The sequence below is a fragment of the Amblyomma maculatum genome, chromosome 1 (assembly GCF_055883805.1).
Source record: "Amblyomma maculatum isolate TAMU_Amacu chromosome 1, ASM5588380v1, whole genome shotgun sequence".
Classification (NCBI taxonomy): domain Eukaryota; kingdom Metazoa; phylum Arthropoda; class Arachnida; order Ixodida; family Ixodidae; genus Amblyomma; species Amblyomma maculatum.
The window spans coordinates 57,876,884-58,021,062 of record NC_139344.1 but is presented as its reverse complement, the minus strand read 5'-3'; the positions used below and the strand labels follow the sequence as shown (position 1 = coordinate 58,021,062).

The window sequence follows — 144,179 nt, the reverse complement described above, 5'->3', positions numbered from 1 at the left end:
TTCAAGGTGGTAAGCGACCATCACGCGCTCTGCTGGCTGGCTAATTTGAAAGATCCTTCCGGACGCCTTGCCAGATGGTGCCTACGACTTCAAGAATTTGACATGACTATAGTCTATAAGTCGAGCCGGAAGCATTCCGACGCAGACTGCTTATCCCGCGCTCCCGTCGATTGTATACCCCGAAGGACGATGATGATGACGCCTTTTTGGGACCGGTAAGCGCCAGCAGTTTCGCAGAACAACAGCGATCAGACCCTGAGCTGGAAGCGCTAGCCGATTACTTGGAAGGAAAGACTGCTTCCACTCCTGGTGTGTTCAGGCGACATTTATCATCCTTCACGTTAAACAATGGCCTCCTCGTGAAGAAGAACTTCGCACCCAACAAGACCGCGCAGCTTCTCGTAGTGCCTAAAACCCTTCGGCAAGAAATTCTGCAGGCGTTGCACGATGAGCCCACAGCAGGCCACCTCGGATTTGCGCGCACGTTGCGTCGAATCCAGGAGAAGTATTACTGGCCGCGACTGCCTGCCGAAGTTGTCCACTACGTGAAGACGTGTCGTGAGTGCCAACGACGCAAGACGCCGCCGATCAAACCAGCAGGACTACTAAACCCGATTCCGCCCCCAATCCTGCCCTTTCAACAAATTGGGATGGATCTCCTCGGCCCCTTTCCATCTTCGTCTATGGGTAACAAGTGGATCATCGTGGCCACTGACTACCTTACCCGTTACGCCGAAGCAAGAGCACTACCAAATGGTACCGCGGCAGAAGTCGCCAAATTTTTTGTCGAACAAATTCTCTTGCGACACGGCGCCGCAGAAGTGCTCATCACGGACAGGGGAACGGCGTTTACGGCAGAGTTGACGCAAGCCATCCTGGAATACAGTCACACAAGCCATCGACGAACAACTTCGTACCATCCCCAGACCAATGGCCTTACGGAGCGCCTGAACAAAACGATCGCTGAAATCATCGCTATGTACGTCGACGCTGAACACAAGACCTGGGACGCCATCTTGCCGTACGTGATCTTCGCGTATAACACGGCAGTCCAGGAGACGACCAGAGCGACTCCGTTCAAGCTTGTGTACGGTAGGGAGCCCACGACGACGCTCGACGCAATGCTACCGCACGTAACCAACGAGGACAACCTCGACGTCGCCGCCTACCTGCAGCGTGCAGAGGAAGCCCGACGACTCGCACGGCTGCGTATTAAAGACCAACAGCGCACCGACAGCCGACGATACAACTTACGACGACACCACGCAGAGTACAATCCAGGAGACCAAGTGTGGGTTTGGACACCTGTTCGCCGTCGCGGATTAAGTGAAAAGTTGTTGCGTCGATACTTTGGGCCGTACAAAATCATTCGCCGCGTCGGCCCACTGGACTATGAAGTCCTTTCCGACGGAATGTCAGCATCACAACGGCGACGCGCACGCCCAGAAATTGTACATGTTGTACGACTGAAGCCATATTACGCGCGTAAAGAATGTGTGGTGTTTAAAATTTGCAGTGCTTATGTTTAAGTTGCTTTGTTTTGGAACATCGAGGCGATGTTTTTTTTAAGGGGGGAGTAATGGCGCGAAGCCTTCAAAACAGTATTTGTTGTTTTTTAACAGCCGCCGGCATACAGGCTTATCACTCTGATTCTGGACCGCGTATCAGTTCCGTAATCTTTGTTTGTTAATGCTCGACGCCGCGAGTCACACCTTTATCAGTTTTGTTGTAGCACAAGATGCACCGAGATCTGTCTCGAAGGTTCCGGCCACTCGGGTGTCTTTCCACAATGTTCCAGCCCGTGCTAGTAGCTGCTTGCGACGTTATCTAGATTGTTCTGTGCAGCCTTTAAATTGAGCGTTGCCGAGTGTGACGGGTATTCTTTGTTCGACGATCGACGAGCACGTTTGTTTCTATCGCCGCCGCCGAGTTGCTTAGTTCTTTTGCGGGCGCAAGTCAGCCCAAATAAACAGTTTCTTTAGTGCAATCATCGACCCTTCAATTGTGTCGTTGACCTCGTCACCACTACGTGACATCTGGTGGAGGTGCTGCCTTTGATCCTTCAAAGGAAGACCCAAGCCGTGTTCCTGTCGCCCTGGAAGACCAGCCTACAGGTCACCGAGCCAGCCGCCGACTTCAAGGCCTACAACCCGAACACGGTCTGCTGCCTGACCCCATTCGATCGCGGAAGGCATCGACGCTGACAATGGCCCAGCCTACAGCACCGGTTATTTTCTTCCAACCCCGGGAGCCCCCCTGCTTCCATGGACTACCGGATGAAGATGTGGGAGATTGGATGGACCTTTTCAACAGTGTGGCAGATTTCAACGGCTGGAATGACGCCGCGAAACTTAGGCAAGTCTACTTTGTTCTTCAAGGACATGCCCGAGTTTGGTTCGAAAATCATGAGGCAACTATGAAGGATTGGGAGACTTTCAAGGAAGCGTTTCTGACTGCCTTTTCAAGCATCATCCGAAAGAGCTCAGGCCCTCCTTCAGTCAAGACTGCAACTTCCTAACGAGTCTGTCCTGGGACTCCTGGCGTACGTTGAGGAGATGAAGCGCCTCTTTCGCCGCGCCGACCCTAACATGACTGAAGGTGAGAGAGTCAAACTTTTAATGCGAGGCGTCAAAGAATCGCTTTTTGGAAATCTTGTAAGAAATCCGCCAAAAACAGTGGCGGAATTTGAAACGGAAGCGTCTGCCATCGAGAAGACGTTGTACACCCGGATGCGCCACTACGAGCGGCCACTTCAGCCAGACTACTCAAGCCACTACCCCAGCGCATCTGCAAGTGCAGAGAACCTTCGTGACCTCATCCGGGAGATCGTGCGAGAAGAGCTCCGCCGAATGCAGCCATCATCGCAACAACCCCAGGTGGCGACGCTCGCGGACGTCGTCCGTGAAGAAGTCCAGCAGGCGCTGGGCGTTCCTGAAGCGACGGCTGCGACTGTTCCAGCACAAGAGGCAACAGCGATGAACTACCGGCGAAATATTGACGGCCGCCGTACGTCGGATCGCTGCGGGCACCGATTCATACCTGGTGCTGGGACTTCAGCGATCAACAAGGCCGAGTTCCTGGGTGGAGGCCGTCCATTGCCCTGCGGTCGGCTGATACTGGCCACTTCTCCAAATTGGAGAGGATGGAGCACGTAGTTTTTGGTAATTGGGGTTCGGCCTAGGCGCCAACCCCTGTGCTGCTAAAATCAAAAGATCCAATTACATCCACACAGATGTCTGTAAACACCTCACGGAATGGAATTTCAGGTCGGGAATGCGGAGGACAACCTGAAGTCGGCCTGTCGGAGGACAAGAGTGAGCTAAATGTTTTGCGCGTTTGCGTAAGGTGCTTCCTTTGCTTAAAATTTGCGTCCTGAGGTGGTCGGAAATAATTCTTACTGGTAGAAATTTATGACGTCACAATCGCATAACATCACGCTAGAATTGCAAGCCCCCCAGATAGAAATAATGCTAACGAATTTGGGGAGCGTCAAAATGAATCCAAAATTGACGAGGAGGTTCTTATAACCCAGCTATTTGAAGAATTCGACGTAATTCAATGGAGAAAATTTCTCGTCATAAATGTTCGAGCCCATGCCCTACGCATTTCAGGCGGGCACACAGCGCCTAGGCCATTGGTATCGAGCTTGTAATTGGCACATGCCACCTAGAGAAAGTGTTGTGGTACATATAATTTACTAAGGAGTGTCCAGTATGAGCACTGTTGCTGCAGTGATGTTTTCGATTTAATAATAAAACAAAATTCGAAAAATGAGTGCGGAATAAAATCTGATTGTTAAACTCGTCATTAACTCTGATATTAAAGCGAAGCGCGAGCGGCCTCCTATATTTTTTTACTTGTGCTCGTTTCTAATAATATGTACTATCAACTAGCGCTGACTTCAACTCGTCCTGCATTCCTTCGCGGTCTTCAAGCACATGACAGCAGGCACAGTATAGCGCAGAGGGTGAAAGCTGCGCGCTGGCTCGCCAAGATACTTTGTGGTGACATCACCAGAAATTTTGGCTGCTGCCTGCCCAATGTCCCCAGAGAAAATCACCGGAACTCGGAAAATACTGCAGTTGTTCTCTCTTCGCCGGCAGCGACCTCTCCATGGCGGGACTAAGGAGCGAGCACCATGAAGCAGCTTTTATTCCTTCTAGGACAAGCCCCATGATAGCGCGGCGTGACGTCACTCACACCTGCCACACTTTGCGCTTTGAGCCAGCTCAAGGTCATGTCGATGTAGTGAATGACCTCGGGAAAGATGGCCTAGTAGAGCCTATACGTTCTAAAATGCATGGTGCAGCCCTGGCAATGTTCTTATGGGCAGGACCAGTTTGCTACCAGAAATGCCTTAAGCTTTCACGCTGATGGAAAATAAATTTGAAACAGATTGCACTTCCCATGCTGTTTTCTCTTACGCATCACTTGAAAACGAACGGAAACCAGGACTTTCTAACGGAGCCTTAAATATTTATATGCCATTACCCCAGCCACTGTACTGTACGTGAACACCTGAGCAAGCCAGTTATTGATCTCTTGAAAAAAAAAAAAAAAATATGACTACATAATGGACCCCTGTGTTGCCAATTTATTTTATGTTTACTTTTTATGAGGTTCCAAATAATAAACAGCACGGATCACAGAAGATAAATGAATTCTAGCAAGTTCAGGTAGTCGTGACCTGATTTTATCGGACCGGAAAGGGCCCGTCAGCGCTTAAATACAGCGGTGGCCCCGAGTGCCATCGTTCTTCATGCAGTTCAGCTATACCTCCTAGGGTGGGGAAAACAAAAACGGGAGAGTGAACATGACTATTCAATCAGCATGCATTCTGCAAGCCAATGTCAAGATGGCGAGCCATGGCAATATCAGGCGACGTTATTTGCGCTGCACTTATCCAAACAGCGAAGGAGCAATACGTGAGAGCCAGCCTTCGTTGTGAAATAATGTCGGGAGCGCACGGCTAATGCCTCGAAAAACTACAGTTTACGCAGCTCGCTCATGCGACGTTTTCAAAGATTCCCTGAATCCTCGCGTAAAGCATGAAGTTTTCAGTTTTAATTTACCAATACTTTCATCCGATCTTTCTGTGCGCTAATGATCCTTACGCAGGTTGCGGTGAACACATGTGCCGGCGTTTACTTCGCCTATCAAACGACGCGCTCTCCGCGCTGGACCATTTCTGGCGACAACACCTTAATTTTGCCCGCGTATCACCCGCGCCGCCTACTGGTTGCGGTACCAGTGGGGTGACACAGTGACACTTCCATAGACGCAATGGGGTGGAAAAATCCCTGGCTATTATGGCACCGTCTGTTTTCTCGGTGGTAAACACTCAGACAGCTAAAATAATATTTCCCTGCTTAACAATCAATAAATGTTCGGTACTTTTAATTTACTGTTAATCACATTTACCTAATTATTTAAATCCATTTTTGCTTGTTACGAGTGCCGAGAAAGCAAAAAAAGTTACAGCAAAATGATTCACAAATCAGTGACGACGGCACTATCCTAAGCAGCGTTAAATGAAGCCAATCCAAATTATTCAAAATGACTGCGTTCATGGGGCTGCACCTATTCTCACCCGTTGCCCATTCTCGCTCTGGATTCGTTTTCTGCTGCTAGCTAGATTCATGCTTGTTATGCATTCCACTCGTTACTCTGATTACTTACAAAACGTACGTATTCAGTCTTGTATTTTGGCGCGGAAGCTCTGATCGCAAGCATTCAATACCTTGATTTTGCCGCGGCTCAACCACTAAGGGTGCACGCTAGCAAAGCAAGAGTACACAACAAGAATGCTGCATAAATACTGCTTTACTGAAATAAATATTCTTGCATCACAGCATTCACATGTATGTTCACAGATATGTTTGCTAGATCGCATATGTACATAATCAGATTACATTTACAGACAAAGGACAGTCAACACAATAAAATGAGATTGTGCACACAAGCGCATGACTCAATAACAAGACCAATTTTATATATCACGCAGACATCAAAGACACAGCATCAGCCTCAGCTACCTTAACAAAAATTGCCTTCCTTATGGGTGATACCATAAGGAGGCAAATTTTGCTGAAGCAGGTCGAGAGCAGGTGCAGGGTGCACCTAGAATACTTGCTAAAGCAGCATAGCTAGGCTGGTGTGCAGCAGGAGCAGCTCATGGACAGAGGTATCCATGTTGCAGTGTAACACAACTGTACTTATGGTGATGACTTTCAATAACGAGATCAATTTTATATATCACAAGTATCACAATGCTTTTCCATACAGACATCAAAGACACCAGCATCAGTCTCAACTACCCATAACAATGTTGGCCTTCGTTATGGGTGATAACAGAAGGAGGCAAATCTTGTTGAATCAGGTCGAGAGTAGGTGCAGGGATGCCCAGAATATTTGCTAAAGCTGAGGCGGGCTTGCAACAAGAGCAGCTCACGGATGGAGGTATCCCTGTTACAGTGCAATACAACTGCACTCATGGTGATGACATATAAAAAATATGGCACTCTTACAAATAGAACACCATGCAGCAAATTTACTTAATGCACTAATGACCTTATGCATAACATTCCACCTGTGCTGCAATGTGAGCAGACACAATTGAAAACATACATAGGGACAAAAGAAAAATGTGGCATTTTCGTCATGGGAAAAAAACCGAAATGCATCCTTGTGCATACCTCTTTGGTCAGTACTGAGCTGGGAGATCGAGCAAGCTTCCTTTTTGTGTTTAGACAAAACTGGACAGTTATTAAATAAAGCTTTTCGCACTTCGACAAAATACTCCAACTTAAATGAGGGTAAAATGCAAAAAAAAAAAAGTTCACGTGACATGTGATGTGAGGCACACTGAATAGCCTTGGGGAGTCAAAATAATCAAGAGCCCTGAACGGAAACATCTCTTTCTGTCTGCATGCTTTTATTATAGCCTTCATTTCTCAAGGTGCATTTACACAGCTAGCCATTTTCTGCACCTCTTCTTTACTTATAGTCAAAGTCATTATTGCTGGAATTGAACGGCGGCGCAACACGGAAACGGACACAGAGAAAACGGACAGCCGTTCAACTCCATCATGCACCAACTCGCCCCCCAGGCCGTTATTCAGTCCTTATTGCTATACATGGCTATGCATGGAATGGGTAAATGCAGGGTTCACGCTGAGAGTTGAAAACAAAGCAAACTGTTTATCGAGTGGACTAGCAGCGGCAATACAAATAAGGCAGAAGGACAACAGCATGTATGCACAGTAGAATGTCCAATATTTTTGCCACTAAAATCTATTTGGCCGCCTTCTGAAATACTGCCGAGATGGCTGTGTCACTATGGCATTTAGCTGCCAGACTTACGGTGGCAGTATGAAATCCAAGCTCAAGGAACCACACTTCAATACAGGAAAAATTAAAAACTGTTTAACACAACTTTGATGAGAGCTGAAGGGCCTCAAGTGTTCACAAATGATCCAGAACTTTCTACTGTGGCATTTAGTGGGCAAATTTTGGATTTTAAAATGCACATGCGACATTAATTGTTATGGCACCACCAGGCAAAGACAGCTCAGGCAAACAGAGTTTTTCAAAATGAAGAAAGTTCAGTTTTTATCAAGTGGACTTGCACCCACAGAGAAAATAACGCAACAGAGGCAACAGTAATAAGAGCACCCTGCTTATGCAGATTGAATGCCATGGATAATTATGTAGCATAATCCTCATTTTATAAAATAGAGTCAATTGTTTTCCACCGTCCTGCTGATATGGCTCAGTGACTATGGCATTTGTTTGTGGGACAAAAATTAGTGACATTGAAACAAGCTGCAGCACGCATTATTTGATGAAGGAAAATACCAGGAAACTGAATTTAGTGCGATCCTCGCATATGCTTAAGAACCTTAACTTTTCATATTAATCAAGACTTTCCACTGCTGCATCTGTCATATCCAAAGTGAAGCTTTGAGATCATAAACCAAAACATACGCGCCTCTTTTAGCTTGAATCTCTTTGGGACGTTAAACACCACAAACCAAACCAAAACAGCACATACCACCTCATTTTTTCACGGAATGTATGACGAATTTATTTAGCTATTTTGCGAACTTTCCTGGCAGGGGCACTGTGCTTTGATTTTGCATCTATATTATGATTAACAAATGAAAGGTGCCACTGTATCTTTGTCTGGCAAAATATCTTTACAAACTGGCTGCTGCATGCCGCCCAGAGAACAAAAAAGCTGTGGCGCTTTCGGCAGCTGGTCAACTTAATTTTTGCATACGTTTGTCAAATAAGCACAGAATTTAATTTAATTTCTGAAGGTAGTGTCCAATCTTTTAATGTATTCACGGCACTCATCCGATGTTTCGGCAATTGAGCTGAAGAGGCTCTCGCCGACACTGCTTTCCTTGAGCAAAACAAAGAATTGGTGTTGCCCCTGAAGAAAACCACCGTCTTTAGCGAGCAGAGTTCTCTTACAGGTACACTCGGTAGTCCTCAGTTCAAGGAAGTTCTTCACAATGGAGCCAGTGACATGGTATACTACATTTTTCTATACCATGTCAGTGGCACCTGAAGAAGGCACTTGCAGGTGAGACGAGCCAAGGGTCTGCTGCCTGCTGTGGGCTGGGATTGGGGTGCTGCGAGGGGACAGAAATGCAGAACTCACCAAGTCGGAGAGGAACGCATTTGTTGTCACCTTGAAGTTTAGTTGGGAGAGTTTGAAAACTTTGTCGATCCAAATGTGTTTTAGAGCTGATACGAATTGGTAAACGTTCGAAGCCTCATTGCAGCCATGTTTCTGATGAATGATTCCAAAAACGTTCTCCAATGGGTCTTACTGCAATCGACGGGGGAAAAGATTTGAAAAACCAAAGTCTTCTTTTGGATCAGTCCACAGCAGGGGCAAAGTCTTAATTGTAATCTGCATTGATGGTGTGGACTGCCGAAGTGCCATATGGCAATCCAATACAAGCATGTCTCAAGGAAAGCACAGTGTTCAGAGTCCTCGCTCATGACATACTGCAATTTCTCGTCTTGCTTTTTTGTTCCTGAGCTCTTTAAGCTATCAAAAAGCTTATCAATTCTTTCTGTGAACACTGCAGTAAATTTGGCAGCTACAGGAAGTTCTCCAATGGCAATGAGAGTGAGTAGTGCCACCGACACAGAGTCACTGAACACTTGGGCAGAATACTTCACTCTCATGTCAGTGAAGGGCATCCTGTAGATGTGCTGATCTTTGAGCTTTTTGGCCAATCGACTCTGTTCAGTTGGTGTTTAAGAAGCCTGATGCTGCGAGCTTTTTTGTAAAGGTTTTCAATGTGTGACCAGTCAACAACCGCAGAGCCAATTGTGAGTTTATGTTTTTTCAAACTGTTCCTTGTGCATTTTACAAGGTGTGGGGTATTGGTGTGGTTTGTGGGGTTTAACGTCCCAAAGCAACTCAGGCTATGAGAGACGTCGTAGTGGAGGACTCCGGAAATTTCGACCACCTGGGGTTCTTTAACGTGCACTGACATCGTACAGCACACGGGCACCTTGCTTTTCGCCTCCATCGAAAAGTTGCCGCCGAGGCCAGGATTCGATCCCGCGTCCTTGGGAACACTAGTCGAGCGCTGTAGCCACTGCGCCGCTCCGGCGGGGAGGTGTGGGGTATTAAACATAAACATGAAGTATATTTTGCGGTTGTTGACAACAAAATATGGTTCACTAATAAAATGAATCAGCATTTTTAATAGACTGACATTGTTCGACCCTTGGTCACAGATCACTGCTTTTACAAAGCGACCTTTTGCTTCAATTTGTTGAATTACTTCTAATAGCAACGTTCGCATGGCAAGAGCCGGCATTGCATTATGAGACACTGCATAGGCTACTGGCTGCATCCAACTTCTCGAGATGGATGCAGCCCGACGGGCTGCCTACAAGAAAACGATCATTTAAGGAAAATTTACGACCGCACAAAAAGAACAGCAGCCTAAAGGCCCGTTCACACTTGCGACTAGCAGCGGTCGCGCGACCGTTTTGGTCGAAAAGCGACAGTCGCAAATGGTCCCATCGGTCGAAAAGCGACTGCCGCGGGACGATCGGGCACTGCTCGAATTTCCAGTCGCGCGACTACTAGTCGCAAACCATTTCACCAATCAGCGAGGTCCCGGAGTACTCGATCGAGCACCTTCTCCATGCAATTAAAGAATACCCCTACCTTTTCAACAAACAGCACCCAGAATTCAAAGGCAGGGAGAAGGATATGGCCTGGGAGGAGATTGGAAAGATATTCGGACCATCCGGTAAGTACTATGGACTTTTGAGAAATGGGTTTTTCACGCAGGCGCAACATTTTATATTGACACCGTCTATTCGTCGTCGGCGTTCTCGCCTGAAAAAGCTGAAGTGTCTGGGAAGCGGCTGCTACCGACGTTCGCTGTCATCGCCCTGCAGCTCTCCTACTCCCAACTCGTTTTTCGAGAAGGCAACAGTCGCAAGTGTGAACACGGTAGTGGCGAGCTCCTCTCCTTTGATCGCGCGACCTCATCTAGTCGCAAGTGTGAATAGACCTTAACTTTAGACAGCGTGCCTGTGTTTACATTGACGTAATGGGCTTCGTAATGTAATGCTGCGAAGTCATTTCTCACCTCACCAACCTGCGAAACGCTCTTTTTTTTTTTTTTACTGATTCTAGAAAGGCTGAAGCGTAAAACAACTCGCGGAAAGCACAGGTACAATCTGTAGTCGATGAGCGAAGGCTAGCGCTTTTCCTTTTTCCGTAATAAAAGCATATACGGCGCACATACCTGTGATCGGCAGGAACTCGGAAGAATCCGCTGTGGCCTCTGTACGTCGATCTGTTGCACCATTTCGCGCATTAGTAGACGTACGGCATGCTGTTCGTATCGTCTCCGCTTCACAATTTCAAAAATAAAACTTTCGGGCACGGGCGCACTCGCGTTTTCACCTTCACTTTCGCCGCCGCGCGCAACCGTTCTGTGTACTTTCCCCTTTCTTCGCCGGCGATTCAAAAGTGTGAGGGGCGAACGTATCACGTGCACTCTTCTTTTAAAGGCATTTTCCTGACCAGAGTCAGTTGTGGTTCTTGACAAAAATAGCTTACGATATATTTTTAATATAAACTTTACTTTAGCGCGTTAAAAACGGTATATTTTTATTAGGCTAACCTAGGGCCGCGTTTTACCTCTGCCACCGGTGCGCTGCCATCGTTTCATAAGTGGCAAACAAAGATGACGCTCGCGGCGTCGCAGCCGACTAGGGGTAAAAAATAGGGTTAGCGCCCATAGGAATACATGGAACTGAAATATTTCTAAGCAGTTTTTTAATTTCACGAGACACCTATGATGCAATTATTCGGTGCAGAATAACCGGGAACATCTTAGAACAGAGTGTGAAAGTATGAAATCTCATGACCGAGGCGAAGTATTTTTAAAACACCGTGAAACGTATGGGGGTGCGAGCTGGGAGGGCGACCCATAAAAAAACAAGTAAACGCAACTTACCGCAACATTTTTCTCGTTTCGCAGAGCACCAGAAGTGGTGGCCGGTCATTAAACATTGGCCAGCGCTTTCAAGAAGTATGCTGCGTCATTGCGGAGGCGGTCTACTTTTAAAACTCCCCGAATAATCTATGTTGTGAATCCAGACACCGCCAAAATGCTCATGTAGCGAATCACGTCGTTTTGTTTACAGTCTGATAAGCTGCCGCATGGAGTAAATTAGCTTGATAATACTGTCCCTCAAGTTACACATCCTAGACAGAATTACATTTAAAAGGCAGTTGTCAAACGCCGTACGATAACACGGACCAAACGAGAGTCGCGCTTTGCAGCAGACGACAGCGCAGCTGGCGATACCAACCGCGGCCGCCTCCAGCTCCGGAGCGTCTGCTAGCGACAGCGCCGGTGGTGCATTGCCGTTTGCAACTATGCGAGGTCAGTTTATCATGCTGTGAACGGTCCCGCAAGTCGTCAGACTTGCAGTATTTGCAAGGGAATGCAGTGTGCCATGCAACATGATATCGGGGTGCGATACAAGACGTTCAGCAAAAAATGAGAAGGGTTCAACGCTGCTGAACCGAGTAAAATGTTGGGGTAAGTTGTGTTTACGTGTGTTTCTATGAGTCGTCCTGCTAACTCGCGCCCCCATACGTTTCGCGGTGTTTTAAAAACACTTCGCCTCGTTAATGAGATTTCATACTTTCACTATCTGTTCTAGGATGCTCATGGTTTCTCTGTGCTGAACAACGACATCATAGGTGCCTTGCGAAATGAGAAAACTGCTTTGAAATCTTTCGGTTCCATGTATTCATTCTATGGGCGCTAAACCTATTTTTCAACCCCAGTCGGCCCAGCCTGGCGACAGAAGCGCCACTGCATCGCGCTTCGTCACAGATCGGTGTTGGTCTATAGCGCGGACGCGGAACTCGCAACATGCCACCGCCCTGGCAATTTTCTCAGAGTTCGAGTGACTTTACCCCAGATTTTCATCAGGCTGTAAGCAGCGCCGCGCCATGACGCCGCTGGCAGCGCAAATGCTCGCCTATAGAGTAACTCTGCAGCTTCATGACCGGTAAATTTTACTGAAGGACTCTGCTGGTACCTCTACCTCGTTCTGCAGAGCTCCTCTCTACAGACGGCCAACTTTATTGGGGCATAAATTTTAATTGTGAGGAAGCTGTAGATAGTGTAATATATTGTAATGGGAACGATGAAAAATAAAGTGCAATCTTCAGACGTTCATCAAAATATTTCTTTTAAAGCTTGTCCTTCATTCACATCGCTGAGTCCTGACTGCCATTGAAAATCTATGGCGAACGTTCCTGACGGCAACAGAAACGTTGATACCAAAAACTATGCGAGCGGTTCGAGAAAAGGTCTGCGGATAAATATCGATCGTATCACTAGAACTTCACGATATTGAAGCGAATCTTTATTTTCAACAGCCGCCAGCATCACTGTGATTGTAGCGAACGAACCGATCTAGCGCCCTTTCTTTGCTCATGCCCCATATCGAGAAACGCGCCTTTTTCAAGTTTCCTTGTAATGCGCAGGATGCGCCGAGATTAGTCTAGAGCGACCGCAGGTGAGCGCAACGGCTTCCGTATTGTTGCGGACAATATCCGTTGGCTGATTTATCTAGATGTTTCTGCGCCTACTTTAAATTGTGCCCTGTCGAATGTAATGGGCACTTTTAGTTCGGTGACAGACGAGCACGCTTGTTGCTATCGCTGCCGCTGAATTGCTTAGTTCTTTTGATGGCGCAAGGGTTCATTTCAGTGCAGCACCAGTCTCCTCGTCTGTGGCTACCGGGCTTGTCACCACTACGTGACATCTGATGGAGGAACGTGCTCACCTTTGTGTCCGGACGCCCCTTTCAAGCCGAGACAACAGCCTTGTTTCTATCATCCTGGGGGACCAGCCTACAGGTCACAGTACCGCCAGAACACGGGTTACTGCCGGACCCTACTCGACGCCGGAAAGACGCCTCTACCACAATGGCACAGAACCAAGCATTTGTTTGACTAATTTTCCAGCAGCCCCCACAGCCACCAATTTTAAACGAACCCCTGCGAGAGGCTTCGTTTAAAACCAGGTGATAGAATAATGTTCGGAATATAACCAGCCCTTATACATAGCATTCATTGATTACGAAAAAGCATTTGACTCAGTAGAAATCTCGGCGGTGATGCAGGCATTGCGAAATCAGGGGTAGATGAGCCATACGTGAAAGTGCTGGAAGATATAAATAGTGGCTGCACAGCAACCATAGTTCTGCATAAAGAAAGTAACAAAATTCCCATAAAGAAATGTGTTAGGCAAGGAGACGCGATCTCCCCAGTACTATTCACAGCTTGCTTAGAGGAAGTGTTCAGAGACTTGGAATGGGAGCAGTTAGGGATAGGGGTAGATGGAGAATACCTCAGTAGTCTGCGATTTGCTGATGACATTGCCTTGCTAAGTAACTCAGAAGATGAACTGCAAAGAATGATTGTTGACCTAGACAGGAAAAGTAGAAACGTAGGCTTAAAAATCAATATTCAGAAGACTAAGGTAATGTTCAATAGCCTCGGGAAGGAACAGCAGTTTACGTTAGGTAGCGAAGCACTGGAAGTAGTAGGCGAATATGTTTACTTAGGACAGGTAGTGTATGGAAGATCCGGACCATGAAAATAAAATAACAAGAAGGATAAGATTTGGATGGAGCACATTTGGCAAGCATTGGCAGATTATGACTAGCAGCTTACCGGTATCCCCAAGAGGAAAGTATGCCACATTGGCATCTTACCTGTACGCACCTTTGGGGCTGACACGTGGAGGCTAACCAAGAGGGTTCTACTCAAGTTGAGGACAACGCAGAGGGCTATGGAACGAAAAATGGTAGAGGTAAAATGAAGAGATAGGAAGCGTGCATAGTAGGTCAGAGAAATAACTCAAGTTACCGACATTCTAGTGGAAATTAAGAAGAAGAAATGGCCATGGGCAGGACATGTAGTGCGAAGAGAGGATAGCCGAGGGTCGCTTAGGGTAACAAACTGGATTCCAAGGGAAGGAAAGCACAGCAGTGGACGGCAGATAGTTAGGTGGGCGGATGACGTTAAGAAGTTCGTAGGGGTCAAGTGGAGGCAGCTAGCACACAACCGGGTTAATTGGAGAAATATGGGAGAGGCCTTCGCCCTGCAGAGGGTATAGTCAGGCTGGTGATGATGATGATGTGAGAAGATCCGGAGGACTGGCTGGATCAATACGAATGGGTCGCTGCACTCAACAGTTGGAACGACGCCTTGAATTTTCGAAATGCCTTCTTCGCACTGGAAGAGGCAGCTGGAACGTGGTATGGACACTAAGAGTCCTCCCTAACTACATGAGAGGAATTCAAGAAGGAACTGTTCAAGGTATTAGCCAGCGTCGTGAGGAAGTAGAGAGCTGAACTGCTCCTTCAGTCTAAGGCCCAGCTCCCTAATGACGCTGTCCTGGCTTATGTAGAAGAAATGAAGCACCTTTTTCACCCTGCGGATCCTAACATGCCCAAAGAAAGGAAGGTGCAGTTTCAAATGAGAGGCGTCGCTGATATACTTTTTGTCGACCTTGTCAGGAACACGCCGAAAACCACTGCCAAGTCCATTCAGGAAAGGTCCACCAGGAAGAGGGCCCTTTTGACTTCCGAGCCCGACAGTACAGTCAACCAGATCACGCCTTACCTATCCAGGCCGATGAAACGTCTCTGAGCAATGACAACACGCGGGATATCATCCGAGAGGTCGTCTGAGAGGTCGTCCATGAGAGGTCGTCCGTCTCTGTCATCATTCCAACAGTGCTGGTTGGCGACGCTCGCGGACGTCGTCCGTTCGATGTTCTACGACCCAGCCCTGGTGAACGGCCACAAGAAATCGACACCTGCAATCGGCTATCTGCACAGCGGAGAGTGTGTGCCATCAAGCCGCCGGTTCAGGTCTCCATCGCCTCAGGGCCGTTTCACATGCTGCGACTGCAGCTAAAATGTCCGTTGGAGTCCGTGACGCCGCAGTGCGATTTTCGCAGTGCTTTAAGAGGAACGAACAGCCGCGCAAATTTAATCAGGCATACAATGCTCAGGCAACAGTTTTTCCGCGCCCGCTTTCCTGGTATGAAGTGCTGTGCGGCAAGCAGACGCGTCCCCAGGCGAGAGGGGCGATAGTAGAGGGGGAGAGTGTGGCGGCGAAACAGGTAGCGGAGCCCAGCGCTGAAGTGACGTCACGTCATAATTATTTCTTATTGGTCGGTCGAAGAGCGGTCACAGCGACGCTGCGATCGAATTTTAGCCATTGGAAAGCTGTCGCAAGCAGTCTGCGGTTAGACTGACGGCCCTTTGAAGTCGTATAAAAATGGAATTCACGGATGTCGCAGGCGAAAATCGCGTGCATGCGAAACGGCCCTTGCACCGCCCGCCTTGTCGCTGGGCCGCGGCTGCGGTGGCATGTTCGAGGAAGGTGCCCTAGCTCCCGTAGGGGGAAATAAAAACAGCAACCTTTGGAGATGAGGTTGCTAAATACGGCGAAAAAGTGAAGATCCTCCGCCGCAGTCAACGACGAGTGGCGATGCCGCAGCCACTACACCGCAGCTCCACACGAAGACATCCACGACCACCTGACCAGAGTTCATACTGGCACCGTGGACCAGCGAATTGACAATGGTGTACTCTGGCCGCGACCTCAGTACACTAGGGTGTAGGGATTGGACACCAAGGCAAGCGCCCAATTCGAGGACACGAACAAGTGACCTTCAAGTGACTGTCGACGGACGTACGATTACTGCCTTAGTGGACAAGGGAGCTTACGACGCACTCATCAGTAGATCGTTTGCCGCCAAGCTCAAGAAAGTAACGGCCACTTGGGATGGCCCACGGATACGAACCGCTGGGGGTAACCTTATCATTACGCCATCAGGACGATGCACTGGAAAAGAGACAGTAAACTGACGTACTTACCGTACCAGCTTCGTGGTCTTGATGCACTGCTCTCACGACGTAACTTTGGATATGGACTTTCTGAGTGAACATTCAGCGATCATCAACCTTTTGCTCAAATCTCTTTCTTTCGACGGATATAGCCATGCCTGCTGCGGCAAGTTCGGCGCATTACGTTGCTAGAAACGTTCTGGACGAACAATTGAGCGTACCGTCCCAACCAAGCGTCGTGAGTCTTCGGTACCGGAGGTATCAACACCACCGAAGGTGTCACCGAGGGGAACACCCAGTTACTACTGAATTGAGGACTGGGAATCGCAAGAGGCGTTGCCTACATCCGAATTCGACAAGCTCAGGTGCTGGTAACGAATTTCACTGGAGAACACCGACATCTTAACAAAGGCACAACGATTGGTTTCCTCGGCGAGTTAGCAGACAACCGAGATGTATCCGCCCTCCCTGACCAACCGCCAGACGATAAACCTGACCAAGGTCGTCATCCCACGTTTATAAACCCAGCCCTACCTCGAGGCAGGCAAGAGTAGATGCGCACTCTTCTTGAAAGTTGCAGCCAGTACTATTGTTCAGCATCGGAGATGCGTGTAACCCGGTTGGCCGAGAGCCATATTATCATGGACGAACACGTCCAAACTCTCGTCGGAGCCCCTACCATGTATTACCGCGGCTATACGCCAGGCTATCAGCGATAAAGTTGAGGACATGCTTCGCGATGACAGGATCGAGCTATACAGCATGTGGGCGACACCAGTCGCCTTAGTGAAGAAGAAAGACAGCACACTTCTTTCATTGCCGGTTGAACAATGTCACGAAAAAGAATGTGTAGCCACTCCCTCGCATCGACGACACTCTATAGGCCGTCTCTGCAACATCACAGCATATATGTTGTTATAGCTGTTACCGAAACATGGCTGATGTCTGAAGAATCTTATAATATACCCGACTATACTTCTATCTTCCGTACCCGTGTTTCTAAAACAAGGAGGGGTGGAGTTGGTTTATACATACGGAGGGCAATTCCATGCGAACGATGTATGGGTTTCTCGCGTGCATTAAGTGATACATCAGAGTTCCTCTTTGCTGACCTCGGTGATGTAGTAAGTGTTGTGCATCGAGCTCCTCAAGCAGACCGCAATATTTTTCTTCGTGACCTTGATATCATCCTTGCTCCTTTTTCTGCAACTTCTAAAGATGTTATAATAACTTATTAATACTGACCTGTTAGGTACTAGCCATAGTGACTATATTGATTTTATCTCTTCTTACGTTTTCAAGAACTACGTTTCATGTCCCGCATGTGTCTCAAGTACTACATCAAATTGTCTTGATCATATATTAGTTAATCTTGAACCAGTGAATTATCTGGCTGGTGCGTTTGACGCGGCATTTACTGACCACCTTCCTGTTGCTTTATTATATTCTACTCAAAATAAACATAAGTATCCAGTCCTCAAATCCAAAACTAGAAATAAAATAGACCACACGATGTTGTCAAGGCTAATGTCAGAGAAATTTTACTGAGCTAGAATCAATGGATGCGAATGCGCATTGCTATACCTTCTAATCGAAAAGATAATGTCTGTGACCAAAGAAAGTAGCAGACCAATGACGAAAAAAGAATATTTCTTGAAACCAATCTGCCCTTGGATGACACCCGCTGTACTAAACGTTATGAAGCAACGTGATCATTGGCTAAGTAAACTGAAACAGAATATGGGTAATGAATGCACTATCGTATTCAGTATCGTATACACACAGAAATAAAGCTGTTAGCCTGATGAGATTGCACAAAAAAACAATATAATTGCGGTGAAATTAGTAAGTGTTCCAGTAATTCTAAGAAAGTCTGCAATATTATAAACGCTGTTATTGGAGCTCTATCACCAGACAGGTATTGCCCACACCCGATGACCCCCAACACAGGCCTACTGTAGTTCAGCGCTTCAATGCTCATTTCAGTTCAGTAGGAAGAAAACTGCAATCTTTTATTCCCATAAATAATAATATTACTTTGCCAACTCCACAGGAATCTTGTTTCGCAATGGTGATGTCACAGTCGATGAAGTCATAACGATTGTCACACTATTGAGTCAGGAAAAGCGCCTGGTGTCGATGAAATTTGTCACTTATTAAGCGCGACATTACCATAGCGCCAACATTGACCTCCCGGATTAACAAAGCATTTTACTCTGCTATTTCTCCTGATGCGTTAAAGGTAACTAAAGTTATACCAATATATAAAATTGGTGACCCAGATGAACTCGGTAATTACAGACTGATCTCTATCCTCAGTGGTGTTATTATCCTGTTTGAGAAATTATCAGCCTGTCGGATCAAGACGTTCTAGGAAAAGACTGACATTCTTTACCCTAATCAGCATGAATTTCGAAGCAACCGGTCAACAACAACTGCTATATTATCCCTATCTGAAAATATTAATGAGGCTCTTGATAACAACTGTATTGCAGTCGGGGTATTTTCAGATATTTAAAAAAGCATTTGATACCGTAGACCACAGCATTCTTTGTCAGAAATTTCAAAGATATGGATTTAGGGGTATTATGCTTGATTCTTTTAAATAGCTATTTATATAAACGTAGACAGTATGTAATAGTAGATGGTGAAGCTTCAGATCTTTCGCCGGTAGATTTAAATGTAGGTGTACCTCAGGGCTCTGTTCTGGGACCTCTGTTGTGGGACCTCTGCTCTTTGCTCTTTGCATAAACGATCTGCCAAACTGTTTAAACCAAGCGCTTGCGGTAATGTATGCCAATGACACTGAAATTCTATTTACTTCAGAGGGTCAATCAAAAGCTGAACTTGTTATTAACAGGGAAGTTCAATATCTAAATGACTGGTTTCTGTTAAATAGACTAACTTTAAATACCAATAAAACAGAACACATCACCTTTAGATCAGCCTATAGGGGTGAAGTAGATACAGCTAGCATAGGACCGGGTTGATTGAAGGAATATGGGAGAGGCCTGCAGTGGCTGTAGTCAGGATGATGATGTTGATGATGATGATGATGAGGGCAAGAATATGCTACCCTGTGATATAAAATTAGGCAGTAAAACTTCAGAACAAGTGGAAACAATTCCCTACCTGGCCATATTACTGTGGACAGTGAAATGAATTGGAAGCCACATTTAAATATTCTCCGTAAAAAGCTAGAATATTCCTGTTTTGTACTGTCTGAAGCAAGAAAGTGCTTCAATATGAAAACTTTAAGGACAATTTACTCTTGCGTTTTTCAGTCGCATATCGCGCATTGCATTCAGGCCTGGGGATTCACATATCGAACATAAATCTAACCTCTCATAATATTACAAAAGAGAGCTTTGCGATGTATTAACTTAGCAGCAACTGGCACACCGTCACGGCCGCTCTTCATAGAATCGAAAATAATGACTTAATCCACTTTGCGTGGTTAGCGGACCGCTTTACTTGCCTACAGAATAATACATTAGATCATGCGCTGCTTCCAAGAGAAAATTTTTACTGTCGATTTCTCTCAACGACTATGGCCAGCGGCGCCTGATATATACAGGTGTGAAAGCATGAAACTCTCTTCCGCAAAATATATTTCCTACATTTTACACCCGAAACACAATAGCATTAAAAAATATTTTTGGGCAAAAGATTTTTAATTTTTGTTCTATCATGCAAGTTCCAAATTATATATAGTATTGTGCATATATGTGTATGCATTTGTGTATATAGCGATATGTATTAGAATGTATCCATTATTCTTATAGGTCGATTATGGCATGCTTGATGTATACTTTTTTTTCTTGATGTTGCTGAAAGTGTGTTTGTAACCCTTATCATATTCCTTTCTCTAATGATTTTCCATAAAAAATGCAAAGAATGCAGTGTTTCTATGATATGAAGATTTAGAAATTGGTTATTGTTCAAGTGTGATAATGTGATGAAATGTGTAATCATTTCTTTTTTGTCTTCGCGAGTGCAGTCTACCGTCTCACCACATCATATGAATGAACATGGATCCGACCCTAGCCTTCGGCTATGGATCCGCTAAACAATATATGTTTGAAAACTGCAACAATCAATAAAGAATGAATGAATGTATTTCTCGTCTATGGATTTTAAGAGCGGACATTGGCAAATTGAGATCGGCGAAAGAAACCGCGAGAAGATGGCGTTCATGCACCAGACGGGCTCTTCGAGTTCAAGGTGATGTCGTTTGGCCTTGGCTCCGCACCAGAAAGGTTTCATCGAGTAATGGATAGAGTACTGGCAGACATGAAGTGGTAGGTTTGTCCGATATACTTAGACAACGTCGTTATCTTCTCTTCGAACGTTGAAGGCCACCTGCAAAGGCTTCGAACAGTGATCGACGCAATTAAATTGTCAGGGCTAATGCTGAATCAGAGAAGTGTGACTTCGCCTAAGAGGAGACTTTGGTTCTGTTCATATCGTAAAGAAGGAGGCAGCTCGCCCAGTACCGCAGAAAACCACTGCGGTCGCGTAGTTTCCACAACCTGATCACAAGAAAGCTGTGCGCCGATTTCTTGGACTGTGCAACTATCAAGAACTTTTCGCAGATCCCCGAACCTTTGATGCAGCTTAAAAAGGCAGACGAAACATTTGAATGGAAACCACCGCAAGCGGAAGCCTTCGATGAACTTAAGCGCCGCCTACAATCTCTCGTCCTGTCCTCGGCCACTTTGATGAAAACACCCAAACTGAAAGTCATACCATCGCAAGAAGCGTGGGCCTAGGTACCCTCCTTGTTCAAAGGAGTGCCAGAGTGGAAAAAGTTATTGCTTACGCTAGCAGCTAGATCCCTGTAAAAAGCTGAAGCCAATTATTCTGCGACCGAAAATGAATGCCTCGCGATCATCTGGGCCAAGTCGAAGTTTCTTATGCAGCATCACAAACAACCGTTCTAGGTAGCAAGCGATCACCACGCCCTCTGCTCGTGGTGACCTTTCTGTCTGCTTTACTCGATGGTGCGTCTTAAAGAATTCCACTTCCCTTTTGCCTACCAGTGTGGCTGCAATGCAGACTGCTTGTCACGAGCCGCCGTTGACGTGCCACCACAAGAAGACAACGAAGACGCCCCTTTGAGATCGGAGCGCCAGCGCTTTTGCTCAGCAGCAGTGGTCCACCCCTGCCAATGCCAAGACCACTCCTGCTGCGCTCAGGCGTCATTTGTCGTAGTTCGCCTTAAGCAACAACGCCCGTCTTCAAGAAATTCACTCCAAACAGTGCCGCGCAGCCTCTTGCTGTGCCCAACAACCTCAGGCAGGAAATGCTGTGGGCTTTGCAACATAAGCCGACAACAGGGCATCTCGGGCTTGTGCGAACATTTCACCGAATGCAGAAGCGTTACTGTCACGGTTGCCTGCCGACGTTGCTGATTGCGCGAAAACGTGCCGTTAGTGTCAGCGGAACAAGACAACCTCGATGAAACCTGCTGGACTACAGAACCCGATGCCACCCCGAGTAAGTCCTTTCAGCAATTAGGTATGGACCTCCGCGGCTCTTAATCCAACAAGTGGATCATCGTGGCCATAGATTACATGATTCGCTATGCCGAAGCGAAAGCCTTGCCTAATGCTTTTGCAGCAGAAGTCGCCTAGCTTCTCCTAAGACAGCGCATCCCCGAAGTGCTTGTCGCGGAGAAAAGAGCATCATTTACGGCGTAGCTCACGTAAACCATCTTAACGTGCACAGTCTGATGGATCCCGCACCTCCATCAAGTGTAAGGTGTTTACGGGAACATCAGGACGATATGCAATGACTAAACGTCTGAACGGTATACGATGACAGTACCGATAGAACCAGCTCTCAAGAGTCAACCGGACTTCGGCTCCACTTCGTCGACCTCTTTGACGTGTCGCGTGAGCTGCTGCAGTTCGCAATTATTACAAGTCATACAAGCCACCGACATGCAGCAGCGTACCATCCGCAGACAAACGGACTTACAGAACACCTGAACAAGACATTGCTAATGTGACTGTCGTATACGTCGATGCTGAACGCAGGAAACTAGGACGCCACCTGCCTTACGTGATCTTTGCCTACAACACCGCCGTCCAGGAGACCACCAGATCGACTCCATTGCAACTTGTGTATGATAGGTAGCCCGCGACCACACTCGAAGCAATTCTTCCGCACGTCACAAGCGATGACAGCGTCGAAGTTGCCGCCTACGTTCAGCGCGAAGAGGAAGCCCGACGTCTCGCCTGCCTGTGCATTAAATAGCAGCAACGCACCGACACTTGACGGTGCAACTTACGACAACGCAACGCATAGTACAAGCCGCGAGACCAAATCTGAGTTTGGACGCCGATGGACTAAGTGAAAAATTATTTTGTCGATACATTTCGCCTGTTAAATGTCGGAAGCCGGAGCCGCTTGGACCATTTTCTGTCCAGATGACGTCGAACCAGATCGGAGCGAGAACACCACCACGCAGACCACTCCAGCGCTGCCAATCAGTCGTCACGATTCTGTTCCGTGTATCAAGGCTCCGAGTCTACAGGATGAGGCGTACAGAACGTGAATTTACACATTATTTACAGTCATGGTACAAGGCACAACATCGGCACGGGGGCCGAAAGCTACTGACTACTCGCTACTGTCTGCGCACAGTGACGTCCACAGAGGTTCCGCCACGTACCCTCCAGGAGAGCAGCACATCACTGGACAAACCCTTAGGACGGCCTCTCTCGACAATCGGCATCGTGCCTTCTTCCATAGCCCAGGAAACTGTTGGCGTTTGAACTGTCGAATCTGGAGGCAGCAGTTGGCGGCGGCCCAAGAGATCCGAGAGCAAGCGCGCTGGCCCCCCGTCGCGGATCTGCCACGGCCCGATGGAAAGAGGAAAGCGCGCCTCTACGGCTCCAGTAGCGAGGGGGGGGGGGGGGGGGGGGGGCTTTGAGGCGCCATGGAGTTTGGCAAAACGTGTCCAGTATAGTGAACTATAGTGTCCAGGCTTGTCCGACGCCGAAGCTTCTCCTCAGTGCGCCAGGGTCTTGCGGAGCAGCACCAGGGCTTGTAAAGGGTCGGGAGACCCTCGCCGGTACCCACTCGGCGCCACTTGTCGACAGCTGCAGGAGCCGCGTGAACAGTGGCTAGGTGCCCAATCGCAACGCCTCGTTCGCCGCCCGAAGAAGTCTTCGAAAGGCTCACACCTCTTCGGCGTCCCCTGAACAGGCCGTATCAGCGGGGCTGGTCTTCGGTCCCCAGTTCCGTACAACTTGAACACATCACTCTCGCGAACTGTCACACACGCGCGCGCCTGTTTACACGCCCGTATTTAACATTCCAGGAATCCAAGGTTCGTCACCTTCTAGGCCGCTACGTTCCGGGTGCATCGGCTTGCTACGTGCGTCCAAGGCGCCGATCTTAATACTATGGAAAATCCTTCACCGCGTCGGACGTTGCGACAGCATCCCAACCGCGACGCGAGCATAAATTGTATGCATGCTGTACGTCTTCAGCCTTATAACACGCGTTAGAGAATCCGTGATGATTAAACTTTCTAATGTTTATCTTTACCTTGCTTTGTTTCTTTTGGAACATTGAGGTGATGCTTTTTTGTTAAGAGAGGAGTAATGCCGCGAACCTCTATTTTCTGCAGCTGGCAGCATGTGGCCTTATTACTGTGACTGTAGCGAACGGACCTCTCTTGCGCTCTTTGTTCATGCTCGGTATTAAGAAACGCGCCTTCATCAATTTCTTTTTAGCGCGGTATGCGCCGTGATTAGCCTAGAGTTATCGCAGGTAAGCACAAGTGTTTCCGTATTATTTTCAACTTTTCCAGATTCCGTTGCCTGGCTTATCTAGATGTTTCTGCGCCTACTTTAAATTGAGCACTGTCGAAAGCAACGGGCAGCCTTAGTTCGACGACCGACGAGCACGCTTGCTGTTATCACCGCCGCCGAATTGCTTAGTTCTCAACAAACAGTTTCGTTCAGTGCAACGCAAGCCACTTCGTTTATGGCGACCGGGCTTGTCATCACTCGTGACAATATTAGAGAAAACTGAATTTATAAAGAACTTACCGTTCGAAATCCGCTTGTCCAGAAACGCTGAGTACGGGATTCGTGAAAACGGTCCTACAGGCAACCTGCAGTGGCCAGACGGCGCTAGTAGAGCGCAGCGCTCAGCGCCGCCAACGGCGGCGCCGAATTTTTTGAGGCGGCCGGCGCGGTCGGGTTGCATTCGCGTAGTACGGCGGGAAGCATGTCAGCTCTCACTTTCCGCGGCTTCAAGGCAATGTCTTTAGGGCTGCTTCCGAACGGCAATACTGGCGAAAGGACACCGCCTGTCCGAGAATGGTCATGCTTAGAACGTGAACGGTGCCGACGTCACCGCGAAGAGTGCGTAGCTCGCGACGGAACAACCGCGCGCACGACGTTGAATTTCGCGTGAGTAAACGGAGCGGTTTTATTTTGTAACGATATTTATTGCCTCGGGGCATCAGTTTGATATGTGATGAAGAATTAAGGAACGATTAAATGAATGGAAAATGTTGGTTGATGTAAACGGAGCTTTTCATTTACATATACGTTCACATCTCATACCCAAACATTGAAAGTGCAGAAAGAGCCTCAGAAAAGATTGATCGCCTGTCTTTTTTTTTTTTGTTCTTGCTGTTTGATTACAGCAGCATAATAATTTCTTACCGTATTTATTTATTTATTTATTTATTACAAATAACTACTGCGCCCATTGGGCATTATCGTAGGGGGGTTAGTTGCAAACATAAAATAAACAGAAAGGTGGAAGCGAAAGCATAAAATCAGTTCTTTAAAAAATTTAAGAAGTCGCTTTACAACAAGCGTTTAGTTTGATCTAGTTGGTAGCTAGTTTTTAATAGTGCAAATGAAGACAAGGACGACGCAGAAGTAGACAGGCCGGGCGCTAACTGGCAACTTTGTTTTGGAGGAAACATCACACTGAATATATAGGTGCCGTTGCCACTATCGGTCGGTGAGCATGCGCACAGCAGAGCAGGATGTGGGAAAAAAAAAGAAGAAAGAAAAGCTAATGGAAATAGAATATAAATGCACGGTGCCGGGGTCACAAAAACCGAATAAAACCAGAGACACGCCTTGTTGCACGAATCCCTTTTAAAAGCATTTGGTCCTAAAGGTTGTCCAGAAAAGAAAAAAAGAAACCTAACAATAACAGGGGCGAAACAATGAAACCAAGCAGAATGAGGAGGAAGTGAAAGGAAGGAAATATGAAGGAGTGTGCGAGGCTCTTACGCTATAACAATCATGAGACGTAAACTATGCCGAGGGAAAGAATGCAAAATAAAAAAGGCAAAAACGTAATAAAATAAAAAATAAAAATTGTGCACAAGGCTTCATGCTAAAGAAAATGAGATGAGAGAAAATATGAAAAAAAATTGAGGGCGAACCTTATAAAGAAAGTAAGACAAGACAAAAGCAATAAGAGCTAAAAGTCACAAAAACAAGAAGTATCATCTTATACCAAATCAAAAACAAATATAAAGCATACATAGGAAAATTGAGCAACTTAAGGAAAGAATAGAACACCAATTAAAATCAAAAGAAGATTGAATCGGAAAAGGAAAGAGAACAAGAAAAACGAAAGAATTGAAAAAAGGGGAAAAGTTAGCGCCCGTCTTGTCTACTTCTGTGTCGGCCTTGTCCTAACTAGCGCTATGTTCGCTTTACAGTTTAATACCATGACGAACACATTTGTTCGCGGTGCGCAGCTTTTGACTGGGCCGCGGTGACTACAGGAATCCAGGGGCGGTTTCCGCTGCGGATGTCGTGGCGATTGCAAGCACCAAGCACTGTGCGGTTGTAGCGTGCGTTAGCAACAAAAACGGGCATGCATTTTGTACCTCCGTACCTGAAGCGTGGAGGAAGCCGGCGGTCAATGCTGGTGCTCAACAATAAAGCTTCCATAAGTGACGTGTTAGAGTGGTGGTTTTTGACTGTTGCTACTAGTGATGGAACGGTCTATCGTCTGGGTCAAGCTTGAGCAGTAGATGCAAGAAATGTTTGGCGCGGAACTACAGAAAGAAGTTCCTGCTCCGCGGTATCACGGGCTTCCACACACCGCCAGTTCGACTTTTTCAGCACCTTAACTAATTTACAGGTAAGTATGCTTATCCAAATCTGCAATTGGAAGTTTTGAACGTATTTTGGCTTTAAGGTTCCGAATAGACACCGCATTAGACGCCCGGTTCAGAGAGCCCACGATCATTTTTTTTTTTTTTTTATTTCCCCTACGATGAAATATGGCTGGAATTCAATGCTGCGGCTGCTCTACTTTGTTGCTTTTCTGGACGTTACGTTCTTTAAAAGAAGGACAATTCCACTCGATCCTGCACAGAATATACCAGTACACGCCAAATTTTACAGCGTGGTACACGTACTGGGCAGATCGAGTGCTCCAACCAGCGCGCGGCGCCCCGAGTCAGAAGTTTATACTGTTTCCTCCGCTCAACAGACAATCGTCTTATTTTACCCTCTTGGCGTATGTAGGCCATTGACCCTATAACAAAAAGAATATCAGTTACATCACTCTCTCACAGCCATTATCCTCTTCTGTCATTATTTTTCACATGTTCTGCCCAGCAAGCGGTACGTTTGGGTCTCCTTAGCGATTGTGGCAGTCTTTCTCGCCGCCCCTGCTGTTAATTTTATTCTTGTACGCCTCCGTAGTAGTCGAAGCATCGCGCGAGACCACTGAAGCCACTAAATGAGTAAATCACGCTCAATGGGATAAAAACAAAAAACAAAAAAAAAAACGCGAACGCAAAAGGAGCACAGCGGCCGCAACATACACGGGTATGCTTCTGAGCCGCCTCATTGTTAGCTCCCGTCGGCCGCTAGGTGGCGCCATATGTCTCAGCAAACTTTATTGTAGGTTGCCTATAGATCGGATTGTGCGGAGAGCACTCTTTTTTAAACCGAATCAAATACCGATATTGGATGCTACGTTTCGTTTGTAAGGGTTAACGTCCCAAAGCTTGTCAGGCTATGAGAGACGCAATAGCGGAGGGCACCGGAAATTTAGACCACCTGGGATTCTCTAACGTGCAATGACATCGCACAGCGTACAAGCGCCTTGATTTTCGCCTCCGTCGAAAAGCGGCCGGGATTCGATCCCGCATTCTTGGGTACAGGAGTCGAGCTCCCTAACTAGTGCGCCACTAGGGCTTTTTTTTTTCCTCTCTGACATGATATTTATTACACGTGGTTATGTACAGAAAAGGTCATGTACACAGGCTATCTACAAAGCATTCAACCGTTTTTGAGCTGCACAACAGAAAACAGAATTAAAAGGCAGGCAAAGATAAACACCATGTCACCAGCGGAAACCAATCAGCTTGAAAGTCATTTTCATCATAAATGTCCTTCAGTTGCAGCATCATTCTGCTAAAATGGAGTCTAGGTGGAAAAACAGGTTCAGCGCTGTGATTCAACATGCGTGTCTTCCACAAAATATGAAGTCCAATAAGAAAAAACATGTCATATGGTTCGTAATCAGATTGTGTAACAGTAAGATACCGCACACTGTACGAATTTAGAACCAAGTCTTTCTTTAGAGTTCTTTGCAGCACGCCCCAAAAGAGAATTGCATCTTTGCAATCAATGAAACAGTGCTCAATCGTTTCAGGCACATCACACAGATGGCAGTTTACAAAAGATACAAAACTATTTTTCCTATGGAGCCATGTGTTAACAGGTAGGGCTTCGATATGTAATTTAAAGAAAAATGTTTCCGTGCAAGGAGAAATCTTGATTTTCCACACCCTCTTTAACACATCATGGCCCTTACGAACAAAGTATAAAGAACGATACAGTGGTGGCGGAAAAAGGATTGCTATCAATTCCTTGTATACTACCTTGCGCGAAACAGAATATAAGCACTCATTCGAGAATCCCAGTAACTATGGGCGACTAACGGGCAACTAACTGCCTTACATACAGATGCGCTAAGCCGAGCCCCCCTGCACAAACAGGTCTGAATAGGTTATCACGTCGAATCGGTTCAAAATTTGATGTCCAAATAAAAGTTGCAAATATTCGGTGAAAACGCTGGATGTAATTTCTAGCACAGTGGAGGACCTGAAGCACGTAATAAATTTTTGTCGTCAAAACGATTGAGATTGAGAGCCGATAGGGGACAAATGTATTAGCATAACGCTGGACGACTGGAACGCGCTCTTTTCAGTAATTTGCACTTGACTTAAATGCATGCAGCGGAACGGCCAGATATTTAGGGGGCACACATGACCATTCAACTCCTGCATATAGGGGCGGTGTTGAGCCCCACGAACCTAACCGCGCGGCTCGCTTAGAAGTTCAAGCTGCAATGGGAGTCGTGTCGCCGTCATTGGGCCATGCAAGACGACTGTGCAAGATCCTCAAGTCGGAATACTGGTGCCACGTTAGGCTCTGTGAAGACTGGAAACGGGCTCTTGTTCTCGAATGCAAAGACCCGTGCAGAGCCTCTACACTGTACGCTGTCAATAAGAAGTTGGCCCCACAGTGTACAGAGTTCTTATAGCAGAAGGCTCGACAAGTTCTTCCGCCACGAAAAATAATCCAGATTGCTCCTAGCAAAGCCATGGTACTAGGCGACGCCCAACTGTAGGACAGGGTTCGTGTGATCTTGGAAAAAGGAACGAAGTATTGTTCTGAGCCTGATTCAAAAAAGCGCTTACTCTTGGCCATGGCACGTCGCATTTCAGGAAGAACGAAGGAGCAAGACAAGGACCGAGCCATCACGGATGGTACCGATTTTGTGATGAAAAACGTGAGTCGCAGTTCAAGTCGTCTTCCCCAGGATCAGTAGGTTGTCAGCAAGCATAGCCTCGTGGTACTTCAATCTCTTAAAGTGGGAAGATTTGTAGACCACCTCAAGAAGATTTCAAAGGGTAAGCCATGCAAGCTATTGAAGAAAAACTTCAAAGAAACCAAGTTCAGAAAGAACTCACAGAAGACAATAGCTATTCGGCTACTTTAAGAAATACGCTTCTACACTGTCGCAAATCTTGTAAAGGATCCTGAAAATGGAAACTTTGAACGTTTCTTTGTTTGCAAAACTCTACGAGCCGAATTACCCTTTTCGAGTCATAATTTCGGAAAACAACTGCTGGCAGTCGAAGTGGCATAGTACTTATACGAGTACAAGGACAGTAAACGAAGCTGAAGATTAAAGATCCTTTCCTGGTTCGAGGATAGCGTGGTATTGTCCAAGAACTCACCATGCATGAAGCTCAACATAGTTCCGATACAATTGGATTCTCTGTTGATGTTGAGGATCTTTATTACTTAATACCGCACGACGAACGGCTCAAAGCCTAAGGTTAGCGATAGATGAGAAGGGAGGAGTGCCATTGCGCAATTTTTCTGAAGTCAGCAGTGAAAACATTTTTTTGACGCATTTAGAATTTTATCTTCAAATAACAGGCATTAATTTTAATGATCGCTTCTAGACTCAAAAGGCTGGCTTATGCATAGGCTCATCAGTTACTCGCATTTTGTGGGACATCTTTCTTCCTTATGCTGCAAAGAACGTTCACGATTCACTCCCCCCCCCCCCCCCCCCCAAATGCATTTATGTAAAAATAACTTTTTAGATACGTCGATGATTACTTGGCAAACAAAGACAACGCGCATGCGTTGTCTTTGACGAAGCTGTCCTTGACGAAGCTGTAGCTGAGATTATCACGGCTTTTAAGCTGCTGCTGCTGCTGCTGCTGAAGGCTTACATTTTACCTACGAGCTTCCCTGCGATAATACCGTACAGTTTTCGGGCCTTGCAATTTCTTTCACGCACAACCACGTCTGCTGGTTGTATATATATCCAAGTACAAACTAATAAAAAGTTACACTGCAGCAATGCAGGGCAAGTTAGATACATTCCTCTCACTCGCCAATCGTCCATAAGCAAGAATACATATACCCTCATCGCCATAAACTACCATGGAAAGTTGCCGTCACACGCACAGGTTATGGCCGCCAACGCGTTGAATACACACTCCCCACACACTCAATAACTTTGCGAAGCAAGACATATACATTAGGACACTTATCAAAGATTACATAGAGTAGTTATTTATTAACGAGCATTAGTGTAGCTCGATGTTTCTTTTTACTTTCGTTTTGTACAGTTCCTAGTACATTGAACAAAAATCTGAAATGTTACAGTGCTGTCATTGTTGTCAGGGTGGTTGGAGCTTTGTCAAGCTGCTATTGTGCAGCTTTTTATCTCACCCCCTTTTTTCGCCTTGTATATTTTATTTCGGTGAAAATAAAAATTGATTGATTGATTGATTGATTGATTGGTAATCCTAGGTAAAAAAAAGGCTATTCTATCGTACGATAGCGCATATTCAAAAATAACAAAATGAGAGATTGCTATGAATTACACTGCTGCCCTGGAAGGAACTTGTCCACATCAATTGGCAGAAAGCGTAATTAGGCAGGTCAAGCGGTTGCGCACAGCTGGTTTCCCTGAAAATATCATTTCAGCTGTTTGCGAGGGCGTACTGCCAAAAAGAAAGAGGCGCAAGAAAGAAAGGGATGAAGAAAAAGATAAGCACTCAGGTAATTCCACAACTCTACACGGTTTCCACAACCTTAAGAAAATGGGCAGCCGGTACAAGGTTAACGTAGTTTTTTCTGCAACATGCAAGCTATCAGAAATTTACCCTATGATGACAAGGAAGAAGAAAGCGGTGTGCAAAATTACACGTGTAACCGAGTTCACTACATGGGTGACAAAAGTCATAGGCAGCATTCCTTTAAGTGCAAATAGAGTGCACGTCGGTCACACTGGCCGCTGTTTCAATGAAAGAGCTCTGGAACACTCCAAACTAGTTAGGGGCGAAATAAGCGGGCATCTTGCCGTCCGCATCCGGGTACATTGCAAATGCAAACACCATGCTGAGGAAAACACAGTTTCTTAGCCATGCAAAAGACAAGCTTGAGCACGAAATAATAGATGCTATTCACATTAAAAAGGTCGGTGACAACTGCGCCAGAACGTTGTCATTATCTTTGTTTGAGAATGAAATAGGCTTTTTGGACAACTGCGATTAGACTTCACGCCACGGGCGTTGTTTGTATTTAAGCGTCAAACCTTTTCAAATAAAATTCAGCTGGAAGTGTATTCTGATCTGTCTTGTTTGCTCCTTACGCTGGTGTTTGTGTCTACGTCTCTTTTGTGCTGCGAATTTCACCATGAATTGCCACCAAAACACCCAGCATTCCACAAAGTTCTCTATATTGCGGGTAGATAGTGAAACAGTGCTGAGAAAGCTTCCTGTGTTTATTTTAAGCTCTTTTAAGATCTTTTTTTACAAGCTCTCAGCTTTAGGCATCCTGCGGCTCCTTCCGTGCATTCTGGTAACTGCTCTAAATACTAAACATAACGTCATCAGCAAAACAGGGTCTTTGCATCGCATGAGCATGTGGCTGCGTGCTCAAGTGAGTAGCCTTCGAAGCAGAACAAACGTTGCGGTGGTTTATCCCCGATGAACTTAATGATCCGAGCGTAAGCTCGGTTAAGCATGCCTACGTATAAGCGTATATGTCTGCGCCGAACCGTTCACGCACATACACATGCACGCACCTAAGCCAACGCGAAATTGAGCAATCAGGTGCCGGCGAAGTAATTGTTATCACCTCCCCTCCCCCTAGTCACGTGGTCAGTGCACAATAAAAAATAATAAAAAAAGAAACAGTGGGCGAAATTTCCGCAGCCCTCCGCTACGCCCTCTCTCGGCTCAAAATCAAATGCACCAATGAAACATTTTGTGTTGCAATGCGAAGAGGGTGAAATTGTCTAAGCCCGCTACAAATGGAATCTCTCGCCTCAAGGTTGAAATTTACGGCGCCACATGACCTTGATAGTTGCAGTGAGAAAGGTAGCGCTCAAGCTCGAATAAAGAGATACAGCACTTCAATTATGTGATTTATCTGACGAAATTGATGAGCTTTAATTTCTTGAAACCTAGATATGCAGAGCGAAAAACTCTGTTGGATGACCGGACGCGGCCTGACGATCCCGGCTCAGAGCAGCGCACTCGGTCCGACAGGTACCACATGCAGGGCGAATCGAATACTGACTAGATCGGTCGACAGATTCATGACGTCGCATCACGCGGGAATTTCAAGCACCCCGCATCCAAATAATGCTAACGAATGGGGGGAGCGTACAAATGAGGGCAAGATTGACGAGAAGGGTCCTATATAACTCTGCTATTTGAGAAATTCGAAGAAATTCATTGCAGAAAATTTCTCGCCGTAAAGGGTCGAGCCCAGGCCCCACTCATACCAGCCGGGCACGCAGAGTCTAGGCCATAAAAGGTCATTGGTATCGAGCTTGTAATTGGCACCTGCCACTTAGTGAACGTGTTTTGGTACATATGACTTACTAAGGAGTGTTCAGTATGCGCACTGATGTTACAATTATTTTTTTTTAATTCTATAATAAAACAAAATTTGAAAAAATGTGTACGGAATGAAATGCCGTTGTTAAAGGCATCATCACGTCTGCTATTACGGCGAGGCCTGAGTGTCCCATAGTTTTTACTAGCGCTCGGTTCTAAAAATATGTGCTATCATCTAGCGCAGACTTCAAATCGTCCTGCATTACTTCGAGACCTTAACGCACATCATAGCAGGCGCAACATAGTGAAGAAGGTGAAAGCTGCGCGCTGACTCGCCAAGATACTTTGTGGTGACATCAGCAGGCGTTTTGGCTGCTGCCTGCCCAATGTCCCCAGAGAAAATCACCGGAACTCGGAAAATACTGCAGTTCTTCTCTCTTCGCCGGCAGCGACCTCTCCATGGCGGGACTAAGGAGCGAGCACCATGAAGCAGCTTTTATTCCTTCTAGGACAAGCCCCATGATACTGCGGCGTGACGTCACTCACACCTGCCACACTTTGCGCTATGAGCCAGCTCAAGGTCATGTCGATGTAGTGAATGACCTCGGGAAAGATGGCCTAGTAGAGCCTATACGTTTTAAAATGGATGGTATAGCCCTGGCAGTGTTCTTATGGGCAGGACCAGTTTGCTACCGGAAAATGCGTAAGCTTTCAAGCTGATCTAAAATAAATTTGAAACGAGTAGCGCTTCCCACAGCATTTTCTTTTAGGCATCACGTGAAAATGAACGGAAACCATGATTTTCTAACGGGGACCTAATTACTTTTATGCTATTGCCCCTGCCACTGTACAGCACGTGAACACCTCAGTAAGCCGATTATTGGTCTCTTGAAAAAAATTTGACTACAAAAATGACGCCTGCGCTGCCAATTTATCTTGTGTTTTACTTTTTCTCTGGTTCCAAAATGCTGACCAGCACCAATCAGTGAAGATAAACGAAGTCTAGCAAATTCAGGCAGTAGTGAGCTGACTTTATCGGACAAAATGGGCATATCACCGAATATTTAGAGCGATGATCCTGCATCCCAGAGCCCTTCGTATGGTTCAGCTATCTCCCAAGCTGGGAAGAAGAAAAATGGGGAGAAAAACTCGGCATATAACTATAGGTGAGCATCCTTTTAAGCGCCTCGTTTCTAAGCATGACTATTTAATCAACGTGCATTATGCATACCAGTATCGAGAAAACGCGCTACGGAAATATGACATTTAGGCTGCTCTTATTCAGACAACAGAGGTGCAATACGTCTCAGCACACCTGCTTGGGAAATCCGGTTGTGAGCGGACGCCAAATGACTGGATAAACAGTAGGCGACGTTATATACTGTCAAGGCTTCCCTAAATCCTCCCGTAAAGCATGCAGTTTTAAATTTTTAGTTATCAATACTTTTATCCGCTTTTCCTGTGCCCGAACGATCCATACGCCGGTTGCGGTAAGCCCAACACGCTCTGTGTCGACATTTACTTCGCCTAGCAAACTCCACGCTCTCCGCGCTGTGCCATTTTTGGCGACTGCGCCTTAATTTTGACCGCGCGCCGCCCGCTGTTTTGGGTACTCTCAGTACTCTATGTGACTAACACCCGATTACCCTCATGTAGGAAGCCTACATTTGGGCGCCGCGGCATAACACGCAGGCTCCTTACGCTAAGGTAACGCTCAGGCTGAACGCGGCGCCTTGCCGCGGCAGCCACTTGCAACGCGCTAAGCTCCTCGGTAGTGTTAAGGTGGAGCGTCATGACAAGCAAATTGAAGTATTGAAGGAATTTGCTCATACATATACCTAGTTTTGCTGAGCTCTTGTCTTGAGAAGGCCATGTTTCTTAGACATCAATTTTAATTGTGAAAAAGCTGTAGAATAGTGCAAAATATTGTTACGGAAATGATTAAGAAAGTGGTACAATCGTTAGGTTCCCATCGAAATCTTTCTTTAAAGTTTTTCCTTCCCTGGCATAGAGTATTTGAGACTGCCATTGAAAATCTGCGGGGAACGTTTTTGACGACAGCAGGAACGTTAATGCCAAAAACCACGACTGGCCCGAGGAAGGACCTGTGGATATATATCGACCCTACAACTGGAATTTGAAGATATTAGAGAAAACAGACTTGATGAGCAGCTTCCCGTTGAAAAATGCGCATGTCCAGGAACGCTTGGTATGAGTATCACGGGAACGGTTCTATAGTTCAGGTTGTGCGGAGAGCGCTCTTTTGAAAATCGAATCAAGTACGAACAATGGCGCTTTGCTACTGAATGGAATACGAATAGCATAGCTGGAGACCGTATAGAATACAAATAGAACTTATTTGCGAATATTGAGTTTTGGGCGAGCATCCTTGTATATCAAAACCAATAATCGCATAAAAGAGGAAGAGCTAGTAACGGCGTTGCGGTAGCCATCTGTATTTAATGACCGTCACTGGCATAATAGAGCGCTTTACCATACTGGTGACGTACTAGCGTAGACGTATACCGATAAGTACGCACGTGCAGTGGCCGCACCTTGCCCCTTCACGAAGCCGAGAAAAGTCTAAAATAAATCCCGAAAACTTCGCCTATTGAATAACTCGCTTCCCCTCATCTGTCACTTCCACTGCAACGGCGCAGTCTGCGTGCCGCGTCGCTTTGACCCACGGCCATGCGGAAAGAGATTGTCAGCTGCTCGAGCGCACTGAATTATGCATGCATGTTAGCCTCATATCTTACTCGCCAAGGGCAAGAATCAATCACAACAACGTAAAAACGCCTGAATATACTACTGAAATCCCAAGGAGAAGTTTATTTCATTTCATTTATTAATACTGTCAGCCACCATAAGGGGCTGTAACAGGAGTGGAAAATACAAAACAAAAAATGAGCAATATAGAACACGATTAAAATCAATAGTCAATCAAAAATTGTCTCTGAATACACGCACAAACAAAACAAAAATGAATTACACAGAAATCGGAACAACAGCCATCCTACATAACAGCAATAGAGCCTCATCACCCTGTGGTGGTGTCATAGATGAAATGAAGGTGTATGTACAATTAAAACGCAACTCTAATGAAGATCATTGCGAAATTAAATCAATAATTACGAGGTACGTTGACGTTGAAGTCGTTGGGCTAAAATGGTTAGAACAGACTAATACACTCGCGGTCAGTTTTTTTTACAAGGATGGAAGAACAGGAGGAAAGGGAGGAGAGGAGAAAATGCAGAGGTGGTGGTTTTTGGAGCTAGGAGGCCTCACCTCGTTCCGCTCCTTTCTGCACTGTAAATAAACACCCCTTTGTTATTTCATCGTAAGAACTTGGTGGACGGTGCTCGGTTCGACCCTTCTTCCTCTACCAACAGCGCTGCAAGAGCAGCTGGAGCTTCGCCGTAGTCGCCGCCTTGCTGGACTGCCACCGCTTCCGACCATCATGGAGCACGTAGCCGACTCCAAACGGACACGCCGCGATGCTGGAAGCCAGGCTGGCGGTCCTGCCCCCGCCAGCCCTGTTCCGTCTCAACCTTACCGAGAACCACGGTCGTTTGCAGGAGACGAGGATGAGGTCTTTGAGAAATGGTTAACTCATTATCAGAGTCGGTACAACCGGTGGGATTATTTGGTTTGGGAATAACGAGGACAACTTGACGACTTGGAAACAGTTTGCCACAGAGTTAAAACAGCGTTTTGGCGGCTCTGTTCTGAGCAAAAAGCGGGCTGAGCAGAATCTTGCCCAAAGAGCTCAACTGCCCGGTGAAACTTGCACCACCTGTACTGAAGAGATCCTCCGATTATGCAAATGCGTCAATTCAAACATGCCCAATGACGATAGACTCGGCCACCTTTTGAAGGGCATCGCGTATAAAATGTACAATTTTTTAATCGCCTAACAAAACTTTGACACTGTCTCCGATGTCGTTAGACACATTCGCGCGTTTCAAGCCCTCAAAACACGTCGTACTGGCCAAACTTTCGGCGGCTGGCCAACATACAGACTTTGTCAAACGTGTAGAGCCCAGGGGGTCTGCTTCTGAGCCACTTTGTATGGCTTGTAATGCATGTCCAGTATTGCGAATCTCTTGGCGGCAAGACGATTTTTTGTCCTCCCACCTACAATGGGACCGCCACTAAAGCTAAATCAGCGGCACTATGTGGCACCGAAGCGGACCCCCGGGCCCACTTCTGAAAAAGGCTGTACCTACCATGGCCAGTCTTGATAACCATGCCCTACTAAATCCTCTGTCGACTATCTGCCAAATCGTGCGACAAGGACTTCTACGGTTCAACCCACTCCCCCAGAATGAACCTGCTGAGGTCTCTGGCCACAGGGTACCTAGAGAGCCGGCTTCTTCACCAGCACAAGCATTTTCAGCGCTTCTTTTCTCCCAAGCTTCTCAAGTTGCAGCTTCGATTGACTATCCGCTTTGGCATTTCGCCAAACTGACTTCGTCGATGCACAACACCCTAAGGAGTGACTTTACCTCACGTAATTCCCGATGTTCAATCCGACCTACCGGATTGCCGAGCAGTACGAATTTAGCCACAACTACGACGCGTCCTGCTGTTCCTTGCTCTTATAAACAAGAAGCATTTTTTACCTCCAGCTCCGATCTGCTACTTATCTGGCGTAGAAGGTCACATCGTCAGGTACTGCCTCAGTAGGCTGCCGCCACGTTATAACCGCCCGGCGCCTTCAACAGTATACCCAACAATCGGCAATACGGCCCTTACGGCAATCAAATGCTATGCGTGGGTATTACCCGAACGTCCCGAACGAGTATATGCATTCCCCTGCATCTGATCGGAGTGTTACCGCTCCACCTGTTTTCCGTCAGCACCGTTCTCAATCACCATGGCGGCGCTCCGTATCACCTCGTCAGGAAAACTAACGAGCGCGATCAATGGGAGTGAGGTCGATGGAAGTGGGCTGTGCGCCAATATCTCTCCTCCAAGTGTAATGCCCAAAAACAAACTTCGTGTGTTCTTTGAAGGTGTGTACATTAGCTTTGGTGGATACGGGTGCAACTGTGTCTGTCATGAGTAATAAGTTTCGGCGCTTGTTGGGACTCAAAGTGAACTTTGAATACGATCGTGCTTCAACGTTTTATGGTGTGAGTGGAGAGGTGTTGCAGCCTCTGAGTGTATACAGTGCGCAAGTGTCTGTGTGTGGTGCAATTTTTCAAGCCGGATTCGTCGTCCTACCCCACACTACGCATGACATCAAGTTAGAAAGGAACTATTTGAAGAATTGTGGCGCTACCGTGGACTGCCGAAGTGAAGAGGTTTATTTTGACGGCGCTCATCTGCCGAGCTTTTCTAAAGCTGCCGCAACGAAGAAACTGTTTTTAGTATTACCGAAGACACAGTAGTTACACCCTTGTCTGCCATGTTTGTAATAGTGTTCGCTCCACTTACTGACCAGACCACATTTCAGGAAGTGGTGCACCCAATTCCCCCCCCCCCCCCCCCCCCCCCCCACCATGCCTCAAGAAAAATATTATTATTCCTCATTGTACGATCTCCGTGCACCACGGTAGTGCCTCATTATGGACAATAATCTCATCGTCAGAGCCTGCAGTTTACCAACTGTGTCTAAGCTTGACTCATGTGGACCCGATGCGCCCTGCGTCGTTGCTTTAGTCACAGATGCTACGACTGCCTTCGTACTAGAGTCTGGACCCTACCCGTACCTCCGGCCGCCGATGAACTTTCACTCTTCCACATGATGAGCGCCGATCTGAGCTCATCTCAACGCTGTACTCTGGTGGATATTCTTCTACCCTTCTCTCCTTGTTTGAATTTTCTAAAATAAATGGACCAATCTCTCACCCTGTGTCTAGGACCCATCATACCATCGATACTGGTTCGGCTCGTCCCATCCATCAAAAGCCACATCGCGTGCCCGCATCTATCTGAGTGCAAAGTCATTCATGAGCAAGTGAGGACATGTTACGGAAGAAGGTGATGCAGGAGTCATCCAGCCCTTGGGCAGCTCCTGTCATTCTCGTACGCAAGAAAGGCAGTTCATGGCGATTTTGTGTGGATTATTGACGTCTCAATTCAGTTACGAAAAACGACGTGTACCCTCTTCCTCTCATAAATGACGCCCTAGACTGCCTCTTTGGTGTGTCCTATTTTTCTTGTCTCAACCTCATATCTGGCTACTGGCAAACTCCAGTGGACCCTGCGGGTAAGAAACAAAACAGCCTTCGTAACGCCAGGTGGCCTTTATGAGTTTAATGTTATGCCATTCTGGCTGTGCAATGCGCGTGCCCCGTGTGAACTATTTATGGACACACTTCTGCGTGGCTAAAAATGGGGCATTCACTTTTTCTATCTTGACGATGTCGCCATATTTGTTAAATCCTTCCAAGAGCACAATGACCTTCTTGTCCACGTGTTGAACTGTTAATTTCCACAACGCCGCCTTGATTCTGAACTCGAAAAAGTGTCTCTTTAGAGAGCGCCAAGCGCTAGTGCTATAGGACATTTTGGCAATGGTGGTGTTATGCCGGATCCCCAGAAAACCGCAGCTGTTAAACCTCCGCAAACATTGAAGGAGTTCGGCAGTTTTCTATCGTTGTGTTCGTATTTTAGACGCTTTATACATCATTTTGGTGACATTGCCTAGCTGTTGACGTGCCTTCTTAACAAAAACGCCACTTTTGACTGGACACCAGAGTGCGACGTGTCATTCCGTCAGCTGAAGTTTCTTTTAATATCGAAACCCATTCTCCGTCACTTTGATTCTACTGCATCAGCAGAAGTTCAAACGGACGCTAGTGTAATCGGCCTCGGTGCAGTCCTTGTCCAGCGCCACGACGAATAAAAGCACGTTATTGCGCACGCATGTCGTACCCTGAGCAAGCCAGAGCGAAATTATAGTCACCGAACCGGCATGTAGACCGTCGTTTTCGCTGGGCAGCATTTCTGTTCATTATTTGTACACCGTAAAAGCAATTTGTTAAAAATACAGAAATTTCCTGGCAGGAAATTTTCTGTTCTGCTCTGTTTTCTATTTTTATTTTTTTTCTCTCATTTTACAGCTTTTTCTGTTTACAACTGATTGAAAATTTTTGTAAATTGACAATACTTTTCAGTTATATGGCGTTTTTTTTTTTACTTTTCTGTCGCAGTGAAAAGTATGATGCAAATATATCTTTTTTTTTTTTTTTTACTCCTTTCATTTCATGTTTTCTACCTGTAAAACAACAAAATTGCTTTAAGCGCCAATTTATTCAATGAACACTATTTCTAAAGCGAAAGCTTGCCTACTCCATCTCACGAATATCTCTCGGCACTGGCCATACTCGATGGCACCCATAAAGTTGGCCCCGCTACAGTCGTTACCAAGCCACCGAAAAGAGGCATGTGAAACATGCCTAATAGATACCGTTGTAGCAGGGAGCCAACCAACAACGGAGCTCAATGAGGTGCCACTAGTTATATCCTTTCGAATCGAAATTGTTACGTAGCCGTTCGTCGGACAGCGCCTTCGGGGTTGTCATACCATTTCGCTTTCTGTTCTGAATTTACCTACTATTCAAGTAAAAATGAGTTTGCGGTAGAAAATAGAACAGACGACAAAAATATATCCATTTGTTTGCCTTCCAATCGAGGTTGCGGCTGGAAAACAGAAAATCACTGTTTTTTTTCTTAAACGTATTTCGGCAAATGAAGTAGAATAGATATTCTCTGTACGGGTGAGAAAGTTTCTTTAAAAATGTCTGTAATTTCACAGTTCTTTTTACAGTGATACGGACTGTCGATCACTATCGTAACCGACCATCATTCACTATGTCGGCTGCAGAACATTCGAGACCTATGTGGTCGCCTCGCACGCTGGGCCCTCCGGTTACAGGAACATGACTTCGCCGTGTTTTACAAAAGTGGGAGGCATCAGGCAGACGCAGGTTGGCTTTCTATAGGATGCCAGTGACCAAGACCGAATCCGACAGCGACGATTTCAACAATTATATATCGGCCCTCGAGCCGGCGTTCCACGAGCCGAAAGTTTTAAAAACAGAACAGCAAAGGGACAAGGGTCTGCAACACCTCTTTGCCACCGCCCAAACCGGCAGAACTACAAGCCGTTGTTGCGTGCGCATGGACTCCTATGGAAAAACAGTTACTCTCCTGTCGTCCAGCGATACCTGCTCGTGATTTCCAAGACGTTTTGCACTTACATATTGCGTGTCATGCCCTATGATCCGATTTCTGGGCATCTGGGATCGGTTCGAACACTCCACCGCGCTCAAGAAAAATTTCACTGGCCAGAGTCCGCTGGACGGTTGAACAATACGTTGCCAGTTGCAAGCGATGTCAACGCCACAAACCTCCCACCAAAGCTCAATCTGGCTTTCTACACCCTGTGAAGACCTCGACAGCTCCGTTCGATCAAGTAGACAGTGACCTCTTAGGTCAGTTTCCGAAGTCCTTGGCTGGAAATCGCTTGATTGTGGTTTCACTCGTTACTGTGAAACCGCCGCTATTCCATCTGCTACGGCGCATCAGGTGTCGATTTTTCTGGTGCACTCAGCAATCTTACGACACGAGTCGCCACGAATTGTCACCACATATTGGGGCCGTCAATTCACCGTTGATGTTGTTCAAGAGCTCATGCGCTTGTGCGCCGTAACTTTCCGACACTCGATCCCATCCCCTCCCCAGACAAACGGTTTGAATGAGCGCGTTAATACAACGCTTACCAACATGCTAGCCATGCACTTGGATGCAGGTCAGGATGCAGGTTACACAAACTGGGACACCCTTCATTACATATGCGTTTAATACCGCCACGCATGAGACGACTGGGTACAGCCTATTCTTCTTGTATGCCAGACCATCACGCTACCCCCTGGATACCATCCTGCTTTTCTCAAGCTGTGAAGATCCCTGCCTGGCTGCGACCCTCTTCCTCGCCGAAGAAGTTCGGATAATCGCCCGATTGCGGTCTGATGCGTCACAGGAACGCTCCAAAGCATATGATGCCAGTCACCGGCGTGTCACATACTCTATTGATGATTTATGTATTTTTCTAACTGACAGAGAAAGTTTAGAAAATACAGACACAGTAATTTCAGTATTTGAAGAGAATCCGCGAAATGTGACAAAAAAAAAAACAACAACAACAAAAGAAACAGTTGATTGCTCTTTTTCGCTACCGTATTGCAGCGCTGCGAAAACCTTTTTGCGTCAGCGAAGCATGCGCGGCCCGTGCTTTTTTTTTTTATTTCGTATTTTGCGGCCTTCCTTTATTGGGAGAAAAAGAGCCACGCAGCTGGTACACTGATAGAATAAAAGAATAGTTTTTTTTTTCTTAACCCTACGCCGCTAGCTTAATGAAGGGTGCGTCCCAGAGAAAATATTTAAGATTGTACGTCATTATTCTTTGTCAATTATTTAATTGAACGATATATATACATTGAGGAGTGCCAGATAAAGACAAACTATGTGCATTTAGCTTCACCAAGCAAAGGTATCCTGCTTTTTAGGTCCAAGTTATCCGAAACATCCAGGGCAAAGGCGCCATTATTGGCGTAATAAGTGGTTAATGGTACCGCCATCATTTCTGCTAGCTGGCAATTCTCGACACATGAAATTTAAATAAAAATTGTGAGTGCACAGCTTATTTACAGCGTGTTTGGTTCTCTTTTTCCTTTACTTTTTCTTTTTCTTTTTTTGAGGTCGAGCATCCGACCTCGACCTCCCAAATGATCTTGAGGTGAGGCTGAGTGAAGTTAGTACTGCCTGGAAATTGAGGTGCGGTCGCATCAGGAGACATTGAGATCTTTAAGGTCAAATCCCTACCTCGGGTGAGTATAGAACAAACATCGGATATCGAAAAGGACTGCGTCCAAAGTCAGTGTTTGATTTGTGCTACTGTCGATGTCACCTCGCCTAACCCTCGAACGTGCGCTAGAACATTTGTAATCTGCGCTAAGTTTGTGGTTCTAGAACGAGTAAAACATCACTCAGAGAAACTAGTCATGAATAGATGTCTGTGCCACACAACGCCCTTTGTTAACAAACCTATTTTCATTTTACTTTTATCGCAATAATTGCTTATCACTTTACCGTATTTTTCGTGCGTAACGGCGCGTACATTGTCCGAAGAACAAAATGTGTGGTAAAGAAGAGGTGTCCTAGCAGCCACTCACACTACGTCAAAATTGTTTTAAGACAAAGATTGGTGCATAAGTTTGGTTTGGTTTGGTTTGTGGGGTTTAACGTCCCAAAGCAACTAAGGCTATGAGAGACGCCGTAGTGGAGGACTCCGGAAATTTCGACCACCTGGGGTTCTTTAACTTGCACTGACATCGCACAGCACACGGACGCCACTCCGTTTCGCCTCTATCAAAACGCAGCCGCCGAGGTCGGGTTCGAACCCGGGTACTCCGGCACAGTAGTCGGGCGTCTTACCACTGCACCAAGTGTCTCGCTTCTCAGTACACACCTCAACCACGCTTCGGGGAATGGCACAGCACGTGCTAAAGAAGAGATGATTGCGCCTGCACGCGCTGCTCGGCCGAGGCCAAGACCCCAGCGTTTCGTACTGTGTAGTGCGTCGTGGGAGCAGTTCAGCTAATAAAAGTGGCTGGCAACTCGTTAAAGCTCAAGTGCAGTTGTCATTATCAATGAGCCTCCCTGAAAGCGCTGCGCCTTTTTTGCTACACATTTCATGCTTACGCTTACTAAGGCTTGTCAACGTTATCGTTTCTTAATTTTGGTTGCAAACACTTTAAAAATCAAGCCACTTAAAAAAAACTTCAGAATTTTGTTATCACTGTTATCACAAAATTTGAGTTTTGTACTACAATAACATAATTAAGAATGACAAGTACAATTTTATAACGTTCCTTACAAAATTTAGCTTCAAAAAGCACCTTCACCATAAATTTCGGCTCATTGGTATAAAAATAATGAAATTTCGAGGTGTGCATTGTTTGCCCCGAACTACAACTTGCCAAAATCACTTTGGGTCTGGGTAGCTGTACTTTTGTTTGAAAAGCTTTCTCTTGTTTGGTTTCGTTCTTTTTCTTTTTTTTTTTCACCTGCAAGCGTTTGCTGCATGCGTATCACCTTTTTTGAGGCGGTGCTGTTCTGTTGCTATGCTTGCTGCTTGTCTTTTATGTGATAGCTTATATGGCTCGTTCCGATGAAAAGCCGGCGGTCGGGAAAAGCCTGATTGGTCGACAGAGTCGCGACGCCAGAACCACATAACTTCGCGCGGGAATTTCAAGCACCCCACATTGAAGTAGAGCTAACGAATTAGGGGAGGGCCCAAATGAAGCCAGAATTGGCGAGGATCTTTCTGTAACGATGTCGTGCCCAGGCCCTCTGCATGCCAAGCGGGCCCGCAACGCATAGGCCACCAAGGGTCCTCGGTACCAGACGTGTTAGAAGGGCACCTAGTGAGCGTATTGTTGTGCGTATGACTTGCTAATGTGTGTTTGAGATGCGTAGTAAGTAAAAATAATTTTAAGACAATGTAAGAAAGCTTTACGATTCGTCCAGTGTGAAGGCTGGTTTAATGGCCCTAACAGGGGAAGTTTGAGCGCCTTGTTAATTTTTATATCGTGTTTTTATTTTATTTTTTTAATTCAGCAGCGACATCCTTTCTACTTTAGTTTCTGAGGCGGAGACCATGATTTCGCCTCACCATACTTTTTTTTTACAATGCCAGTACGAGATGCTTGGCCACGCCATGTGGGAGGTCATCACTGGCATTGTTCCGAAGTACATACAGTTCCACAGTCTTTTGAGATCAGGGTGCTCCACCTGTAAACATGAGAATCGCCGCTACTCTTTCCACAGCTGCGCCGTGGGACAGGCGGGAGTGCAGTAGAGACCCCGTTCATAGCCTGCTTCGCGTGCCTATAAGCTGCTGTTTTTCTTACCAAGCAAACAGAGAACACTAAATGTCTGTCGGAATAAACAGGCCAAAACACGTCCTTCAGAGGTGCAGTCCGCCCACACCTTGGATCTTCATTATGACGTTCTTCATCGGTATTACCATATTGTCGGGATGGAAGAACCGAACAAATAACTAGAGCACTGCACGAACTCGTGGCAGCCCGAGCCCGGCCCAGAGAGCTGTTTCGCTGCGCCGGGAGACCTCAAGTTGCGGGTCTGAGCTGGGCTCAGGCGTAAAGTTGCACACCCGGGCCGGGCATCGGTCCGTACACAGAAGTCCGATGTCCGGTCTTTTATTAAAACTTTTGTAGTTAAGAGCACTTGGAATGTTACAACGGCAGCACGGATAAAATAAAGCCATGGTGCGCGCAGAAAAAAAGAGTTTGCGTGTGGTGACTTAGTTATTTACTTATTGTACCGCCACGGTGGCTACAAGGGAGCTTTATTATTTCAACGCCACGGAAAGCAAAATATCACTGATTAAAGCCTTGAGGGAAAACAATATAGTTTAATACGCGTGTATGCAACCTTTTCATTTGACTGTTGGAACTTACGATTCCTCTACATTGCATCTGCTCATCTGTGACATCAAACTGTTCAAAATTGGGGGACACTCAGGCTTCGCCTTTTATGGCACGACACCTTTGAGGGGTCCCGTTTGCTGGCACCTCTTGCGGACCCTTGCTCGTGTCCTTTTACTTCGCTGCGCACCTAATAAGTAATTTTTCGCGACTCTATTATCCCACATTAAGTCATCAGCGTACAGTAGTAACGTGCCACATTATGCGAAATATCATCGTACTTAGCTATAAATCCCTGCCGTGCGCCGCTACGTGGCCTATGGGAAGTGTGCCTAACTCAGTATCCAAGGGTCGAGGAAGTTTGGATTCCAATTTCGCCTTCGCAGACCAAATGCAAACCCCACCAGACATGGCAGTAACCATATTACTGTAATTGAATTACTTTTTACGGTAATTTGTAATGTAATGAATTACTTTTTCGGTTTGGTAATTTAGTAATGTAATTAACTACTTCCTGGCAGTAATTTCGCAGCAAAAGTAATTCCTTTCGAAATTACTTTTAGTAAAGTGCGACACTACTCCTTCAATAGAAAACAAAGTAGAGTTCCGCGAAAGCAGGAATGACGTGCGGCAAGCCGAAGCCAGCGTAACGGATCGGCAAAAGGAGACAAAATTGAGAACAGTGCGCCTGAGACCTCGTGTGTAGCAGGGCCACTTAGAGCGGCTATCCGACAGCAACCATTCTCCAAGCTGCAGGATACAGGACGTCAAAGGAATTCCGAAGGGAGAGATCGTGCAAGAAGGCTGTTGTAAAACTAGTTGGGAGGGCCCCAGTGGCGCCTGGTTACACTCGTCACCACGGTGCTAGGGAGAATTGGGGTTGGGGGAGATAGGCGGAAGGGTCCATGGCGTGATTCGCCGTGGCTTGAACATTACTGAGCAGTGAGCACAAGGTGCTGACGTCGATTTTTGGGACTGCGGAAGCAATAAATAACCTGCTTTGTCGGGCCCATCAAATGGCGGAGACAGCTCCGGGCCAGCAAGACGCTAGGTTCGCCGTTCATTTCACGATCGCTTGATCATGCTTCTGCTTTTGTTGCCGCCTTTTTTTTTTTTTTTTTGCTGTTGTCTTGTTTTTGAAATGGCAAGTGCTGTAGGAAAGAGGGAAGGAATAGCTCTCCGGGACGGAATTATTTGGCGGGAAGACGAAAGAATGAGCGCGCTTCGCGCCTGGAGAACAAGTTGTTATGCTTACTAGCTTTACCTAGTTTTCGCATGAATGGAAACTAGAAAGTATTTTAAAGGTAATTGAATTACCCAGTAGAAGTAATTGTAATGTACTTTCATTACTTTTTGAGTGCAGTAATGACTAATGTAATTTAATTACTTTTCTGCGATGTTGAGCGAAGTAATTAGCAATGTAATTTAATTCCTTTTCAAAAGTAATTTTGCCATGTACGCTGTGGCAGTACCTGCAAACTCGGTCATCTCATGTGGTCTCATGGTGTCTCATAACTCGACGACTAGTCAATGCATGGCGGCTGCCCCCAACTGATTATTCACTCCCAATGCCGACGTCGAGAACGCCGAGGCCGGCCTTTCTGGAGAATGGGGCGCCCAACGCTGTCGCGTTAAAAAACCCATCGGCGAACGTGTCTCCTTATCGTTTCATTTTGTGTTTAAAAAAAAATAGCGAGAGAACTGCACTGTCTGCAGTGGAGAAATGCAAAAGCCTGAGCGTTGCTGCTGCACGCAACCAGTTGATACGCATTGAAGTTCACCAGCGTTCTATAATTGATTTATAGGAAATGAAAGGCGCAGTATTTGTCACTTGCGTAATCTCGCTGCGCGGACAAATCTCGACGAGGCTAGATTTTCACCATGAGCTTACAAATGCTTTCGCCGTTTTTTATTTATTTGCATGAACAATAAACAAGAGGTTGGTGTCGCATAGCGGCTCCGGCTGCTCCTTTTCACCAATTTTACAAGAAACACCTGGCCTGACTACATGCATATCAACGTAACATATACACTACTAAATAACATTGCACAAACAGTACACATCATATAAAACAAAGTACAAACAACAGAAGTAACACCGATGGGCGGTGTAAACTCTTTAAATGTATGTAGATGCGTGTAAATGTATAACTCACAGAATAGTACATACTATAATATACAGAACAGATATGAATAAACAAAGTTATAACAGAGCTATTGAAATACTCACTAACAGTAAAACAAAAAGTCATAATAAACGTGCAAGCGCAAGCACAGGATAAATTGATTGATTGATTGATTGATTGATTGATTGATTGATTGATTGATTGATTGATTGATTGATAAACTTTATTGGGGAAAATTGGGGTTAGGGGTAGTGGGTTAGGAAAGAGCAGTAGTCGGCAGTCCTCTCTCTGCCCAGGAGTCCGTTGGCCTCAGCAGCGGCTCTAGCCCGCTGCACCAGCATGAGCTGATGCTGTGCGTCCGAGTCGGCTAGAAGGTCCTCCCACTGCTCAGGACTAGGGCTATCTATTTTAGGCATTATGGGCTTGCCCTACATCCCCATGTTGTGTGATAAAGTGTAGCAGTGTCTCTTCACCAGACACATTCGCTTTTGTATTGTGCTGGCCATATCTTGTGGTACAGGGCTCTGTTTGGATATGTGTTTGTTTGTAGGCGCCTGAGTGTAGTGGCTTGTTCTCGGCTTAGTGTGTCATGTGGAAGTGCGTACTTTCTACGCCTCTCCCTACACGCTAGTATTGTTTCCCCGTATGTTTCTGGTGTTGTGAAAGGCTCCACCGATGGCTCCGCCGTGTGTTGCCTACTTGGGTCTGTTACTTCTGGCCGGCCGGCTAGGAACTTGTTTGCTATGTGATGAATCCTGTTGTTTCGGAAGGCCCAACAGGCGGCTTGTGATAAGCATATAACAATCATGTTAATACTGTAATGCATTCACTCACATAAAGGGAGGAGCTCTAATACTGACTGGCCCACATGTACTAAATTAGTAGTTCCTAAGAATGCCCCTGTCCTCCAGGAATATTACAAATGCCTCAGGTGCTCGCTTCTGCAGTGCACAGGTCGGCCACATGCCTAATAGCTTTTGTAGCCTTAAAGTCGTTTTGTCCACAGTGTTCAAGTCTCTCTTCAATCGCGACGGGAAGTTATAATGCTCGCGGTAGTCCAATAGCAGATCAGCCACATTCTCAGATTCATGGCCACACACACCGTGAGCTGTCTGTGCGGCCAAATCTATGAATGAAGTGCTCCGTGTAAGCCGCTCGCAAACGCAAGCGCTGAAGGAGCATTTCTGAACTTCTGCTGATAGAAATCGGCATATTGAACCGTAACAAAGGATCAATGAAATATAGATCTGATTTGTTATGGTTTGGTTCAAACTACATCATTTCATTCATTTCATTTCGCATGGAATTCAAAAGGCGGCGCAATGCGCTTCTCGAGGACGAAAGGTCCGAAGTGAGGGCATTAGAGTGCGCTTGCCTAGTCGCCGAATCCGCCTCTGGGTTTTCAGGAATTAGACAATGTCCCGGTATCCATTGAAAAACTATAATATACTTCTTTTTGGTATCCCTGTAAAGTTCCTTAAGAACCTCGTAACTAGCTCTGTCAAGAGGTTTTAGTGCAGACTGGGAGTCGCTAAAGGATACCTACATACGCATGTCGTGCGCTTATAAGATGAACTGGAGAGCCAAATTATAGCGCAAATCTCAGCAGTCCTTGATTCTTTCGCATGAGCTAGTTTTGACCGTCGCTCAATCAAGTGCGGAATCACAAATGCAGACGTTGAAGAATTTCGAATACTGGAACCATCAATATTCACATGAATATAACCGGGATACCGCATGTGTATCTAAGCGCTAACTACTGAGCAGCAAATATCGTCATGTCACGTTTTCAAATTATCCCTTCGACGGACAACAGTACTGCAGAGGTAACTAAAAACCATGGGGGATATTCTGTGCCTTCTTTCCAAAATTCATAGCTTGAAAGAAGCTGGAGGTGTTGTTCAAACACTTAATGTATATACGACTTCCATCTTGTTCATGAAGCGCGGAAGCGAATGGGTGTCTTTCTTGTTTGATTATCGGACGAAATATATTGCCTGCAGGTCTTGCCCGTAACACTTGGAACGGAGGCTGCCTTGCCTCAGCAATTACGAGGGCACTAGAAGTTGCCCAAGAAACTCCCAAACAAACACGAAGGCCCCTAGCTAACAATCTTAGTTGGCGCTCCTCACAGGCTCGTGACAGACCGTGGAATCGGCGAGGAATACGCTTTTTTTTTTATGAGTGTATTGTGAACTGTGAGCAGTGATGACGAAGAACCGCCCCAAGACGTACCTGCAAGCCTGCGAAGCACGTTCACAACAGTGTTCACTTGGTCTTCGATAGATTTTATATGAAGAGCCCAAGAGAGTTGTCTGTCAAGAACTATACACCCAGAAAAATTTGCTGCTTAACAGATGTTAAAGGCTGATGTTAAGGCAGAGTCGGAAATCCTTGAGATTATTTCGAGTGTAAGGCAAAACGGCTGTTTTTGCATGAGTGAACAGTAACCCTTCTTCTTTTAAAAAGCAGTCAATGACATCTAGGCCTTCTTGTAAGGTAGATTGAAGGAAGAGTGCCGTTTTGCCAAAAGCCCAAATGCAGACATCATCAGCATATAGTGAACAGTGTTAACCAGAAAGGAGAGTCCGTGGGTAGTCCTCCGTTACACAATTGAAAGGAAAAGGGCTTAGCACGCTGCCCTGTGGCACTCCCTGCATGAGGCTATGTTCCGTGCTTCTTCCTCTAACCGTGTGTTTGAATATTTTCCTGACATATAAAAAGTTGGAAATCCCGCGTAGTGATATTCTGCTCACACCGAGATCTAGTAAACTTGACAGGATATGAATGTGGCTAGCAGTATTAAACGCACGCTTGATGTCCAGATATACTCCAATGGTAATAGTATACCTTTACTACGTTCATGCTGTACACATGAGGTTCATAACTACATCCATAGTGCACGTACGTCGACGAAATCCAGTCTCTGAACTCAGAAAAACTCCCGTTTCTTCACACCACCACTGAAGCCGCATCAATAATCTTCTCCATCACCCTGCATAAGCAGCTCGTTAACTCACTGGGCGGAAGGAGTCAAGAAGCAAAGGAGATTTACAGGGATTTAAAACAGGAATGACAAGCGCAATCTTCCATGACTAGAGAACGAACTCATTATTCCACACATTGTTAAATATCCCTAAAAGTACTGCGGTGCCCTTAGGTCCAAGATTTTGAAGCATTCCATAAGAAATGACATCAGGCCCAGCAGCGCGGACTTTGGACGGGACGACGCAGAAGCACTTTTCACTTCCCCAATTGTGAATACAGAATCCAAATAGCGATGTTCAGCATTTAAGCATGCACTATTTTTTTTCTGTGCATATGTAGCTAGGTTTTTAAATTCCTCGCACGCAGTCCTATGAAATGCCAGGATGAGAAATAAGCCGACAGACCGCATGAACCAGGACTGTTTCTACATAATTATGTGCCATTGCAAGAGCTCTGAAAGGGTTATTTTGAGTAACGGGCTTGCTTAAGGAGCGAACCATATTCCATATCCTCGGTACTGGAGTGTGTGGTGTCAATCTACTGCAGAAGTTGCGCCATTTTTTCTTCCTAATTGCTACAGACGTTTACGCATTAACGAATGAGTTTGTGAACCTCACGATACGATTGTAAAGACTCGGAAATACGCTAAGCTCTTTCCGCTTTTCATTGAAGTGCCCTCAGCCGGTTATACCCTCCATCAATGCTTGTGAACTCATCAGGTATGGGGACCTTCTTAGTGCATCGACTCAAGCTATGTTGCACCAACGATGTGAAGTCGTCAATACTCATGTCGAGAGAAACCTGTTGAGCTATGTTGTGACGAAAAGCTTCCCAATTGATAAATTTGCAGCTACGTTGGGCACCATTACATCGTAAGCTAGGATGATTTACCAGAATGGGATAGTGATCACTTCCGCGTGTCTCAATGTCAGTGGCCTAACCCACGTCAGGCATCAGATCATGAGTGCATAAAGCAAGGTTTATATTGGTCGAATAACAAAAATCATGTAGAAAGGTTGCAGAACCGTCGTTCAAAACACATGTTACATTTCTCTGCGGCGCGTGTCATAATGGTCACACTACCCCAAGCAGTATTATGAGCGTTAATATCTCCGCAAATCATTAAATGATAGCACGCTATTTCAAAGATATACAAAAGAGCATAAATGGAGATGTGACAAGATGCTTGCAAGTAAATACTAATTATAACAGTGTACACAGACCTTACCGTAGGACACTTTGCAAGCCACGAACTTCGGAACGTCAGAATCACCCGACTGGATCAGGTAGGAGGGAAGGTCGTTCCTCGCAAACAACATCGCCCTACTCAAGCCAGAAGAACACCGGGAGGAGTTGTTTGACATACAGATCGATAGGCGGAAACCGTCACTAACACCAGCTTCCTGTACGCACAATACAGTAACATTGTTTTGCTCAATAAGTCAGCGAAAGTCTGCAATTTTTGCTCTTAAGCTGCTTGCATTCCACTGAAAAACGGCAATATTGTGATAATGATTATTCATAACAAGTTTGTCCAGTGGAGAACTTAGGAAGCTCAGCCAGTAGAGGCTCCGCCAAAACCGGAGCCTGCACTTCTTGGAGGTTGTTTGCTTGAGAAATGGCCGTCGAAATAGCTCGAAGTGCAGTAAACAGCATTGGCAGAATGAGCTGCACCGTTGCAAATGAAGAGTTGACTCCAGCAACTGGCTCTGAATCAGGTACCACTTGCTCTGGTCGAGGACCTTGCACTTGGCTGTCGTGAAGCTCCCTAATATGCCTCTTCAAGATGGAAGCGGGATGCAAAGCTAAAGAACTCGAGGTAGAATACTGCACTTGAACGCTTGACGTTTGTCGAGCAGACTTCAGCTTGGACGCATACGACGCAGATTTCGAAGCTTGAGGCTTATCATGCTGCACTGAATTCACTGTTTCCAGATTAGGAGTAGGGGCGTTTTTTCCAGACGACCTGCCATGAAGTATTCCATGACGCCAGAGGTTCGAGCCGCTATGTTTTGGAGGCAACTCGAGAATAGAGCAGCATGTTTACCACCCCAGTTCGCACACTTCATGGCTCTCCAAGCAAACCTTACATCGGCGCGATGCACGGCAGCCCTTTGCCATGTAGCCGAATCGCTGACAGTTGAAGCGACGGAGTGCTGGTGTAAGGTATTCTTTCACTGGATGGCTAGTGAAGCCCAAGTACATCCTCTGTGGCAAAGGGCAGGCTTCCCTGAAAGTGAGAATCACGCATCCTCTACCAGAGAATGAAGAAGAAGAAGAAGAAGAAGCGGAAAGAAGTGATTCACCGGAAGGGAAAGGCACAGTATCGGTCACACTGGTTTCTGTGGACACCTGAAGTCTTTTTGGTGATCGAGACCACACGCCGGCGACCGGATTTTTGCGTAATGGTGCTAGTAAAGCTTTCAGTTTAAAAAAAAAAAAAAAAAAATACTCAAGGCCTACAGCGATTTCACCTTCTTCATTGGCTACTTCTTAAGTTATGTGTTAAGAGTTTATTTGCTTATATTGAGCAATTTATCACGTAAATGAAATGAAATCTTTTATTTGCCATCAAATACAGATGGGGGATTAAAAAAAAAGTGGTCCTTGGACAGCTTGACGGGTCCACAATTCTTTATTTCGACAGAAGCCCGGCATCACATATGTATACATACTCTTCATACGCACATATGCATGCATATTTTAATAATAGGCAAATATAGTGCTCATTAGTACAAAGGTAAACAAAAACGACAGCGGAACTCATTGCTACAAATGCAAAAGAAAACAACAGCATGGCTAGACAATATTACATAGAAACCAAATGCATCTGCCGGAGGTCGTTGTAGGACGCCGTGAAGAGATCAAAATGGACCGAATTATAATTATTTAAAAGTGTTGTTATAGTGCACTTTAGACACTGTTTCCCATTATTTGAGCATAACGTCGATACTGACCAATTCTCGAAGTGTCTTGTAATGTACGTGACGTGGAGTTCCGTCCTGTAATTGGGATAGGTTACGTAGATTGTTGATATTCCTGTGGGTTTCCTTATTATATACATGACTTAAGCGATATCTATAGAAATTGTAAGCTGGAATTAGACCCGATTTCTTGAAGAAAGTTGATGTCGAAGCAGTATAAGAAGCCTTATATGTGTGTCATGGATACGTTTTCTGTAACAGGTGGATGCGTTCTATATTTATGGATGTTGTGTTTTCCCATACTAACTGACAATAGTTCAAGTATGATTGAAAGTGTGAATGATATAGCACACGTTTGATACGTGTGGGAAGGATGTATCTTAAACGACCTATTGCACCAGTTATTTGACCTATTTTGCTTATAACATGCTTAACGTGATTATCCCAGGACAGGTTTGTAGAAAAGGTGACACCCAGACATTTGAAATTCTCGACTATATCGATGCATCGTGAGTTTATTATACTATCTTGATGCAGAGGTATGTGTTTGCCTTTCGGCCTCAATATAGTCGCTTTTGTTTTGCTTTTATTTATCTTCATTGCATTTACTCTCGACCATTCCGCTAAGAATTTCATTGTACTGTTACATTGCTCAAGAAGGAGATTAATATCATTGCCGGCGAAATAAAATACCAGTGTAATCTGCATATATAATAAATTTTGCTTTAGAGTTAATAGGAAAAATATCATTCAGATAGAGAATAAAACGCAGAGAACGGGCCTGGCCGGGGCCTGGGCTCACAGCACAGCAGTAATTTAGCGGGCCCAGGTTTAAAGCAACTAGCCTAGGCCGGGTTCGGTCTTTGGGCTTCAAATTGTGACCCGCGCTGTTCTCTACCTCGTAGCCGATCAACCCGCATGTTTTGCAGCCCCTCTCTCGCACTTTTCATTGCATTTCGTAGTCTTAATCAGCTTCTCAACACAAAGAAAATCCATAGGCCTACAATGTTAAACACGTGCTTTCGCAAGCCTACTCGATTTATTTACGTTAAATCACTGCCACTTTACCCAGACGGCAAGGCCAGTTGTGCAGGCATAGGATTACGACAGCGCGCTATTTCCTTCTTTGAATCCTTTTTTTTCTTTTTTCTTTCTTATTTCCAGCTTCCCCTCAGCTACAGATACCAGAACGTTGTCAGTATAGCCAGCTGACAAGAGACGTGTTACTCACCTTTGAAGATATCGAACAAGTTTCTCTTCTCAATACAAAGAGTACCGTGGTTCCTTCTGGCTATATACACATGTGTTGCTCTTTGTATATCAAAGCACGCGCTTATTTCTCAGAAAATATTACTGAAACTGAACTCTTTCCCCTTCCTCCATTTTTTTTTCTTTCGGATTTATGGCGTCAATTTCGAAAAGTTCTCCGTGATCACTGTTCGGAAGGTAATTGCGATGCTACCTGATTTCGAAGAACCGCGAATTGATGGAGCCATTTTGATGCCCCGGCAATCTGTGATTACGATACATTATTTCATTGTTTCATTCTTTTATAGCGTACAAAATGTCCGCTTCCGCTGAAAGCTCCGCATTTTTTTTGTGTGTGTGTGATTAGAAGGCTTTAATATATCGATGCAAACAAACTTCAATTTATGCTCGGTGTGTCTTGGAGAGCGTGGTCTAAGGCAAACCCGACGGTTGGCCCGCGCAAGTGTTATCAAGAACTGGGAGCTTACGTCTGCAATCATTGTTCCCTACAAGCCTGACTTGCTTGGGATGAAATTTAAAGAGGACAAGCTGTCGGGCTAGTTGGTTTTCCATAGTTATAGCAGCGCGTGTCCGGCTACGCGCTGCTATAACTATGAAATTTAGGTTTTACGGCTCACGAATGGTCTTGTGAAATGCAATAGGCTGGCTGTTAGAAAGCCAATAGCCATTGGAAGTCAATGTAAGGATTTCGCAGGAATTTAAAAAAGTGCATCAGTACATTAAACAAATGCAATAGAAATGTTTCCAAAGTAACATTCTGAATGTGCGAAAAAGACTCCTTGCAGTTTTTTTTCCTTCAATGCACTGTCTGTAATCTTCGAAAAAATGGAGTCGACAAGTAATTATTGTAATTAAATGCAAGGGATTGTGCACACGTTAAGACGAATTGATTAATCTCAAATGGTTTTTGGTAGATTGTATTTCTCTCTTGATCCTGTATAGGCTGCGCAGATAGATATTTAAGTCAAAAATTTTCAACCGCGCTAAGTTCATGCATTGAAAGTATGGCTGCAGAACCCCATCTCCCCCCCCCCCCCCAAAAAAAAAAAAAAAAAAGAAAAGAAATATCGAATCCATCACGTTGTGGAGACAGCGCGCACCCAACTTTCCGTTTCAACTGAAGTCCTGAAGACGTGCTCTAGTGTATCACATGTGAAACTAGGAATCGCGTGCCGGACTTCGCCTGTATGCCCATACGCCACCTCGATTTTTTTGTTTTCGAGTGTAACGGAAATAAAGATAAAGAAAAATATATAGATTACAGGAGAGCTCTACTCAACGTCAACCTTGCTTCCTTTAAACCCTATCCAAGTAAGCCCGCTGGCTCCCGGCGAATCAAAGAGCAGCTTGGCGGCACGTTCCACCTCAAGGAGCCCCGGGCACACCGCCAAGACGAAGCCTGTACGTGGTGTGCACGCACGTACTCAAAGGCGCTGTGTGTTCATATTGGCAGAGGAGGCAAAACCAGCTCGTGTGCGGGCACCGGAGCGTTTGTTACTAGCCTGGGATAGGAAGAACTTGAAGAGAAATAAAAAATAACTAATCCGAGACAGCAGTGTAAGGGGGAGGAGGAGAGGTGGTCCAGAATAGAGGGACGAAGAAACCGAAGAAAGAGCGGGAATCCAGCGAGGACAAAAGGGCGACGTTGGAAGGGAGCAAGAACAAGAGAGCGATGTTCAAACAAATGGCACCATCGCGCTCCGACGTGGGCAAAATGGGGAGAACGTGAGCTCCTTGGTCCCTCTTTCCCGCGTTCATGAAGTAAGGCAGCGGACGAGGGCAGAAAACAGCAGGAGCAGCAAAACTAGAGGGGAATCCTACCCCGCCAGCTGGAAGAGAACAGAAAAAGAAAGAAGATAAGAAGAAGGAAAAAAAGCGAAGCTGTAGCGATAAGGCAGGACGAATAGTGTGGGGATCAATAAAAGAGAAAAGTGGAGGCAAGCCGGCTGTACGTGCCGCGGCAGCCGCTCGGGCAAATCTTTCTTCTCCCAGCAGCAACACCGGCAAAAGCGAGGAGCTCGGCGGCGGCCGAGCGAAAAGCGGGTGCTCGGCAAGCAGCAGCATCGACGGGGCCTCCACACGCTGGCTAAGGCCAAACTACCGCGCTGGGAACCACGCCGCCCCGCGGACCGCCGCCACGGCCACCGCTGCCGCCGCCGCTTCTCGAGCAGCAAGGCATTCTGGGTGCTTGTTAAAAGTGGATCGATAAGCAGTGCGCTGCCTAGGTGGAGAACAGTGCCCCGCCGCTCAACCTGCAATACCTCCCCCCCAATCCCTTCCTCCCGCCTTTCTTTCCCTCGTGCTGTACGAAGGCGAGTGGAGGGAAGGGAAGGTGGCGCGTGCCGTCATTAGGGACTCTCGAGGATCTCCAAGGGGAAAGTCGCCGGCGCGTTCCGCCCCGAGCCTTCCCTCCGGGCCCCGGTGAGCGCCAATCCGGGGCCCGAACCACTTGTTCCGACTCTCCTGCTCTCTCCCTTCGCCCTGTCAGCGTTGCGCGACGTGGGCGCGGGTCCACTCTTACCCTCTGTGATCCCTCCAAGTCCCGCACGCTCCGCACTCCTTTCGCTGTTCTCTTCCCGTATTCCCTGCATCCGTTCCTTCTCTATGGAATCCGAAGCTCGAGCTCAGGCTACATGAAGGGAGAGGGAACCAGAGTCTGCGAGGAAGAAGAGATTCGGGTGAGACCAGAGCGCGTCTGCCAACGTGCACCAGGAACGTGTCACAGCCCGAAGACTTGAGGAGAAAACAAAGGCAAGCAAAAGAGGAACAGCGGCTTTGGAGAGAGAAAAACGCGCAGAAGACAAAGTGCGTGGAGAGCACGGGGCTTAGGCACCACTATCTATAAATATGTCACCCCCAACGACGACAACGTCTTCCGAGACAAAAAGCTGCCCGCTGCAGCCCCTTGGTGTTTTCCGTTTGTTAGCATTTTTTTCTTCCCTTTTGTTGCCAGAGGGGTCCTTTTTGTATCCGTAACTTTTTGCCAGCGCTCGTAAGAAAAAAAAAATATTCCGCAGAGATTCTGATCTCCCGGGCATGAAAAGAAAGTGAAGAGTTGGTGCAAGCGCAGAAGCACGAGCTCAGAGCTGAGGGTGAAGGATGCCAGCTTATGTATATCGATTCTTTTCTTCATTCTACTCTTTATCCCTCGCTCTAATTTCTTCTATTTTTTTTTCCTTTTTCCCCTCACGATCAGCACCATTACACGATGAACTGAGCCGAAAGGAAAAGCGACGGCGGAAATCGCTCGCGGAAAAAGCAGGAAAGACGCGAGCAATGAGTTGCGAGCTCTTTTATTCATTTTCCTGTCTTCTTGCAAAACGAACATTGCCTTCTCGCACTCGACGTTACTGCACATGTCTCTTCAGTCCTCAAAGTGCCTTCGGAATCTGCGTCTTCCGACACCCACGAAGCGCTTTGTGGAGAAAGGAAAGAAATTCGTCTAAAGTGTTTGTTGTTTTTTAGGATCCTTTCGTGATTCTGTAAGCGTTTTTTCTTCGTTGCTCTCAAACATTCACTTTCCTGTTTATAATGAGACTGTCAGTTCCGAATTTTTCAGCAACCCCCGCGGATGTGCAGGTGCGGCAAAAATGCAAGCTATCCGTAGAGAAGATATAATGGTTACCTAAGTCCATAAGTCCTGCCCATGCCCATTTCTTCTTCTTAATTTCCACTAGAATGTCAGTAACTTGAGTTATTTCTCTGACCCGCTCTGCACGCTTCCTATATCTCTTAATATTACCCCTACCAGTTTTCGTTCCATAGCCCTCTGAGTTGTCCTCAACTTAGGTAGAACTTTCTTGGTTAGCCTCCGGCCGTGCAGGTTTCAGCCCCCTGCCCATGGGCATGGGCAGGACATGTAGCGCGAAGAGAGGGTACCCGATGGTCGCTTAGGGTAACAAACTGGATTCCAAGGGAAGGAAAGCGTAGCAGGGGGCGGCAGAAAGTTAGGTGGGCGGATGAGGTGAAGAAGTTCGCAGGGGTCAGGTCGATGCAGCTAGCACAGAACCGGGTTATTTGGAGAAATGTGGGAGAGGCCTTCGCCCTGCAGTGGGTATAGTCAGGCTGATGATGATGAAGTCCATATATTCGCTAGCGGTCCAGCTGCATGTGCCAACGCATCGCGCATAAGGTGCTCTTTGATAATCGGTATCTAAAAACACGACAACTTTTGTATCGCTGAGGTCTTCTCCATATTATTATGGACAGTACTGTACTACTATACAGTTTTCCGGAATTAGATGCAGTTCATACAAGTCGTCAACATCGAATAAAACTGATTATATAAGAAATTAGTCACAATGCCCTGTAATAAACAGTCCTGTATTATTCGCAGGTGGTAAGCGCTTCTTGGGTTAGGTAAAGCATGTCGTATTTCTCTAATCTGCTGCGCAGCCCATGTTGACGAAGCAGAGTTGCAGAAATGCTCGTAAGATTTAAAAAAAAAAAAAACGGAAATAAAAATTTCATCTATATAGCAGCATTACATGGTGAACTTTGGTTTGTGGGGTTTAACATCCCAAAGCGACTCACGCTATGAAAGCCGCCATATTGGAGGGCTCCAGAATTTTTTACCGCCTTGAGTTTTCAACGTGCACTGACAACGCACAGCACACGGTCGTCTTGCTTTTCGCCTCCGTCATAAAACGGTTGGCACAGCCGGTATTCGATCCCATATCCTTCTGCATACAAATCGAGCGCCCTAACAACTGCACCATCGCGGCGGGGCTTACACGTTGAACTTGCGATGGGGGGCACAGTATAGGTCACTTACAAAAGGAAAAAAAAAGACTAAATGCAGGTGAGTCGACAATAAACAGCATACTGCAGACTGAGGGTGAAAAAACGATATCATTCTTTATGTACCCTTATGTAATGTCCTCTGTATGTCATGTTATAGACGTAGGCGCTGCGCGTTATGTCAAGTTATGTGGTATGAAATATTAGAATATCCTTCGCGGTTCGCCATCTTACTCCACAACTGCACTTGGATCTGCATATTAAGCACTGCACCTCCGATGGTTTGCATATAACGCGAATAGCGCCAACTTTGAAGCCTGATACAGAGGTGACAAGTTCCATATATATATATGCCCTGCGCCACATCAGTGTACACTATAGGTCGTATGACGTGCTAGTGAATGCGTTCGTCAGATACGGTATACAGCAAGTCTTCGAAAATGATTTTGAATGAGTAGAGCGCCAGCATTGCAAGCAGTTCCATGTTAGGAGTACGTGTGCCACTTTTGATCATCTATAGAGGAAGTTTTACAAAAGGGTTATAGGAGAATGTATATAAAAGTATGGCACTCATCCACGCTCTCGTAAGTTAATGCAATTTGTACATAGCTTTTTAAACGTACCAGTTGTTGAAAATAACCTAATCTTTAGCAGCGCTTCTAACAGCAGAATTTTCGCAAGTTAGCTATTTCTTTACGGGGAGAAAATTGTATTTGAAAGCTCTTGAAATATCCAACAAGAGTGAGGCCACTGGAACAAGACCCGAAGAATGGGCGCTTTCAATGTTATAGCTGGAAAGCGTCGCACTCCTGTCGAGAGCCTTCGATGACTGCGTGACCCCCCCCCTCTCCCCTTTTCGTCTATCATCAGGAAGCAAAATATATCTGCATAAAATTTTGGGCTTTTTCTTTTATGGCTTTGTGCAACTGAACCAGAACATTAAGACAGTGGGCCTCAGCTGCTGTAGATCCAGTACATGCGTTTAATCAGCAGACCATGATACATGCCCCATTAAAGACTGAGCTACATATAGGTGAAAACTCAGCATCGTGCGAAGCCTTCGCGCAAACAGGAATGCATGTGTCGCTTGGGTCGTTGCTCGGATCGGCCGAAATAGAAAATTTCGCTCGTTCGCAAGGAAGTGTATGCGCGATAACCTAATAGGGGACACGACACGGCTCGTCGCACCATGCGCTTACTTGTGATTTTCTTATGGGTAATCTTCGCTGCCAGTTCCGGACGTTCAGGGGATTTCATCGGCTGTCCTTCATCGCCTTACCTGCTGGACCATACAAGCCTGGAGCTGCAAACCGAAAAAGCCCCGTCTTCATGCCAAAGTTGGAATGCAGCTGAATATACGTCGACCGACCTGGAACTGCGGGCGTATTTAAACGCCCACCACCGGTATTTTCATGGGGACACGACACTTCTTGTCGCACCATGCGCTTACTTGTGCTTTTCGTATAGGTTAGTTACCGTCCCAATTTTCTCTGCATTAAGACGTCAAATCCTTGCTTTTTCTCAGTGTCGTGCCCCGCTGAGCTCTTTCATGTTAAGAAATGGTTAGTCTACTCTGCTGAGTGCTCTGTGCTGGTTGAATGCAATGTTTACCTTTCCAAACTGCTCATTTTCTAGTCAGGTGATGTCGAGGTGAATTCTGCCCCCCCCCCCCCCCCCTCCCTTATTGCATGCGAATCCTGCACGCAGACAAATTCCCCAGAACTTTCAATTCTTTTACGAGCCGTAGGTATAACTGAGTCGGGCCAGGTGCAGATTCTATCGGACCTTGCGGAACTCCGCAATAGACAAAGTTTTACTAATGCAGAAATCAAATACCTTTCGGAGAGAGTCAAAGTACGAGCAATGTGTTAATGCGAGTTCAATTGGCGACAACTTATGCAAGCCCCGTCTACCGAAATAGCGACATTGAAGGCTACTCTTGATGATGCCGAAAACAGACTTAGAATGAACAATCTTCTGTTTCTTTTTTTTTTTTTTTTCAAAGATAACATATCCCAGACGCACGTGGAAGCAATCGGAAGGCGCTGTTGTCTCACTTTTCGCTACTAAACTCGGTATCTCAATAGACTCAGTTAACATAGATCGTGCTCACAAGGTTGGGTCCTTCCAAGAGGACAAAAGTCACCCCATTATTGTGCGTTTTGCCAGATTTAAAGACAAGAATGCTGTTCTTGGTTTGTGCCACAAGCTTAAGAAACTGAATGTTATGTTCGCGAAGACCTTTCATGTCCTCTTCGTCTTGCCCGCAAAAAACTTCCGGAGTTTTCAAATGACCAAGACTATTCTTATAAACTGCCCCGCCGGGGTGGCGCAGTGGTTACGGCACTCGACTACTGTTCCCAAGGACGCGGGATCGAATCCCTGCCTCGGCGGCCGCTTTTCGATGGAGGCGAAAAGCAAGGTGCCCGTGTGCTGTGCGATGTCAGTGCACGTTAAAGAACCCCAGGTGGTCGAAATTTCCGGAGTCCTCCACTACGGCGTCTCTCATAGCCTGAGTCGCTTTGGGACGTTAAACCCCACAAACCAAACCAAACCTATTCTTATAAACTGCGGCACAATAAACTTGTAATTGATAGTACAAGCTATGTCTACGATGCTACTAGCTCAGATACTGTGGCTTAAAAAAAAAAAAAAGAGAAAGTAGCACGCAATCAAACTCGACTGTATCAACCTGCATGTGATTCTCGTTCTAATTTTAACTCCCGTTTTTCCTCGCATCATGCAGGCATCAGTGTCATGCTTATCAATTGTTGAAGTGTAAATAATAAAAGTGACGAACTGCTGCTTTAATATCCTCTTCGAACGCGGATGTTGTTATCGACTGCAAATCGTGGTTAGATGAATATATTTCCAGCACTGAAGTCTTTCCTTTTGAATATGTATCTTACCGAAAAGATCGAAACACACATAGAGGAGGCGTGTTCTTGCTCGTAAGGCAAAATATAGCAAGCTTTGCGGTCACTACTGGTGATATCAAATGTGAATCAGTGTGGTGTAAACTGGTGCTTGAGAATCATGAGCACCTTATGATCGGTGCATTTTATCGCCCGCCTAATAACTTGCCTTCTCTCAATGCCCTAAAATGTTTAGCTGAAAGTCACAACTGATTATTTCCTGATCGGAGGAGACTAACATGCCTGATGTTCAGTAGCTGAATAAATCACCAGTGCTCAGCTCCCACTCGCCTTTGTCTAACGCCTTTAATGATCTTATCTAAACACATGGTCTTTTTCAATTCGTGGCAACTCCGACCAGACGACAAAGTGGAGCAAGTTCAATTCTTGATTGTTTGTTCTCAAACGCCCCTTCGTTGCTTGAGTCTTTCCCGATTGTGCCTGGAATAAGCGATCATGACGCTGTAGTAGCCCGCGCTTTAAGTCCAAAGCCAATCAATCACTCCCGCGCCACGGCCTCGCAAAGTCTACAACTTTGAAAGAGGAGATTATGACAATACTATCCTCGTTCTACAATGTGAACTTGGCAGCTTTGTTCAATGCAGATGAATTTTCTTACCCGAAATGTAGATGAATTGTGGTCTGACTTCAAAGATGAGGTTCTGGGCTTAATTAATGCTTATATACCTTGCCACATACTTTCGGTAAAACGCAGAAGGTGTAAGCCATGGTTCGCGAATGAAACAGACTCTTATTAACACAATAAATCGTAAGTTTAGAAACAACAGAGACCAGACTAACTCTACTGCTTTTTTTTTTTAAAACTTGAGCAGTTGATTGCGGTAAAAGCCTAAAATCAAAATAGCAAAAAAGAGTTCTTTGTTTCACTTGGACAGGAAATTGCAAGTAATCAAAAAAATCTATGGACTTTAGTTAAGGCCACTAACAAAGATGAGGTCGGAATCCTCCGATAACAGATGAAGGTAACACTCTTAATAGTGATGCAGATAAGGCAACCTGCTTTAACCAATATTTCGCCTCTGTTTTTTCTGACTTGGCACCAAGAGGGGGTTGCGGGGTTTAACGTCCCAAAGCGACTCAGGCTAGCTATGAGAAACGCCGTAGTGGAGGACTCCGGAAATTTCGACCACCTGGGGTTCTTTAACGTGCACTGACATCGCACAGCACACGGGCGCCTTGCTTTTTGCCTCCATCGAAAAGCGGCCGCCGAGGCCGCCCGCGTCCTTGGGAACAGTAGTCGAGCGCTGTAACCACTGCGCCACCCCGGCGGGGCGACTTGGAACCAAGACTTACTCTAGTTACCACGGGTGCCATTTCTGAGACCATGCCTGACATTACAATTAGTCGGTCTGGTATTTTTAATCTTCTGCGAAAGCTAAAACAAAATTCTGCTCCTGGCCCCGACATAACACGAAACTTTGTTCTTAAATTTTGTGCAGATATCATATGTTATTATTTATCCATATTGTTCACAAAATATCTGGCCACTGCTGAACTCCCCCAAGAATGGAAAATAGGGAATGTAGTACCAATTCATAAGGAAGGACTGAGGGACTACGTCTCAAATTACAGACCAATTTCTTTAACTAGCGTTCTCTGTAAGACACTTGAACACGTAATTTACACTAACATTTGTTGCCATCTTGATAATAATAATTTTTGTAGATTATCAGAATGGGTTTAGTTCAGGGAGATCTTATTGTACACAGCCAATTGAATTTTCCGGAGACATATTTAGCTCATTCGATAATGGTTTTCAGACTGACTGCATTCTTCTTGATTTGCAGAAAGCATTCGACAAAGTTTGTCACGGTCTTCTCTCTCACAAACTATCCGCTCTCAGTTTACCTCGACATATTCTTTTCTGGCTGCAAAATTATCTAAGTGACAGTTCGCAGAAAGTAATCATAAAAGCTGAATCTACTACTGCTTCTGTGACATCCGGAGTACTACAGGTATCCGTATTAGGGCCTCTTCTTTCTTTAATTTACATTATTGACATTGGTACTAGAATAACGTCAAAAATCAGACTCTACGCTGATGATTGTTTTATACAGGGAAACTAAAAATGATTCAGACCGCTTAGCTTTACAGTCAGACCTCCACAGAATATTCCATTGATGTCAAAACTGGCTTATGTCTCTAAACGTTTCTAAGTGCTGTTATATCCGTTCCACCAGGAAGTGTAACTCCATAAAATAAAATTTTTACATCAATGGTCAGCCCCTCGCCGCAGTTAACCTAAGTGTCACATTTCCTTTTTCCTCAGACTTAACATGGAACCATCACGTTCAATGTATAACCCGGAAGGCAGGCTGCGTTCTAAACTTTATTAAAAGAAATTTCAAGCAATCCCTACAGAGCGAAAGGGAAACACTTTATATAACCAATGTCCGACCTATCCTTGAATATGCCTGCATATAGCTGAGTCTTAATGAGCGTGTAACCACTCCAGAATTCTTCTGAATAACTGATATTGCTAGGTGAATATCTCTTGCTCATTTCCAATGGTATAGCTCCAGGAATTGCACCAAATATACGATAATAAATAAGATAAGCGTTCGTCGAAGGCAATCTTGGCAGTTTTTGATTTTCTTTATTTCGGGTGTTCAGACATGAAACATGAATGAATATACCTTATATGTACACGAAATATCTGCGACAATCATTTCTACGAATCTATTACTAATTCATGCCTGATTCTATAGCTGGCACTGCCCTGCGAACTCTTAATCTCGGTTCCACATAGGCTTGGTTCGTTGATTTCACATAACTTCAGCATAAATCTATGTTTCACATATTTTATCTCAAATGAAACTCATTGCAGCGGTTTTTTATATGCGCAAACCAACCTTTGCTGTTTTTATTCCGCATCGTTAAGTGGAACTGTGTGGTATGTGCTGTTAGTGGAATAGCCGCATCGTTTATTTTCCTGATGAAGTTATTTGAAGCCTCATTACAGTTGCATCATAAAGCGTGCCGTGTGAAACCGGCTAGCTGCTCTCCAGAGAAGAAGTGAAAACCCAAATAATGCGTGTTCTCGGACACGTAACATCTGGGAACCAATGCTGAACATCCGCCCAATTTCAAACTTCTCAGCGCGACCAATGTTGAAAGGCGCGTTTGCGCGCCTTTATTATGGCCTTCATGCTCCGTAATTGATGTTTTCCGTTGAGATTGGAGCTGCATAAAAATGACGGCTGTGTTCGACGTTAAGGTGCCCCCTGTATTAGCAAGTTTTTGTGTTTACTGTTTTCGCCGGCATGGTAAAGTTTATTTATTGCCCCGAACTGGACATGACACAAGGGCTGACAGCGTGGAAATAAGTGTAGCGGTGCTTCCCAAGAAGTGGAGAAGTGTTTTTTTTTTAACGTTCACCCATGCAGTTTTCGCGTCGACTGTCAACGACCACCACCGAGCCTGTAGTGAATGATACAGAAGCGTATGCATGCAGTGTAGTTGTGTGGCAACGGGTCTGCGCTTCGCCCATCGCCTTTCGAGAAATTTACAGCGTACTTATGTCTTCCTGCCACAAATGAAGGGTGATCGGACACCCTCTATACATTTCTAAAGCGAAAGGCGACATAATACAGAGTTAATCTGTTCAAGAAAATTTATCCGGAATAGCCTTCAGTGTAATCAGTCACTCAGTCAGAGTTAGTGAGCAGGAAGAGGAGAAGGAAGAGTAAAAGGACTAGAGGAAGCAGAAGGCTGGAAGCCACGTTTCAAGGGGCCAACAACAACTTGGCTGCCATCCACCGTGTATAGCCGCCATCTCAGCAGATAAAAACAATCCCTTCCATTTATGAATGGCATAAACATTTCTTGCTGACCTCAAAAGCCCAATGGCAATGAGAGAAGATAGCGCTCTTATAGACTGCTATGATAGTTTCTCGCTCACTTCACCGTATATATCCAGAGCTTAATTACCTAATTCACGAAGGATGCGGAATCAAATTTCTACCGCGGCGGCCACTTTTCGATCGAGGCGGAAAGCAAGGCCTCCGTGTGTTCTTAGTTGGTTAATTGGTTTATGATGTTTAAGGTCCCAGAGCGATTCAGGTTGAGAGACACTGCAGTGGAGGGCTCCTGAAATTTCGACTGCCTAAGGTTCTTTACCGTGCATTGGCATAGTACAATACATGGACGCCTTCCTTTTTGCCTCCGTCGAAAAGCGGCCGCTGTGGCCGGGATTCGATTCCGCATCCCTAGGCACAGCAGTCGAGCGCCTTAACCATGCACTGCGCCACCGTTGCAGGCCTTCCTTGCACTGCGCAATGCCAGTGCAGGTCAAGGAACACAAGGTGGTCGAAATTTCTTGAGTCCTCCACTATAGCATCTCTCGTAGCCTGAGTTGCTTTGAGACGTTACACACCATAATCCAAACCAAACTGGCTGATTTGACAGCATTTTAGCTTGCATCGCAGCCTGCTCTTAACACGCAGCTGGCGGGTGCTTCGCCGAACCAACGATCACCTTGTATTGCAAAGACGTCATTTGCGATGGAGGTCCTGTTTTATACTGCAGTATAGGCAACGCGTTTTATATTGAACAAAAAAGTAACGCTTTAGCACGTGCACACTGTGCCGGGCATACATGCTTCAAAAGCGCCGTGTTGGGCGTTGCAGAGATACTGAGAGCAAACTAAAGGGACTTGTAACGATGTGGAACCGTGTTCTAATCACAATGACGCAACTAACTGAAGACGGAGGTTCTATAAGCCAGAAAAGAGCGAAACAAAAAAAAAATTAAAGAGCACTGCAGAATCTCCATTGGAGTAATACGAAAGCACGGATACTGCTATTTGTTGCTTCTTGTTGCTTAATTCACTTCTTGTTTACCCATTTTAGTATTTGGTACTTTCAAATGGCGCGCCAATCCCTTCCTATGCCCTTTTTTTGGCTCTTCTTCCGGTTGCGTGACGTCACATCCTCTACGCCACAATAATTCACTTCTTATTTACCCATTTTAGTCTTTGGAACTTTCGAATTGCGCGCCAATCCCTTCCTATGCCCTTCTTTGGCTCGACGTCAGGTTGCGTGACGTCACATCCTTGACGTCACCTTAACTGACTGATTTAATTACGTATCTGATACATTGAAATGCGGCGCCAAGCCATTGGCTAATGAGACCATTTTCGCCTTTATTTCTACATTTTTGCCTCTAATTAATTACTTAACTAACTTATTGGCCTAATTATTTTTTCGGACAAAACATTACGTCACCCTCTATCGATTGACACCGCTCATTAACCTCTACCACTTCTCAATTACTCACAACTGCTGCGGACACGATTTTGCTGACGCGGTCTGCGGACGCGGCCTACGGATGCGGTCTGCGGGAGCATATATAACGCTTTCACATTAAAAACTAAATACAGGTGTATTTATTCGCCCTTAGCCGCTCGCTGACTCCCAACCGTGGCACCGCGCAGCTGCACGTGATACGCGACCGCAATGAGCGTCTCGCAGAGATCGAATGCAGTATTCACGCAGAGGGTGCCAAATAACTGCGGCATACACGGCAATGAGCAAGCTGAAGCGCTCACCACCGCCGCACATCAGCTTCCTTCCAGTATAACGAACCACTTGCCCAGGAGGACGTGCGTGCGGTGACCAAGGAGGTTATAAAAAACAACTCAGTATGGCTCACGATAGCTCACAGCATTGCATCAGAAATTAAAAATTATTTAAGCACTTGCAACATACTGGCAACGCCAGCGAACAGCGCTCTCAAGCGAATTGGCAGGCCACTTCTTGCCCCCCTCAAGATGGCCGCCTCAGGCTTCACCCCAGCCCACTTCCACTCCAGCAGTTTCTTTTATAACCTCCTTCGCGGTGACTGACGATCTCGTCCGTCAGCAACAGCCGCCCAAAGATCGCATGCACTTACAGCACGCGATGATTATCCGAGTGCGCGCCCCATGCTGCGTGGGGTCCGGGGTGAAATGAATGCGCCACAAATTTTCGTCGAGCGATGCGTGCGGCGATTGCGATGCACTGGAGACAATCGAGCCCATGCTTCTTCGATGTAGCGCATCCACAGGAGCGCGTCGTAAGATGCTAGCGGCCTTCAGAGCGCAGGGAATCATCCTCTCCAGAGACACCTGCGACCGCGCGACAGCTAGTGCACGCACGCAGCAGTGAAAAAACAATGGTGAGCCTCTGTGAGTTCATCCAGCAAGCGGGCTTGAAGTCCCGCTAGCTCTTCGCAAGGTAGTGCACGCGTGACATGAACGCGCCGTGTATGTACAGTCTTCGTCAAAAGTCCCAAGGCCAAAAGATTTTCGTCTCTACCGTAAAAATGACGAGGACAGAGTCGAAGATTAAAGGCCGTGAAATGCGTTGAGCTGGTCTCTTGCTGTGGAAAGAAATACTATTCCAGCATATTAAAGGCCATTCGGCCTTTAATGATACCGTCAAAGTTAAATTTCCGGCTGAGAGAAAAAAAATCTTTTGGCGGTCGTTTGACCATGACTGTATATGCTACCTAGGGCGGCCGGGCGACACACTATGACACATTGTGCTATGTTGCGCGCACGCGATCGGTCTGCGATAGAACAATGCGCGTGGCAATTTATATTGCAGCCTTTTTTATACCATGTAAATTATTGCAGGGCCACTCGCGCTCACTTATTTTCCGGAGAGTACTTGAACATTTGCTCTCGCGCGTGACGTGAACTTGTTTACCCCCTGTATTTGGCAAAGAGTGCACGAAGCTCCGCCGGTCGCAGCTCGTGGGCTTAAAATATCGCACAGCAATTACCGCAGCTGGCCACATTATATTCCTTCTTTTGATTCCATTTTATACACTATTACTAACACCACAAGGCTTTGCCCTTATCGGCTGTTTCCACACACACACACACACACACACACACACACACACACACACACACACACACACACACACACACACACACACACACACACACACACACACACACACACACACACACACACACACACACACGCACGCACGCACGCACGCACGCACGCACGCACGCACGCACGCACGCACGCACGCACGCACGCACGCACGCACGCACGCACGCACGCACGCACGCACGCACACACACACACACACACACACACACACACACACACACACACACACACACACACACACACACACACACACACACACACACACACACACACACACACACACACACACACACACACACACACACACACACACACACACACACACACACACACACACACACACACACACACACACACACACACACACACACACACACACACACACACACACACACACACACACACACACACACACACACACACACACACGCACACACACACACACACACACACACACACACACACACACACACACACACACACACACACACACACACACACGCGCGCGCGCGCGCGGTGCTAAGCGCGGGCGCCCGCTTAGCACCGTAATTTTGGTGTCAATTTCAACACCGCGAAGTCGCGACCAGCACATGGAAAGTTATAGACTCCCTGCCGTTCCTTGATATAGCTGCTCGCTTTCTGATGATCGCAAATGACGACGCAACAACCACTGAATGCATCTGCTATGGGTCCACGACAAGCTATATCTGTTGCTCCCTTCGTGAAAACTTCGAGCCCAGATAATGCTTCCCTTCGCTTCATCTACTGTAACCTGTTAGCCTTAAATGCAATGGTAAACAGGGGGAGAGAGGAGAAGCGCATGACATGTTACTTTTAACGGTTATGCAAAGAGCATGCAGATTTGTAAGCAACAAGCTCTAAAGACTGAGACGGAATGAAGGAACGCAAGGCAAGATATAGATGTCTGTATTGCATAGAAGGCTCCTACTCTAGACCAGCAGCGCTAGCAGCGACGTAAAACAGTCTGAAAAGTCGGTAACGCATGCGGCGTAGCACGGGTGCTCCCGCTTATTAGACCACGCGTTCAAATTTCAGCTTGCACGTGCATGTTCCTGCATGATCTTGCTTTGAGAATGACTTGCGCATGAATAGAAATTGAAGGGGGTGACGCACAACGCGAGAGAATGGCTGTTTAACACGTGCAAAGTCAGGTTGCATTCGGTTGGGGGCGCATTCGGTTGGAGGGACGAGAGCAGAGTCGCGAAGCATTGCAGAGCAGTGCAGGAGCACGCCGAGTGAGGGTGTAACTGTCCTACCACGGGAACGCTCTCTGCATGTCGAGGGCAGCGCGCCATGACCACGTGACCGCACTTATCTCCCCACATGTCTCCCCAGCATTCTCCGCCTGCCCGCAGTGGCGGCAGTTGCAACCTGAGGAGAGGTCAACACTCCGTGAAGAGCCGCTTGTTTTGTATGCCTTTGTTCTTACGCGGCTATCTGCCTCCTTTGGCCCTTTCGATGCAAGCAGCGACTCTTAAACATGCATACAGCACCTGAGCAATGCTTTTTGCTCCTGACTAAAATTCGCTTTAGTTAAGTTTCGAAGCCGCCGTCCAAGCTGTCACCCGCCGTGCTCGTCCAGAGAGCGACGGTGTGTTCAACTGCTGGCCTTCGAAAGGGTTCTCCTCTCGCCCGCCGTGCTCGGATGCGCTGACCGGCGGTCTGTAGAGGTGTGCCTGCTGGACACCTTGGAGAACTACTCGGAGTCGATCGAGGTTACATGTTTACTGCAACTCGTCTCTTCTCCCCGAAATCTCACCCCGACATCTCATTAAATAAATAGCCTCGTCAAACAAAGACCAATAGGAACGAAATAAACTCCCTGGGTGGGGCAGCAGGCTCCAGCATGGTTCCTCCTCACACCTATAGTGCTGTACCCACAAATTCACGTGTGCAAATTCCATAGTGTTCGAATCCGCTGCCGTCGTCACGTGTGCCCGTGCCGGACAGCCCGAGTGCCGTGGGAATGAGCTTCGGGGCATCCGCTGCTCCTTTACACAAGAGCCTAGCACACACACACATACACCGCAAATGATCTCCGAACCTGCTCGCCTTGCCGGCGCGCGGACATCCGGTACGTTCGGTGTTGTGTCGGCGACTTGAAATCCGCACCAGCCAGGCATTCAGCTGTCCAGGATCATGGGAAACGAACGAAAAGGCACGCACCGCGCGCCGGCTCGCAAGTAAACACAACACCGCCGCTGCACTTTTGACGAACAGGCGCCAGTCCAGAAGCCGGCGGTGTGGTACGTCGCGTTGATGAGCGTAAAGCGCTTCGAGATCCGACGCTTTGCAGCCGCCATTTTGAGCGTCGCTGACTCCGGAGAAAACAAATATAGCCGATTTAATAGTTAATCAAATACGAAGCAGGTGCGTAGCACCGCTTATCCCCGCTATACCTTTCATGCATACACTTGAGCGATTTACACTCTCTCCAAAATCTTCCCTCAGCTCACGCAAGAGGTGGCCAGCAGTCACAAAGACAAACAGCGCCGGTGGTTGCGCTTCCAAGACACACAACACACAAACCTAAGGCCCAAACATTCCGATCACTGCCCTTGGTCGGTTGCACCCGGGCGGCGGTTTCAAAGGGACGTATGTCCAGGCATCTTCCCGAGAAGGCACCGAAAGCAGCTCCCTCTGCCGCGCATTCTCCACAGCCCGTGTTTCGCCGCGTTTCGGAGATTTATGGCCTCCTCACCCTTTCCCCTCAAACCGAGAGACAGAGCAGTTAGCGCCGAACCGGAACACATACGCGACCGAGACACTTCTGCGAAAAGGAGGCCGTCTTGTAAACACGCGCACACACTCTGTCCTGCAGCAACCGGCCGCTCTTCCCATAATTCAGTCGGTTTGGCGTCAACTGTCCCAACTTTAGGCAAGTCGAGCCCAACACCTCCCCATCAAACTGTGCTGCACAGTTTTCAAGCTTGCCGCAGACAACAAGATACAAGAACTTGACGCTTTTCCACCACTTCACTTGTCGACAAGTGCCCCTCGGCCCCCCGCCGGCACAGCGACCCACAGCGAGCGGCTTCGGACAGACCCCGGCGAAATCCGCGATTGCGGCTAGTAGTGCTACGCACTAAAAAAAACAAGATGGCGTGGATATGACGCATTATGCCATGTGACTTCCTCTACTCTCGCTTTAGACGAAAGGGCAGCCGGGAGTGCACTCGGGTGCTCTCAGCGGAGGAAAAGCCCTCCTCATCTACCATTGGAAGCCAGTGATACTACTCCTGCTCTCCCACTGGAGCGCGCCCGCTTGTCTGGGAGCACTTGAGTGCACCTGCTCTCCCACTCGAATTCGCCATTAGTTGCCTAATGCAGCCCCCACGGAAGCGGACCTGAGAACTTCGTCTTGGGTTCAAATCCCGTTCGTGGCAGCTTTTAGTGCGAAAGCACCACGCTACAAGGCGGTAAATCTGAACTTAGGTTTACGTGTTGCTTGGTCTTGAAATTACTTTGTTAGCCTACCATAGCGCCAGTCAAAAAAAAAAAAAGAGAAACGTCGAAGCGAATTCGAACTAAGCTGTATTTGACGTGGGAAGCGAGTGCAGGACGTGGTAGCAACCGTTGCTCATTTTTCTTCTCAATGAAGAATACAGTGGAGTAAAAGTCTCAAAGTGAAATATCAAGAAGAGTTTCAGCGAAAAATAGCGCCTAAACTGCGATTCAAGAATGTTTTAGGTATACCAGCTCGAGGAAAACTGGCATCCATTCACTTTGGGCTTTCAGGTAAGTTACACTTTCAATGAAATACTTCCTCGCCCGAGTGAGCAACCACGTCAGCGTCACACAGCCATTTTCAATAGAGACAAAGCAATATGAGTAAGCCGTATGGCAAACCCCATTGATTATGGTCAGACGAGAACTATGTACCTATTTGCAGGTCATTTCTTGAAGTCCTCTGCAAGATATCCCAGAGAAATGCTGCATCCCAGCAGTCAAGAAAAATATGGTATATGGTTTCCGATTTATGGCAAAGGAAGCAGTCCACCGACCACGGGACAAAGTAGCTTTTTTCCCTCAACCTTGGTTTAACAGATTAAGTACCACGGTGTAAAAGACAGAAGAAACTTTTTGCTGACGATCGTAACGGCATCTTTCAACTCTTTTCAAGACATCCTTACTTTCCCATCCACAGTGTAATCAACGATACACAGGCACTAGAAACACTACATCAAGAAAGTCCGTGTGTTTTACTGCCACTCTCTCGAGCTTTGAATTGCGTATCGTCATTTTGATCAACTTTTAAAGACAAGCAAAGCCATGAGCCGGTAAGGATAGACATGCTTTAACACGTCTACTGAGTTGAACTACGCTAACACGCTGCCATTTTTTTTATATGGTTTTATTATTATTATTATTATTATTATTATTATTATTATTATTATTATTATTATTATTATTATTATTATTATTATTATTATTATTATTATTATTATTATTATTATTATTATTATTATTATTATTATTATTATGCGTCATCCTCGTGGTGTATGGTGTTACACTGTGAAGGCGGCAGAGTGGATTCAGTGCCCCAGGTATTCATAGTAGGCATTTGCAGGCGTGTGGTGTTTCTTTCTGCGTACCCGCGAAGGTGTACTTGTGCGAACAGTGAACAATATAATGAAACGCGTCGTTTCCTTTCCTCTTTTAGGCTTTATTCAGAATCATTTCGAGCCACAACAGCAGCCGAGCCTGCAGTCGGGAACCGGAAGTTGATGCACTGCACCGGCGGGAATGCGCTGAACACAATGTCGCGGGCCAGCTGCCGTTAGGGGGGTTTCATTGCCTCAGGACCTCATGGGGCTCATCGGGAGAGCTTTCTTAAACTGTAAGATATGTAGTTCAAGTTTAAAAAATAATAACTTGGTTTGCCGGATGTCTTCCCGTTTCCAATTTATACGCTTTACGTTAGATTCCCCCTTCATGGATCACTGCCTTGTCGTGGCGGAGGGGCTTGCGAAACTCGATGAAGTCGTGAGCTCTGCTGTGTAGGGCCACCCAAGATAGACAGGTCACGGCAGAGAGTTCTGACAAAATGTGATTCACTGGAGAAGGTAATGGCAACCCACTCCAGTATTTCCTGCCAAGAAAACCCTATGGCCAGTCACAATACCATTATCGATATGGCGCCGGAAGATGAGCCCCCCAGGTTGGAAGGCATCCCACATGTTACTGGGGATGAACAAAGGGCGATTCCTAGTAGCTCCAGGACGAATGAAGCGGCTGGGCTAAAGCCAAAAGGACGCTCAGTTGTGGATGTGTCGGGAAGCGACCGGAAAGTCCGATGTTGCAAGGAGATGTATCACATAGCAACATGGAATTTAAGATCTATGACGCAAGGTAAACTGGATATCGTCAAGCGAGAAATGGACAGATTGAACATTGATATCTTGGGTATCAGCGAGCTCAAGTGGACCGGAATGGGAGAGTTTAACTCCGGCGACCATGTCTTTTATTGTGGGCACGAATCCAAGAGAAGGAATGGGGTCGCTCTCATAGTAAACAGAAGAATGGGCAAAGCAGTGCTAGGGTACAACCCCAAAAACGACCGAATGATTTCACTTCGGATCCAAGGTCACCCTTTCAACATAACAGTTATCCAAGTCTATGCACCGACCACTACTGCTGAAGAAGCTGACGTTGAGAGATTTTATGCGGACCTACAATGCCTTTTAGACCGCACCCCATCATCAGACGTCGTTTTTCTCACAGGAGATTGGAATGCTAAGGTAGGGAGTGAAGAAATATCCGGAATTACAGGCAAGTTCGGTCTTGGTGAGCCAAATGAAGCTGGGCAGAGGCTAGTAGAGTTTTGTCAAGAAAACAACCTGACCATAGCGAATAGTCATTTTCAACAGCACAAGAGGCGCCTGTACACATGGACTTCACCGGACGGTCTGTACAGGTATCAGATCGATTATATTATTTGCCGGCAGAGATGGAGAAGCGCTATACAAGCAGTAAAAACAAGGCCTGGGGCCGATTGTGGCACCGATCATCAGCTTCTTGTTGCCAAGATTAAGCTTCGATTGAGGAAAACGCAGAAAACTAGAAGGCCTTTCAGGTATAATCTGGATCAAGTTCGATTAGAATATGCTGTGGAAGTGAGGAATCGATTTCAAGAATTAGATCTAGAAGACAAAGAGCCCGAAGAGATGTGGTCTGATGTTCGTGATATAATACAAGAAGTTGCTACTAAGGTAGTTCCAAAGCAAAAGGAATGCAAGAAAGCAAACTGGTTATCTGAAGAGGCTTTGCAAATAGCTGAGGAAAGGAGGATGGCAAAAGTTATGGGGGAAAGAGAAAGATACAAGGTTCTCAATGCGGATTTTCAGAAAATAGCAAGGAGAGATAAGAATGCCTTCCTGAACATACAGTGCCAAGCAGTTGAGGACAACAGCCAATTAAGGAACACAAGAGCTCTGTATAAGACAATCAAAGATATCAAAGGAAGCTTCTGTGCTAAGATGGGCGTGATAAAGGACAAACGAGGCAAGGACCTCACTGAAGCCGCAGAGATAAAGAAGAGGTGGCAGGAATACACAGAAGAACTGTACAAGAAGGACCCGAATGTGCAAACCCAACATAAGACGGTTGTGATAACTGATCTCGAGCCGGGCATCCTGAAGAGTGAAGTTGAATGGGCCTTAGCCAGCCTTGCTAAGAACAAAGCTAGCGGAATTGATAGCATTCCAGCTGAGTTGCTTCAAAACCTCAACCATGACGCTGTTAACATTCTGCATACAATATGTCAGAAGATTTGGACAACCCTGCAGTGGCCACAGGATTGGAGGAGGTCAGTTTACATCCCCATTCCAAAGAAAGGCAGTGCCAAGGATTGTTCCAACTACCACACGATCGCGCTTATTTCGCATGCTAGCAAGGTGATGTTGAAAATCCTCCAAGGTCGGCTGCAGCAGTATGTGGATCGGGAGCTTCCGGACGTGCAAGCTGGGTTTCGCAAGGAAAGAGGAACTAGAGACCAAGTTGCCAACCTTCGCTGGATCATGGAAAAAGCAAGAGAGTTCCAGAAACCCATCTACTTCTGCTTTATTGATTATGCGAAAGCGTTTGACTGCGTAGATCACAGCAGATTGTGGCAAGCTCTCCAAGAGATGGGAGTTCCAATTCACCTCATCTGTCTCCTCAGGAACCTTTATGAAGGGCAAGAGGCCACAGTCAGAACTGGGCATGGTCTTACTGATTGGTTTCCGATTGAGAAAGGGGTGAGGCAAGGCTGCATACTGTCGCCCTGCCTATTTAACCTATATGCAGAGTGCATCATGAGGAAGGCCGGTCTGGACGAGTCTTCAGCTGGAGTGAAGATTGCTGGAAAACGTATCAACAACCTTAGATATGCGGATGATACCACTTTAATTGCAGAAAGTGAAGCGGAACTCAAGAGACTTCTGATGCGCGTACAAGAAGAGAGTGAGAAGTTTGGGCTTAAACTGAACATTAAAAAGACAAAGATCATGGCGTCTTGCCCTATCAAGTCCTGGAGCATCAAGGGACAAGAAGTGGAAGCTGTGACAGATTTTCTCTTATTGGGCTCCAAGATTACCTCGGAAGGAGACTGCAGCCATGAAATTAGGAGACGCCTGCTTCTGGGAAAGAGAGCAATGGTTAGCCTTGACCGCCTAGTAAAGAGCAGAGACATTAGTCTGCCAACCAAGATCCGTATAACTCGTGCTATGGTCTTTCCAGTTGTGATGTATGGATGCGAGAGTTGTACTGTGAAAAAGGCTGACCGCCGAAGAATTGACGCGTTTGAATTGTGGTGCTGGCGAAGACTCTTGAGAGTTCCTTGGACTGCCAGAAGATCAAATCAGTCAATATTGTCGACCATAAACCCTGACTGCTCATTGGAGGGTCAAATTCTAAAGTTAAAGCTCAGCTACTTTGGTCATCTGATGAGAAGAGAGGAGTCGCTGGAGAAAGATTTGATGTTGGGAAAGGTTGAGGGTTGCCGGAGAAGGGGTAGGCAGCGAACGCGATGGTTAGATGGCATCCTCGAGGCACTGCAGATGAAGTTATGTGATGTTAGGAAGATAGTGGGAGACCGGAAAGCGTGGCGTGACATGGTCAATAGGGTCACGAAGAGTCGGACACGACTGAACGACTGAACTGAACTGAACTGAACGTTAGATTCCCTGGACATTTCTCCGCACTTTGCGCAGGGACAAGTTTAAACTGTCCTGGTCTGCGTATTTGCAGGGTTGCATTTATTTCTACTTATGCCAGTGCGCCACCTGCTAGCTCTGAGTCGCAAACCTACACCACGAACAAGCCGTGCGGTTGCAGGCGCGCCTTCAAAGAGCACTTCCCTCCTCTCCGCGCCCAATGGTGTGCCTATCGGAGCCCGCGTATCGCATGTGTTCACTGCATACGTTCCACTTGCTTGCTTTTATAGCATGTCAAACCTCATAAACCAGCCCGCCGCCTCTCGGGACCAGGCTCAGTGCATGCACAGAATGTGGAATGGGCGTCGGGTGTCGATTTCCGCCCGTGCATGTCCCACCATGGCGTGCAGTCCCCGCGAGAATTGGAACAAACACAGTCGGTCGCTGCACCGACGACGGAGCGCTCGGAGGCAAGGGGAGCACCATGGAAGCGCACAAAAGGAAGGTGGTCGACGGAGCAAGCGGCACAATTAACCAAAAATTATGACTCCGCTTGCGCGGCGCTACCGCGTAACGAGAAACGGAATCCCGCTGCGCGCCGTTTATATGGAGACACGTGGGGCACAAAAGAGACCGGACCCGTCAGAGCCTGAGCGGTTGCGGCGAAACCTGAGACGCCGGCCGCGCTCTTTGCGGTTTTTTAGCGAGCTCGAGCGAGGCAGAAGAGGGAGGAGGGGCTGACGTGCGGAGAGACGAGGTTGTTTAATTGCGTCTCGAGTTACGGGCCCGCTGTGTCCCCGAAGCAGGAGTCAGGCGAGGCGAGTTCGACAGCGGTTGTTCCGGTGACATCTCTCTTTTCTTTCGCGTTTTCGTATTCCTTCGCTTTTAGCCTCAGATGAGCTTTCTTAATGTTCTTTCTTTTCGCTTCGCTTTCTCATTCTTTTCTGTTGCTTTATATATCTTTTTTCCTCTGTTTTATTTTTCTTCAAGTCATGTCATGTGAGCAAAGCGGGCAGTTTTAATGTTTTAGCCTCTGCCAATGTTTGCGTTGGAGAAAACTATTTTGGACAAAGTCTTAAAGCACGATTTAAAGCTCTTGAGCACCACGTATAGAACACGTTTACATCGCGTAATAGCGGAGTAACCGGTCCCCCAGAAACGGTACACGTTCCCTCTCTCCTCTCTGAAAGGTGCACGAACAGCTTGAGAATGATGCGAATGAGTGGCTTGCTATTTAGAGCTGCAAAACAGTGTCGCTTCATTCAAGCAATGTTCCCTTCTTCAGGATATCTGAGAGATAAGTCAAAACCATAATTTGCAAGGAGTGTCCGGGAAATTTAGGAATCGCAGTTGCCCCACGTCTTTTAAATACGCAGATTTTTCACGCCGCGGCGCAGTTCCGAGGGTAGTGATGGTCCTGAGAAAGAGAAGAAAGGACCTGAGGTGCCAAGGAAAGCAGCGGAAGGACGGTAGGCCGCAGAGGAGCGAGACACGGGCTAGAGGAGGTCTACCGAGCCTCGCCTGCCGAGGCACGATTGCTCGCGAACATGAAGATGGCTCGCTAGACCTGCCGTCGCCGCGTATATCCAGCTTGCTGTGTAAACCGTCATCGTCTACGCTGCCTGTAGCTATGGTCATCATCTTCATCCTCAAGCACCGGATCACCGCAGTGGCGTCCAGACGCTGTCTCAAGACCGCCGGGTGAGCGGTCTTGTCCTTGTTAAATATTTTACTGGCCCTATTTCATGTGTGATTCCTGCTCTCCGCATTGAAAAGAGCCCTCTAACCGGGAACATCATAGCTGCTGCGTCAGCGCAAAAGTGCGCAATCGCCGCTGTTGCGTTTTGGACGCCGCAATTACAGCAACTACAGTGGTGGAAAATTAGCGCGCAGCCGCACCGAGCCGATATTTTTTTTTTTTTTTGCCGCCTTGGAACTGCACCCGAACCGAATCAAAATAAGCAAATGTTGTGAACCAATTCAGAAAAAAGCCCGGCCTGTTTTTTTTTTTTTTTTTTTTTTTTGCGTTTATAATTTCCCAAAGCGACTCCTCTAGGCTATATGAGACGCTGTAGTGGAGAGATCCGGAAAATTCTACCGCATGGGGCTCTTTATCTTGCACTGACATCGCACAACCCGCGGACGCCTTGCTCTTTGCCCCCATCGAAAAGCAGCCGCCAATGCCGGGATTCGATCCCGCATCGCTGGGCACAGCAATCGAGCGCCCTAACCATCGCACCAAGACAACGGGGCAGGGCTGTTTTTAGTGCCGAACTTGAGGCATGTTTGCCTAGCTTGAAGGCCATGCCTATTAGTAAAAGGTATCCGTGAGCCATGGTACCGCACTACAAGTGACACATGCCAACTAATGGATGAAACGCTGAGTATTTATCGGTTGATTAAGGGCGCACAAAATATACAAGGGATCATCCGATGAAACGCTACAAATGCATGTTAATTTATTCAGCATTTAGCTTCGAGTGAGAAAGAGAAATCTTTAACGAAAAGCAGAGAATTTGGCCTCCGTTTAGGATTCGCTGACATGCTACACTACGTAGGAAAGGGAATTGGGATGAAGAAGGCGGAATGAGAGAGGTGTTGAAAATGGAAGAAATAAAAGTAGGGAGAGATAGAATGCGACTATTAAATCGTCGACTAATATTAAACAATGAAGTGATGATATGGATAGTCCTACAAATGAATGGGCTTACAAAAAAGAAAAAAAAAAATCACTGACCGTCTTTCGGTTCCCTAAAGATTTAAACTGAATTTCTTTGTGGGATTCTCGTGGGCGGAGGTTTAGAAAGTGCCCGGAAAGTGCGGCAATCCACTCCGATCCCCTTTGGGCGCTCATGTACGGAGGCTTGAGAACGGTGTCCATGGGCTTTTCGCCGAAAGAGAACAGTTACTGAGACTGCGAAAACTCTTAGAGCTGTGACAACGACATAGTACATTGTAAACCAAACCGTATAAAATATGACTATCAGGCGCACAACTGCTAGCCTAAATAATTACTAAGCTGACGAGGGTTCCATTTTGGTGACTCCATAAATACTTAAAACCAACACACTCAGTATTGCAACGTTCTTTCCATGGGTGTCCAAGATAGTTATTTTCATTATAACATATTTGTATAAGCCATTTATTTAAGCTTTTATTTAGCATTTATTACAACTTTTGGCTTAAGCTGATTTTATTATAGTTTCAGAGTTGGCGGTTACACTTTCATAATATATACTTCAATCAGTTTTAGAAGTATACGTTTCATTACACTGTCACTGTTGAGAGAGACAGGCAGTTCTACCAAGTACAGCCTTTTTCTTTCCTTTATTATTTCAACGTTTCTTTTGTTTTACTTCTTCTTGAACGTTTTTCCGGAGTACCCACTTGCGTTGCTTTAGCTATCTCAGCATTGTTCTTCAAAAAACAATGCTGCATTCGTAATCAGGAAAACCTAGGGAGGCTTAGATCGTCTTAAGAATGGAATGCGACAGCAAGAAGCAACATTGCAGCCGCTGGCTTCTCTCCATTGCAGTTCGTTGTCGTGTTTTTGTTCGTTGTTTCTTTGAGTGTTTTACACGTATAGGCGGTCCTGCAGCTTCAGCGCACCGCCACCGCTTTCGACCATACATCATATGGCCGCAGTGCCGTAGAAAAAAAATATTTTTCTTGGGGTGTTATAAGTCGCCAATCGTAAAAAAAAAGGGGGGGGGGCAGAAAATATGGCCGAAAGGAGGGGAGGGACAGCACTCAGAAACTTTTGGGGTTGTTCTCACACTGAAACACCCCCCTCCCCCTCCCTTGCCCATCCCAGCTAAGCCCCTGCATTACCGCGCATCTGCCATCTAAATACTGCCAGCGAACCTGCAATCTATTCCATTCAAATTGTCTCATGACATTAACCACCTCCCCCCCCCCCCCCCCCAAGAAAAAAAAAAATAAAGAAAATAAAGCGCCTGCTAGAGCACTTGCCAACGCGGCCATGCCACGTGCTCTCGTGACGTCAAACACTCCGTCGAGCAATCGCGCTCGGCCACGTCCCTTAACAACTGTAACCTGCCAGACGACTAGCCGATTCGACTATGTCACGCGGTCTCGTGACACCACACAAACCGTCGACCATTCAGCGCCTGACTATGTGTGCATCCGCCAACTCGGCCATACAACGTGATCTCAAGGCGTCACTGCCCCACCGAGCGATCAGAGCTTGGCCATGTATACTCCAGAGCATGGCCATAGCTGCCAGCTCGGCCGCGAAAATGTCTGACTGGTTGAGAGGCTGCAGATGTCATCGCCGGGTCACCTGACATGGTCGAGCGCTAACTGACCGGCAGGGTGTATGACTTCATAGGACCACTTGACAACTCTTCTCTAAAGGTGATTTTTTGTGACATGTACAGACAATGGCTTTTCTTCAATGAAAACGCCGTACTAGGCACAATGAAAGTACACGATTTATGGTGACAATGGTCTGTATATGAATATATATTTATCGCAGAGAAAAAAAGTTGTTTCAACTGTTCATATAGAGCTGGACTGTGTAAGTAACGGCGGCGCGTTTTAAAAGCATGCTAGTGTTATTCCTGGTCGGCACTCGTACTTTAACCCCCTGCTTTTAAAACTTGCTTTCTGTACTTATCAGTCAAGCTACGACATAAAAAAGAAATAAACTTGAACTATAAGTCAAGAAAGTGAAAAATGAAACTTAGCAAAAAAAAACGATAAAAATAAATTTAAAAGAAGGAGTATAGTAAAAAAATCAGTAAAAAGGAGTAAGGTGTAAAGGCGTAAAGGGGAGTTAAAATGGCATAAACTTGTCAAGAATAAAGCGAAAGTACTCGCCTCTCTGCAGTATATGCGCGGTACACCTTATGGCTTTCGTACAGTGACGTAAGCTTTGCGCACTGGAGAATTAAACTGTATTTGCTTGAAAGCGTGTTTTCCGCGCAAACCAGATTTCCACGCTGTTAAAGGCGCAATAACACGAAGAAACAAGGATTTACCCGAAAACCACGAGTTCTATTTCTATGCCGCAATTTCTAACCCATGCTCATATTTACCACTTACATGTCGTACCAGCAACCATATACCTATTTAAAATACTAAATAAACAGCTTTAATAGAGGGTCGTTACTGAATAGCATAAACTTAGGTGCAGCCACACGGCTGCAACAGAGAAGCTGCAGTAGAGTTCACCAAAACGTTGTAGTTGGAGAAAGATTCGCCCTGCATGGTTTAGCGATCCAACGAAGTTTTTGTGGTTGTGCTCAACTGGGGGCCGGATGCTAATAAGTAACTGCTTCCTTACTAGAAATCTCCTCGAACTTGGGGGATTTCCCTAAATATTGGGCAGATATAAACGCGGTGGAAAACATAATGCACTGTAAACAGTATAGTTCAGGAAAGAAAGAATGCAAGTGCCGTCAGAACAGTGTATTGGAGCACTGAGAAGCTATAATTTGGGCAGGAAAAGCATGAGGAGGGCAGTGCAAATGTGTTGTCAGTGTCGAAAACACGATGAACCCTATTTTCACTCTTTGAGCCCTTTTGATGTTCTTAAGCAACACAAAAGGTGCCTTTATCATGCTTCACTTGTTTTCTTTTTGTTAACAACCATGGCACATTCTTTGCGGATATACTATAAAAGGCATCCCTTTATCGCTTCTCTTTCTTTCTCTCTTTTTTTTTTTTGCTTTTTCTTTACAGTTGAATGCTGTGTTCGCCCTAGCCAAATGGCTTTTTGTTCGTTAAACTTGATGAGCCACGATAAGTAAGTTTCTGGTGCAGTGTTAAGGCGTTCCCTAATTTATCTACGTTGATTGCAATCAAGACTCGGCGTTCATGACGGTGTTTATTCTCAGCATCGTAGTTCTCCCGGAATTCATTTTTTCTTGTTAACATCCCTGCCTTCCGCCCTCCTCTTCTCCTCCTAATCCTTTTTTATCCGCAATCTTTCTTTTTTCTTCTTCTTCTTTTGTCTGTGAGTTTCATATCCCTCGGAAGGTGGTGGTGGTGGAAAGCATTTATTACAAAAGGAGAGGTTGCTTAGGGAGCCCCTCCTCCCCCCCCCCCCCCCCCTTGTGGGCCGCTCCCCTTACAATACTAGGTGGAGTTCCTTATTCCGGGACTCCATTGGTCTGGTCCGCCACACGAGCTCGCTGGACCAGCGCTTGTCGCGCTGCTAGATCCAGGTAGCCAAGCAGGGCCGCCTCCCAGTTGCCCTGCATACCAGGGGCGTAGCCAGGGGGAGGGCTTATGGGGTTTCAGCCCCCATGAAATTTTTTTGTACTGTCATCCGCAGACCAAAACAACCACCAGAGCTGGAAATCAATCTGGACTCTGTCTCCAGTATGTTTTTTTCACGCTCAAAAAGAGAGTTCGGGGGGAAGAAACAAAGGGAAAGGTGCATTTAGTTTTCTGAAATCGTTCATCGGACCATACAAAGGAGACAAGTCATACTATCACACAAGCTGACAAAGCACACAGAGATGGAATCCATGGAGAAATAAAAAAAAAAAACAAAAACAAAGAAACTGGGAGGGAGCGTGACGCCGCAAGCGCACCTCCGCAGGCCATACTCGATCTTCTGAAGCCGCGCTGTCTTCCCCCTCTCAGGTCTCTTGTTCGCACTGAATCTCGATGTTTTTAGCCGCTATGTATGCTCCGATGGAAAGTCTGTCCAAGCGGTCTGCTGAGAGTCATCGTCTGTTCGTAACACTTCAGTTTGTTAAAGTGCAGAGGCTGCACTATAATCAAAGTTATAAGCACACTGGAGAGAGTGCAGGCAACCATTCATCAGCGGGTCCGTTAGGAAGATTACATATTCGAACCAATGTTAATTTTAAGGCTGGAAAACTGGCTATCATGAATTTTCAGTTCTGCATTTGCTAAATTAACCAATTTTCGTCTGAAACAATACGTGCACAAGATACTCGATGGAATGACAGCCCCGTACAGTACTGTCCCGTGAAATCTTTGCATCCGGCATGCAGAATGTATGGCGTAGTTGAGAGGTGACAGGTTGGCGACAGGTATCTCGATATGGAGGAGGCTGAGCAGCAACGTCAGCCCCCCTCGAAAAAAAATTCTGGCTACGCCACTGCTGCATACCTAGTACGCCTTCGCCAGTTTGAAAGTCTCATAGTATAGGAGAGTTGCCGCTCGTGTGTCATTTTGGCTTATGTGTCGTTTCCTGCCGTTCCAGCTGCCCGCCATGCCCCTATAACGACTTCAAGAAACGCATCCAGCCCAATCCGTCTCAGAGCTCCAGTTTGCTGCGCATTAAAGAACTATTTTATACCACGCATTGAAGAACGAATGTTCGCAGGCATTCATCGTCTCACGTATAGTTCGCTTCCACCTCGGAAGAGTTCGGGCATCGTAGTGCTTGAAGGAAAACGGTGACTGCCACCATGTGTTAGGATTTTTTTTTTTTTGACCTTTTCGGGATATTACGTTCTCGATCTGGGCATTTGGGCGATAAGTGACTTTCGGTTTTCTCCTCTCGTATCAGGGCGACACTGACAGGCCGGAAGAAACGCCAGGATGCAGTTCTCGCCAACGGCACCTTCGCCAGCAGCACGAACGGGGCAACTGCATGTGGAATGGGCGCCGTGTATAGCTCGGCTGGAGCGCCAGCTGAGCCAGGTGCGGCGCGCCGACTCGCCTGAAGGGAAGAGAGAGTAAAGAGGAGGGCACGCGCCCTGCCTGCATCTTGGTGGGGTTTTCTTTGGCTGCACATTCCCAGTAGTGGGCACTGGGCACTCAATTCGCTAGGGAAGTCCGACTCACGCACCTGCCAGCTACATGGATTGCAGTAGCGAGTACTGCGGCAAACTGCGCTGTAAATCAAAGTGATGTAAAAAGGGTTAATTGGCAATGAAAAAAGGCGCATAATTTCGCTATGTGCAATAAATTCTAGTTGCAAGAAAAAAGCTTCAAAGGAGGCAGTCAGCTACTTTAGCAGAATATCTGCTTAACATTAGTGCATATAGCGCAGGTAGACGATATTCTTGTGGGCATTGCGTACAAAATAAGTTGAGAGCTTTTTTTTAGTTTTATGCAATTGAAATAAAATTGCAGCCCAGCACTGCATATATGATATAGGTATACTTCCGGTGCATTGCTGAACCGATTAAGGTCATACAAGGTGATAAATACGTCAATATTCCATTGCTAGAGGGTTTCCAACACGATAACCTCCCAGAAGACAACTCCGCATAATAAAAAACGGTCTTCAAAATTCTCCATTCACGGCTGAGATCTCCGACCAAGGTTAAGCATTTCTGACTTTCTCGTTGACTGCGCGCTGCAACACAAAACATACAGCATACAACCTCGCGTGCTGTGACCGTGCAATGCCCCACATCAGGGGCACAGCCCCGCAAGAAGCCGAAATTATTTGCCGCTTTCCCGGCGAAACAACCGAAGCATCGGAGCTTTCGCGATGCTGCCCTAGCACGTGGCCAGCGCTGAGAGAGTCAGCGTCGTTCGGGAGACGCGAGGAAAGACAGAAGGCTCTCATCACCTTCCCCCCACCACTGTGTTCCGCACTCGAGCGCGCGACGTTTCCAACGCACCCGCAGCGGTGCGGCAGCGATTTTGCGACGCGCTCGTGCCTGAGCGCGCGCGATAGCAACCGCGCGCCGCCGCCCAAAAGTGGAGGGCTTTTAGAGAAGCGCCGGGGCACGATTCACTTCGGCACTTGCGCAGTCGACGCGAAATCTTAGCGCAACTCTGGCTGTGGGTGTGCGTTCTTCCGTTTTGTTGCGCTGCGTGGGCTTTTGTGTGCGTGCGTGCACCTGAGTGCGTGCGTAAGCGCTGATAGAAGGATACGGAAGATGAGGAGCCGGAGAGCAGTCTCCGCTGGCGAACGCTGGTTTCTAGGCAACGGGATGTTCCGACCGGAGGGCGTCGGTCAGGGAGGTGCCCCGCGCGGCTTGAGTAGAGACAGCGTGTTCTGGAGGCGGGCACAGACGCCAGAGCGCGAGAAGTTGGCTGAGTTGAGTACACTGCATTAGAGAAAGCTATTTGCTCCGAAAACGAAATGCGGGCGTTATCGGCTATTGAGATCGCTGGGACAGTTCGTTCCAGCTTCTGTACGTTTGTTTCATTTTTTTTTTTTCTGCTAGTTTCAGCATTGCGTACGTGCTTCAATACAAAAAGGGGGAAAAATAATTCAAAGGTGATGAATGAGGTACGACGGCATTTTGTAAGCCGCATCTGGTATCATGTTCATATCTAACAGTGCGAAAATGTGCTAACAATTCCATACCATTGTGCAACAGCTGCTCCGGTGTACTGAGACAAGGCTATGCACTGCAGGCACGCTTGCAACAAACTGGGTTGTTCGGTGTTAGGTTAACGTGACACAGGTGGACTGAGGAACGAACGAACAATAAAAAAAAAAAAAAAAAAAGACGGGAAAAACAAAGTTCGAAAAGTAAGGGAACAGATGGCCTTTTGAAAACTACGTGAATTCGATTAACCTTCAACGGGTATAAAAAATGCAGTGCCTTATCCAGACGGTGTGTACGAGCGAACTTCTCTATATAATCTCTATAAATATTATTTTCCGGATTATCAATGCCTTCAAGGAAAATAGCTGGCAATATTTAGTGGAATAATCAACGTTGCCGATTCGCACTTGTCGTTAGACTACACAAAAACTAATAACTTGCGCATACGATGGCGCGTAGCTGCATTTAATGGTGCCGGTATACATATTTCTGCTCGTCAATGCAGTAAAAGGTCACCCGACGATAGTCTCAGCATTCTACATTCGCGTGCTCAGCTCGACGACGAGACAGATCCAAGCATGCTGTTGCTTAGCAAGCGGACGGTGTCTTGCGACCCCGGTTCGATTAGCAAAACTTTGGAAGGCTGGTTTTTGGGTTTAACGTCCCAAAGCGATTCGGGCTATGAGAGACGCCGTTGTGGAGGACTCCGGAAATTTCGACATCCTGGGGTTCTTTAACGTGCACTGACATCGCACAGCCTTTGGAAGGCTGGCTCGCAAATAGAATGGTACCGTTGCTCCTCAAAGACGTATGCCGGGAATATTCTTCCTCGTTTCGAGTTCAGAAGCTCGCGTGGGGCATCAATTAGGATCATGAAAGCCTTTGTATACGTGCGCAAAGTCCTTTCTTTCTGCTGCATTTTCTTCCCCGCCTATTTGCTTGAAACGGGCGCTTTTTCTTTCTTTTTTTATGTCTTTCTCTTTCCCTGGAAGGATGTTCTTCGTTAAAAAGCATCAAAAATGTGCAAAGACTACCGCTTTAAAGAGGAGCTGGCCGTGGGGAATCCTTGGCCTTTAATGAACTATCGATTCACGGGCGAGGGATTCCGAAGAAGAAAGGCAGTCTTCTCGAGTCTCCTCTTTTCATATGCCTTTGTATTTTTCTATGGCATCTCTCTTTTTATTCGGCAACCTTTAGCGATGTACGCATGTGCTCGCTCTTTGTTCAGCGCAGCTTCTCTTTTCGTTGAAGGTGTATGGACGAAGCATCCCGTTTCAGCGAACTGTATTTTAATATTCCAAGTTCATTATTTGCACCGCCTATGTAGCACGGTGTATGCTAACTGCCAAATGAACATAAATCGATAAACCACTATAGATCAAGGTGCAGAAGTGTTGTGTGTAACATTCTGCAAATGTTTTTGAAAATCGCAACTTTTGAGTGCAAGATCAGCTAGTTATCACTAATTTCTTGTTTGTTTTTTTACATCCTATATACGATTCGACGAAAGTACAGAAGTGCTTAATTATATATGATGCGCCATACGATTCTAAGAACCACTACTGACGGCGAGTGATGGGTTAAGAGCTCGCATAGCGCTGCTCTGAATTCCTGACTAAAAAGTTAAAGCGAAGGATTTTAAACAACGTTGCCAAGAATTCAAATAAATTAAGAATAGAAGCATTTGATGACTCACATGACCTCTAGGAGTGTTCTTGGATACCTCCCCCCTTGCTTCAGGCGGCGTGTTAGGTGCTGCCGCTAATTATTCAGGAATGCAGGAAGAGGCTCAATCTTTCCTTGCCTCCCCCCCCCCCCTTTTTTTTTTTTTTTTGAAAATACATCTGTGTAGAAAATTTTGCTGTGCTATTGGTGCGTGTGCTATATATTGCTCTTTTGTTTTTGTCGACGTTGGTACTTCCTTCAAAAACAGTTCTGATTTAGTTCATGAGAAAGAAAAAGAAAGTCGTCCATGCTTCTTCCAATCGATGAAAGTACAGTACATAACAAGCCGAACGTGACAGAACCAGATGTTTATTGGCGAAGAAGAACAACTAGTTAAAGGTGGGAAATGTGCCTCACTCCGAGCATCAGCGTGCGGAGAAAAACGATGATGTACCACGTTTTACCATACTGTACTCTGAGCATGATACCCAAGCGCCACAGAGCCGATAACGTGATGGTGAATCACATCAATCGGTACTGTCCGGGATAGGTGAGTAAAATATATCCTCTGTGTTCAAAGTTATAATATCAGGATGTTTTCAAACGCAAACATTGGGCAATTGCCAAGAAAGCAGCTTTTCGCACGTAAGTTACGCGAACAAGCTGACGCAAGGGGCTAGCTTAAGTTTCGCCGCCAATCTTCTAAATGTGTTAAATCAAAAGAACATTTTTAGTTATTGAATTTAGGTCGCACGTTCGTGGTGGAAATTTAGGCCATATCATTATAAATGCGGGCAAATAAGAACAACATGCATATCAAGTCTATAAACGCGTCAATGCATTTCGCTAAGACCAGTGTTGCATTATTCGCTTGTTTAATTACAACGAAAAATTTGCAATCTTCCAAAACTCTTCCAAACTGAAGGGTTCTGGGTTATCGATGTCTCACGATTACTCACACGCCACACTGAAAAAAAAAAAAAAAATACTATGGCAATCCGTTGAAGTCGACGGTCAACCTGGTCATAAAGCCAGGTTGACCGTCATAAGTTATTCCATGACATACTGATAAGCGACGAACTGCAGGGTGCTGTTGCGCAGAACGAAGCGACAGAAAGAACCATTACTCCATTACACTCAAGGAGCCGTCGGCGAAAAAAGTTTTTCGATTTATTTCTTTAAATGCGTGAAGTGTGTGCAATAAACGAAAATAGGAACAGATTCAACATGTTTTACTTTCCTACGATCCTCATGTGATGGTACTTTGTGAAATATGGCTACATCCTGATATACCTGACTGTTGTATTTTCCCGCCTTCATGCACTTGCTACCGCAAGGATCGCTTATCGAAGGGAGCCGTTGTTGCGATTTTAGTTAAAATCGAATTGTCATCTCATGCGCGCATCAATCGGCAGTGATCTTGAAAGCGTGTTGTGTCGAATCAACTTTTATGGCAATAGTATTGTTATATAGTTGGTGTCTACAGACCCCTTTGGAGTTCCCCGTGGCTTTATGTTAAAACTGTACGACGAGTTCGAAAGATACAGAAAGCATAGAATGATAATAGCTGGCGATTTTAATCTGCCAGATGTCAACTGCGAATCGCTGACTCCGGGCGGACGTGAAGTACAGAGTACAGAAACCCTGCTGGACATAGCGCGTAATTTAAAACACGTTGTTTTACTCCCCATATGTGTAACTGAATCAACGGCGTCAGTGTTATACTTAATCCTTTGTTCATGTGACATAACAAATTATGCTACTGAAATGCATAATGGAATTCGTGACCATAAACTAGTAGTTTTCAGTTGTTCCCTCCTGCGCAGCGCTGAGAAGGTTGCTTCCAAGTTTGTAACTGTAAAAAATGTTACTTTAGCGGATCATTCAAGCATTGCTTCCTATTTAGAAGATTCTACAGTCATTTGGCACCGGGGATATTAATACAATTTGAATAATTTTTGAGTCTCTATGCCACTATTACCTCCAAAACTTCATTCCAGACAAGAAAAAGAGGGTAGATAGGATGGAACCCGTGGATAACTAGAGAAATAATCCACAACAAGCGTAAACTTAATCGTTGCCAAAAAAAAAAAAGAAACTGCCCACCATTTTTATCATTGGCAGCCTAAATAATTAGCTGTGGTCTAACTCTGATTAACCCTAGTTGACTTGTGATAGCAACGGCGGAAGCTTCTTTTGCCTGCTATATTATTGCCCGGTTACGCCCTGTCAGTGTAAGGTTTATTGGGAACAATTAAGCTCATCCTTTAAGGATATGACGCGAGAGCGTCAGTTACTACTACTAGTCTTCTTCTTCTTCTGCTCCTCCCCCTCCTCTTCCTCCTCGGCTGTTCAAGGTCAAGGGTGGCCTCCGCCGGGACCACGCGACGGCTCGAAACCTGGCGCAGTATCGCTATCGCAATAAAACTACCCTTTCGACAAAGTTACCTAAATCAAGAGAGCGCTACTTTAACCAGGCATTTACCCGTTTTGTTACCGAAAATCCGTGTAAATTTTGGCAGTTTCTCTCGAGCAAAGAAACATTTGACAAAATAGTAGTAAATGACTCTACAGACAAAAATTACATTGCAGATGCTTTCAATACGTATTTCCAAAGTGTATTTACTAAGCCTAATGAGGCGTTCGGAAACCGATACCCCACTGACTTCCACAGGAGTATAACTATTAGCAGAGAAGGAATTCTAGAATTGCTATTGCGCTTAGACTCGAAGAAATCAGTCGTTCCCGATAGCATTCCCACTTCTTTTTCAAAACGTACGTCCAAATACTAGCGCAGTTCTTGATAATAATATTTAACAAGTCTCTTGAATTAGGTATTATGCTAGACGAATGGAAAATATCTTGCATGGTTCCGATTCTTAAAAGTGGCAGCCAAATAGAATTCGGTAATTCAGTTGAGGGTCATTTGAGAGTCAACGCTTGTGGTGTTCTATTGCTTCTCGTTTCTGTCTTGTGTTTCAGTTTGCGCTGTTTTTTTTTTTTTTTTTATTATTATGAGCCTTCACCAACTAGCCCAAACTTCTGCTTTGCTCGGTAATTACCGCCCAATTTCATTAATTTCCTCTTGCTGCAAGCTACTCGAAGACGTACTTACGACATGCCTGAACAACTTCTTAGAGCAATCAGGGATTTTAACTAATGCTCAGCATGGCTTTCGACGTGGGTTTTCAACTACAACACAACTGGTGGTCACTGTACTTGACGGTGGTGGTGGTCAGGTAGAAAGCCTTCGATAATGTTCCCCATAATAAATTAATAACAAAAATGAAAATGATAGGCGCCCCATCGCAAATAATTAACTGGATTACATCATATTTATCAAACCGGGAGCAATTTGTCGACGTCGATGAAGCCAGCTTTTTAGATGTCTACTCAAGTGTGCCTCAGGAATCGGTTTTGGGTCCGGTACTATTTCTACATAAACGATCTCGTTAAAGTTCTTGAACTGTCTGTGTGCGTTAAATTGTTTGCTGATGATTGCATTGTTTTTAAATCAATCGAATCAGTTGTTGATTAGCTTGTTTTTAACGCCAACCTACTACAGCTGCTAGAAAATTGTTGCGACAAATGGGATTTCAGTGGTTACTGAATTCGATAGAACTGTTGCTCTCTATGTCAGTAAAAAAATTAGTCAATTAAAGTTAGCGCACCACATCAGTAACAATGTAATTAAAGAGGCAAATGAGTATAAGTACCTAGGCGTTTCAATATCCTCCTGCATGAAATGAACAAATCACATACTACAATATATGTTCCTCCGCCTATAGGGGCTTTGTTTTCTCCAGTCTTGTATGGCCAGTTGTATTATTGCATTGAGGCTGAAAGCATGTACATCCATAATAAGACCAGGCCTCGAATATGTCTGCATCGCATGGGACCCGTATACACAGCAGATGACGTCCAGAAACTTGAAAAGAGTGGTCTCGGTGGCAGCAGCATAAGCATGTTGCTCAACCGTTGCTGCTTTCTTGCGCAGTGCCTAGAATGCATCGCTGGATCCCTTCTCCCCTGTGCCATCCTGCCCGGTGCTGCGATTGCTTTGCCTGCAGCTTCACCTGTGCCGAGTGGTGTGCATGTGTATCTGGCCATAAATATAGATTTGGACAAGCTGTTCACCCTTCCGTGCGATGTCATGGATGAGCCTGTCTTCATGAATATTCTACAACCTTCTTGATGGCATGACACCTGCATAGTGGAACCAATCATCGCTGGCTACTGTTGTGTGAGATCACACGACGGGGCTTTAAAAGCACTGCCCTCGACCTTCGTCTTCAGTGGGCTTGGTGGCAGCAGCACAAGCATGTTGCTCAACTGTTGCTGCTTTCTTGCGCAGTTATGCTACCTTCCTTATGCGCATTGCTTTCGCCCCGACGATCGGTTCTTGCTGCTGCTACCATACGCACAAAGTGTCTTTTTGTCTTGTGCTAATTCTCTGTACTGCCTTAGTCGACTTTTACTAAGCGGTGGCGTGGAAGTTAACCCAGGGCCAAACAAGTCTACCCGTTCCAATATGAACGCTACCAGTTCTTCGGTGAACGAATCTGCTCGATCGCGCCCCGAGAGCCCTGAAAGCCTTGGTATTCAGTCTATGTTTTCTGAATTACCGAAAGATCGGAAGGAAATCGCGCAGGACATAGCTGACATTAGGCAACAGTTTCATGCTAGATTCGAGTCTCTGGAGTTGAGAGTGTCCGCCCTTGAATCATCTCATGATCCCGCCCAGCCTGTGTAGACATGCTATTCCAAATCTCTTCAACCGCGAGTTTTGTGTCTGTTTTAATGAATAAGATCGATGATGTAGAAAACAGGTCCCTGCGCAACAAAATTATTCTCTATGACCTTCCGGAGGAGGTTGAAGAATCCAGTGACTCCTGTTAACTGGCGTCTCTCAACTAATTGTTGACAAATTAAAGATCCCATGTCGCCAGATAGAACGTTGTCATAGGATAGGCCGTCACGGGCAACCATGGCCAGTTATGCTTAAACTCTTGAACTTCCGGAAAAAGAGTATAATAATGAAAAATGTCTCTAAGCTTAAAAACTCACAATTCTGTATCAAAGAAGACTATTGTTTTAGAGTTCGCTCGATCCGTCAGAACCATTGGAATGCGTCGGCTTCTTTCCGCAACAATGGTTCATCTGTCCGCTTGCATTATGAACATGTTATCACTGACAACCTTCGCTACACATGGGATGCTCAGTTCAACTCTTTAGTGCCGGCAAATTATAAAGCCACAAACCATGCTCGTACAGCTCCGGTACTTTCAACAAACTCTGCATCTCCGTCAGATAAACTTCATCCCCCAACTGATACTCCTCATTGACAGACCTGCAATCCTGACAAAAACCTCACCATTTCAAATGTCAACGCAGGAAACATCGTTAATAAATCTTCGGATCTTCTTGCTCCCGTTTCTGATACTCTCCCCGTGTGCTCTGCATCACCGAAACGTGGTTACATGAGGGTATTCAAAACACGGAATTCACTCCTCCTGGCTATGTTGCATTTAGAGCTGATAGGCAAGCTGGTAAAGCCGGAGGCGTGGCTCTGCTCTTCCGAGCCGATTTTAAAGCCACTCTTTTACCTAGACCTCATAAAACCGAGCCTGTATGGTGCAAACTCAGATTGTCTGAATGTTCCATAGTAATTTGTGCCTTTTACAGACCTCCTGGTTCCAGCATCGATAACATACTTATAACCTCAACCGATTCATGTTCGAAAATAACTTTAGTGCATCTAATTTTATCTGTACGGAAGATTTCAATGCGCCAAATATTCATTGCCAGTCTATGCAGCCTACTGGGAAAGAATCGAGCGTGTGTAAGGAATTGCTGAACTTTTCGTTAAGCTTCGGACTTACCCAGGTTTTTACTGATCGAAGCTACTCGGAATAATGCTCTCCTAGATTTGGTTTTTCTGTCTACTGATATAATTACTAAAAGGTTACAAATATGAAATTATTTATGGAATCTATGATCATAAAGCAATTCTTGTGTTTTCATGCGCCATTTATAAATCGCAGTTTAATGTTACTTTTTTTTTGTGATTTTAACAAAGCTGATGATCTATCCATTACTGACTATCTGTCTAATTGTTTTGATGATTGTTTGATGCTCAGCACTGCAAATTATATCGATGCTCTTGTTAGTTGTTTTCAGGGCATTGTTAAGGCATGTATTGACCGCTTTGTTCCTCTTAAAACTAAAAAGAAAAGTACCAAGCTGCCATAGATGAATTGCAATATTTTGCGCTTATCCCGCCGGTAAAAAGGCTTAGTAGTCTGAAATCAAAAAGCAATCCTAAAAGTATAATTTGATTTAAGCAAGCAAAAGACGAACTCCGTATTGCTATCCAAATCAGCGAAGGACTTCTTTTTTCGTGTTGAATTAAAGAACTTTTTAACCACTAATCCTTTTTTTTCATGTTGAAAAAAGAGCTTTTTAACCACTAATCCTAGAAAGTTCTGGTCTGGTATTTTTCCTAAGGTCACTCCATCCAATACATTCCTAGACAATAACGAGATAATCCAATGCCCTAAAAAAGTTTCAGACGCTTTCAACACCATTTTTCAGTCCGTTTTCGCTCATGATAACCGATTGTTGCCATCATTCACTAGTGCCTCTCCTCCAATTTCTAACATTGTAGTCCCGCCGGGGTGGTGCAGTGGTTACGGCGCTCGACTACTGTATCCAAGGATGCGGGATCGAATCCCGCCCGCGGCGGCCGCTTTTCGATGGAGGCGAAAAGCAAGGCGCCCGTGTGCTGTGCGATGTGAGTGCACGTTAAAGAGCCCCAGGTGGTCGAAATTTTCGGAGTCCTTCAGTACGGCATCTCTCATAGTCTGAGTCGCTTGGGACGTTAAAACCCCACAAACCAAACCAAACTGACATTGTAGTTTCTCAAGAGGGTATTCTGAACCTATGTGGTGGCCCTGACGGAACTTCAAATGCATTTTAGTGTGGTATTCATTATGGACAGCTCGCTATCTTCACATCATATTCAAAAAATCGCTCACTTCGAGTACTGTTCCTCTCGAAAGTTCTTCCTCTTTGCAAATCTGGTGATAAACCGCTTCTTTGCAATTATAGGTCAATTTCACTCATATCCTAATCATGTAAAATGTTAGAACATATCATTCATAAACATATTACAGAGTATTTAGAAGCTAATAATATCTTGTGTAATGTTCAGCATGCTTTTAGACGGGGCTTTAGCACAATAACACAACTGTCCGAATTTGTAGATGATATTTCTTCTAACTTAGATTGTGGTAATCAAATCGATGCAATGTTTATTGACTTCTCTAAGGCTTTTGACACCGTTATTCAGTCTAAACTCCTGTTCAAGTTAAACCCTATATTAAAGAATTCGTGTTTGGTTAATTGGATATCTAATTTTCTTTCAGCCCGCTCCCAGTACGGAACACACAATTCAGGTGAATCGTATGTGGCCTCGGTTTCTTCTGGTGTCCCGCAAGACTCCGTATTAGGGCCCTATACTCTTTTTACTCTATATTAACGACCTCCCGAATAATGTCACATCTAAGATTCGCATGTATGCCGATGATTGTGTTATTCATGACTTCATTAATTGCCCTGGGGATCATTATCAACTGAACAGTTCATTAACTATATTTTCTGAATGGTGCAATAACTGGCAAATGAGTATTAATTTTCGTAAATCTGTAGTCATGACATTTTCTAACAGCTCCTCCCCTTCGTTTTTCACCTACTCATCTAAAAGCATGTCACTGGAAAGGGTCTTTAATTATAAATATTTGGGAGTTATTTTCAGTACCAATTTATCTTGGTCCAAGCATATTGACTATATACACCTGTAGCAAAGCCTTCATGAAACTGGGATATTTAAGAGGTGCTCAAGGGATGTGAAGTTACTATTGTATAAATCATTAATCCGTCCCGTACTAGACTATGCATGCGTTGTATGGAACCCTCACAAACTAACCGATGTTACCAACATCGAAAGAATTCAAAAGAAAGCCACGCGTTTCATTTGTCACCAGTGAATTTTTCCCCTACTTCTGCCCTCCTTTCGTTACAGCTTACTACAATATTAAGTCGCCGGCATTTGGAATCGTTGAAATTCTTGTATTGTATCATTCATGCTCATTTTCGACTTTCATCTAACAGTTACATTACTCCAGCTACTACCTACAGATACTACTATGAGCTTAATATTGTCCCCTACTTTTCTCCATATAATCCATTTAAATACAGCTTCTTCCCTCGTACCACAGCAGCTTGGAATAAGCTTCCTGGCTCACTTCGCTCCCTTCTTTTAAAAAGTTTTACTGACAGTGACACTATCACACACTGACTATTTCACACAGTTAAGTAACCTCTAGCTGTTATTAGTGTTGTTGCTTTGCTTAAATTCTGTCTTGTTACTGTTCTGACTGTATTGTATAATTATTGTTTTGTACCATGTTCACCTCCCACTCCTGCTATAGCTCCGGATGGAGCTGCAGTATGTAAAAATAAAATAAATAAATAAATAAATAAATAAATAAATAAATAAATAAATAAATAAATAAATAAATAAATAAATAAATAAATAAATAAAAATCCATCGCCTTGCGGCTCGCTTTATCTTCAGTCGGTATAGGCGCCTAGACTCCCGTCCGCTATGTTGCAGCGTGCAGAATTGGAGCCACCGGTACACAAAAGAAAGAAAGCACGTCTCAGATTCTTGCAGTCACTATATTTCTCTTATTAAGGAATAACAGCGCGGAGACGAAGCACAAGGAAGAAGACAACACCTGCGCTTTGGAACTTTTGTCGTTTTATCTTGGGTCCACCTTTGCTGAATGGGAAGGAAGACTGTATACTCAGAAAAAGGGGGTATGCATTGGCTCAATGATGACTTCCGTACTAAGCAACATCTTTCTTAGCTATGTAGATAAAGCTATTGTAAGTAACCTGTCGGTTAAAATAAGGCGTATCTTCAGGTACGTCGATGATTACCTTGTTTTTGTGGATCCCGGTGACTTCGACGGGCTGGTCATTGATATGTTAAAAATTTTTGAGGATAGTGGACACGGCCTTACATTCACCTTTGAGAAGCTTAATAGGAATGAGCTGCAATTTTTAGATATTAGACTGGAAATGAAGCCGAATCATGTGTGCTAGTCTTTTCAGCAGAGGTCTGAAAAGCCTTTACTTAGCAACTATTCCGCGCATTCCAAGATTGTAAAATGTGGTATAGCTGTTTCTTGTTTAGGTGCCGCCATTCATAAATCATGTGTACATGCGGTCAGTGACAGTTTTAATCGACAGGTTCAGAGACTAAGAACAGCTGGCTTTCCGGATGATATCATAGTTCTTGCATGCAGCAAGATACTAAAAAGGATAAAATCGTGCGGTAGACAAGAGTCACCACAGCATTCCGAAAAACAGAAAAATAAAACTGCAGCATATATTCACCAAATGTCTCACCGTTTGAAGCAAGTAGGGTAGCAGATATGGAGTAGGTGTTCTTTTTTCTGCACCCAAAAAGCTGGGGAAAATATGCGCCATGGTTGAGGCAAAATCAAAGGAACACGAAAAGAAACGAAGAAAAACGAAAACAGGGTGCCTGATAAAGCAAGACTTGAGACGGGAAGGTGCCTAAATACCCGCTTACGTGACCACAACACTTCACTGAAGGGCGCTCCATCCTCAAATCTTGCTCTGCATTACAGGAACTGTCCGCTTAACAACCAACTGAATTGTTCTGAAAAGTCATGTGTTCCCCTTTTTAATGAAACCAAAGCTCTGTACAAACACAAAGATAAACTAACAAGAGAAATCAGTGAAGCTTTTCACATTCATAAAAATCACGACTCGCGTGTAAGCACCCCTTCTGTATCTGTTCATGACTGTGAATTAAGATATCTTGATTCAAAAGACTGAGTTATCTGTTTGGCGGTTTGAGTTGCACATGCGTTCTTGGTTGTGAAAAGAGTATATTTTGCGTGTTTCTTTCTAATGAACTATATTTCTCCCGAATAGGTATTCGACCCGAAAACTATATCGCCAAAGATTCCACGCGACCCTCACGCTATGAGCAGCTTCTGTCTCGCACTCATTTTTGCGCGCACTGACACATATACTCCTTTTTTTTTTTTGCAAAGTTTCTGAATGAAATGTTCTGCCCCTCAGTTCCCAATTCTTTCACTTTCCTTGATTGATGCGGTTCAGACGTTTGGTGGCGTGCATTTTGTTACTTTGTCTCATTGCATCATGCATTTGATGCATTATTCGGCCTTATTGCATTCATTGTACAACTGGTTGCTCTTGCTGGCCTTTTCGAGCTTGTTGATGTCGGGAATACTGTCACTTATGTACCCGCCCTCTCCTGCTTGGGTATGCGACATGTCCGCAGTATTTAATAAATAAATTATATATATATATATATATATATATATATATATATATATATCTAGCGTTGCCTCGGCGGATCGGCTCTACACTTCACTGTTACTGGGAATAACTATAGAAGGACTCACCCGCCTGCTTATATGTAAGGGAGGAGCTCCTAAGCACGCGCTGAGAATCTCATGAACTCGTAAACGCTAAATTATGACATTAGGTTCACTCCTGTGCACTGCCGCATTGGCTCTTTCAATATAGAGTGGACCACGAACGTTAATTGAAACTTGAAATTGCTCTTACCAACACTTTTATTTTATAAAACCCGACGTTTCGGAGCCAGCTCGACTCCTTGCTCAAGGATGCATGACGCGGGCGCATGCACCCTTGAAGAAGGAGTCGAGCTGGCTCCGAAACGTCGGGTTTTGTAAAATAAAAGTGTTGGTAAGAGAAATTTTAAGTTTCGCTTAGTCATCAGCCCAACCAGACAGGCAAATCTGTCGAAATGTTTAGCTACCAAAAATGTTAGACTTAACTTCAACTCCTTAGCATCTGAACAAAGTTTCGGTCCCCTATTGAGCCTGGATGTATTACAATTGGGTGTAGTTATTTTGTTCATCTGTATCATATGGCCCTGCGTCGCAACCATGCATATCATGGAGGAAGGAGCTCGAGAAGACAGGTGTACAAACAGAAATCCACTACCTTTCATTTTCATTTAGCCCCAGCCAAAAATAACCGTCTCAATGCCCACTCTTGTTCTGAGCAAAGATTACTGTTATTTTATTTTTATATTTTTGGTTCCTGGTTCATAGCCGATGGCTGTTCATGATTACGCCTGTATATATCCTCTATAATCTCGTGGTCACAAGCGCCCCCCCCCCCCCCCCTTCGCTTTTTTTTTTTCGGAAATGCTGATTAGAAGGAGAGTTTTAGGAGTGTCGAGAACAAGAGTATACCTGTCACGTCCAATAAGCAGCTTTTGAAGCCTAAAGCGACCATGCATACTGTCCTTAGGTCTATACGTATAAATCGCGAAATAACTGCTTCAAGTTATCTTGATGCCACGAGACGCACGTACGTGCCACCAATTAAAATTCGTGCTAGCTTAATTTCCTGCAATTCATCTCTTTTTTTTCCTTGTACTTTTTTTTTCGCATTTACTCAATGCCCATATCGAACCAGCAACCAGTAATGTAGTGGCTGCGATGCTTGTTTCCCGCCCGTGCTTTTGGATTATAGTTTGGCTTGCGACGTCGGTCGGTGCGTGCTGAATAAATGGTAGGGAGAGCGAAATCTCATCTTGGTGCCATACTGGGCCATCGAGAACCACGCTGTATTGTGCCTATTTTCTGTAAAGTTTGGTCGCTGTTCTCTCACTCGGCGGATCAAGTAAACACGGACCACCTTCTAAGGAAGAAAACTTGTAAAAATTTAGCGGACAAAATGCCATGGTTTAATTACAGATTAAAAGAGGTGGTTCAATTGACAATTATTGGTTTGGTTTATTAGGTTTAACGTCCCAAAGCGAGTCAGGCTATACGAGAGACGCCGTAGTGAAGGTCTCCGGAAATTTCGACCACCTGGGGTTCTTTAACGTGCACTGACATCGCACAGCACATGGGCGCCTTGCTTTTTTCCTCCACCGAAAAGCGGCCGCCGCGGCCTGGATTCGATCCCGCATCCCTGGGTACAGTAGTCGAGCGCCCTAAACACTGCACCAGCGCGGCGGGTTATTTGGCAATGAGCCGTTTAAACTTGTACACAGCTATGAGGAGTGCATCTACAGCCTATAGTAACCACCAGAGTAATTTTTCCCCAGTTCCTAATCAGTTTTCATAACATCATGAAATGACCAGAATTACGTACTTAGAACCCCTTTTCGATAGATGTACACCGGGAGAAAACACTCATCCGTGTCTCTCTGTTCTCAACGCTTCTCTAGAAGGGTTCACAAATCGGCTCACATTTAAACACTCTTCAAAAGTGCCACTCTAGCTTAAACAGAGGTCTTCCCTTTACAGGCGCTCGCGCATTCCCAGAATGGGAAAGCGCAACTCCCTTGTATACAAGTACAGAGTACGCGCTATATAAAAGCGACTTAATTGTTTCTCTGATGGACGCTAATTCTAGTACGGTTGTTTACCTTTGACACCGCTTGAGCGCTTCACGGTGCGTTCGGCGCTTGCGATGCACACTAATTTCAAACCTGTAATTAGGCATAAAAACCAGGACACGCGCACAACCACCTCCTTCACCACCCTCCCACCTCTTTTCGCTTTCCAAAGAACAAAACGAATAAATAAATATTGCGGATCAGGCGCGAACTATTTGCAATGCAAGCCTCGTATATACTCGCCCGCATGCAAGCGTCCGTTATTCCCCGGCGTGTGCACATAAGCGCCGTTTAAAGCCAAGGAGAGAGAGGAACAAGAGCCGGCCGGTGGCGGAATCGAGCGGATGGCTGCGCGTGTATCAAAGACAGCGAAGAAGGGGGAGGGGGGGGGGGGTGCAGCTGACTGCATACATTAAAGTGATACTCCGTCGCGCCTCCTCGCTTCCTAGTGCGCTTTCTGTCCCGCTGGTCTCATCCTCGCGCCGAAACAAACGCGCCGCGACCGGACACGGCGCTGCTGAATAATGCGCGAATAAAGAACGCGGCGGCGCCCTCTCCGCAGCACGTGCGCCAGCCACCGGCTGCAGCGACGAGCGGACTCTCCGGAACGGGACGCAGCTGGTGCGGGGCTTGGCGCAGAGCCTCTCGGGGCGTCGCGGACATCGTCGAAACGCTTCAGTGCCTGCCAGGCGGGGGTCGACCGTGCAACGCGCGCCGCATGACCTCTGAGAAAGCCTTTATTAAAGACGTTCTGCCGTTACGGCATCTGGGAAAGATTGTATACCGTTCCGCGATCGGAGAGTGCGAGATTCACAGAGATTTCTGTCAAGAAAACAGCCGCATGATCAACGGAAACTGGATCGCTGGTTCGGCGATCATGTGGTGTAACTTGACGCGTGCTATGGCATGTTAGTTGCGTAGCAAGCATTAATAAGTCAACCTCTACAACTATTCATATGCATGACATCAACCCTCAGTTGGCTGGCAACTAATTCAGCTTTCTGTGTAGATCCCACAAGCCGCAAAAAGAGTTTTTTCTTCATTGTCATTCATTCCATACGAAAACTGTGAAGGAGCATCGAGCCAGGAACTTCGCATTCTAAAGTACGAAACCACATCAAGAAATGGTCATTATTAAGCTCATTTACACATTTTAATTGCGTTGTTAAACTGTCTTGCATTCAGAGTGTGGAAGTTGAACCATCGGAAAGCGGGGATTTTGGTTTTTATCACCTTCTGTATTAACACGACAAAAATAAGCGAGCCTCAATGGGCTCTTTATACTTCCCTCTTGCCCATTCTACGAACAGCGAGTTTCCTCATTAACAAGCCCTAATTACACTGAAAAAAAAGTAGGTCCCGGCAAAAAAGGTTCCTAATTCAATTTGTTCATTTAACAAGGGCCGAATTAATGCGGCTCGTCTACGTTTTGGACACATATATCGCACAAGGAAGACACACACTTAAAATAGGGTGACAGGACAGCACGCACGCCACGCCTGACCCCCTAACCTAGCGTATGTCCTTTACCCCTATCAGTGGGCGGCTTCCTTGCGCGCTAGCCACTATGTCTGAATCTATAAACTAACTAGCCCACTTAAGAGTCTTGGCGTCTAGACTATATCCTTCGGCAGGACTGCGATTTCTTCGATCATCAGGCATTTCATTGTGTCCCCTGGAGGTACTGGAAGGTAGTTCATCAATAGAAAATTTGTCGTTCAGAAGCAGGCGGTCTCGGCCTTTTCTTCGTCCCCTCCGATAAACGTACAGATTTATTAATTTTTAAATAGTTTTTCGTCGTAAAACTGTGCATTTACAATGAGCATAACCTCTTTGCGTCAGTGGTTGAGTATATTATGATGGGCTTAAACGTTATGGGCTGCACGTAGGCTATATGAAAGGGGAAATATAGTAGAGGGTTCCAGATTAATTATGACCACTTGGGGTTCTTTTATGCACAGTCGACGACACCCTTGTGCATAGAGCGCTCGGGCAGTGCTCATCTCGTTATAAAAACTGAAATTAAAAATCAGCCCACGATTTGCGGACAAAATGCTCGTGCTTATCTTCTTCGCGGGTCTGTGTGGATCTACTTCCGTGCAAGCATTGCTTGTAAAAAGTAGAAACTGCGACGAGATATCAGTTTTTATGCAGGGAAGTGCGCCGATCGAACGCTCTACACAAGGGTGACGTTGACTGTACGTCTATACCAAAAAGTACACGTTTGTTTTTATGTTTCGCGCCATAGAAATGTCCTCTTGCCGTAGGCGTGTTTTCATTGCACTCGGCAGCCGAGCGCCACAGCCCCTGAGCGCACAAATAATATTTAATTGCGTGGTTGAGACCGCCGACGTGATTGGCACAATTTTCCATTCAACAGGTAGTTCCAATCCAAGGTAATTTGGATAAATTCGCATATAGTTCACACGGGTGTCATCAAACCGCTCAGAATAAGTGCGGAAATTCGAAACGCTATAGGTGAATCACCTTCATTGCCTATTGCTGTCAAAAATAGTTGGTGTGAGCGCAGAAAGCATTTTATATGCCCGATTTTGCATGCAGTGACAAGAAGTACTTGGTCATGGCGATCACTCGTTCGCTTAGAATCTACTTAATATGCTCGACAGTTCTTCATAAATTACAAGTTTAAATGGTCTCTACTTACGCGGTGTTCGCTACTGGCGACTGACGTACTGAGTAAGTTGCTGGTGTCCAGCATGTCCAGAAAAGCTGGGCACGTTTTTTTGAGAGCGTCATGCTTGAACGCACGAACGCGGCACAGCCGGTGAAACAGGCGCGCGTGCACGGGAAACACAGCGATTATTCATGCGAGGTACGTTTAGTCTGCTCTACCTGTTCATCAAGGTCAGTGTACTATTCCATATGTGACCCTAAAAACGTGTTACACTAACGCATCTTGCTCAACAAGCTGACTGCATGCCGCTCACCTTTATCACCTACACGGCGCTACGCGGTAGCAAGCATGTACGCTAAACAGTACACTGATCGTGATTATCAGGAAACGTATAAGCAGCAGAATCATTTGCTTGGTTTTTCACGTACTCTCAACTTGTTCGCTTCAACGACGGGTGCATGGTAGGGCGATGCGTTTTCTTGCGCAGAGGCTATGTACTTTCCCACCTGTATCTCCCGTCCGATCGCATGCGGTATTTGTAATTCAGCAGCGCTATAAATAAATAAAAAGAAAAACAGAATAAATGCTAATCTCTAAAGAAGGGAAAATCACTGGCGATCACTGCGATCGAGCGGGGAATGCATGCACATTTGGACTCCAATTTCGTCAGTGATTTGTGTCCACAAAGCACGCCAACGACAATTGAAACACTATCCCACTAGCTCGTTCATGAATCAATCGTTGTTTGAGTTTGAGAAACATTATTTCTCTGCATGCTTTCTAATTCCTTGAATTTGTAATATATTGCAAATTTCGCTTAAATCAGATATTCAATACCATTCAAACGCAGGCTTCAAACCGGCCACGCGTTCGAGCTTTGGCTCAATCGCGAACGCATTCAATTGTATATTCACATTGCTTAGAAAAAGTGTTAGCCCCACTCGTAGAAATGAACTGTATACTTCTTGATCAAATCGCTCGAGCTTATGTGCGGTACTACATTTCAAGCGAAAATCATCACTATACACTGAGGTAGGTTAAAAGGCGACTGTAACGAGGGTTGCATGCTGCGGCATTAGACAAGCTTTCTAAAACACATAATCACGAGTAAAACTTGGGGGCGACATCGCAAATGGCTCCGAATTGCCTGACCCCTTTGTGAATGCTCGTTCATATATGCAGTACGTTTACTTTGCTACTTTCATAGTCATCAGTGTCTAATTCGTCCCTCTATGATATTGCACGTACTCATTAGCATACAGTTGCAAAATTTTGTGCAAGACCACCCGACATAGGTATAAAGACCCGTTTTAACCGAGCCCTATATCCAAGAGTGCCGGCGGGTTCGCTTTTCATGTAAACCTCCCTCCTCAAATGAACTATTCGAGTTGGCAGCTTCTGCCAACTTTGTCATGCCGTGTGGTCTCGTGACGTCACACAACCCACCAACCAATCAGTGCTCGGCACCTCCCGAGTTTTCGCTCACAACGCCAACACCAATGCTCGGTCACTGCACCTGCCAACTACCTCCTGCCATATACATACTCATGCGTTTTCGCTGACACATCGAACGATGCTGACAACGCCGGATTTTTTTTTTTTTTTTTTTTTTTTTTTTGCAGATGACATTAAAACAAACGCCTACCACCGTCGCTCTTGATAGCGGTGCGCCTGGGACAAGATTCAGGTACCTGCCGAGAGCAAACATGGAGAGAGAAAGAGAGAGAGCGGCGGTTTTGCTCGAGCTGGGCATAAAGAAGATTTCGACAGCAGAAGCATACGGAGAGCTGCCGCCGCTACTCGAACTTTTATGGTTGTGGGCACGCATGCAAACGGTAACCTGTCACTGTCATGCGTCGTGGGACTGCAGATACCCTGCAGAAGCCCCGATGCAACAACCTTATTACGCGCAAGGTGGCAAGCGCGAGCAAGAAGCGCGTTCACGGAAGGCGCTCGTGTTACCGCGCTGACTGATGACGCTCGACACGTGGACAAAATATAAGGACATTTTTACAGCCGACTCGACGGGCAGCCGGTGCAGATCAAATTCGGCTCGTTACACGGTGGCCCGTAGACCTCTGAGCAGTGAAAATCTGCATTTTTACATTGCTTTTCCCGGAGTCTAACTTACTGCTCCGCTAAGCATGGAGGTCAGAGATCGTGGCTTATCACAGATCAGCGGTCACGCGGTTCCGTAGTTCCGCGTCAGGCCCGAGCGCGAGTGCAAAGACTAGAGCTACCGGGCGCGGCTTATGAAGCGGCCCTCGTGTGGCGCATTTTTTTAAGCCCCCGGCCATCTGCTTCGGTGCGACGGAAAAGCAGCGCGTCGCCGTGGGGAGTCAAACAAATGGAGTACACTAACCAAGAATAAAAACAAATCAGCCAGTTTGCTGTTCTGCCTACGCTATGCTTCGCCTGCGGCCTGAAAGGAGGAGTTCTTCCGGAATCCGGCCTCTTCCTCAATACCCGAAAGCAATAAAATTTCAACTTCTCGACCCCGTAGGTTTTTCTCCACAGGAGTCTCCATTTTTAGGGCATGAACAGGCGCACAGTCTTACCTGCAGTCGGCAAAATAATTTCGGCGTAGAGAACGTAATACGGCGCATGCTTCTCGTGTTGAGAAGAATCCTATAGACAAGGGTCCAAGCTGATCCAACGACTAAACGACTCCGCCTATAACGAAGCACGGAAGAATTTTTTTTTAAAACATGAAACGGTTTTTGGTTCTCTCCGTGTGCCTGCGGTCACCTGATAATTCTGCCTTATTATCTGCGGCATTAATTGATCTAACACCCACAAAAGCGCCCCGTGAGAAACGTCCGTTCTAGTGGAGCTAATTGCGCTTTGTTGTCGCTGGAGCTGCTTTGTATGCATTTCTAACCTGGCAAAATGAATAGTGTGCTATAACAACTATATGAAAAGCAGCCTCCACAACCATCATTGCTATAGATTTTAGCAGTATGTTGTGTTTAATTACATCGTCAGCTGACGAACCCTCCATTTATACTATAAAGACCAAGAGGACATAAAACTCATAATGCTGCGGCAATTTAACCATTCTCGTGCATTGTAGTTAACAAAAATCGGGGAAACGATTATGCTCGCCCGAGTAAACATCGCTAATACGGCTGCTCGGTAAAGTACAATCCCCCATTTGTTCATGGCACAACACCCGCGGGGAGTTTGAATACCGTTTGCTTGCTCTTCATTATATGCCTAGTCAGAGCGCTGCCCCCCCCCCCCCCCCCCCCTTTTCTTGATGAACTATATACTATACGCCCGATGTCTTTCCTGCGCCGTAACGTTTGCATTATCGGTGATGTCAACGTCGACTTATTGGAAACAAATAAAGAAATAGTCCAATACCTAAGGATCTTAGCTGATTCTGGAATATCGGCAGCTCTTTGCTCCCCTAATGCTAGAATTTTTGGGCAACTCTTTAGTTTCGTCATTTCAAAACGGAATCATGTTGTTCTTTTGTTATTGAGCAGAAGATGTCGGATCATATATATATATATATATATATATATATATATATATATATATATATATATATATATATATATATATATATATATATATATATATATATATATATATATATATATATATATATATATATATATATATATATTTGTTGGCTGCCGATTTGCAGTGCATTATTAGTGTCAATATGAGGGATTACATTTTCTGGCACTGTGGTTACTAATCACCATAAGAAGCTTGACTCGTTGGTAAGGAACTGTAATTGGAAACATTTAATGGGTATTGTTCCAAGAATGAAGCTTTATGACTATTTCATCAAAACCGTGGATAATTCAATTAAATTCACGAAAAAAAGAACGGTTCCGCTCAAACATTGAAGACCTTGGTGCCCATGGATTACAAGACTATCCTTGAAGCAATAAAAGAAAGGGAATTAGCTTGGGCTGGGTGTCGCCGATTACCAATGAACAGCTATTTGCGAGAAGAGCTCAAGTTTGCTCGCAACCATGCAAATGCAATAAAGAGAAGCGAAAAACGGAAATACTTCCAGTGAAGGTTCGAGGAATCGCGTCGAATCCCATGCCGGATATTTGGTCACTCATAAGTGAGTCAAGCGGATGCACTTCGAAGAGGCCAATAGATGTTATCTCTAAATACTTTTACGCTCTATCGATAGATCTTTCTGCTGACAGAGACAGTGGTCCTGTTTCTGCACGCATTTCAAATAATGATTCTTCCGTCCTCAGTTCAGCAGCTTCGCAGGAATTTACTAAAGAAGATCTTCGCCCTACATTGTTCAGCTTTAAAAGGCGCTAATCTCTTCTGATGAAGTGTCAGTTGAGATCATCTGCAGAAACTTTGATTCATTAAAGGGTTTTTTCGCAATATGTTATAAATACGATTATTGTTGCCCAAGTTGTCCCTGACTGATTGAGAGCAGCACTCGATATTCCGTTACATAAAAATGGTGCTAAAAGTAACGTGGAAAGCTATCGAGGTATATCGATGTTTTCAACTGCTGCTCTTAGCTTAGAAAAGCATATTTACACTTTTATGTATTACGTACCTTCCTTGAGACCAACGACGTTTTTTCTAACCATCAGTTCGGCCTTATTAGAGAAAAAGGAACTCAGCTTGCTTTAGATGAAGTTTGTGATGTTCTTAACTGCGCACTTGTAAGCAATGAATTTGCATGCCGTCTGTTTTTAGATGCCTCTAAAGCGTTTGACAGTGTTAATTCTAGTATATTACGCAAAAAGCTTTACCATTATGGTATTCGTGGTCTATTCCTGTTTCTTTTATTGAATTATCTCACGAATCGTACACAAATTATAGCACCATGGAGAAATTAGAAATGAGCACCGCAGGGCTCTATTTTAGCACCTCTGTTCTTTAATCTTTATGCAAATGATCTAAGTACTACCGAACACCACAGTAGGGTTTTCCAATATGCAGGGGATACCCCCTATATTACGCACCATCAAAATCGTGACCAGGCCATCCCGAATCTCTAACATGACTTACAGCAAGTCGTCAGATAGTTACACAATAACTTAACGTTAAATGCGCGAAAACTGAACTAGTATTTTTCAAAGTCCTTATGAGCAAATCCCTGCTGTTACACCTGTTTTTGTACATTTACCTACCTGTGATACCTTCACTTGTCCCCCTATAAAATGTGTGTCAACAACTAAATACATGGGAATTCATCTTGATGCTGATATGTCCTGGGACACACATTTAGCACATGTATGCACTGAGCGACGTAGGGAAGCATGTCTGTTGTATTCGATTAAATTTCATTGCCCTTTGCAAATGTGTAAAATGTTATCAGCGCTCTAGCTTACAGTGTACTGCAATATGATATAATATGTTTTAACCGTAAATCTGTCTCTTACGGTATGACTTTGCCTTTCAATATGAATTTGTTCACACGCGGGCGCATCCCTGATTTTGACAACATGTACAAACTAACAGTGGTGTATAATTATGTTCAGAATATAGGATTTTGCAATGAGTATACACCATGGAGAAAGAGAAATTTAGCCAAGAGAACTATTTACTTTGCCTGACGTGCAGACCAAATACGGAGAACGTGTATGGCCCTATTATGTACGTTTCTTTATATTATTGAATAGCTTAACTGACGAGGCTTTTGCTCTCACAAGCCGGAAACTTATGAAACAATGTGTTTTGGGGCAATAGCCTTCAGTTTCGTCTTTGCCCCTTTTGTGTAGTAATTTTTTTCTTGCTTTCTTGAAAGTTCTGGAATTTTTATTTCTTTATATAACAAAGTGTAATCACGTTCGCCAACTACCACGCACTTTTCTTCAAGCCTTCGTCGGCTTTGGCAGGCATGAATCTGTATCTTGTTGGGAAAATAAAGATATCATTGTGACTCCATCAGTCTCCTCCATATCGCTGCAAATATAAACCTTGCCCTGTGCCAGCTGCAGGCGCCTTCATACCTCTCTAAACTACCTGATCGCGTGATATAAAGGTTCTAAACCGCCTATGCGGCAGCGATAGCCGGCGGGACAATCAAGGATGCGGCGCTCTGTTAAACGTCAGTGCTTTTGTGGAACCCGACATGCTTGTTGAACATGTTTGTTGAACCCGACGTGTTATGTTTTTAATCGTACATACCTGGGCTGCGAGTATTTGCCATGAAGGGACTCCTTATGCGCTAAGTTTAGGCCGACTAGTGACAGAAGCTTCCAGCGTAATTCACGGCCTCAACATATGTAGGTGCTCTGTGGTACACTGTCTAAAGTTGCATTATATACTGCCTTCTCCAAAAGCAAAAGAACCCAATACCCAAGGAGCTTCCTTCTGGGCAACGCAGTGTGGCTCATCAGGCAAAACGAGCTTTCCATATTTCTTAAAAGTGAGTAGAATTCTCTTTCCTAACCACCGGAACTAAGCATGGAACTTGCGAAGATTATATAAAAGCTCCACTATGCGGCTTAGAAGCAAACCCCTTCTCCTATTTACTTTTGACAAAGGCTGTGCATGTGTTAGCGGGTCCCCCCCCCCCCCCCTTCCCCCGCGCCGTCCCCCCTCCCCTTCCTTCCCATACTTTTCTTTTTTGTTTTGTTTCCAAACTTCTTCTTCAAATTATTTGAGAAATGTTCCCGGATAGAGTTCAAAATAAACAAGCATGACTGAACAGCGAGATAAGCGATTTTGCTGCAGAGTTCGCATTGCTGTATATAATATTAGTTTTATATAAATATGCTTTACAATCTGCGGTCTCATGAGACTGATAAGTGACAACATATGTATCATTATTTAGCGGACACACGTACAAAACTGTCCTCGCGTAAGCAGCGAAATGCAAACTCTACACGCGAAATTCAATAACCTGAAAAAGCATTCGGTTTGAAAAAATCACCCAAAACCTCACCTCAGCTCTGTGTCAGAGATGGAGTTCTGTTACGTAGCACAAAGCCGTAGTGTAAATAAACGGCTGAGGAAAGCACGTTCCGACGGATGTAAAATCTGGGAACATCTGTTGACTGAGGCTTCATTCAATACACGGTTAACACACCCAGGCGATCGAAACTTATCCAAAGCAGTGTTCTTAGAAGAGAGAGCTGGGCGTGTTGACTACGATCCATAATACAACAGCGCGATGGGCGGGGACGTCCCCGTCTTTCGCGTTGTTCTGCTTGTTCTGCTATAGCAGTATTGTACGGTATTTATTCTATGGCATATTCATGTTTATTGACATCTATCGGACGAAGCAATTTCATTAGATGTCAGAAATTTCAAATTGTATAGTTTGCTTTCCGCGGGTGAAACAATTCGAAAGAGGAAAGACGAGTCGGTTACGAGAGAGAGTAAAGGATGGTGGAGGGATGTACAGGGAATGTAGAAAAGGGAGCCGAGTTGGAAGGGTATGAATTCAGTAAGGGCTTCGCCTATGCGGCAGAGTAATTGCCTAGCATCCAGTCACGACACCCTGAAGAAACGGAACAGTGCCAGGCTGACCTTCGTTTCCGACGATAGCTGCGGATATCAAACGAGAATTTGATCGCCTTCATAGTGGGTGGTGATTGAGGCAGTCAAGTGACCAGATAGCGGCGAGGTAAAGTTTACTTCTGAATGGGCAGAGGAGTGCGTCGTTCTTTCTGCATACATGTATTCTGCTCTCCGCCTCGATTCTGGGAAGCGCAGGCTTCAATGACCAGTCATCCAAGTCCAAACAACGCTCACGACAACAAGGCATCCGGGATGTCTGTGTGGAGATCGACTGGGGTGGCGCTGTGTCGTTGACCCTCGAAGTCGTCAGTGCGTCTGCCGGCTTGTGTGTGCTCGTGTGCTTGTGCGTCTGTGCATGCGAACATAGAGAACAGCGGGATCCTGGTGAACCGATAACGAGCAGAGAAAGCAAAAGGAAAATAACAAGGAGGCAGAAATGGAAGAGAAGAACGGGAAACCGGGCCGAAACCTTTTTCCGAGTGGCGTCAAACTCTCCCGGTTGTTGTCGAGCCGCTACTGCTGCTGTCTGGCACTGTCATCCGCCGCGCCATCTCTCAGCAGATCAAACCGGCCAGGCAGAGAGAGGCCGAAGGAAAACTCCCCGCTGCGCAATCCGGCCACCTGCGTCCACGCCGAGCCTAGACACGGGAGAAGGTACGGCGCCGCGAAAGAAAACTAGAGAAAAAGGGAGCCGGCGCAAAATATAAAGGAAAAAGTGCCAAGGACAATGAAAGAAGGAGGGCACGCAGAGCGAAAGACAGCAGCAGGCCGCATTAACCGACGACTCTCGGTCGCTGCTGGCCGGCAGAAGCAAGGAGAGCGACGCGTGGCTCGTGCCAGCCACGCGCCGGCGGCCGTTGTCTCTGCCTTCTGTCCTGCCGCTGCCGCCGTCCCGCTGCGCCCTGCCCGCCGAGGGGTCAAGCGTGCTCGCTCTGCTTCTTTTCTCTTGCAGCTTTTCATTGTTTTCTCTCGTCTTCTTGTTTAGCCGCGTGTCTGCTTGTGCAGCGCAATACTTTTTCTTTCTTTGTTTTGTTAATATTATTCTTTTTTTTTTTTTTAGAACGCGCGGGTGTCTGATACACTACACGCTCCCTCCCTCGCTTTCATCCATGCCTCTCCGTCTTCGTCACTTCCATTCAGGCGCCGGAGTGAAGTGGAGAAAACAAGAGCCGGCCACTCTGGCAGGGGTCGGCCTTTTACCACTGCCGTGTAGCGCCTGTCCACACCCAGTATTGTCAAGCATAGCAGGCCCTCGCTCCCTTCAACCCTCTCTCCCTGCCATCCATGCTTTCAATTACCAAGCCTAGTCTCTCTCTTTTTTTTTTTTTTGAGTAAGATTATGGGGCGTTGCGAAAATGTCTTCAGTTAAAACGAAGCTTTGAGATCATTTACTCTATGTTCTGGTAAACGGAAGAACCGGTACAAATTCTGTCTCTTCGAAGTTAATTTCCTGGCAAGCAGCGCATGTGCAGTGTTTGGAGCGCGTATGCCCTCTGCTGAAAACGTTCGTTCCGCTTTAAAGACGCTCACGAAACACCAAGCGTTTGTTCATTAAGGAATGATTGAAGCTTTGAGCCCAATCTGTCTATGTTAGCCGTGATAGATAGCAGTGTGCGATTCAAATCATATTACATATTATTTACACTATGCAGTAATGTATTAGTTGAATGGCATGGCAAGTTACCGCACCATGCTAAACTGATTAAGTGCTGCTATGCGGGCATATGGCGATTCGTCACTGACGATAGGAGACCTGCGCGGCGGCGGCCATTGCCTTCTTTTAAGTGTCGAGCATGATCCTGCTGCAGTGGAACAGACATATGTCAGGATAGCCGCCTGGTTAGATAAAATCCATCCGTGCCAACTACAAATCACAATTCGTACCTGGAGGCCTTCGATTGTTTCTAATAATATTCATTGTTTATGCGGTGGCCAACTCAGTCATTTTTATCTTATTGTCTTATTTGTACCTCGGAGGTCCCGAAGAGCATAGGGCACGCGAGGGGGGAATATGAGAAAAAAAAAAAGGAATATGCAGAAATAATAAGCCACTTAATGTATAATGGACACGGTACAAGGCGAATACATGAAAGGAAGACGAAGTTGATCAGTTGATACAAAACAGGATAAGAATGACACCGAAGAAAAAAAGAAAGAAAATACAAAGTCTGCTAGAAAAAAAGCTAACCAGGTGCAGCTGAAACCGTAGCGATCAAGAAGCAAAGTGATAAGTCCATACATAACACCTTTTTACACTCGCAAGGATCAAATAAAGAAACTGTTGTCAGAAAGATCATTCCAGAGCCTAATTGTTCGATATACGTAAAGCAGGTTAATCAAATGATGGGCTATGGAACATAAAGCACGCCAACTAGGCCGAACCCTCGCCATGTTAATGGAACGACGTATATGTGGTTTAAGCCGAGAGGATAAGCGCAGTTAAGGGGGGGGGGGGGCTGGGTTTGAGATGTATGGCGCGGGTGTGAACATATTTATGCAATAAATGCAGAAATGAAATTGAACAATTGAACGACGAATTTCAAATATCTGTATATCATGAAGGTTTTAAGCTGGCAGACACTGGCGAGGGGACTGCAGTTGCGACGTGCAGCTATGCTTTGAATGGATTCAAGCCTTTCCATGATGCTTTTTATGATTTTTCTTAAGTTTTAATGAGTTTTTCACTATTTTTCGCAAGTTTTTAATATTTTCGGATAAGTACCTTTCACAAATAAAACACCGAAAAAACTTTAGTCACAGCCATAGCGCTACTATATCAACTGCAATGCAGAAAAAAACGCTCAGCACGCGTTTTATATAGTCAATACGATTTATCACATGAAGTCTTGAAGGCACTAACTGATGAGGCTAGAGAGCTTGCTTGTTTGTTTCTTTTTCCAGATTTACTGCCAGCTTTCAAATAAGCCATTAGGCGGGAGTGAGCCATGTGCGATAACAGAGAAAAATACGCGGAAAATAAGCGCATCCAACAAATCAAGCAGGAAATCAGACAAAATCAGCCGCTTGTGCAGACGCCCTGTGACCAAAAAAAAAAAAAAAATGTGGGCTGAATGACCTGCAAATGCGCACACTGTTCAGGCTGCGAATGGGATGGTCAGGAATATATACAAAAAAAAAAGGAAGTAAGGAGATTAAAAAGTGTTTTTCATATTTTTTGCTAAGAAGTTCATCAACGCTGTCTTCTGGGGGTCAACCACACCAAGATCGCTTACTGAGGATTCGAAATGCCTTGAGTAAAATAATCTTAATTTGTCATGTACAATAAGTTATGCGCTACACGTCACCAGCAAAATGAACAGTTCAACACAAGGGTTTGTTAGGACAGGCGAAGAATACATGCACGCCAAATTGATAACGTCCCCCTCCTTTACCACGCATGCTCACAATTCCTCTCCAAAGCCACCGCCTCAAAAGGGCGGCTACTGTGAGCACTGCCGGAGGGGTGTAATCTGTGCAGCGTGTATGTCTTCTCCATCAGTTTGAGCAACATGTTCTGTTGGATGCTAGTGGCAGTCTGTCTTTCCTTTTCTGTGTAGCCTTCGTCCTTTTCAGTTGAGAACTATAATCACTCCACATCCCCACGCCCCCTCCCCTCCTTCTCACACTCCCTCTCCACCACCTTAGCTCCTGTTTTCCTCTCTTAGAAAAACCTCAGAAAAACCTCCTTTCTTAGAAAAACATAATACGGCACTGACCATGCGTTGACGTTTATGTACCGACCTTCAACTCGAAAACAAAAACGCGCTCCGTCTATGTCCCCCTTTGCTGTTAAGTTTGTGGTGCCCGTTGCACAATACAAACATTATGTCTATGGCGCATTGCCACACTGAAACCTTATAAGCTGTGTGTGCTTTACCTGCACAGGTCTAGTTTTAAGCAGCCATGAAAGATATGATCATGACGTTTTTGCTAAAGGATTGTGCGCCATGGTGAACCTTGTCTGAGGTGGTAGTTTGTTACAGAATATTAGTTAATTAAAGTCAGCTAATTAATCCCCCTTTTTTTTTTCGGGACCGAGCATTGCATTACAGTATTGGAGGCCTTTATCATCGTTTAGGCGAATTTAGTAGTCTTTTTTTTTTTTTTTCTGAATCATGATCGGGGTTCGATGCAATGAGCATGACTTTTGAGCGCAAGACGAACACCTACCAGAAGAGACCCGGGCCGTATTTAGTATTCCTTCCCTTCAAGCCGAGACTCTCACTCACGGACTTGAAACGCACGCCCGCAATCTAAATTATGAGAGGCATTCAAGTGAGTCCTAGCCTTCCTCGCCAGGTGCTGCCGACTCGGCAACTTAACGCGGCGTGCATGACCGTATATGCGCATGATTCACGAGGCTGCTCAGTTTACGCTGGCGGTGATGTTAAAGCGGTAAAAGCAGCTACAGCAAACCTCGCTCGTAGCTTCATCGATAGTTGGCCGATGCCGATGCGGCTGATTGATTACTTTTCTGTGGCGGCGCGCAGTGAAGGAAGCCGCCGGTCGGCCCGAAGCCTGCAGCCTTTGCTTTGTATTTTGCGCTTTAAACGCTTCCCTATCGGCTTGAAGTATGACACCCCTTCAAGCAAAAGTCGTGACTGTTTGGCATCGGCTCGTTTTTGTCCTGGGTAATTCTGCGTTCGATACTGATCCCCAAGTCTGAAAAACAGAATTCACTTACGACATTGAATGTTCCCACTCCGCCGCACTGTTTTACGCCGAAAAACCGAAAGGAAAAAGGTTTAGTATGTAGCAGTATAATAACAGTTTTTGTCTGCAAATGCCTCCGACATAACGTCTGTCATGCCGCAAAATTCATCTGCACGAGTACCTTTTGATGTCTTTTGTGGATATTTGACCTGTGCAGATAAAAAGGCAACATCATATATAAATAGAAGCCTCAGTCGTAGTCAGCACATCACGGGGTGTGCGCCAAAACTTTCTGCAGTGAACATTTTTCGTGACCTACTCACACTTTTACCAAAGACAATCATGACATCCAAGCGCATATGATAACCAATGTACCGAGTATGCTAAGGGACCTGTCTATAACATCTGCGGGGTGTTAAGGATTCGTCATTCGTTGTTGTTAAGTGACATGGTGGATGCAAAATTCTCTGTATTTTCACGGTTCGATAACGTGCTTCTGATCGTGACGCACACCTACTCTGAGCCTCAAAACTTATAAATGGAAGTTTACTTAGTTAAGGCTTTTCACGTCAGATTCTTCGAACACGCATAAAATATGAACACCTATCTAAATTAATAAATATGCTGCTTAAAATCGAGCTGATGCTCTGCTGCGAGAGAAATTTGCGCCCTTTGAAAACACAATTTTTTTAAGGCATCGGTTTCTGTAGTGCGCATTGTTTTGATGCGTGAATAGGTGTGGCCGCAGTATAGCTTTGAGGCCAGTCCTACAACCACGACCATTGATGGCGGCTTGCAAAAAGGGCAGCATGCGTACCCGTAAACTGTATGCGTTATTTTTTACTTTGTTTCTGTAATTAAGATTAGCTAGTTCTCAGATGTGAGTTTACACAGGTCCTCATGACTCGCATAGGTACGCATTTACATGACACCCCCTACCCAGGCTACGTCAAACTGTCTGTTATCTTCTTTTCCGCTTTTCAACCTGTTCCGGTTCTCGAACAACAAATATCTCGCCCGCATTGGAAGTGTGCCATCTTTCAAACACTGAAGTGACCGGCAGGGGGGCATCAAAAGGGTGGAGAGGAGAGGCTCATTTTGCGCCGCAAGCGAACACGCCGAGTTCCCATGAAATGAAATGGAGAGAAGAGAGCGAGTGGCGTCGCGAATACGCTCCGTTTCACCTGCCGCCTCCTGGAGAAGGTGCGACAGCAGCAGCAGCAACAAGGACGCGAAGGCGCTGCACAACTACGAAAGCAACTACCAAAAAGTAGCCTATGCGAGTGACAGTGGGGGAAAGGAGTGCAGCAAGCCTGACTCTCTGAATGCGTATATCCTCGGCCGCCGAGATGGACGGAAGGTCGCGGTAGCGGCGGCAGCAGGCAGGCACGCACGCACGCGTCGAGCCCGGTGCGTTTATATATCCCCGCAGGTGTCTCGGAGATAAGCCCGAATGCCTGCATCGTTGCGTGTTCCAGACCACCGGTCTGCTACACGGGGGCTTGCCCACGCCAGCAGCCACAGGGTCCCTGCGCCGCGAAGCGCTATGCATGGACGCGTTTTTCCGTACGCTCTTAGCGACGAGCGACGCGCGAGCGTTCCCTACCCGTAACGGCTCCGCAAGCAAAGCGTGCAAACGAAGGAGAAAGAATTGAACGCAGGAAGGCTAGTAAAAAGCGTGCCGTCGATGAAATGCGAAGGAGGGTTTATTTATACCACAGACTAGGATGAGAACGAGCGCCTGAGATGTACGAAGCGCCGATTGCGTGGCTTTCTGGGTTAAGTCAATAATTTACTCCTTTGAAAGTCCCAAAAGATTTTGACATACATCTTTTCGCACTTTCCAAAATAGCCCTGCCAAAATTTATTAAAAGGAAGTTAATTCGTGGCGCTTCCTAGTAAAAATAGTAAACATCTGCCAGGTAAATGGTGCCTATCTGTTTAGGGAGACTCAATGCGTAACTCTGAGCAAGAATATCATGGCCATCTACTGGTTTTTAGACCTTTGGCATGACTCTTTAGACAAACGCCACGTGACCTCCTTCAGGGTGTTCAGCTTGACAGATGTGGGGTGGCGTATAGGACTCCATTCAATGGAGTGAAATGACCCTCATGCGATAGTCGATGTGCAGTTGATTAGAGTCACAAACCACTGCTGCTAGCGGAGGCCTCGGACCCCTCTAAATGTTAGCTGACTATTTTGAGCTGACTATTTTGCAAAGAAAGCTTTCCGCGCGTTTATTTTGTCTTTGGCCTTGCAGCCATTACAGAGGGGGCAATGAAGGGCATAATTACAAACAAAAAGTACAGCATAAAGAATGGACCGACACTGAATTAAAGCGAAATAAAATGCATCCAAGGAATTTAAAACATAATAATTGCAATCCAAAGACACGCAAAAAAAAATCATAACTAGAGAAGTGTAAGGAAAATGCACTTACCGTACGATTTACCGTAAAATAGAAGTGAAAAGTCACTCTGCACGCTACAATTGCATTAATTGTGGAAACAGAAGCACGCGGTACAGTTTACAGGGGTAATATAGGTAGACCAACGGAAACTGCGAGTAGCTAGCGATGATAGAAATGTAAGGCTGCCGGTATGACACGTCATATTATCTATTCACAATCATATGGTCAGGCAACACTGAAGAGAGAAAGAGGAAGTGGGTGGGAAGAAGAAGCTCATTCATTCATTCATTCATTCATTCAAAAACCGTTATTTATGAGGATGACCTGAAGCCTAGAGGGGAAGGGGTGGGTTAGGTGAGGTTGAGGGTGCCAGACTCCGACAAGAAGTCTAGCAGGGCACTATAAGCTTGCGCTTGGCGTTGGTATTGGGGGCTGTCCAGTCTTCGTAGTCTGAATGTGGTGAGCAGATGTGTAGCGTGCGCGGAGGCCAGAACAGGTCCAGATCAAGTGCTGTAGGTCAGCAGAGTCAGCAGGGAAGTTGGGGCAACTGACCTTGGTTCGGCGCCATTGACTCAGGATGTCCGGTGTGTACGCTGCACCGGGTCGCGCCTTGTGAGTTCGAACTTGGGCAGGACGAGAGAGGTCAGAAGGTATCGGAGGAGTAATATCGGAGACAAGGTCCCGCAACAAACCCCTCCGCTCATGTTTAAGCCGCGTGATGACAGAATCCGGTATCATAAAGGAGGCGGGAGAACCGTAAGGGTGGTCCGAGTTGGACGGGCCCACATCAAGGCTATGCCGGCTGTCTTCCTAGCGCCAGCGGCCTCGTGGGCCGTTCTGTTCCCGGTTCCTTGTGCGTGAGAAGAAGCTCGGCGTCGTAAAGAGTAGTCTCGAGGGGCAGCCGCGAGAGGCAGCCAGCGTCGGCGTGTTGGCGGCCACTTTTGTACGATGCAGTAAAGTTGAACTCCTGATAACTTAATGCCGGTTCTACTGGTTGGTTTGGTTTAACGTCCCAAAGCAACTCAGGCTATGAGAGACGCCGTAGTGGAGGGCTCCGGAAATTTCGACCACTTGGGGTTCTTTAACGTGCACTGACATCGCACAGCACACGGGCGCCTTTAGCTTTTCGCCTCCAGCGAAAAGCGGCCGCCGAGGCCGGGATTCGATCCCGCTTCTTTGGGAACAGTATTCGAGCGCCGTAACCCCTGCGCCACCACGACGGGGTGAAGACGTAATGCCCAGCGGGCCAACCGACCGCAGAGGTCGCGCAGATTCACCAGCTAGCAAAGCGAATGGTGATCGGCGGTGACTCCGTAACGGTACGAGCGAAATCGTTGTACGCTGAAAACACCAGCAGGACGCTCTTGCTCTTTCACGGTGCAATTGCATTCAGACTTGCTGAGGGTGCAACTTGCGTAAGCAACAATGTGTTGATTCCCACAATGCCGTTGTACAAGCACAGCCCCTACGCCTATGCCGCTGTCGTCAGTGTTGAGTTCAGTAGTAGTTGTCGGGCTGAAGTGACGCAGTATGGGCCGCGAGGTAAGAAGAAACTTGAGCTGGCGAAACGAAGAATCACATTCGGGGCATAATCATTGTGTATCTTATTACCCTTTCAATCGAACCACTCAGTTACAGAAACGGCTCATCCTTAGTGAGACGCCCATTCGCAGCTGAACGCTTACCAACATGTTTAAGCAGCTGCCTCCGGCCAGAGTATTGTAAACAAGTGGTAGGCATATGATTATCATAAGCTGTTTTACAATGACGAGTCATGTAAGCTGCGATACTTACCTTGTGTGACAGCAATCAACTAAAAAAACACTTTCACAAGATATTCTTACCTGTCATTAAAGCTTTGCCATCGTACATCTAGAAAATAGCTTACAGTATATAAGAATTCGAGAAGATTCAATCAGCCTGCTTACACTGCGTTCAGTTTCAAGTAATATCGCGAAAACTCACCTTTACCAATGCATCATAAGCAGCTGTGACCGGTGTGATATTGCCTTCAGAGTTTTCATGTCGAGAATCGGCTTCAAGCGTATGCAATGTCAAGAGGTGGAACTGGGAAAACTTACCTTGTGTTCAGCTAACGGTAATCTGGCTTGAAAACCACCTTAGAGGATAATCTTACCTGCTACTATGCCCACTGAGCTGCGCCCAGATCATGGTGAATTTAGAAAGTGCCTTACCACTTCGGACGATTCGGTTTAATTTCAGGTGTCAGCACTAAACCTCCTCTTCTTTACCATGATCCATGGAGGCGAAACGGAGAGGCGTCCGTGTGCTGGGGGATGTCAGTGCACGTTAAAGATCCCCAGGTGGTCGAAATTACTCCGTAGCCCTCCACTACGGCACGCCTTTCTCTCTTTCCACTTTCACTGCCACCTTCATTCCTTCCCTTACGGAGCGGTTCAGGTGTTCACAAGACAAGAATGAGAAATACTGCGCCTTTCCTTTCCTGTGAACCAATTATTATTATTGTTTACCACGATCAATAGTGGACCTTCCTAGCGTTGCCTATCACGATTTCTTTCTATGTAATTAGTTTTATATCGAGCTGCAGTTTTTCTGACATCTGCTTGCCTCCGATTTCTATGACTAAGCGATAGCGCGGACCGACTCTTTTCCAGGGGCATGCATTTTCGAAGACAACGTTACGATGGGGAATGAAGTATTTATCAAGGCGTTCCATCGAAACAGTCAGCATTTTGGAGTCCTTGCAGGTCACTTAGAAGGCACTGAAGGTTTTCTCAGCCTGCATGGTCATAACTGCAAAAGAACGAAAAAAAAATGCAGCCGATTAAGAAAAAGTTAACGAAATGCAAAGTTTGTCCGCTACTACGATTTCAATGTCAGGCTTCAGGAAAAGCTCGGCGAAATCGGAGACGGGCCGGAGACTCGTACCGAACTAGTATAATATTTTGGGGCCACTTAACGCAGCCTAAGACGACATTGCGATAGTGACATACTCTGGATGCACTGCGCACTAATGGAAGTCAATAATAAATACGACGGCATGCTGCAGAAAGCGGCAGTTAAACATGCCGGGTGTTCGGTTGCTTCAATGTCACTTCTCTGTGCAGTGACCATAGAGAGAACCGGATCAGTTCGCGCCCGCTGGATCTAAATTCAGTATCGGCGCAGTTGAGGCTAATAACATTTTGTTTTTGTTTTTTTCGCGCTGGTGCCTTGAACGTTAAAACGTTCGGAACTCTGCTTCTGCTGCATGGGACGGCGTTGCTAATTTTCATTAGGTTTTGTGCGTTCATTTCAGTAGAGACTGCGTGACAACTGTGTTTAAAAAATAACTTTCCTTGTTTATTTCAATTATTGCTTCAGCCTTTTTGATGCATTTTATTCGCGGCTAAACCCTGTTTTCTTTTTCTATTTTCCATACGCATTTTTAATGCATTGCATCCGAAGCATTTATGTACCTTTCGTTTCTTCGCTTCAAGCTACTCTTCTTTGCAAAGCAACTGCGCTTGAGTACAGCACGAGCGCGTCAGCATATCGCCCTTGAGAAACTATACTATGCGGAAAGGGTGGCATCGAATCAACATCATGAATTGAAGTTTCTTACAGGCTACACCCCCGAAACAGCCCTTGATTCTCCTGCAGAAAACTATAGTTATCAGTCAGAAACACCTAGTAATAAAAATGCCCTATATTTTGTGCATTGTGAAACTGTTTATTTTTGTATTTCTGCTATTTAGGCTAAACTTTTCATCATGCTACTAAACATATATATATAAAAAAATCACGTGTCAGGAAACATACAATGAGCTGGCAAAGCTACTGAATCGCTAAAAAGGCTTCTCAAGAGAGCACATTCCAAATCATTTTATCCGTGGCCGTCTCAAGCGAGAAAAAAAAATGTTCTAAAAAAAAGACGGACCCTGCTCAACATCATCAACATCGCTTTCCGAAAGCAAGCTCTCTCTTGGCAGCTTGCGTAAAACTCCGAGACACGCCATATAATCATAGATCATTGTGGTGTCAGATTCGGCTGCAGAGCAACATCAACGACCGGCTCGGCAATCCATGTCTCTTGCGTACGCCTCCCCCATCACTAACACAAAGAACGAATTCGCTCAGAAATACAAGACAAAACATAAACGAAGCCCCTGGCTTACGCACGCCATGCTTGGCCACGAGAGGCATGACACCATTTAAGACGCTTGAGAGTCAGCGGTCCACAGCGCAGGAGGGTAGCATAAATTGAATCCTTTTACGGCTGTTATTTCGGAAATGAGGGTCAGAATGTAATACAAAGGAGTCGAGTTGCTGTTACTATCTCAATGAGTCGGAGAACAATGTGTGGCTATAAGCAATGACCATGCACTGTCATTATGGCGTTGCACCACCTTCGACCTTTGATTGGAAGTGTGACTCTAAGCAAGAATCACACTAACACTTAAAAAAAAAAAAAAGCTGTCTCGTAATTCTTAAGGAAAGGAAACAGACCGTGACTCTCCTTGTTTAGCGTGATGATGATAGTAGCAATGACAATGGCGATATATTTAGGGATAATGATGATGATGGTAGTAGCGATGATATTGACGCTGTAGTTAATGATAATGCTACCAATGGTAGTAGCGAGAGCCCAAAGAGAAATTGTTCGACTGGCCGAAGATGCCGCCGGAGTCCAAGAACTATACGGGCCCGCAACTAAGGCGACTGTGCCGCCTTCCGGGTCTAACCCCCGAAGAGTGGGATAGTCACACTGTTGGACAAATAAAAGTTCTCTCTCTCTCTCTCTCTAGTTGATGACGATTACAGTAGCGATAGTGATGGTGATGATGATGAGTAACAAGAAGCGGCCCCAAGTCTAAAAAGGCTTTCATTTCGTCTGGGTTTAGCAGGGTTAAACCATGGCAAATTTTCCTGGTTGTTTTCGGGGAGCAAAGTTTATTATCAACATTCGATACATAACATGTATAGTATACCTTCATAGGCCCCAAACTTATGGAACTATCTGAGGGATTTTCTAGGGTTTTGGCAAAACTGGACACGTGAAGCGCAGCCTGTCGAGCAAGCGTGAGCTCATGGATTCGTCATCGTGCTGTCTTCTGCCATTTGGTTTTAATTTAACATATCATCGGAAGTGTACAAATTTAGCCGCAGCGCCGTGCCGAAGCGCGCTTGTGAAAATACCTAAATACTGATGTAGGTAATAATTCTAAGCCAACAATAAATCTCTAATTGCAACGGGAAACGGTTAGTAAATGGTCAATTAGGTTTTACTAAACAGATTATTAATTGGCATCGGCTAGAAATATGCAGAGTTGCGCAAGGCGCAACGTGGCTTGAAAGATGTTCATAATCACATGAGCTGAGAACCAGCACTGCAAAGTCCCCGTATAACCTCCCTCTTCCGATGAAGCTTTCTATCTTCTTATCCGCTTGCATTTAATAGGCAACGGGCACAGCTGAGGATCGGCTTTTATCGTATACCAACATGAGAGCGGGCCTTCGCCGCTGCCAAGCGTCAGATATGCACGCGCCCAAAAGCTTCGCAGGTGTGTCCACTTCATGATATAGGCGAGCATACCTTCAAAGCGCAGGCTGCACCTTCCATAATTGCGGTTTTCCTGCGATTCTGTGAACCAAACGCGTTTGTTGCTCCGAAATATGCTTTCAAAAACGCCGTCACAAAGGGTCAAAGAAGCTTTGTCACAGGCTTATGGAATGGTTTGCACCATGCTGCTGGTGCGAACAACGAGAGGATGAAGATGAGGTTGTTGCAAGCTAATAGTAGAATTCACCTTTCCGAATCTGCCGGAAACCGCTCCACCGTATACGGCACTTAGATAATAATTAAACTCGAGAATTAAGGCAAAGATCGGCGACCTGACATGTTTGCGTCGCCGCGTATACACAATCGCCCATGGTAGATAATTACATCTCCTCCGCGTTTTTTTTTTTTTTTTTTTTTTGTATTCAGGCGCCAGTATCCGCCTTTATTAAAGGCCGCACTGCGCATACGCACTATTCCTCTTCATCCGCTGGTTGAAAACAAATCTTTAGCAGCGCATGCGCAATTCATGTTAGCGACAGGTGCACGTGGCAGCTGGCAAGGGCGCATTTGCAACATTGCAAGTTCATTTGGCGCCTCGTGGAACCGGAATGCATCTGCGTATGTCACGTGCCTTTTTTCCAACCAGTATCAGACGAATTTTCGCCAAGCCCCAGAAGGTGTCAGTGCCAGTGTTATCATTTCGAAAATCGAATACGTACAACAGGAAGTCCCTGAACTCGATAAAAATAGCTAAATAACAAGCAAAGTTTTACGCATCTAATAATCCAAAATGTATTTTGTCTATAAACAATATGACCCATGTTGTAAATGCATTAGACAGCCTTTTTTTTTTTGTTTTTTTTTTGTCTGAGCGGTAATTCCGGACTACAAATTATTTCATTCTCTATATAAGGTTCCAAAAGCACTTATTTCCTTCCAGCCAAGAAGCTGCGGTCTGCAGGCCGGCTCTTTCACTCGCAAAAAGACGTCGTCTGTTTCATCTTGTTTTGTCAAGCCCTCTGCGTGCGATTGTCCCCTCATACCACCGGTTCTATATAGGCGGGATATCAGCACTGCTCCCAATATAGTACGCGTTCATATCGCGGCGACCTTTTGCACTGTATACCTTTGCGAGCAGTCCATAGTGTGAGCAGCATTTACTCTGCCTTCGGAGTCCTCCTCGAATAATTAATATGAGATTCGTCATCTCTGTTAACATTACAACTTCTCTTTTTGCATTTCATAGGGGGCATATGCGCCTGCGCATGCGCCCAGCATCTGCCTCTTACCACAGGAGCATCGCCATCTCAAAGGACGAACTTTTTATTTTGTAGTTGTTGTCGTTGTTGTTAAGCTGCATCTCTGTCATCAGCAGAATGCAGCAAGTCTCTTACAGTTCTTGTAGTTGACGAGAATCGGCTTTTTAATTTTAGTTGCCTGACAGCAGCTATTTTCTTCTCGTGGCGATCCTTATGATTTGCATGAGGGGCACCTCGACAGCCCTTTCACTACACTAATAGCGTTCATTTGCGTTTGGAACTTTCGGTCCCTAGTTTCTGAAATTTGGGTTCCTATACAGCCACTCTTTCCCAAACCTCTGCTCATGCTTGACAAGTCCCAGACCGCAGGACCGCATGCCCAGCAATATAGAAGACTCGGCGATCGCATCAAACACATGCTGCACTAATGAACTTTAAGGCGTATTAAGCGTGCTCTAATATTCGCCACCTTGACACCTCAGTGACGTCATGCGTTCACAGCGATTTTCTCTTGCAGAAACGAATATAATTTTAAAGAAGTTGCTGTGAGACCACCGATAACCGCCAACAAAAAAGGCGACAGGACCTAAAAAGCGCTATAGAAATCCCGTCTCCCGCAATTCAGCGTTCTGTTTCACGCGAACCAGGGTAAAACCTGGCTAAATCTAGCGGGGAAAATGCTAAATTGGCAACACTGCGCGGCGGCCACATCTTCTGTAAAAGCCGGTTTGGACGCATATTCGGGCTTTACAGTAGACATCTGTGTTTTCACCGTGATCCACACCGTAACCAGAACTAGTGCTTAGGCGAACAAAAAAAAAAAAAGATATATATATATATATATATATATATATATATATATATATATATATATATATATATATATATATATATATATATATATATATATATATATATATATATATATATATATATATATATATATATATATATATATATATATAATACATATATGGACGACGCGCAAGCGCGTAAGCGTACGCATGAACGTACTGAGAACACATTCGTCTTACAAGAAGCCTGCAAATATACATACGTGTCGCGAATGTAATGATGCTGCACCGAGATAAAAGTTATTTCAGTTTTGTTTGTTTGTTGAATGCTTCTTAAATACTTTGCATGCTTATTCGCCCGCATCCTAGGCCGACGTGCTCACAAGCGCTTATTAAGAGCAACCTGGGTTCTGCCGTTTGAAGCTGCGCTTAGGCTGTGATTTTGGCCATGCACATATTGGCTGAATCTATCTCATCTAGCAGAAACGTCAGCGACCATTGCCTGCGGCCTGTATCTGTTGCATCTGAGCGCTTCGAGCACGTCTTGTGCTGCAAGACAAATGCATAGCACACGCAGCATGTGTCGGGTACATATCTTGCTTGCCGAGACTGTCGCGAGCGCGATGCACATCTTGAGCTGCCCGGGAAAAAGCCTCAAGGACAAGGGCGGCACACGTGAAAGGCCGAGAAACGCAAGCCTCGCTCGCCGTCGCTGCAATACCTGCTGATTGCGCCATTTCAACGGTGTTGTAGTTGGTAGATTTCCTCATTTTCTACGCCTGCTGCAACTATCACTCTTTGGGCGCACATTTAATGCGTCGTTTTCTTTCCAAATCAAATATCTACTCGTCCTTCTAACAAACAGAAACAAAAGCACATATTTGGCATCACTGGCTTTCTCACAAAACAAAATATTCTGCAGGACGAACAAACGCTGGAGGGTTGAATTTTCCGTCAGCATTTTTTGCTAATGTCCAGAAGACCGACTAGGGCCTGTGGATGATGAACGGAACAGAGTGGAACAGGAAGGGCACTGCAGGAATAGTACTACGACGGTCTCGTTTGTTTATATTATACCCAATGAAGCGTTTCTCAAAGAGGAGGAATATTTCGGGTGTCTTTTCTTTCTTTCTTTCTTTTTTTTTTCAGAAGGTCCAAACTCTCAAGACAAATCTAAATGGCTTTAGATTTGTTTGAGTCCTGGGGTTATATTGAGGGTTACGACGGACACCATGTAAAAAGTAAACTTAATCAATTAGTTCGCTAAAAGCTAAATACGTTAACTTATTTTACTTTTCATTTTAGGGGTACGTCGTATTTGCGGAACTGGAGCGCGTCCTCCTAAAGTATGCCTGTGCAAAGAAATTTTCTTGGAAAAAAATGTGCCGCGCGTTATGAAGCCCTCAAATACCACCCCGATGGGCCGTTTCACACGCTAGCAAAGTGACTGTGACGTAAATTTCTCCACACAGAGATTTCATCATTCCGCAGGCATCACCTGAGAGCCAGTCAGGCGCACGGCGGTTTGTTGTTTCGACCGCGGTGTAGCTGATATAGCCGCCGGGGCGGTAGTCAATGCACATAGTCATTGGGCTTGCAGTCCTGCCTCAAAGCAGGAATTGGCCGAGAGATCTACTCCGGACGCGCCGCTGGCACTGGGTTACTTTGTGGAGCATGCCTATCAGGATGAAATTTGTAGGCCTTGCGCCCGCTGCGATTTCCTTAATTTGGTTTGTGAAGTTTAACGTCCCAAAGCGACTCAGGCTATGAGAGACGCCGTAGTGGAGGAATCTGGAAATTTCGACCACCTGGGGTTCTCTAACGTGCACTGACATCGCACAGCACACGGGCGCCTAGCTTTTCGCCTCCATTGAAAAGCGGCCGTCACGGCCGGGATTCGATCCCGCATCCTTGGGAACAGTAGTCGAGCGCCGTAACCACTGCATTTCTTTAAGAAAACGTATTCTCTCCTATACTATTTGGAGAGAGAGCCGGTTCAGCAAATACAGTATGCCCCCTAAAATGAAAATTAGAATGATGATTAACGTTTTTAGTTATTCAGCGACCTAATTCAAGTATTCTGCCTCTTATCATGCTGTCCGCCATAGCCCTCACATCGCCTCAGTGCTAAAATTAACCTGATCTCAACCACATCTTTTTTCTTTCTTTTTTTTTTTTTGGGGGGGGGGGGGGGCTTCTAAAAAAAAAAAAAAGTCACCCACTATAGGCTAACACATTGATTCCGAGCTTTCGAGAGCCAATGCTGCACGTGCGCTGTTAGGCACATCAGAATAAAGGCATCAACAGTGATTCTGCCCCGATCGAAGTGTGGCCTACCGGTACACATATCGAAATATCGAAACCACGTATCCGCCAGTAGAACGTCATAACCAATCGACCTTTCCAATGGTCTTCACACGACGCAGCGGCAGCTCGGCTCCAAGAGATAACGTAGATTTTCCACAGAATTCGATAAAACGCCACCGTAAAAGCAGCCAAGCTTCGCCTACGTCATGAATCGTTCCGCTTGTTCTGCTGTTCTGCTTGCGTCAATAGCTGAAATCGTTCCGCTTGTTCTGCTTGCGTAAATAGCTGAAAAAGCACTAAAAACAATATCTAGGTAAGGCCGCAATACAAGAGAAAGAGAAGCAGCGTCTCATTCCTATACCATATATACATAAAATATCCCATGGGCGGAAAAAGATTGGCGCGAGGTATGGCATTCCTGTTGTATTCACGGCCCCGCAGAAGTTGATAGGCATGTGCGCGAGGGTAAGCACGGATGAGAAAGAACACAAATGGAAATGCAATATCGCTCACAAAAAGAAGTACACTGAAAGCGACACGCGCATAATTTACCAGGCTCCGATATATCTTGCGGCAGACATTATATTGCCAATCCGAAAGATGTATAAACAAAAAAATAAGTGAACACTCCAGAAAAATGGGGCTGATTTAGCACCCAGGGAACCTTGCTACGCATTGCGCTCGGCACGGGTGCCACCCGGATTATGCTGCAACAAGAATAATCGGGCATGCAGGCGAGAGAATTGAAAGGGAGGTTAGAGAGGCACATGCAATTTTCGAGGCAGATACAGAGCAGTGTGTTAGTGAAGCTTCCATCACACTGACAAAAGCCGGAAATTTAGGTTTGGCTGGTTTGGTTTGGGGGGTTTAACGTCCCAAAGCGACTCAGGCTATGAGAGACGCCTTAGTGGAGGACGCCGGAAATTTCGACCTCCTGGGGTTCTTTAACGTGCACTGACATAGCATAGCACACGAACGCCACTCCGTTTCGCCTCCGTCGAAACGCAGCCGCCGAAGCCGCGGGACTCGATCCCGCTTCCTTGGGCACAGTAGTCGGGCGCCTTAACCGCTGCGCCACCCCGGCGGGGCAATCAGAAGTTAGTTTATCGAGAACGGATAGGGGTGCGGTGACTTGCGCTTGTGATAATGCCATGACAAAGCATGTAAAAAATATATATATATATATATATATATATATATATATATATATATATATATATATATGTATAAAAACAAGCGTTGCATTTTCATTAAACAGTTGTGAGTTCGCGCTCTGTTTGTCCTGTCTGTTTTCACGTTTTTTCTTCTGTTAATGTGTCCTAGCGAGCTGAGAACCAATATTTTTTGCTCCCGTCTCTATCCGCTCGCAAGCAGGTCTGGCTTCACGTGGCGGGTGTCAGGTAGCGATTTGGCTCATGCGTTTTTCGTCCCACCGCAGTCAGCAAAGCTGTAAGTGACACAAAATTACGGGTCTTTTAAATCGCATGTGTTCGTAAGTGCTTTTTCTGTTTCCGTAATGTATAAGGACACCGCATAAGTATTATTACATCGCACATTGAATGACGACATCGCCCTTTTTACACCACCACCTGTGCTCGGGCACCGTGTTTCACTTTTTCAGTATCTTCCGGGAGCCAGTTCGCTGAGATCTGCGCAGTGACACTGCTCGCACTGACGGCAGGCTAGCGCAGAGAACCTGCATTGAATGTTTGCATTCCGGCCCCTGCACCAGCCGTATACATATGTATATAGGGAGCGGAGCAAGAAGCTTTGGCCGAGAATGGACGGGCAGCGCTTCAAGGACGCTACGTTCCCGAGTTCCGTTCTGTGCCTTTAAGTCACACGCAGCGTGTTTTTGTGTAATTAGACCGCGGCATCTGTTGGGGAAGAGGGGGGGGGGGGGGGGGCAGCCAAGTGACGAACGCGGGGTACCAGTGATGCGCACTCTTGTGGCCTCGCACCGGCCGCTCAAGTGTATATTCTTTGGTTGCGCAATATTACCGCCCCACGCTGCGCTGAGTAGCGCAGGCTTTTTTCGGGAAGGGCCATGTTTTACCTTGAGCAGCAGCGAAGAAGACGAAGACGAAGAAGAAGACTAAGACGAGGGAGAAGAACGCTCGGTCACCCGCAGCTAATGCTTTCGTTCCCCATTCGGTCCAACAGCAAGTAATCCTCCTTATTTATATGTGGACTGGTAGCTTACACTCTCGCGTCATACTCTTAAAGGATGACGTTAAGTGTCCCCAATAATGCAGCGCCTTACACTGATAGGGCGTGATAGGGGAATAATGTAGCAGGTAAAAGAAGCTTCCGCCATTGCTATCGCAATTCAATTAGGGTACGTTAACCACAGCTAAACCACAACAATTTTTTTCTTGGCCACGCATATATGAGTGGTTCTTTTATTGGCCCGAAAGCGGAGACTCGAGCGTTATTGCAGCCGCACGAAGCCGTCTTAGTGGATTTGATCTCTGAAGCCACCGCAGGCAAGTATGTACGCAAATCTGTATGCCCTAAAAGCGTGAGCAAAAGGGGAGAGACCGCGCGCGGACTCGTACAACCGCATGCCAGCGCTGTCTGACGGTATTGCACCAGCTTCCGAGACGCTCGCAGGATGCGCTCCCTTATAATATTCTAGCCTATTCGCACGCGCACTTCAATCGGACACGGCTTTTTGCACAGAAAACCGAAATCGCCACCGTTTGCACACGATCTCCCATTTCTGCGCTCGCCTGTATGCAGTACGAGTGCAACGAGGAAAAAGTTTTCTAGCTATGAAAATTCTTCGTACGCGCATGGCGAAAGCTGCCGCCAAGCGTCTGTCTGCAACCCTCAACTGGCGCTTGCGTTTTCCTCAGTGCTGCGGTGCAGCGCGAGAAGTTGGATTAGGTTCCCTGACACAGAGGCAGGTTTTGACGCGATAGCTTCAGTCGACTTCGAAGGAAGTGGCTCTCCGAACGAGCTTTCATCGTTTATATGCTCATTAAGAAATAAGGAATTCTTAGGCCCCCATTCAAAACGGGTGAAGGTTGTGGAATTGGTGTATATCTCAAATTGCATGTAGGAAAAGAGGGCATGGGGGATCCAACCTCCCCAACCTGACTACATGACTGACTGACTTCTATACTGCAGTTGTAAGTTCCTTCCTTTTTAACCTGGCAGAGCAAAGGCGGACAAACATTTGCGCCCTACGAGCGCAGAACAAAATAAGGGCCGACTATGCACGGCAGCGCGCGCGGCCGTAAGTAGAAAGAAAAAAAAAAAACGGGAAAAACGTACTTCGAAAGACAGTGCACGGCACATAAAGATGACGGCAGTAACAAATAAACGGCCATCCGAACTCAACACGCAGCGCAGTGGAGTGTGGTGCGGGCCAACTGTTGCTGCCGGTCCCGCCGCGGGTGCGGCGATAAACCGAGCGGCGGGGTATCACACGCCGCCCATTTGTCTGTGACGAGTCGGCTCAGCCGAGCTATTATGCATTTTGGCGGCGCCGGACGAAGCCAAGAGAAGGGGAAGGACAGCGTCTGTCCGGAAAAAGCTGCGCCGTCGCTCGATGTATACGTGCGCGCACACCGCGCAAAACAGAAAAGCGGACAGAGCGCGCACAACTGGCCTCGAAAAGCGCTCGCCAGGTGAACGGCGCGCGCGCGGCCGTGAAACCGCAGCGCATGCAGTAAAGCCCTCTCCCCAACTCCCTCACTCTCCTCCTGCTTTAGCGCCAGGCTCTTCCTTCCTCCGCGCTGCAGAACAACCTGAAAGCGCCGTCGAACGCGCTACGATAAGCAACCACGCGCCGTCGCCGAAACAAAAAGGGATGCGACGAGGGAGGAAGCCAAAACAAAAGGAAGGTGCAAAATGAAAAGAAGGCTCGGGAGCTGCGGCCACAGTTGGCTCCCTTCTTTAATGCTGTGTGTGTGTGTGTGTGTGTGTGTGTGTGTGTGTGTGTGTGTGTGTGTGTGTGTGTGTGTGTGTGTGTGTGTGTGTGTGTGTGTGTGTGTGTGTGTGTGTGTGTGTGTGTGTGTGTGTGTGTGTGTGTGTGTGTGTGTGTGTGTGTGTGTGTGTGTGTGTGTGTGTGTGTGTGTTCCAGACGGCGTCATACTTCGGTGCACTCTTCCCGTTCCTTTTTTCTTTTTTTTTTGAATTATTATTAACCTATCACTCAAGCGACTGGCTGCTCTCCTAACGGCGGCGGTGGTAACAGCAGTTCACCTCCCTCCACCGCCACCACCCGCTGGATGGCGCCGCTGCGCGAGTGGTGCATGGAAGAGACCTTGTGTGTTTCTAGCCACCACGCGTTGTTTGGCTTCGTGGCTGCTGCCTCGTAGAGGTCGCTTTCATGAAACGGCTCACGCGGCGGCGGCGGCAGCCGCTGGACAGGTGGTTCCACGTGTTCTGCTTCTTCCCTGTTATGCGCCGAGTGGGCCAAGTGCTCGCCACGCTATCTGTATACTTGGCCTCATTTTAATCGTCTCACTCTTGAAGTATACGGTGAAACTCCTCTTTGCTCGAACTCCACATATCTTTCACACTTTGCTCTCCGGTATCGCTTTACGATGAAACCACTTCGTGGTGTATGGCGGGCAACCGACTATCCGACTGTAGGGGACGATGATTGTGGATCTTCGTTGGGGGAGCGTGTCCCGTCCGACCTCTCCTCCGGGGCCGTCGACTCCCCGAGACTGAGGGCAGAGGTTAACGAGACATGACTTCCGGCCTGCGCTCGTGGGAGCTCAACAGGGACGGAACTCTCTCGCTCCAGACGGTCTGAACCGTTGTCACCACAGAGCGCTCTATTTTCTACCGTGAGCGACCAGAAACGCTGTTTTGCCTGTTACGAAAACTAGCGAAATCAGTTCTTTAAGCCATCTATTTACTTAAACAGACGACAGGAAAGGATCCCCGTGACGTCACTGCTCGGGCTCCGGATTGGAATAAAATCCTTGGCTCGGGTCCAGTCTCCCAAAGGAGCACAATGTATTTTGCAGATATACATATTTCTGCATATTTATGATCAGAATGGGTACAGTGCAAGGCGCCTGCACGTAATAACGTATCAGGGAGAGTTGAAATAGCAGTTAAACGCCACTTGGGGCTAATTCGTATGACATTTTTTCAGTGCGCCGCTAACTTCTACAAGACAAGCAGGGGCAAGGAGACACGGACCGATGAAGTTAACTGTGGCCCCACAGCACGGCAGTAGACGGCAGCTCGACGTGGTTTAGTCAGCGATTTCAGTTGTTTTTAAGGTGGCCGAGGCCATAGGAGACGTGCAATATGACTTTCACTGGTACGACCCAGGTTCACATAAATTATTTCCAAGAGAGTCATCGTTCGGGTGAGCAGAAGAATGCTCGACTCTCTGCTGGTGACATATCGAAGCATTTTAAAACAGCAACGCTAAAGGTCCCGTTCGGCGAAGAGCCGGAGTCAACGTGACAGGAAAATTTTGATTGGTCAAGAGGGGTCTTGACATAATCATGACGTTGTACGTGGGGACGTCACAAACAAAACATGAATGCTTAAGGGGTGGAAGGAGCCATTCATATTTGGTTGGCGTGCCAAACATGTTTTTTTTTTTTTTTGGGGGGGGGGGGGGGGGGAGGGGTTGGTATTTGAGGAGACTTGGCCTAATGGTGATTATCGGGATAAAGAGTAGTAGATGAAAAGCGGAAGGAAAAACAACGCGCCGATGGTGGGAGTCGAGCCCACGACCTCCGAAAATCGCGTCCAGTGCTCTTTCAACTGAGCTACGTTGGAAGAGCACTGGATGTGATATGCGGAGGTCGTGGGTACGACTCCCACCATCGGCCCGTTGTTTTTCCTCCCGCTTTTCATCTACTACTCTTTATCCCGATAATCATCATTAGACCAAGTCTTCTCAAATACCAAGAGCCAAAAAATAAAAAAATAATCCCTACGTAGTCTGTAAGCTCCTTTAAAAACTATATATATATAATATATATATTATTTCACCATCTGCAGCAAACACCGTCCTCCACTTCTTCTTTCTTTTTCTTTTTTCTTTTCTCCCGAGGTTGTTCCGCCGCTGCCTGTATTGTATACAGCTGACTCCCGGCCGGCGCCTTGGGTGGATGACCCTTTGTGCCTACCCTGCTCTACGCGCGCGCGCGCGCGCGCGCGTGTGTGTGTGTGTGTGTGTGTGTGTGTGTGTGTGTGTGTGTGTGTGTGTGTGTGTGTGTGTGTGTGTGTGTGTGTGTGTGTGTGTGTGTGTGTGTGTGTGTGTGTGTGTGTGTGTGTGTGTGTGTGTGTGTGTGTGTGTGTGTGTGTGTGTGTGTGTGTGTGTGTGTGTGTGTTGTGCGTGCGCAGCTGGTTTACCTGTGTATGCCCATATTCTGTTTGTATCACCTCTTGAGTTGCCACCACTATAAAAAAGACAAGCAAGAACCATGTACCCTCAGTCTTGAGAAAGCCGGGGCTTTTGTCAAAACGTCGCCTCCAAATAAACTTGGAAACAGTATGAAGCTATTTTTCACTTGTATATATATATATATATATATATATAGCAGGTCGATTAAGGGGAAATGAGGGTGCTGTTATAATACATGTGTGTTCTACTTTGTGTTTATTATCTTTCCCTTAACAGATTACATTACTAAGTTCTGTGATTATCTAAGCAAACATTAAAAAAAAAGACATAAAAGTACCATCCCCAACGCTTTCCTTGGCCTCGCCGACTGTTGGCTGCTTTCCTTCATATATATATATATATATATATATATATATATATATATATATATATACATATATATATATATATATATATTTATATCACATTGGTGCGTTTAGGTAAGACCGGTAGTCGAGGCACATTACCATTTTTTTATTGTCAATAAAATTGTAATCTGTGGAGGGCAAATGTCTTGACAGAAGAAAAATGAAACTTAGTTTTATAAGATACGCTGTAGTTTACTCGGGAAAAAAAAATCGTATATCCCTTGAGGTGGCAACCGCCTATTTTGCCATTTCAAAAAGTTGCAAGTTTCGAGCCCTGTTGCTTGCGCACAAAATGTTTTGTGATTTAATTTTACTGATTACAATAATCATACCTTTAATTTTTTATCAACTATTAAAACTAGTTCTCTTTTTGCAGTTTATTCGTTAAAAAATTGATAACATTGTTGCAGGAGCGACGCGCTGCACAAAAGCTATTTTCAACCTTGAATTCTAGTACGATGCGTTGCGTTGTTGTCGCTAAAACTATTTCTCGTTGTTATGCAGGTTATGCTCTTAACTTCATGAAGCATTTCGAGCTCCAGACTGCTAGGCGTATTGCCGTTCCCCGAAAACTGCGGCGACGGAATTGCCGGGTGCTTTACTGAAAAATAAAACACAACCTTACGTTTTGTTCGAGCATGAAGTACAGTACGGAAACTGAAATGAAATTTTAATGAAATAATTTTATGGCTCAAAATTACTTACTGTAGAAAGCGTAATGCATCGGTGGCGTTCATCGCGCCATCTTTGTGACATTGAATAATTTAAATTGAAAAATCAGCGTGGCGTAAATCCGTTGAAAATAGTTTAAAGCATCTTAAAAGACGATTGTTGTTGAGAGCTGTGTCTGAACGCAACCTAAAGGTATACCATTCACTCCCTGAAGACAGGAGTTGATTACAGTGAAAGTAACCGTATAGTGTAACCGTTGTCATATCGTTATGTCCTGGCTGTGTTCGCGGCTGGTTTTGCTGCTGTTAAGAACAAAAAACCTGGTGTTATGCAACCTAAATGGAAAAATACCCCAGGAACTATGGTCTTAATTTATTTGAATGTTGTGAATTAGAAAACAAAAACAAATAGTACCTACAGGAATCGAACACATGTCTTTCAATCAAGTACGTGGTGCGTATCCATTGCGCCACAGAAGCTGTTTTTTTTTTTTCTGCATGGTATTTATTACATGCTTTTAAATTCAGTGTAGAGTTATAAACATTATTTACAGAGTAATCAGCCTGTAGGCGAAAAGTCCAATTGGAACATACAACACAACACCACACAATTACGATACGACTTAGCACAACTTCACTAAAACGGTGACAAGGAAAGACAACGCATCAACAATGGCAGCCAGTCCGGTTGATATAGTCACTATCTGCGTAAGTGTCTCTAAGCTGGTGTATCATCTGGCCAAAATGAGTAGCGGGGGAGACTAGAGGTTTATAATTCCGGTCCAACATACGCGTTTTCCACAGGCTGTGTAGTTCAAGGAGGAAAATCATGTCAAAGGGTTCGTGGTCATGTTCGGTGGTTATCAAGTGACGCACACTGTGGGAATTCAAAATAAAGTCTTTCTTCAATGTTCTCTGCAGAACGTCCCAAAATAATATTGCATCTTTGCAGGCAATAAAACAGTGTTCGATGGTTTCAGGTGTATCGCATAACTGGCAATTAACAGAAGAAACAAAAATATATTTTTTTTTCTGAAGCCACACACTTCAACAGGCAACACCTCGGCATGAAGTTTTAAGAAAGACGTTTTAGTAGAAGGCGAGATCGGCATTTTGCGCACCCTTTTTAACACATCATGCCCCGTATAATTGGAATAGGGTGAACGATATAAGGGAGGTGGGAACAACATAGATATCAAATCTTGGTATAAATTTTTCCGTGAAACACAGAATAAGTACTCATAAGAGAAGCGAACTACCAGAAAACGAACTGAATCGTAAACTTCTTTCATAAAACCAAATAATAAGGGCCAATCGGTAAAATTGAAAGAGACCACTAAGTTTGGAAGAAGGTTCACTAGGTTAGTTTGCAGGGATGCTCTGGTAACTGGATGGGAGCTATTAAGGAAAAAGAAGAAACGAGTAACTGACTGTCTGGCATAGAGACGGGTCAAACCTAGTCCGCCAGCAGAAACAGGCCTGAATAAGTTATCGCGTCGCATGGGCTCAAAACTGGATGACCATATGAACGTCGCAAACGTTCGGTGAAAACTGAGAATGTAATTCCTCGCGCAATGGAGTACCTGTAAAGCATAATAAAGTTTTGTAGCCAGAAACGTGTTACATGCTTGTGCTGGGCCAAAAATTGATAGGCGGTGCGGAACAAAAGTCTGAGCATAGCTTTTGAGAGCCGTAACCCGCTCTTTCCAGTAACGCCACTAAACTTGAATGCATGAAGGGGAACTCCAAGGTATTTAGGGGGAACACGAGACCATTCAATTCCAGCATAGTGAGTCGGCATTGCTCCCCATGAACTGATCCACAGACCCGAACTTTTAGACGTATTCATTTGAGCGCCAGGTATCCAATGCCAGACTGCTCAATGGTGGTTATAATTTTGTCAATGCTGGGTTTGTCTGCGCAGAAAAATGCCAAATCGTCGGCGTAAGCAAGAACATTGACTTCATTACTGAAAGCAACATAACCACGGATACTGTGGTTTTGCAGTACACTCAAACAAAGTGGCTCTAGGTAGAGGGCAAAGAGTAGCGGTGACATAGGACAGCCCTGCTTCACGGATGATCGAATTGGCACAGGCTCTGAGAGGTGACCGTTAACATTCAAGCGAGTGGAACAGTTGTCGTAACAAAGTTGCCCCCTTTCAGTACAGTTGATACAATATTTGCACGCTCACGAAGAGAAAATAGAAACGAGTGCCGGACACGATCAAATGCCTTCGCAAGGTCAATCTGGAGTAGAGCGAGCTGCTCATAAGAGCCAGAGCAAGATTCGAGAATTGTACGTGCAATATGTATGTTATTTTGTATGGAGCGTCCCCTCAAGCCACACGTCTGATGAGGGCCAATGAGAACCGTCATCGCACGTTGTAAACGATTTGAAAGTACTTTCGCAAATTATTTTGTAGTCCACATTTGCCAACGTGATTGGCCTGCAGCCATCCACTGAGAGCAAATTTTCTTTATCCGTACTCTTTGGAATTAAGACTGTGTGATTCCTACTAAAGGACTGAGGAAGGACCCCCACATCAAAACTTAAAGTGAAGATCTGCAGAAAGACAGGGCTCAGCAAAGGTTTAAAAGTTTTGTAAAACTCGCACGATATGCCATCAGGGCCAGGTGTTTTAGAGAGGGGTAATGGGTCAATTGCGTGTTCTATTTCTTTCAACGTGAAAGGACTATTGATAAGATCTCGATCTTCATCTGATAAAGGCGTTATAAGAGCTTTAAAGTTAGCTAGTAGATCCGAATTAGAAGTAGCAGAAGCGTCACTTAACAGTGCCGTGTAATAGCTCACAAACACAGAGATGATGTCACACGTTTTCGTTACTAGGGTGCCATTGGACATCATTCCCGGTATAAATTTGGCAGTAGCATTACGGTGCTCATCAAGTAGAGCTTGTCGCGTAGGGGTTTCAGAGTGGAAAGCACAATTTGTACGAGATCGAACTCGGGCACTCCTGTATCTTTCAGCATCCTGTTTTTGTAGGTCACACTTTACCCTAGTAATTTCGTCTAAATATATTCCAGGTGCTTCACATTCTAATTCATAGAGGTTATACAAACTCTTATGCAATGTCCTCTCTTGAAATTTCCGGTAAAATGACCTAACAGACCCAATTTAAATAGCTATCGCTCGCACCTCCTGTTTGAACAGCTCCCAAGCAGCAAACATTGGCATAGAACCTGTGAAACACACTTACAGTTGTGAGCGTATCCGAAAGGCAAACTCCTGATCATTTACAAGTGAAGAATTTAGCTTCCAAAGCTCCCATTGCGGCCTAAATTTTGAACAGTAAGTTCTCCCGAGCCGAGCAACCACCATAAAATGATCTGAAAAGGAAACCGGTACAGTTTCACACAACAAATCAATGGAAATCAGCGTGGAAGAAACATAAATCCTGTCTAGGCGCGCCTGGGATCTCCCCTGGATATGCGTGAATAGTGTAGTTACATGACATGAGGCCCCTGTATCAATGAGTCCTGAGTCATCATATAACATGCGACAACACTTCACCACTTCTGTCTCTGTGTACACTAGGCCCAGTACGATCATTAAGGTAACATATAGAATTAAAGTCTCCCATTAGCACAACATTCTTATCACAATCTAGGAGGTTAGCCATGGCTTCAAACATATCAACACGCTCAGCTGCACTATTAAACGCATAAATATTGATAAGTCTCCGTGGCTTCCCGTGGAGCAAAAAATCACAGTTTATTAGCCACCCTTCAGAGTCAGCATAGTAAGATAACGCAGAATAAGGGAGAGCCTTTCGCAGAAACAAGAAGCAACCCGCCGAAAAACCAATAGCATGCGTCACAATAACATTGTAATTAGACAAAAAGGGTCCTAGTGCCCTCTCTGTATCCTGCTCACTCTCAATCTTCGTTTCCTGGACGGCGACAAAATCAAGCCGCCTGCTGCTGAAAAGTCGACGAAGTTGCAGAAGCGACCGGTAGTGCGGTCTTTAAATGCGCTTTTGTTCGTTTTGAATCAACGTACTAAAGATGGCGCGACGGACGCAACTAGCATGATCAAAGGATTACTGGGAGCAATTTTATTCCAGCAAACTATTTTATTGCGTATGCATTTTAGTTTATGCACTTCAATATATATACTCAGAAAACATATAGCTTTATTGATTTCCTTTTTGTTGAGTTTTATTTTTTAGTGAGACGTCACCTGGCATTTCTGTTGCTGCAGTTTTCAGGGATTGGCAATACGCGACTGCTAGATGTGTTCTCCACAACGCATCAAAATCACCCAAAATTCGAAAACAGCAACAAACTGGCAAATTTGATTCCATTTCAAAAAAATACGCTGTGGTTTAACTACGGCTAAGCCTAATGTTGTATCAAAAACCACGCCCTCCTGGGTGTGCTAAGGTTCAGCTTATAGTGGGGTTATCTGTCTTTTTCTTCTTTTTCTCTTCTTATTATTTTTCTCCTTCTTTTTCTCCTTGTTTTCTTCTTCTTTTTGTTCCTTCTTTTTCTAGTCCTCCTTGTCCTTTTTCACGGTAACACGGTGCCACGCCGACGGGTTGAAAAACTACCGCAGTGTAGTTTTCGCTACAAAAAAAAGTTCGATTTTTATTAAAATCTGTCTCAACAATACTCACTAGCTCAGAAATATTATGGAATAAAAGTGTAGCATTATATTGTTTAAAATTATAAAAATAAATATAACTATAGCCCTTAGCGCTTGCACTGAAAATTGTCAATATTCTGGCACTAGTGAAGTATTGCAACTGAAACTTTTCCCCGTATTATCTAGCTCTAGTAGAGCTGAACAAACCTGACATCACTGGCCCCAGCCTAATCTGCGCATGACGCAGTGCGTCAGCACATTGTATATATATATATATATTGCCTTCTGATCGGCAATAAACGCCAGCTCCTCACCAGATGTGGGGCCGTGCTCAATTCCGGGAGAGGTTTGTAGCTCTAGAATTGTCCGTTCTGTCTCCACGTTATTTCAAAACCAGCCGAAATTCAAAAATGTCAAAAAAAGGGAAAACTTATATTCGAATTTAACCTATCGCGTCTTCGATTTTTGTCGAAATCTCCTAAAGATATTCCCATGTACTTTCTAAATATCAGGAGCTAAAACGCATTGCGTTATGCAAAATCAAAGTATAAAAATAGTATAAATCTGAACGCATGTTTTTATTCTACAAGTACTGATAGGGCTTTCACCTTAAGGAATAGGCGCCAAAAATTCGATTCGATATTTGCGGGAGTTATCTACGTTTATTTTATGCAATTTCCAAAGGCTTCTCATGCTTATAAAGCCGTTTTATGCTTCTTGGCAGGGTTGATGCTAGCTTTAAATGGAATAAATTCGCTTTCTTTTGCAAATTCATGGGAGAACGCGAGTGACGGTTAAACTTTTCTCAATACCGTGCAATTTTCTTTTATTACGAGTTGCAGTGGTATTGAATCCAGTTCTTAGTTATATTATTTCATTTCTAGATTATGACAAAAACAAAGAGTGCTTTACTTTTGATGAATATTTTTCTAATGTCCACTTAAGTATACAATCATAAGCAAAACGCTTTGCAGCATGATAGTTTTTTGCAATTATATATTACTTTATGGTAGCAGCTTGAATGAGCCAAGAAAGCGAGCATTATTGTCGACAGAGCTATACAGCCCACAATAAACGCGAGCTAACACGGAGCTAACCCGCCGTCCACCTAAACTGCAGGTTAGGCTTTGCAGGTTAGGTGGACGGCGGGTTCGCCCCGAGTTGGCTCGCCTCTTTTCCGGGTTAAATAGCTCTGTCGGAAAGAATACTCATCATCTCGGCTCATTCGTGGCGCTGCCATAAAGAAATGTATAATTTCGCCAAAACTATTACAGTGCAAAGGGTTTTGCTTATGACGGTACTTAAGAGCGCGTTAAAAAAAATAATCTTCAAATTTAAAATATTGTTAGTTTTTGTCATAATGAGAAATGAAATACAATTAAGAACTGAACTGAATACCACCGTACCTCGAAAATGAAAAAAAAAATTACTGGATAGAGTGAGTGAGTGAGTGAAAAAACTTTATTGAGGTCTTTTGGTTAGTCTCGGAGAGTCTTCCTGCAGCCGCTTCTTCGCCACCGTTGGAGACTCCTCAGCACGGTTGGTTCCCTCATTCCAGGGCTCCACTGGTCCTGGCTACCTCGCATGCGTGCTGCACCAATGCCCTTTGGGCGGTGAGCTCGCAGCTGGTTAGCAGGCCCTCCCATTGCTCCGCACTCGGGTTAGTTTGTTTGTGGAAAGTGTAGTTGTGTTTACATTCCCATGTGACGTGGTATAGGGTCGGACTGTCTCCGCACCAGGGGTAGCTATCTCTATACTGTGTGGGAAACATTTTGTTTAGAATGTATAAGTTGTGGAAGGTGCCAGTCTGCAGTCTTCTCCAGCTGGTCGCTTCTTCTTGTGTGAGTCGCTTGTGGGGCGGAGGGTATTTTAACCTGCTGCCTCTGTAGTGACTTAAAATATCTGCGTCCACCATCACGGGGTCCACGAGGTCTTCTGTCAGCAAGGCTCGGTGCGTGATTTCGCGAACCCGGCTGTCTGCCCTCATGTTGCCGTCTATGTTGGTGTGCGCCGGTGCCCAGAAAACTACTTGTGTTGCTTTATAGCCCGAGGCTCCTGCGCCGAGGAGAATGCGTAGGGCCTCCCTGCAGATCCTTCCTTGTTGGAACCTTCTGCAGGCTGTCTTGGAGTCTGTTATTATAACCTGTGATTCGTTTCTTCGATAGCCCTCGGCCGCTGCGAGTGCCACAGCGATCTCCTTTCCGTCTACTACCGATCTTCCTCTCGCGGATGCGCAGCTGATCGTGTTGCCTGAGCCGTCAACCACCGCTACTGCTATCCTCGTGTTGGTGCTGTATCTGTCTCTCGGGTATAGCCCTGCGTCTGTATATACTGTATATGCCTTTTTAGCTAGGTGGTTCTCCACGTATTCTGCTCTTGCCTGTCTTCTGGTCGCGTGTAGGTTGGGATCCATATTTCGTGGTATCGGGCGAATACTGGATAGAGAAAAAGTGCAACCATGAAATTGCAAAAAATATCGAATTTATTTAATTTTAAACTATCATCAACCATACCAACAAGCAGAAAACGACTTTGTAAGCATTGAGAAGACTTTTGATATCACGGAACATAAGCAAATACTAAATCGAATATTTGGTGCCTTAATGGGAAGCCCTAAGCACTTCTATAGAAACAAAGCGTGTGCTCAGTTTATATCTGTTTCTATGTTTTTAGTTTACATAACACAATACTTTTTATGACCTGATATGTAGAAAGTATACTTAGGACTGTTGTGTAGCGTAATCTATACTGCTAGTCCGCGCCGCACCTTGGACAAGCGTCGCCAGTCACTACAGCGCGTGCGCCGTCACCACGGGAACTAATTGCTCCGAGCCACACAAGAAGAAGCAGAAGAAGAAGGAAAGAGGGAATAGAAGAAGAAGCCGATCAAATGGAGCGAGAAGACTTGGAAGACGCGAAGAAGGAAAAGTGTATAGAAAGGACGAAGGGAAAGAGCATAAGACGGGAAGAAAGAGAAGAGGGAGGAGAAGAAGCCGCTCAAATGGAGCAAGAAGAATCGGCAAGGACGAAGGGAAGAAGAGGAAGACGGGAAGAAAGAGAAGAGGTAGGAGAAGGAGAAGCCTGTCAAATGGAGCCAGCAGATTCGGAAGACGTCAACAAGACGAAGAAGAAGACGAGAAGAGAGAGAAGGAGGAAGAAAAGAAGGAGGCGGTCAAATGGAGCAAGAAGATTTCGAAGGCGCCAAAAAGATGTGCCGAATTGCCGATTACACTATGATTTGCAGCCAGTACATCGGTAATGAGAACTTTTGAGTCGGACTTTGTGAACAATCCATTTGGTAGCATTCGCTACGCAGCTTCTCCGAGTTGAGCCGCCGTCAATGTTTAGGAGCTTTCGATAAAAATTGTATATATATATATATATATATATATATAACACAGTCTTGATATGGGGCGGGCACCGACCGAAACGTCGACAACAAATAAATGTGTCTCTAAGAAGTGTCTACTCCCTTCTACTTTTAATTACGGAAGCGAACGGAACCTACACACACACACACACACACACACACACACACACACACACACACACACACACACACACACACACACACACACACACACACACACACACACACACACACACACACACACACACACACACACACACACACACACACACACACACACACATATATATATATATATATATATATATATATATATATATATATATATATATATCCAATGGTTACCCCCATCGGAGAGAGGTAGGGGACCATATAAGTCGATGCCGACTACGTCGAACGGCGTGGCGGGACAAGGAAGAGGTTGTAGAAGGCCAGCGGGCGAAGAAGTCAGTCGTTTGCGACGTTGGCACAGAGGGCAGGATGCGACGTATTTGGCAACGGTGGAAGATAAGCCAGGCCAAAAGAATCGTTTTCTCACGCGGTCGTAGGTTTTGTCAAAACCAAGGTGGCCTGCAGTAGCGTCATCGTGGAGAGCCGCCAGTATACGTGGGCGAAGCACACGCGGCACGACTGGGATCCAGCGAGTTCCATCAGGGCAATACACGTAACGGAGTAGGATGCCATCTTCGAGCTTGAAATTGCGAAGATGTCGGCGAAGCCTAGCATTGGGCGGGTCCGAAGCGCCGATAAGGCGGTCGATGATAGGACGGCAGTAGGCATCACCTAATTGCTGCGAGCGGAGTGCATGTTTGTGCTCAGAATCGTCAAAAGAAACTGTTGTGATATGCGTCGGGGGAAGAGATGGTCGGCTGTGGTCAGAGGTAGAAGTGCGTTGCGAAGAAAAACAGCAGGCTGATTCCGTAAGTGGGCAGCGAGAGAGAGCATCGGCGTCTTGGTGTTGGCGACCAGGTTTATAAGTGACGTCGAAATGGTATTCTTGC

At 45.7% G+C, this 144,179-nt stretch overlaps 1 protein-coding gene and 1 non-coding gene across 2 annotated transcripts; one reads left to right on the top strand and one right to left on the bottom strand.

Moving 5' to 3' along the window:
- Positions 1-3,031: 3,031 nt before the first annotated feature.
- LOC146202455 (U1 spliceosomal RNA) lies at positions 3,032-3,194 on the top strand. The gene has a single exon (XR_014704611.1). It is a non-coding gene; the product is annotated as a U1 spliceosomal RNA (small nuclear RNA).
- Positions 3,195-27,769: 24,575 nt separating this feature from the next.
- On the bottom strand, positions 27,770-136,702 carry LOC146202454 (uncharacterized). Its single transcript, XM_084601321.1, has 3 exons — positions 136,322-136,702; positions 117,321-117,335; positions 27,770-28,231 (listed from the first exon to the last, which is right to left on the bottom strand). Exons 1-3 carry the CDS (start codon positions 136,700-136,702, stop codon positions 27,770-27,772), a joined length of 858 nt encoding a protein of 285 aa, XP_084457447.1.
- Positions 136,703-144,179: the final 7,477 nt, after the last annotated feature.

Bases quoted from the DNA above. Each gene is read 5' to 3' on its own strand.
- LOC146202454 (XM_084601321.1), bottom strand. From the start codon at position 136,702: ATGCGACGCGATAACTTATTCAGGCCTGTTTCTGCTGGCGGACTAGGT.